General features: G+C 40.3%; 8 protein-coding genes across 13 annotated transcripts; 3 read left to right on the top strand and 5 right to left on the bottom strand.

Moving 5' to 3' along the window:
- Window positions 1-18,563: 18,563 nt before the first annotated feature.
- scarb2a (scavenger receptor class B, member 2a) lies at window positions 18,564-35,444 on the top strand. 2 transcript variants are annotated; one of them, XM_006790051.3, is made up of 13 exons: window positions 18,564-19,453; window positions 23,647-23,804; window positions 23,979-24,126; window positions 24,377-24,571; window positions 25,122-25,213; window positions 26,067-26,186; window positions 26,539-26,717; window positions 28,203-28,321; window positions 29,222-29,295; window positions 29,425-29,476; window positions 29,567-29,719; window positions 30,768-30,815; window positions 31,136-35,444. In XM_006790051.3, the coding sequence occupies exons 1-13, from the start codon at window positions 19,331-19,333 to the stop codon at window positions 31,265-31,267; spliced, it is 1,593 nt and encodes a 530-aa protein (XP_006790114.1). In that variant the 5' UTR covers window positions 18,564-19,330; the 3' UTR covers window positions 31,268-35,444. The 2 variants fall into 2 exon arrangements, with proteins under 2 accessions (XP_006790114.1, XP_035763195.1); XM_035907302.2 differs by lacking the exon at window positions 30,768-30,815 and having other exon boundaries at window positions 18,908-19,453.
- Window positions 35,445-44,163: 8,719 nt separating this feature from the next.
- ppef2a (protein phosphatase with EF-hand domain 2a) lies at window positions 44,164-55,703 on the bottom strand. 2 transcript variants are annotated; one of them, XM_087848760.1, is made up of 17 exons: window positions 55,528-55,703; window positions 54,697-54,765; window positions 53,434-53,561; window positions 53,283-53,337; window positions 53,018-53,193; window positions 52,730-52,844; window positions 52,391-52,437; window positions 51,688-51,854; window positions 51,560-51,596; window positions 50,720-50,869; window positions 50,295-50,633; window positions 48,902-49,087; window positions 48,597-48,739; window positions 47,896-48,002; window positions 47,042-47,208; window positions 46,155-46,242; window positions 44,164-45,249 (listed from the first exon to the last, which is right to left on the bottom strand). In XM_087848760.1, the coding sequence occupies exons 2-17, from the start codon at window positions 54,755-54,757 to the stop codon at window positions 44,996-44,998; spliced, it is 2,220 nt and encodes a 739-aa protein (XP_087704886.1). In that variant the 5' UTR covers window positions 54,758-54,765; window positions 55,528-55,703; the 3' UTR covers window positions 44,164-44,995. The 2 variants fall into 2 exon arrangements, with proteins under 2 accessions (XP_087704886.1, XP_087704885.1); XM_087848759.1 differs by lacking the exons at window positions 54,697-54,765; window positions 55,528-55,703 and adding an exon at window positions 54,534-54,666.
- Window positions 55,704-56,617: 914 nt separating this feature from the next.
- Window positions 56,618-63,172, top strand: LOC102782827 (flavin reductase (NADPH)-like). The gene is made up of 5 exons (XM_006790044.3): window positions 56,618-56,661; window positions 61,723-61,890; window positions 61,978-62,179; window positions 62,466-62,630; window positions 62,861-63,172. The coding sequence occupies exons 2-5, from the start codon at window positions 61,756-61,758 to the stop codon at window positions 63,016-63,018; spliced, it is 660 nt and encodes a 219-aa protein (XP_006790107.2). The 5' UTR covers window positions 56,618-56,661; window positions 61,723-61,755; the 3' UTR covers window positions 63,019-63,172.
- A 5,575-nt stretch (window positions 63,173-68,747) lies between these two features.
- LOC102778710 (long-chain-fatty-acid--CoA ligase ACSBG2-like) lies at window positions 68,748-80,898 on the bottom strand. 2 transcript variants are annotated; one of them, XM_035907330.2, is made up of 15 exons: window positions 80,885-80,898; window positions 79,700-79,768; window positions 79,374-79,567; window positions 78,228-78,511; window positions 77,245-77,333; window positions 76,537-76,657; window positions 76,350-76,430; window positions 76,126-76,275; window positions 74,744-74,911; window positions 74,490-74,671; window positions 73,572-73,802; window positions 71,662-71,879; window positions 69,537-69,676; window positions 69,200-69,443; window positions 68,748-68,926 (listed from the first exon to the last, which is right to left on the bottom strand). In XM_035907330.2, the coding sequence occupies exons 2-15, from the start codon at window positions 79,741-79,743 to the stop codon at window positions 68,835-68,837; spliced, it is 2,238 nt and encodes a 745-aa protein (XP_035763223.2). In that variant the 5' UTR covers window positions 79,744-79,768; window positions 80,885-80,898; the 3' UTR covers window positions 68,748-68,834. The 2 variants fall into 2 exon arrangements, with proteins under 2 accessions (XP_035763223.2, XP_087704884.1); XM_087848758.1 differs by lacking the exon at window positions 80,885-80,898 and adding an exon at window positions 79,891-79,921.
- Window positions 80,899-82,804: 1,906 nt separating this feature from the next.
- Window positions 82,805-85,351, bottom strand: hint2 (histidine triad nucleotide binding protein 2). Of its 2 annotated transcripts, none has more exons than XM_006790040.3 (5): window positions 84,830-85,351; window positions 84,612-84,749; window positions 84,410-84,514; window positions 83,164-83,236; window positions 82,805-83,076 (listed from the first exon to the last, which is right to left on the bottom strand). In XM_006790040.3, exons 1-5 carry the CDS (start codon window positions 85,055-85,057, stop codon window positions 82,985-82,987), a joined length of 636 nt encoding a protein of 211 aa, XP_006790103.1. In that variant the 5' UTR covers window positions 85,058-85,351; the 3' UTR covers window positions 82,805-82,984. The 2 variants fall into 2 exon arrangements, with proteins under 2 accessions (XP_006790103.1, XP_006790104.1); XM_006790041.3 differs by having other exon boundaries at window positions 84,971-85,345.
- Window positions 85,352-85,501: 150 nt separating this feature from the next.
- mrps30 (mitochondrial ribosomal protein S30) lies at window positions 85,502-90,937 on the top strand. Its single transcript, XM_006790043.3, has 5 exons — window positions 85,502-86,298; window positions 86,667-86,812; window positions 87,246-87,351; window positions 88,177-88,353; window positions 89,982-90,937. Exons 1-5 carry the CDS (start codon window positions 85,725-85,727, stop codon window positions 90,239-90,241), a joined length of 1,263 nt encoding a protein of 420 aa, XP_006790106.2. The 5' UTR covers window positions 85,502-85,724; the 3' UTR covers window positions 90,242-90,937.
- Window positions 90,938-91,081: 144 nt separating this feature from the next.
- On the bottom strand, window positions 91,082-97,059 carry emb (embigin). Its single transcript, XM_087849307.1, has 9 exons — window positions 96,941-97,059; window positions 95,900-95,977; window positions 95,353-95,536; window positions 94,983-95,065; window positions 93,728-93,864; window positions 92,409-92,564; window positions 91,901-92,018; window positions 91,761-91,794; window positions 91,082-91,684 (listed from the first exon to the last, which is right to left on the bottom strand). Exons 1-9 carry the CDS (start codon window positions 97,011-97,013, stop codon window positions 91,624-91,626), a joined length of 924 nt encoding a protein of 307 aa, XP_087705433.1. The 5' UTR covers window positions 97,014-97,059; the 3' UTR covers window positions 91,082-91,623.
- Window positions 97,060-101,855: 4,796 nt separating this feature from the next.
- malt1 (MALT paracaspase 1) lies at window positions 101,856-116,935 on the bottom strand. Of its 2 annotated transcripts, XM_035907260.2 has the most exons (17): window positions 116,330-116,935; window positions 115,166-115,332; window positions 114,701-114,822; window positions 113,039-113,186; window positions 110,254-110,432; window positions 110,055-110,151; window positions 109,908-109,955; window positions 108,782-108,805; window positions 108,633-108,677; window positions 107,498-107,701; window positions 107,005-107,182; window positions 105,913-105,984; window positions 105,707-105,834; window positions 105,139-105,288; window positions 104,247-104,404; window positions 103,994-104,119; window positions 101,856-102,659 (listed from the first exon to the last, which is right to left on the bottom strand). In XM_035907260.2, the coding sequence occupies exons 1-17, from the start codon at window positions 116,476-116,478 to the stop codon at window positions 102,168-102,170; spliced, it is 2,487 nt and encodes an 828-aa protein (XP_035763153.2). In that variant the 5' UTR covers window positions 116,479-116,935; the 3' UTR covers window positions 101,856-102,167. The 2 variants fall into 2 exon arrangements, with proteins under 2 accessions (XP_035763153.2, XP_006790102.2); XM_006790039.2 differs by lacking the exon at window positions 109,908-109,955.
- Between the last annotated feature and the right edge of the window lie 3,867 nt (window positions 116,936-120,802).

Here is a 120,802-nt window from a genome sequence, read left to right as displayed (position 1 = left end):
GACCCGTGGTGTTGTAACAGTGTTGGTCTTTGCTGTGAGCCCTTCCACTGACGAGTTTTGGACTGATGTCAACACCCACCAGTTTCCTAACATTAAGAAAGTAGTAGTCGTCATGCTCGTTATGTTTGGGTCGACATACACATGTGAATCAAGCTTTTCACGTACAAACTCGATAAAAAAAAACAAACAGCTCTCATTGTTCACTGACTTACAGTTCTCTTCACCATTGTCTTCAGTTTGCACTGACATCTTATAAGCCAAAGTTGCTGCCCTTATTCAGAAAAAGAAATGTCACTTGTCCCAGTAAGAATGCCAGTGTAACTAATCTACATATCAACATAATGTGGGTGTGTAACAAGCCATGCCTAATCAAAGGTGTTCATTTAAAACAAATCTATGTCCCCTCAGTGTGGAACAGTAGATGTTGTTTTCATATGTGCTACTGCAACTACAAAGTCAAACATATCTTTAGATACAACACACATCTCCAGTAGAGATAAGTTGCCTATAATCCTTCTGTGTTTCCCAGGATACATTTGTACTTCACTCTTAAAGCATACTTTCCATATTTTTCTGCTAATGTGAGAAATTGTTCAGATTGTATAGAAATTAATGACAAAACCTGTTGTTTAGAAACATGGCTGTTGCTGTCGACTGCATTAAATCACATGTTGCTCCCTTCAGGCCTCATGAATTAGCTAATTAGCTCCAGTTTAGGTCCCCGGACTCTCCTGCTGTTTAAACATCAGGGAAAAGACTGCTGGGACAGAGAGACTTCTGTTTCCCCTCTTTGAGCTCTGATGATCCCTATTTATAGAAACAAACTGAGTTAGTAAGCTGTTCCAATGCAGTCAGTGAACTATCTAATGCGCAGTTTCAGTTTTCTTTGCCAGCAACACAGTCTGCTTGAATGCAGCCATGTGACAGTGACACCAGAAACCTGCCTATGTTAAAATGTACACAGGAGCATACACGGCCCCTTTGCTGATGGAGCAGCACCTGGTGTGCTCATACTAAATTAAATTTGGTGCTGAAAGCAAGTACTTCTCCATAGACCTTTTGGCTGGAGCTATGTACCATCAGCTGATGGAAAAGGCAACCACTAGACTGGAACAAATTCTTAGCATTTAAAAACTGTGCTGGAATTTAAATGTCAGCAAGTATAGCGTTCAGTAAGACCAGTGTTGGAGCTGATACAGACTGTGAATGGGTTGTTTGTCACTTTAGCCGCCCTGAGGCTCTTCCTCCTGGTTTGTGGAGGTGTCGCAAGACTGCCCTGAGGTGAAGACACGATGCATCAGCAACAACACTGAGCAGTAAGTGGTTGGTCATAAACATCTTATGCCTAGAGTTATAGCCGTAGGTAAAGTTTCACTTTTGTGACTCTGCTCCACCCAGAAGGTGTCTTAAAAGCGTTTTCTGCATACGTCAGTCAGATTGGGTGGCATTCAGTGGACTGCAAAGGTCAATGTCAGGTCAGAGTGTCTTCTTCCTTCGTGCTTATGACCTGAGTTTTCTGTTGCATACAACAAAACTGTCACCCTTACTAATTTTTAGCATAGTTGTTGACCTTTGAACTTTCCAGTTTGTGTGTGGCATCACTGTGACACTGACAGCTTTGACCTGCTGTTGGCATTTACCTAAAATGTGTTTTTTACTTTTGTCTGTAAGTGCAACCAAGGTAACTGTAGTTGGCATCAGAATATTTTCCATGTTCCTACCTCAGACTTGATGCACTACCTGTCTGTCTCAAGGGCAGGAAAATTCAGTCATCTCTGCCTTTTCAGGCCGCCTTTTACTTCTTTGAAAGTTATACATGTTATTTAGTTTCTAGTGCTGCTTTTAGGGGCTGCAAAGTCACTGAATACTGATTTCTTTCTTTCTTTCTTTCTTTCTTTCTTTCTTTCTTTCTTAACTGGGAACATATTTTCTTGTTTAATCTTTTGCCAGCAGTGAGGAAATTCCTGAAACCATATGCACTCTAAGTTTTACATGCTGCACCTTTATTCTCCAGAAGAATTTCCTTCCCATGCACCCGAACTTATCAAGTTGTTTGACAATGACCATTTGCACTGGCGTGAGTGGACATTGTCTGCAAAGAGCTCTCTAAATGGTTGGACGGAGATGGCCTGACTTTAGAAAGTTCAGCCCCATTTGGAAATAAAAAAAAAACGTCTTGGAGCAAACACTGGGATGTGGACTAGCGTGTCTACAGTATTTACACATTCAATCTTTAAGATACTGTGTGTGCTGTGATCTGTGAAAGAGTCATTTGTTAGTAATAATTCAGATGAATTGTTTAATTTTCTTTATTTTTTGGGAGGAGGGGGGTTATCTTGGCCAGATATGTCAAAAGTAAAAATAACTCATTTTATTATTTGTTAGATTGCATGCATTTGTATTTATTTATTTATTTATTTATTGCACAAATGCAAAATAAAATCAATTTAAAAAAACAACAGGACAACATTAACTTTCCTCCAGAGAGTTTCTATCTTTCATCAACGGGAATCGGATAAGTACAATTGAGGGAAACTATTACAATAAATAGGAAATGTTGTTGTTTACAGTGAAATCAGAGGGGTTGCCAGCATGCTGGCTTTCCAGTTATAAAGTCTTTGCTGCCAATTTTAACAATGTTTTACAGCCTTTAGGATGTTGAGCAACCGTACAAAACAATACACCAAAGAGGATGTGCAAACCTCCCAACATGCTCTTTGTAAGGAGTACAATACGTCTGTTGCACGATAGGTCATCGCTCATCTTCAGGGTCCTGTGGTCAAGGTCCTGTCAGCCTTTGAGGGAGTGAATTTCTCTGAACTTTACTCACACTTTGTCATATAACCACCTCCACATCTAAAGTAATGTTTTTAAAGCAGTGGTTACTGCTTTTTAATGGAAAAAAAACACTGACCATGCTATTTTTCTATATAAATATTTTTGTATTCATTTTTATATTGTTTTTAATGACACCTGTTTCCAGTTAGGCTGTATCTAAGAGAATACATAATTCAGGGTGCAACTGACAGTTAGTTTCAGCATGGATAAACACTGGAATTCACTGTCCATAAGTTGCTAATAAATTCAGTAAATAAATTGTAATAGGACAATTATTCATCACAGTCCCAAATCGCAGAGAGGCATTAGCAAATTGCTGATCAACAAGCTGAAATAATACATGTCCTTATATTAATCAAGTTGTTCATTTTGCCTGGTATTAAATAATTTCTTATCACCCCTACAAAACAACTATCATTTTCCGCTGCCTTTCCAAGCCATCCTGCAGTCCCGCAACTTTTACTGAGTGAAACAGATTGTGGGCTGGATTTGTCAGACTATGCCTAAAGCACAATGCATACATTGTTGCATGACTTTCCTCTGAAGCCCAGAGACTAAGCCGGGTCAACTCAGTATATGTTTAAACCAGGTGAAAACTCACTGATTATTTCTCAGCCATTGTAATGTAATGTGAGAGAAGCGCCACCTTGAATTCTTAAATTAACGCTCTGCCCTGGAACAAAGACTGGCTCCAGTTAACAAAACACATTAAGCTGAATGGTGGGAAATTAGCCACACCTAGGCAGACAAAGAAATACTGTGGTCAGTCCATCACTTAAACTCAGTTGAGTAAATAAACTATGGTAACATACCATGAGAACACGCATTCATACAGTGAGAAAGGAAGATTGTCTCTTAGGTTGCATTACCTAGTAAAGTAAAAGTACTTTCATTACATTTTTAAAATTACTTTTAAAAAAAATGTAAAACTGCATTCATTTGTCACTTTTTAAGGTGAAGCTAGTCCTGTGGTTTTTAACCTAGAAGTGTGGCGCTCTTCAGAGACTCAAAAACTACTCACTTAATCAATAGACTATTGATGTTTGATGTAAGAAGGTCTGTTTCACAAAGTTGGATTTGTGTTGCCTGACCTTTCCTGCTGTGAACATGAAATCTCACGAGAAGTTTAAATGAAACTGAGTCTTTGGTGGAATTGCTAAAGCTGTAAACTCACCAGTACAAACATTTAGGAACTACTAGGTCCATGTTGAACAGTATTGTCTGAAAAATAGTCGAGTCAGAGTATTAAGTTGCAGAAAGCACCTAAAATAAATTGAGTGCTTTCATTGCTGTACAGGACATTGTCTTTGATCTCTGTGTTGCTTCTTCAGCAGTTATTGGATTTCTCCGATTACCTAACATTTATTTTTTCTGATACAACACAGTTTCAGTCACTGTGAGTCCGTACAAAGAGAACAAGGAATGGATGAAATAAATTTAGTGTTCAGTCCTCTTCCCATAGCACTTTATGGCTCTGTTTGCATTAATCACCTCCAGTGAAATTTTCCCAGCACTCCTCACAAGACCCCATGCCCACAACTATGCCTGTATATCACGGCTCGAGCCTTACAAAGGCTGTCTCTGCCTCGCTAGTATCGTGACTTAATGTTTGGTACCAGGCTCCACTATGGTGCGGCCCTATGTCAGCTTATGTCAAGCAGTATTTACAGAAGGAGTTAATGGTGTTTCTGTTGTGTAGTTTTAAGGAGGGAGGTGCAGAATACAGATGATAAGATGTGCCTGCTGGATGGTGTGGTTGGTTTTTACTTTTTGAATCTACAGAAAGTACATCGTTTCTGTCAAGTAAAACTATACCGTACTTCTAGTTTTTTAATAATTAAGAAAAGCTGCCTTCATTTTGTTTTATTACCAAGCAGCTTTAACATTGCCTGGATTAACTAAACGGTTAACCATCTAACCATCTAAAAGCTCAAGTTATCTTTTTTTTTTTTTAAGATTATGTTTAAAGTGCGATATAGACCATGCTGCTGTAGTGTTTAACAAGTCCCTGATGGTTCTCACAGCGTAACAATGTTTTAAACAAACTGCAACAGCTTTGTTTACAGTTATTATAACAGAGTTTATCATTTTAGATTTGACATTTTACTCCATTCCAAATGAGAGTCTGGGGGATATTACTCCATCTTCTGAGAGGAAAACTGAAGATGAATAAAAACAAGGAAAGCAAATAAGATTCCTTTAAAATTCTTTCCAAACTCAAAATCAAACTTTCTCAAATGTTGCATATGAAGCGAATTAAACCTAAAGGCTTTAGACCTTCAAGTAATCTAAAACATTTAGATTACTTGAACAGTTAAACTGTCATTTTACTCATGCTAGCATGACTAGTTTAGAGACTTCAGTGTATGGTAGACTGAAATATCCCAGCAATTTAATGAAGTGTACATTCGTGGCACCCATAGCATAAAGCGTAATAGCTTTGGTAATCTCCCCCAGTTTTCCTAGTTTTGTTCAGTACAATATACTAACAACTACTGGTCCTCTGATTTCACATCAAGCTCAATCATCAAGTCACATTTCCATTTTCTTTTTCCAATGTGTAATATCTGCAACATAAACAATGGCATTTACGTCAGCTTAATTCATCCATCCACCCGTTGTCTTAGCTGCTTATCAAGTTCAGGGTTGCAAGACGCAATAATTAGCACATAAAACCATACAAGGCTACCATACTGAACTAACAGGGAACAGTAAACGTCAGCATGTTAGCTAAAGTTATGAGGATGTTAGCATGCTGATGTTGGCATTCAGGACAGTCTTAGTTTTCCATTTACAACTGTCTTAGTTCAGACACACCTCTTTGTCCCTGTTTACACGTGAAGATATAACCTGCAGCTACTTTTGTGAAGCTGTGAGGGTGTTGGCTTTATTATTTGTACAGTGCTGCTGATGAATACACTGAAAATAAATTTCAGTCTAAAGATGTGAATCATCTTTAGACTGTTTGCATACCGCCTGTGTTATCTGACACCTCCTTTATCGGGTAAGATGTGTTTACAATTGGCCTGTGAACAAATATCAGACAGGATTTACTCTTCAGTGGTGCCCATTCTTGCAATAGAACCACACTTAATAACAACTTTCTGTTCACAATATGAGACTAAACTGGGGTCAATGAGCGACTGACTCTAAACTGACTGACTCATTATAATTGTTGGGCGTGTGAGGTTGGTGACCTGAAGTTGTTCCCAGGAAACAATGTGAAGTGAAGTCCCGTTTCACCATGTAATCACGGACCAAGCTGACTCTGCAGAATGACAGATACGTTCATAGAAGACTTTCTTTTCCAAAGTCATGAATGGCCATTTGTTTAAAAATAATAGGGCTTGCTGTTCAACCACATTTGAACTTTAGCCATGTCTTCAAAGCACAAACCAAAAGCTATTGGTGTAGCCCTGTGGATTAGGAGGGGGGGCTCAAAAATGTGTCAGAATACAGTGAATGATCTATGTGGACAACAGACACTAGTTTGAAGAACTTGTCTGAAATTATTTACCCTACGGATAAGAGGCTTCTTGTTGGGGCATGTATAAATAGTTTCCTTTATCTCACCATAAGCCCCATTATTTGCATAAAACAGTTTGTTGTCAGCTTTCAAAGTTGGATGTCTTCTGCCTCCAACAAGTCCAGCAAGAAAAAAAATAAGACATCAGTGTCGCTCTGCTGACCGAACATAAAAAGAGACCATTACAAAGGTTGAACTGTTTTACCCCGCTTCACCCTCCCATCCTTTCTTTTGGCAGAAACAATGTTGCGGCATTACTTGTTATCCTTCCCCCCTGATGATTTTCTTTAGCATTTTTTACTCCGCTTGTTTGAACAGATGCTGCCCCCTCCTGTAGCCCCCATCCTCTGGGATTGCCATAAGGCTCAGCACAATGAGGTAACACTCAATTTCATTAATGGTGAGAGTCCGGTCCAGTAAGTTCCTTCCAGTAACAAACATCAAACAATGTATATCTCTTCCTAAGAAAAACCTGAGCTCTTTTGTCCTGTTTTATTTATGAATGGATTATGAAAGAGGCCGCTGCATGACCTTGCTCACCTTACAGGCTGTCCATTACTGCATAGACAGCCTTTTATAGCAGGGTGAATCCTAACCTGTTGGCCACCGACCAAACATCAAATAACATCTAGTCAATAACAAACAGATTACTGAAGAGATTGGATCTCTTTCACAGAGGTCATTCAGATTTCACATTTATTGCAGAGAAGAGCTACAACCACTGGGATAAATTTGTGAATGGGTGATTGAGCTGGGAAGCAGAGTCAGATTTAGCCAGGTTTTTCTTTTTAATGTGTAAATTGGTGTCTGCATTGGTATCTCCTTTACAGCTGGTGTTGCCTGTAAATAAGAGTGATGGTGGCTCACACTGGCCAGTCCTGTTTCAGCCTCATGCTGTTTTCATACTAAAGAAATGTCATCTCTGACCTTTTCTGATTAAAAACATCATCACATTTCATACACACTCTGCTAGCACAAGGTCCATTTTGAGAAGAACATTGTAAAATACCAAAAGACAAACATTAGAAAAACTACAGAAAACTTCAGGAAAAAGTTGAGAAGAATCTTATTTTCACGAATTTCATCTGGTCATAACACATGGCTGAAAGTTTAACATATTTAAAGTGAGATTATTCAACCCTCCTGGCATTGTTTTGCAACAAGTGCTACCTGTTTATCTCTGTCCCTACTTCCAGGACCAATTCATACATACATACAGTGGGGCAAAAAAGTATTTAGTCAGCCACCGATTGTGCAAGTTCCCCCACTTAAAAATGATGACAGAGGTCAGTAATTTGCACCAGAGGTACACTTCAACTGTGAGAGACAGAATGTGAAAAAAAAAAAAATCCATGAATTCACATGGTAGGATTTGTCAAGAATTTATTCGTAAATCAGGGTGGAAAATAAGTATTTGGTCAATAACAAAAATACAACTCAATACTTTGTAACATAACCTTTGTTGGCAATAACAGAGGTCAAACGTTTACTATAGGTCTTTACCAGGTTTGCACACACAGTAGCTGGTATTTTGGCCCATTCCTCCATGCAGATCTTCTCAAGAGCAGTGATGTTTTGGGGCTGTCGCCGAGCAACACGGACTTTCAACTCCCGCCACAGATTTTCTATGGGGTTGAGGTCTGGAGACTGGCTAGGCCACTCCAGGACTTTCAAATGCTTCTTACGGAGCCACTCCTTTGTTGCCTGGGCGGTGTGTTTTGGATCATTGTCATGTTGGAAGACCCAGCCTCGTTTCATCTTCAAAGTTCTCACTGATGGAAGGAGGTTTTGGCTCAAAATCTCACGATACTTGGCCCCATTCATTCTGTCCTTAACACGGATCAGTCGTCCTGTCCCCTTGGCAGAAAAACAGCCCCATAGCATGATGTTTCCACCCCCATGCTTCACAGTAGGTATGGTGTTCTTGGGATGCAACTCAGTATTCTTCTTCCTCCAAACACGACGAGTTGAGTTTATACCAAAAAGTTCTACTTTGGTTTCATCTGACCACATGACATTCTCCCAATCCTCTGCTGTATCATCCATGTGCTCTCTGGCAAACTTCAGACGGGCCTGGACATGCACTGGCTTCAGCAGCGGAACACGTCTGGCACTGCGGGATTTGATTCCCTGCCGTTGTAGTGTGTTACTGATGGTGACCTTTGTTACTTTGGTCCCAGCTCTCTGCAGGTCATTCACCAGGTCCCCCCGTGTGGTTCTGGGATCTTTGCTCACCATTCTCATGATCATTTTGACCCCACGGGATAAGATCTTGCGTGGAGCCCCAGATCGAGGGAGATTATCAGTGGTCTTGTATGTCTTCCATTTTCTGATGATTGCTCCCACAGTTGATTTTTTCACACCAAGCTGCTTGCCTATTGTAGATTCACTCTTCCCAGTCTGGTGCAGGTCTACAATTCTTTTCCTGGTGTCCTTCGAAAGCTCTTTGGTCTTGGCCATGGCGGAGTTTGGAGTCTGACTGGTTGAGGCTGTGGACAGGTGTCTTTTATACAGATGATGAGGTCAAACAGGTGCCATTCATACAGGTAACGAGTGGGGGACAGAAAAGCTTCTTACAGAAGACGTTACAGGTCTGTGAGAGCCAGGGATTTTCCTTGTTTGAGGTGACCAAATACTTATTTTCCACCCTGATTTACGAATAAATTCTTTACAAATCCTACCATGTGAATTCATGGATTTTTTTTCACATTCTGTCTCTCACAGTTGAAGTGTACCTCTGGTGCAAATTACTGACCTCTGTCATCATTTTAAGTGGGGGAACTTGCACAATCGGTGGCTGACTAAATACTTTTTTGCCCCACTGTACATAATCAGCATTCACATGAACAGATGTCATGGGAATACATGTACAGCAGTAGAAAAGGGTTTTAAAGCACTGACCCAAATTATTCAAGTCCAGCTGCAAAGTTCATGGCCCTGGAAAGCGATCAGTGTCCCCACAAATGTCATCATATTTTGAATGTTTAAAAATAGTAATTGGTGCAAAGCCCCACATACTTAAAAACAATGACATGTGTGCAAATTCCCTGCTGACTCGGCCTCAGGATGTCTAGAGGCAAGAATCAAGCGCACCAGTGATCATGCGCGCATCAGGCAGAGGGAGAGTGAGAGACGAAGCAGCAGCAGAGCATGGCAGTTGTATCGCAGTTTGTGTGATTCCGTGTGCGTTAATGAGACTGTAAGTGTTATTACCTTTGACAGGTTAACTGGTATGATAATAGTTATAGTTGTTTGTGTATGTTCAAGATAAAGGTATGCCTCAGTACACTGCTATCACGTTAGTAGGTTTATTTAATTATTTAATTAATTAGCACTAAGTTAATACCAGTGGCCAGAATCTCCTCCAATGACTATATCCCGCGGTTAAAGGATTTTCGGTTGTTTATTGTTTAGTTTAGCTGTTGTTAGCTTGCCACATTCTTGCCTTAGTACTAGCAACTGGGAAAATATGTGCTATTTAGCCAACTTCTGGTCTTACGGCGACCCCTTGTGGTCATAGTAAAATATTGCTGTGTTTGGGTAGATGATGTGTTCTGATTGTTGCTTAGTTATATTTGACCCTGCTAATTATAGTTTTACCTGTTTCTGTTTCCAGACAACCATGCTTATAGTCACCTATACTGCATCTGCCACAATTATAAGTGCATATCTGGCTGTATCACAGTTGGATTTATCCTGGCAAGCCCTGCTGTAACCAGTTGTTCTGTGAAGCTTCATTAAAGACGGTGAACTAAACTCCTGGACTGCTGCAGTCTTTCTGACCGAAGACTTAGGCCAGACTTGTATGCCCAGCACTTCCAGTATAAATATATTTTACAAGTGGTCCTTCGAGCCGGATCTATACAAGCTGCGCTATGGCTACACCCAGAGAGTTCAGTGACAACCAGCCTGCACTGAGTCCCCGTCCCAGCAGGGTGCGACGCATTCCCGGACATCTGGAGGACTTCGAACTCACCTACCCAGCTCACCGTCTTTATAGTACCACATTAAGACCAGCATCACCACTGACATCAACTTACGCAGCACCACTCAGCCCTGAGAGTTCCCCTAACTACCCTGCAGCTGGTCATTATGGTACGGCAAGTGCAGGGGAAAGATGGCAGGGGCTGGAAGCACGTTGGCAAACGATAAGCCAGCAGATGAAAGAACTTGAAGTGGAAATGGACAGGGTCAGATTGACTTCGTATCCACAGAGTGCACATCTGCCTCACCCTTCATACCACTATGCAGCATTTCAGCCACACTACCGTAGCCTCCCCCATTTAGAACTGGGTTACCCTGTTCGGCCTCCCAGTCCAAGAGCTGCTCCTAACATTCAGCACCAGGTTCTGCACGCTCCAACACAAGCGCCTGCTCCTCAAGTGCGGGTTGACACTGCTGCATCAAACCCACAACCTGCTACAGAAGCGATGTCTGAACCAGCCCCCGCATCCACGGCTCCTTCAGCCTGCTCGCCGCCGTCGCCAACGCAGTCTGTACTCCCTGCTCTAACACAGCCTGCATTGCCCTTCTCACTACCTCCTGCTTCTCTAATGATGCCTCAGCCAGTGTCCCCTATCACACCGTTACAGCCTGAGCATGTCCCGCCAGAGCAGCAGTATGATGCACTTCCCAGGGCCTGGCAGTCTGCTCCACTGCCATATCCACCTGTGCATCATCCTAGAAGACCCCGTGGTCAGCACTATTATCCAACACCTCACCCAGTAGATAGTTCACATCAGCCGAGTATGATGGAGATGGCGATTGCTTCATCATTTGGCATTCCTAAACCCAAACTGACTGCATTCAGCTCAGGGAAAGAGAGTGATTTTCTTATGCTCAAAAAGGGTCTGGACAGCTTACTTGGTCCGCACAAGCATTTGAGTGAAGACTATAAGTATCAGATCCTGCTTGACCATCTCACCTTCCCCTCGGCACTTCAAGTGGCAAAGAGGTATGTCAACAGTCAGACCCCATACACAAGTGCTATGCAAGCGCTCACACAGAGGTACGGACAGCCAAGGCAGCTAGTGCAGGGGGAACTGAAGGCCATTCTGAATTCCCCACCAGTCAGGGCTGGAGATTATCAAGCATTTGACGACTTTGCTACCGCAGTTGGAACTCTGGTGGGAATGCTCAGTACAATGGAGGGCCCCTCATCGTCCGAGTTGAAGTGTGGGTCTCATGTGGACACTCTACTCACCAAACTCCCCACTAACTATCGAGATGCATTTGCTGAACATTGCTTTAATCGAGGAATTATCCAAAGTGGCAGTGATCGTACATACACTCTCCCTGATCTAGCGGAGTGGCTGGAAAGGAAGGCCCAGACATTGCAGGTGTCTCGCCAAATCACAAGCCCCTTCCCAGCTATACCAGCACATACTGAGTACAAGGACCGGAAATCAGGGAGACAACAGAGGGTCAAACCTGCAACTATTCTGCTTGGGAGTCAGCAGGGATCGAAGCCCGCTAATCTTTCTCCGAGCCCTGCCTCTGTACCACACCTGAAGAAGAGGGACCGTTTCAAGCCCTTCTGTCCTTATTGTAATAACCAGGAGCACTACCTCAATGCCTGTGCTGACTTTGCCACGCTCACCAGTACTGCCAGAGCTACCTGGATAAAAGAGAAAAAACGATGTTGGAAATGTGGGAGAGGACATCCCCCAGTCAACTGCACTCTGAAGAAGCCCTGTGCAACATGTGGAGAACAACATCTGCTCATACTACATGATGTTGCTACTGCAGAGAGCATCCTGACTGTAAATACGTCCTCCAACATGGTTTTCTTGGACCAAGTCAGCCATTCTGGGCGAGTAATGCTAAAGGTTGTCCCCGTGCAGTTGCATAACGGGGAGAAAACACTGGACACATATGCTGTCCTGGATGATGGCTCTGAAAGAACAATCATACTACCTGCTGCCGTCCATCACCTTGGCCTTGATGGAACAGAAGAGATTCTGTCCCTCAGGACGATTCGACAAGAAATTGTACAGCTGAAGGGAGCCACTGTGTCCTTTCAGGTGTCAGGTATGACAAACCGGAGAGTGAAATACGACATTCACCAGGCTTTTACAGCAGCCGAAGTAACTCTGGCAGAGCAATCACGTGCAGCTGACCTCCTGACACAACGATACAAACACTTGAGAGGCTTATCCCTGCAGTCTTTTGACAAAGTCCAGCCCCTGCTACTTATCGGTTCCGATAACCCTCACCTGATAATACCTACCCAGCCTGTGCGTACCGGTCCAGTTGGTGGCCCAGTGGCTGTGTGCACAATGCTGGGGTGGGCGATTCAGGGACCAGCAAGCTTTTTGCAGCAATCAACAGACGAGAGAAGCTGTCTGCATTTGTCCACTCCCTCCTCCTCAGATGAGCTGCATCAACATGTCCAGAGACTCTGGCAGCTGGACACCCTACCCTTCCACACCAACAAGGAGGTGACGCGATCAGGCGAAGATAAAGCAGCCATAGAACAACTGGAGCAAGGGACTGTCCGGGTCACCGTCGACGGAGTGGCTCGCTATGCTACTCCACTGCTGCGAAGGAAGAATGCACCTGTTCTTCGGGCACCTCCCACAGCTGTGATGGCACTCCTCAGAGCGACAGAGCGACGTTTGTGTAACAGTCCAGATCAAGCTGTTGTCTACAATGAGGAAATTCACAAGTTGGAGAAAGCTGGTTATGTAGTAAAGATCAGCATGAATGAGGTGAGCAGCTCCGTGGAATCATGGTTTATCCCGCACCACATGGTGTACCACAACAACAAGCCCAGAATCGTCTTCAACTGCTCCTTTAACTACAGGCAAGCTTCACTTAACAAGAACCTGCTTCCGGGCCCGGTTCTTGGGTCAACACTGCTTGGCGTGCTGTTGAGATTTAGAGAGTATGCTGTAGCTATCAGTGGAGATATTCGCGGCATGTTCCATCAGGTGCGTCTTCTGCCTGAGGACCAGCCACTTCTACGCTTCTTGTGGCGAGATGGGGAGAGGGAGCGCAGCCCAGACGTGTACGAGTGGCGTGTCCTTCCTTTCGGGACCACATGTAGCCCATGCTGTGCTACATATGCCCTGCAGCGCCATGTAAAGGATCACAGCGAAGACAATGAAGAAGTACTGCACTCTGTGCTCCATGCATTCTATGTTGATAACTGCTTACAGTCACTACAGTCTCAGACTCAGGCAAAAGGCCTGATAGACAAAATGAGAGCCCTCCTTGCCAGCGGAGGATTTGAGATAAGGCAGTGGGCTAGCAACGCACCTGAGGTTATCTCTCACCTACCAACTGAAGCCAAATCAACTGAGTGTGACTTATGGCTAACCACAAGCAAGACTGATCCAGAAGAGTCTTCCCTTGGTCTCCTGTGGTGCTGCAGCTCTGACACATTGGGATACAAGCACCGTGCCATTCCACGTACTGCACCAACCCTGAGATATGTTTACAGAGTACTGGCAAGCCAATATGACCCATTAGGTTATATCATACCCTTTACAACACGAGCCAAGGTTCTAGTTCAGGCACTCTGGAAGAAAGAGAGGGGTTGGGATGAGCCGATTGCTGATGAGCTCCTGTCCGTGTGGTTAGCATGGGAAAGTGAGCTGCCATACCTGCCAAACCTCAGATTGCCAAGGTGTTACACTCCTGGCATTTCGGCTGGGAGCCCCATGAGCCTACACATCTTCTGTGATGCCTCAGAGAGAGCCTATGGTGCGGTTGCATACCTGAGAGTAGAGGCTGACAACAATGAAGTTAAAGTGGCATTTGTGATGGCCCGATCTCGTGTGGCACCCAAAAGGCAGCTTTCAATACCTCGCCTGGAACTTTGTGCTGCCCTAGCAGGAGCACAGTTAGCCAAAGTTCTGCAGACCGAGTTAACCCTGCCATTACAGACAACTACTCTGTGGACTGATTCGACCACTGTCCTTCACTGGATCCAGTCTGAATCCCAGCAGTATAAAGTGTTTGTGGGAACCCGAATAGCAGAGATTCAAGAGCTTGTTGGAGCTGAGAGCTGGAGATATGTTCCCTCTGAAGAGAATCCTGCTGATGACATCACACGTGGGAAATCCTTAAAGGATTTAACTAAGCCAAACCGCTGGACAGATGGCCCAGCATTCCTCCATCAGCCTCCCGCTAGCTGGCCTATGCACCCCATAGTGAGCTCGATGCAGGAGGAAGAGATGCGCGACACCATCTTCTGTGGCAACATTTCCACAAGCAGCCCGCTGACACCTGATCTGACCCAGTTCAAATCCTGGACTGAGCTGGTACATGCCACATATCACGCCCTCCACGGGGCGGCCGCTCCACCCATGACTGCCTCCAGTCAAAGGGAGGCAGAGATTGCCCTACTGAAAAGGTCACAAAGTGAGAGTTTCCCAGCAGAGTTGGCTGCATTGCAGTCAGGTAAACCGATCACCCCGAACAGTCGCCTACTGTCGCTTTCACCTGAATTAGACCATACTGTAGGGTTGATCAGAGTTGGAGGTCGGCTCCGGAGGGCTGAAAATCTGAAAGAGGACACCATCCATCCTATAGTTCTTGCACCAGACCACCCTGTTACAACGCTGTTAGTGCAGGACTATGATAACCGTCTGTTACATGCAGGTCCCGACCGTATATTTGCAGAGATAAGGAGGACCTACTGGATACTTCGCGGCCGACAGATCATCAAGAGACATCAACGCAGCTGTGTGGAATGTTGTAAATGGCGCAGCAAACCAGTCACTCCCCAGATGGTAGACCTACCAGCTGCACGATTACGCATCACTAAACCACCATACTGGTCCACTGGAGTCGACTGCTTTGGTCCTTACACCATAAAAATAGGACGGAGGCATGAGAAAAGGTGGGGTATTATCTTTAAATGTCTGACCACCAGGTGCGTACATCTAGACCTTTTGTGCAGCATGAACACAGGTTCATTCTTGCTTGCTCTTCGGCGCTTTGTGGCAAGGAGAGGGAAACCCTTTGAGATTCTCTGTGATCGTGGCACCAACTTCAGAGGAGGAGAGAGGGAACTCAGAGAAGATTTTGCTGCCATGGAACCAGTTTTGAAGCAACAGCTCGCTGAACAGAGTATTGATTTCAAATTCAATCCACCACTTGCTCCACATTTTGGAGGCACATGGGAGAGGGAAATCAAGTCGGTCAAAGCTTCCCTGCGTGTTGTCCTGAAGGCCCAAGCTGTCCCAGAAGAAGTGCTGATGACTATGCTTGTAGAAGTGGAGGGTATTCTTAACTCGAAACCCCTTGGTTATGTAACATCGGACGTTGCGGACCCAGATCCCATTACTCCTAACCTTCTGCTTATGGGGCGGAGAGACGCATCCCTACCACAAGCAGTGTACAGCAAGAGTGACCTACTGGGACCCCGCCGCTGGAGACACAGCCAAGTGCTTGCCGACCATTTCTGGGTTCAGTTCACTCGCAATTACCTACCGAACCTTCAGCTTCGTCAAAAGTGGCGCATCAGTACTCCAGATCTCACAGTAGATCGAGTGGTCATGGTGATTGACCCACAGTTACCAAGGGCCCTGTGGCCAGTAGGGCGGGTAACTAAAGTAATCTCCAGTGATGATGGTAAGATACGCACAGCTGAGGTTGACATCAAAGGAGTTAAATACATTCGCCCCGTGACTAAAATCATCACTCTTCCCAAAATGCCCGAGACCTGAAGGGGTATATTATCCAGCAGGGACATTTGTGTTCTGCAAATTCACTTAGTGAATTTGGGGGCGGCTGTGCAAATTCCCTGCTGACTCGGCCTCAGGATGTCTAGAGGCAAGAATCAAGCGCACCAGTGATCATGCGCGCATCAGGCAGAGGGAGAGTGAGAGACGAAGCAGCAGCAGAGCATGGCAGTTGTATCGCAGTTTGTGTGATTCCGTGTGCGTTAATGAGACTGTAAGTGTTATTACCTTTGACAGGTTAACTGGTATGATAATAGTTATAGTTGTTTGTGTATGTTCAAGATAAAGGTATGCCTCAGTACACTGCTATCACGTTAGTAGGTTTATTTAATTATTTAATTAATTAGCACTAAGTTAATACCAGTGGCCAGAATCTCCTCCAATGACTATATCCCGCGGTTAAAGGATTTTCGGTTGTTTATTGTTTAGTTTAGCTGTTGTTAGCTTGCCACATTCTTGCCTTAGTACTAGCAACTGGGAAAATATGTGCTATTTAGCCAACTTCTGGTCTTACGGCGACCCCTTGTGGTCATAGTAAAATATTGCTGTGTTTGGGTAGATGATGTGTTCTGATTGTTGCTTAGTTATATTTGACCCTGCTAATTATAGTTTTACCTGTTTCTGTTTCCAGACAACCATGCTTATAGTCACCTATACTGCATCTGCCACAATTATAAGTGCATATCTGGCTGTATCACAGTTGGATTTATCCTGGCAAGCCCTGCTGTAACCAGTTGTTCTGTGAAGCTTCATTAAAGACGGTGAACTAAACTCCTGGACTGCTGCAGTCTTTCTGACCGAAGACTTAGGCCAGACTTGTATGCCCAGCACTTCCAGTATAAATATATTTTACAACATGACCTTGTGTAAAACCAACTAAAAATGTATTCTGTAAAATACCAGTACATGTAGTGTGCCTTTACTGGAAGGAGCTTACTGAGAAAATAGGCCTTCTGGGCCTTTTGATGAAAAGTCGCTCAATTACCCTGTTTGTAGAACTGCACACACGTAAGCATAAGTATAATGTCATGGTCCCCTTACATTCCTGTTCAGAGAAAAAGGGTGTGACAATAAACTTCACATGTACGAGGCTGATCACAGAGTGTAAACAGTACTACATTAGGTAAATAGCAAGAGAGCATGCCAGGACAGCTTCTCGTGATGGGTGGTTATCGAGCTCTAACATCTTAACTGTTAGAACAAGCATGAAGTGGGCCTGCACATTTATAAAATGGGAAATAATCCATTATGCATCAAGAAGGAGGTATGAAGAAATATCTCTTTAATTTTTTACTTCCACACAGCTATTTTTTCAAACATTTTATTACTTTTAATTAGTTAAACTACAAAAATAAACGTACAAACAAGGAACTTCAGGGAACACATTTTTAAATCATTAAAAAAAAAAACTTGCATAGTCCTGGTGTTGTTATGTTTAATGAAACACGTCTACAAACAAAACCCCCCCCAAACAAAACTGATGTGTTTCCTCGGGAAGTTAAAACTGACAATGGCTTGCATGCCAGTCATTTTAATTGTTCGTTTTCAAGTCTCTATATATAGATATATAACTTACAAGAAGAACCTCAGACAAAAAACAATATGAATCCAGGAAGCTCCTACTCAAATAATTTCCCAACTACACAAATACACTGATCTATTTAGATGCCCCAGTGTGTGTGAAATCAAGGCTTTACAGCTCTTGCACATCTGCATGTATCTAAACCAAACAGAGCTCATTGTTTTGTTTAAAAAAAAAACAGCTGTACTTTCCTGTACATGCTCTATAAAGATCATTCATACGTGCTTTTTGTGTAGTTAAAGCAAAAACATAAATTCTGTCAACACGATCTGTTTTTGCTTGTATACAAGACCTAAAATATTACACTTTTGCCGGTATTTAATCGTACTTTGCCTCACGATAACTGTGTAATACAAGCAATAAATCTTCCACATTCTTCTTGTTCTCCACAGCATCATGCGTGGGTTCGGTCGTGTCCTCACAAGCCGCTGAGAATCCACTTTCCTCCCGGCGGAGAGCGTCACATCGTCCGGTTCCCCCTTTATAGAAGCCCCGCCCAGAAATCAGTCGATGAATTCAACATCGTACTCACCAGCGTCTGACCAATCAGCGCATCGAGGGGGTGGTCTCGAGACGGTGGTCCGGGAGGACGATAACCAATGAAAACGTGTGCTGGTCGGACAAAGGGCTCGCGTCAACAATCGTTGGTTGCTTGAATGGGACATTATTCATGTCCACGCGGTTCGTATTTAAGGAGGTAAGATGAGGCGAGCTAGCGGTTTCCGTATAAAAAGTAACGGGTCCCAGCTGTCTGCACAGTTGATGTGATGTGCCACGAAGCGAGCTGAAGGTGTTTCCTTCCCAACGTCACTTTTCCCAAAAACGGTTACCGCCAGTATGTGCGGCGCAGCTCGGTCCCAGTAAGCTTGTTAAAAAGTCACCGGGTGTCACGCTACCGGAGGCATGTGGATGCGCACGCTGCTGCCAAATCATTCATAACTCTGGTAGCACTGGGTGTACTACTGCCAGCTCGTGTTTCACTGTGACTTAAAATATAATCACAGTTGTTAAGCATTAACTCAAAGAGAAGCTGTCCGGGGTCATCTGGCTACAACAAAAGCAAACAAAGTGTGTGCAAAGACGCACAAAAAAATCGATATATAGAGAAATATAAAAACATAAAAAATCAAAATAGACAAAATAGACTTTTTTTGGTGTGTAGATGCATTATGTACGTGTTTTGCTGTGTTTTTATGTGACTTCGGTCTTGTAAGAAAAACATCATCACTGCCGTTTCTTTCTCTTTGCACACGCCCACCGCCCCTGCAGCCTACCCAAACGACGCCTGACCGGGTACATTAATACGTAGAGCAAGGGGAGGAGGTCAGCTCCTTTTCTGTGTCCCGGTGTACCGAGAGCTGCCGTTTCATTTCATCACCGCCTCCGAGCAGCTCCGTCTTCTCTCTTTCTAGGTACCAGATTTTAGTAGTATCTGGTATTTTAATGAAGAAGTGCCAACATTTTTGATACACATTTCCTCCTCAACGTCGCCTCTGCCTGACTGTGGAGCTCACGCCGGAGCCGTTAAGAGAGAAGTTTAAACCCTAGCTGCTGCTCAGGAGACTGCGGTTACACCGTCCCACACCTCACCTTCGCCGTGTCTAGTTGAAGATTTTTGGAGAATACCGTCCAAAAGTTTTCGGTTTCTTTTTTTTCTGTGTGCCAAGAGGACAGCAAAAGACGCCCGGCAGCATGACTCGGAGATCCTGTGCCATTTACGCCACCGGCTTCATCTGCGCTCATCTCCTGATAGTGGGAATCGCCCTGGTCGTGGCTCAAGTCTTCCAAACCATGATCCACAGCCGCTTAAAAAAGGTAAGTTGGATCTCTTAAAAAAGAAGATTTTTTTACGTTTTCGGTTCATTTGCCACTCTTTACATATGTCACACACGAGGGGTTCAAATGTTAGCGTTTCGTCTGCAGTAGCCAATCATGCACCTACACCTACAGCATCTCACCTGTGATGGCACATGCAGGGTCACACGACCGAGTAAATTGTATAGATTCAACTGTTCACGTTATTATGGGCTGTTTTTTGCTGCATTCTTCCCCTCCAGCGATGCGGGATGAACCCAGAGCCTACCCACCTTCACGAATCCGCAGGATCCGAGGCTTATACATTGTTTAAGTCGCCTTACAATGCTCTGTGATTTCGAGGGTTTTGTTTTTTTTACAAGCTTCAATTAAGACAGGCAATTTAACGTGTTTCGGTTTGTTTTAATGTTTTCCACAAAGACCGCTGTAGGTAGAAATCCCCTGTAACTCCCACACTGAGGGGGAAATATGATGAGGTGAGCTTGTCATGACCTTATCTCATTTCATAATGATTCCTCTTATTTGTTGGCTACCTTGAACAGTTTTTTTTCATCTGTCCCGGCTGGATTCAGTTTGCTTATATTAGATGCGGCTGATTTTTGGGTAAAATGAAAGAAATATATAATCTATCATCAGTATATCATTTCATAACCTTTCCAGTACCAGGCAATGACCTGATGGCACGTTTCTGTTCATACAGGCACCATGCACTGTCTTTTTCAGGTGTTAGGTTTCTGAGAGGGATCATCGGTGGTGGTAGTAGTAGTAGTAGTAGTAGTAGTAGTAATCATCTAGTTTTGGGGGGTGGTCTGCAGGTCTGGAGGGATATGGGGGAAGGGAGTTGAGTGAACGGGCAGGACAGACTGAGAGTGGTGGATCTATATCTCTCTTTGCAAATTGTAGAACTCGTCATTCTTTCTGAAAATCAAGCATCCAACTTGTATAAATCAGGCAAATCTGCATCTATTTGATTGATAAATCCTCACGTCTTGCCAAAGATAATTGGCTCTTTGGTGAAGTAGGTCCTACAGCTGCACGCAGTCCAATCCTGTACATTTCTTAAATTGCAGCACTGCTTCATTTTGTGTCTTTGCTGTGAGCAACATTTTCTTGTGCAATTTTATCTGGGTAAAAATTACTCAACATAAATGCTTAATTTTAGTGGGTTTCAGTTTTGTGTAGTGATTTTACAAAATAACGTTCACTTAAGAAATAACTCAGGCTAAACATTTGTGTTTTACTGTATTTTAATTCAAATTTAGACAGAAACAGCTTTTGCTTCAAAAACCTGCTTTCACCATTGGACTTTTGCAGTTAAGTGTCTGCATGCTTGCGGACTGGTGGGGCATTGGGGTGGGTCAGCCTGAACCATGAATGTCTACTTTTTAATGTAGTTTAGGACATGGATGGGGTGATGGAGCAGAGGTGGTGCCAGTTGACACCCTCTCTCAGATAAAGCTGCTGCTCTCTGCCCTTTAAAATGCCTCACATTCCTCTTACTGACACAAATTGTGTTGAATGTCATCTGCAAATCCTTATCAGTATTTTAAAACCTCTCTGCCTTTTCTTTCCTGCTTCAAAAAACTTGCATCTTCATGTTAAGGAGGAAAAGGCTAAAATCAGCTCAGCAGAAAGGTTTAACATTCTATTTGTTTCAAGTTGGTGGCTCAATAACAGCTGCCTCACTGACATGGTTTCCCCCTCCTGGGGTTAAATTTAGGTCGGGTGGCATTTTTTTCTCTCATTCGCAGTCACGGCACCATCCCAGGGGACCCAAATTAAGAGAGTTAGTCAAAGTTCATCAACAGGGGACCTAATTCTGATGTGGCTGGCGATTACATGAAATGACAGCATAGCTAATCCTCTTTCACCACAGTCTTCCCGTTGAGTTAGGCTGGCTTGTACGTGTTGAACCAACTCCAAACAAATCTATCTAATCTGACTTTAAATTCGTCTCTTTGTAATAAGAAGCAGCCGATGTGTTTGGGGCAAGTCTGCGTTACCTCCAGGCACAAACTCTTGAGTTTGTGTTAAGCTGGGTGTGGAGGAAGAGTCATAAAAGCCACGTGAGGAATTTGACAGACGTCTTGTCCCCAGGGGTATGATTTTTGTTAAGGAGCAACCTCTCCTTATTCCTTGCTGTTGTTCTGGGCTTGGCCTAGCCCAAGTCGTTGAGCTCAGATGACGAAACTGAAAAGAAGAGAACACCCACTCACGCCACTCCTCAGCTGTGTTTTCACCGTAGTATAAAAGCCTCCAAGACCAAGGTCACGTTGGTAAAACTCAAAATGTGGCACAGTTTAAATGTTAAAGCTTCAACGCTGTGGAAGCACAAAGAGAAATTTACAAAAACTTTTATTTTTACAATGCTTACAATGTTTGTTTTTCTTCTTTTGCTGATCAAAGCAGGAGCTTGTGACGCCACACCTTAGTTGTACCTGAAGTTGCTTGGCAAAGGTCCAGTTCATTTCAATTTTTCCACCAGCGAATTCCATCAGTGTGTCTGTGTGCACTGAAAAACCTCCCTGCTTTGTCCCTTGGCTATCTTTTTTTTTATTTATTTTTTTTTTATTTCAAGGTTTTTCTGAGAGATAAATTATGTTAATACAACTTTGATGAAGGACGTTCCAAAGACCTTTGTTCAAGGTTTGGCAAACACAGGGATCCATGCAGGCTGTCTCACAGAAAAAGCCCGACGTTCACTCAAACCTGTTTCGAAAGTGAGACGCTTTCTTTTAAAAGGGAACAAATTGGGTCATTTTTGCTTGTTGTTTTAGCGCGTGGACACATCTTATGATGGTAGCACTCTTTCTCACTTCATGCAGTTTTATTCGAGCTCTTAATTAAGAAACAGGATCTTCAAAACTCAAGAGAGTCTCACTTAAGTACTTCAAGTTCTGTTCTTCCACATACTGGATAGTCATCTGCCTGGGATGTCAGGCTGAAAGTAATTATTCACAATTTCGGTCTCTGAATAATTTACATTGCACCAGTTTTCACAGAATAAATACTAATTGGCAAAGAAACAATTGCTGATTGTAGTCAGGCTTGAACAGAAGACAAAAAGGGTAAAGTCTTCAATCTCATCAACACTAAATCAGCTAAATTTGTCTTTTTCACTCAGTTGTAGTTTGCTTTAATCTTATGTTCCCCTCTTTAATCAGGTGTCTAACTTGATCAAAGTAGATATTTTACCTGACCCCTGTGATAATCTGATATGTGGGTTTTCTTAAGCAGGAAAAGAGGAACTGATGTAACAAAGCTCGGAAAACAATAGCTTTAAGTAAAACAAGATGTTAACCCAAACAGGAAGTGCAGCCACACCTTAAGCTATAGTTTCACAACAGTAAGTGCCTGTGAGAAGCCATAGAGGACTATGTATAGGATCTATAAAGAGCACCGCTCAGCCGACAAATCATTTGAGGAATGAAAGACACAGACGGAAGAGGGTCGTTTCTCCACACTAAGTTTAGAAAACTGGCAGGAATGGGAGAAAAAAAAAAGGGTTTGCTTGTTTTTTCTGGTCAACACACGGTCAACATACTTGAAGGTCTTTAATTTTCTTTTTACAGCTGGCAGTTCAAGTTAATTGTTACCGTTCCTCATGTTCAGCCATGTGGTGTCCAGGTTAATCTTACAGACGGTTTATGTACTAGAGACCTTCATTTTTGTTTAGGTTTTTTCCCATAGGAGTTTAGCCAAAGAATCTGGGAAATGTCTGAAGCTGTTTTCGGCTTTTTTTTTTTTTGGTCATTTTGTTTTTCTGTATTTTGGCTACAAATCTTACCTGACATCCTGCATCCAGTATGATGGCTAACGCCACTAAGTGCAATGTTTTCTATGCGAGTACGTGGGCGGACTGAAAACCCACTGTCAGATTCTTGCCTAGGCTTGCTGAAGTTGGAAGACTGTGCTCAGTTTTTGCTAAGACTGGCTCGCTGTGCTGATGGTTTTTCAGCTGTGAAGGACTTTCCTCTGCTTCCCTCTGGGTTTTGAGGTGTTGGCCCAGCACCAGCTCCTTGCTAAAAGGTGCCATGTGTTCTTTCAGATGGCCCTCTTTGAGACTAGAAAAGGGTTTTAAAAGCACTCCTAATATCAAATGCAGCACAGCAATATTCTCATCACTTCATGCTTTGGGTGATATTATTCCTGTTTTTCCTGTTTTTGAATGTTTTTTTTTCTTTTGTTGATAGGAAATTACTTTAACAGAGAAGAGCCAAGTGTTCGAGTCATGGAAGAATCCACCTCCACCTGTTTATATGGAGTATTACTTCTTCAACGTCACCAATCCAGAGGTGTTCATGGCAGGTGGGAAGGCATCTGTTAAACAGATCGGACCTTATACTTACAGGTTAGTTTGTGAAGAAATTTAAATGCATCTGTAATATGTAATGTTGGAAAAGTGAAATATTTTAGCCATGTTTGCAAAAGCCCTGTTTAAGGAAACCCATCTGAAGTTATTTTGATGTGTGAAATCAAAACAAAAGAAACTTGGAATAACTGACAAATGTCCTGTCCACACCAGGGAGTACAGGCCACGGGAAAATGTAACCTTCCTGGAAAATGGCACCAAGGTTTACGCCTTGAACCCAAAGACTTTTGTCTTTGTGCCTGAGAAGTCCGTCGGAGACCCACAGGTTGACATCGTCAGGACTGTCAACATCCCGTTTGTGGTGAGCGAATGGATTTCTATGACTAGAAGCAGAAAGGTCATATAGATTTTGGACGACATCCAAACGCATGTTCCCAAAATTTTCATTGTAGCATTTTCATTTTTTTGAACGGATAAACAGAAGGCAGCAAGCCAAGGAAGATGCAACTAATGACTCTGTGATCTTATCCACTGTGTGTGATGGGAGCACTCTCACCTTTTGCCTCCAGCCTTCTGATGGTAGCATTGTTCTCTTTGTCCGTCTTCCTTAGGCAATAATGAACGAGCTGAACTCCTACTCCTTCTTCTTGCGAACTATTGTTTCCATGTACATAAACAGCCTGGGTATTGAACTGTTCATGACCCGCACTGTGCACGAGGTTCTGTGGGGCTTTAAAGACCCTCTTCTCACAAAAGTCCACTCCATGAAGCCTGAAGTAGATGAATATTTTGGGCTAATGTGGAAGGTAAGCTCAGCTGCCATTTAACTTTTACTCACTTTGTTGTTTCCAGAGATTTTTTGTTTCTCTTGTTGTTAGGTGTTAGTCACACAAGGAAAAACAAGAGGAAGTCTGTGGTAATGTCATGTAAGAAAATTCTGAATGCTCACATGCTGACGGATGGCACTTTTATTTCCTGTTTATAGAGTATTGTTTGCATCTTGGCGACGCCACAACCACGTGATCCTGAGTGTAGCATTTAGAGTGACTTAAAGACAATTACTAATTTGTTAGTCTGTTTTTTTTTTTGGTAACAGAAAATTTATGTATTTGGCCTTTTTGTGTTTGAACTGATTTCTGATCAGTTTGTTGTTCAAAATATTGATTTAAACTGAAGTTTAATCTTCACTTGGTTACTTGTGGTTGCACTAAAAAATACAAAAGCTGAATTACTTTTTTTTTTTTTTTTTTTTTTTTTTTTTTTGCTGATGTTCTTATAGCAGCAGAATATCTGTTTACCATCCCGCACAGTTTTCTATCACAGCAGCTGACAGAAGTTTTATTGTCTGTCCAACAGAAAAACGGCACCCATGAAGGAGAGTTTGTGTTCCACACCGGTGAGCAGAATTACTTGGATTATGGGAAGATCGACACGTGGAACGGCCTGAGGTAAAAACTCATACAGGGCACTTTCAATTGTCTTTATATAAACTCTTTTATTTTCATTGTTTCTTGAATGGTAGGAAACACTTTCTAGCCAGCAAATGGCTTCCTCTTCCTTCCACGCACCTTACTAGCATTTACTACATTATGCAATGTTCATCCGAAAGTCCAGAGGGGAAAGTCTTTGCTCCCTGGCTTTAGGGGGAGAGGGGTTGCAAAATGGATATTTGGATATGTACATCAACCTTGCACTTTGAATGTGTGTTTAGAGTAAAAAAAAAAAAGTACTCACTTTGATGAAGCAATACAGAAATACTCGGTTTCTGACCCAAAAACGGTCAAACTATACTGAAATTCCTTGTTCGTACAAATATGGCTGCTGTTGTAGTGACTCTGTAGCACAGTGGTGGTATGGGTGTAATCGCAGTCAGCAGTTTGATTTTTCAGCTTGAGAGACCTTGATAATTCCCTGCTTTCTATTCACTTGTGGTATAATACCGGAAATGTGAGTAAGGCCAAATGCCAAAAACATAATGTCCAAAGAATAGCAGCTGTGAGAGATATGAAATATTTATGGGTTTTTCCCCTGTTTATTTCAGCATTTAGGAAGATTGTATTGGTATAGAAGGTGAAGGTTGAGAACGGGTTGCAAAATAATTCTGAGGGAGAATTGGGGTGTGTGTGTGTGTGTGTGTGTGTGGGGGGGGGGGGGGGGGGCGGGGGGGGGTTAAATGAGTATAATTTCTTTTAATATTTGCTTTTTTTGTGGATTGTGGAATTGCAAACTAGAGCAGTACTAATGCTTGTTTGTTTGTTTTTTTTTAGTACAAATTAATATCTGGTTCTTCTTGATCAACAGGGAAATGTCGTGGTGGTCATCCAATCAGAGCAACATGATCAACGGCACCGATGGCGCAGTTTTCCACCCGCTGATAAACAGGAACGAGTTGCTCTACATCTTCGCTGCTGATCTCTGCAGGTGTGCATGCTTATGTGGCTTTAAATTTGTTTACAGGCAAAGCACCCAGTGGGGTGAGGAGAAGAACTTCAACCGAGGTTAATGAAAGGAAATGCCGACTGAGTCGCACAGCTTTGCTTACAAACACACTGATAAGGACAACTTCTGAGAAGGCATCCAGTAGAAACTCAGTTGGAAAGAGTTAGGCCCAGACATGCCAAGATTGAACAGGAAATGAGCGTTGTCATTCTTTATTCTGTTTAGAAGATTTATAAATATAAAGAGAACTATTTTCTTCTTGAATGGCACTTGAGGTCTTTATTAAACCCATCCTGAAGTCCTTAAGTGATGAGCGCTTTCTTTCTCTCCTCAGGTCTATTCATTTAGCCTATGTGGAAGACGTGGAGGTGAAAGGGATTCAAGCGTACCGCTTTGCACCCCCTAATGACGTCCTCATGAGCCCCAAAAACAACCCCGCCAACGCGGGCTTCTGTGTGCCAGCTGGTGACTGTCTCGGCACCGGGGTGCTTAAAGTCAGCGTTTGTCGAGAAGGTAGGAGCACCGAGCCATCCCACCCTCAGCCTCTCCCTTGCCCCAATTACCTAATTCCCCCACACACTGGCCCCATGACACATTTTTGTTTTTCTCCTTATTTCCCCCACCCCTCAAAAAAAAGGTCCTTTCAGTCAGCAACCCTGTGCCCTGGCTGCTATCTGACATTCCCACTGTTTGAGCAGGCCAGATTTTACTCAATGGTTCAATAATTAACTGTGCCGACTGAGGTTGGAGGGGTTATTGAACTATTTTATGGTGGTTATTAAGGGACGTACAGTTGTTCTGATAACACGATCTTAACTGGGCTTTAAGGAAAGATGCTATGCCGTAACCTCTAAACTTTCCTGTTTGTTCATTTGATTAATTACTTTTATAGTTTTATTACTTTTGAGTGAAAAAATCCACACTGTAAGAGTCTTAAATAGGAAATGTTTTATGGTTTTATATTAGGCTGCTGCTGATTAAACTCAGCCATAAACGAACACGATTGGCTGTTGGCATCGCTTCCTGCAATTCAAATGTAAAGGAAACTCTGATGTGGTGTGACATTTCAGCCAATCAACATCAAGGCCTGCCGTGATATGCAAAGTGGTGTCATCCTGAAACTGTCTGAGTGCTGTAACCACAAGAAAAAAAATATTATTCACTGTAGCAGTGATGTGACAGTTACAACCTGCACCCACCTTTTTTTTTTTTTTCTTTTTTTTTTATTGTGTGGGTTTTAGAAACAGCAGCTTTCAAAGGTTAAATTAATATAATAAAAGGAAATTTGTTTAGGCTACAATCAAATGAGATTAAATTCTCAAATCAGATCTTTAGCACAGACTGTCCACGCTGCAAGTGTTCAAGATTTGTGCATGCAGACATCACCGACCCATCTCCATAATTGGAGACTCGGCTTTCCAACGTGACTTTTCTTCCAGCATTTCTTGTACCGACACTTTGTCTGCCAGAGGGTCCAGACTAAGACGAAAAGATGAGGATGTTGCATTTCAAACCACATCTAAATGTTTTTTGATCTGATGTGGAGAAATATTTAGTGCTCAACATTCTCTAAAATCGAAATATGTTTTAAAGAAAAAAGAGGAAAAAAATATCAAAGTTTCGTTTTGATTGACTAAATGAAAACGACTATTTATACGTTACTCCTATGACAGAGCCTCCTTCATAGCACGGTGTTTCTGTTTTGCTAATGCGTCATTTTAAGGAGTAACGTCTCCTTTGCTAAAGGATCGATCACATTAGTTTTCTTGTTTTTAAAGAAAAGCAGCGTTCTCGGCTAATCATTACCAACGCTCAATAAAACCTAAAACACACATTCATTAGCTATCATTTCTATTATATCGTTTACAGTCACGAGTGCATGTTTACGTCACACAAAGCACTAGCTGTTATCTCAAGTTACTACTTTTATCGTTTTTCCTTGACCCTTGCTGTTTTAATCTTTAGATAGAAATATGACTCTGATTTGTTTCCCTCAAGGCGCTCCCATCGTGGTGTCCTTCCCACATTTTTATCAGGCTGACCCCGCTTACATCAACGCCATCGATGGCCTTAACCCCAACAAGGAGGAGCACGAGACGTATCTTGATCTGCAGCCGGTATGTTGAACACTCAGTGCTGTTATCATGACTAATGGTGTGTAATGGACTTCGATCTGTCCTTCCAAATTGGAGTGGTTGCTTTATGATTTTATTTTATTTTATTTTTTTTTTGAGGGGGGGTTAATCGCTCTATTTGTTTTTGTTCGGACTTCATTTTATTTTGTGTTCGGCTCATTATAAGTAATTTTACTGATCAGTGCTCAACACGCATGCAACATTATTTTTTGTTTTCCACTCCTATAAAAAAAAATAATGTTCAGCTATATTATTATTATTATTATTATAGTTTGAATTATTGCTATTGTACTGATCATCCCTACCACATAAACAGGGCATCACTTTAACATTGAGTGAGTTAAATTAAGTCTTTTACTTTTATTTTTTTTTATCTTTATATTTTCATGCACAAGTCACTTTTCAAATTGCATGTGATGTTAAAATAACAGATTTAGCTTTTTTTTGTGATCTACTTTCGCATCAGAATGGCCCCACCACCTTCCTTGTTTCTGCTGACAAATGCTCAGAGCACATACTTGCGGTAGCATTGTGACTCAGTGGCTAAGAGTTTCACTTCCTGGTTAAATAAAGATTCAAATAATACACAAAGATGGAAAGACGACAGCAATTCTTCTGACGATGGGGGGAAAAGAATATCTATGTGATATCATGCGTACAGTAATCCAAACAAGGAAAAGAAAGTTTTCAAAAAATAACTAAAGTATCTCATAGTTTGGAAATTATAAACATATATTTCTCTGATACTGTCTAACTTGGCCTCTAAATTCTGTTGTTTAGTTTTTCGGGGGGTTTTCATGCTTGTTGCTGCAGTTTTTCTTAAAAGAAAAAGAGAAAATTTAACTTCTTCCCCAATTTTTGTCTTTGCTCTCCTCTTCATAGACGGCAGGAGTTCCCATTCGTGCCTGTAAGAGAGCTCAGCTCAACATCATTCTGAAGAGAGTCCAAGGCTTTCCGTAAGTCAGGCTCTGTTGAACTCTGATCCACTGTTTACTGTTGCCACATACACTGTGACACCATTTCAGCCACATGTTGAGCCAGATGTCTCCCCCTGACCTCGCCGTGCTTGTCTTTCTGCCCCGCAGCAAAACGAAGAACATCACCGAGACCATTTTCCCCATCATGTTCGTCAATGAGGTGAGGATCTAATCTTTTAGCACAGCTTAACGTGTTTGACTAACCGCGAGTGAACTGCTTAGTCAGTACTGTCATCTTTCACAACTCTAGACGGCGACTATTGACGATGAGTCAGCAGCCCAGATGAGGTCACTGCTCCTCATCGTGACTCTTGTGTCCAACTTCCCCGTCCTCATCGTGGGCTTGGGCATCATCCTGCTGCTCGTGTTTCTCGTCTTGTTCTGCCGAAACCGCCAGAAGAAGGTAGGGACTGCCACATTCTGCCTTGAACTAATCTGCAGTAATGATAGAGTTACTCTGTTTTGAGGTGTGTGTGCTGCCCACTGACATTATCTCACAGTATAACTAAGTCTGGTAGTTAGACGTTAGTCATAAGTTGCAGTAAACACTAGTCTTAAAGGTTTTGATCATTTGGTTCTTGCATGGACAACAACTTCCTCCACCATTGGAGCTGCAAGTTTAACCCACAGCTGCGTGCATGTTAACTAACACATTGCATGATATCTGCGCAGCAAAGTCAGCATGAGCAGTTTTTCACAATACGAATGGATCACGTGATGCGGGTTGGGTTTTTTTTTTTTTTTTTTTTTTTTTCCCTTGTTGAACATTCCCTAACAGCTGATGCATGTTTGAATTCAGGAAGCAAAAGTTGTCCAACATTTCCTTTCAGTCAGACCAGACATGAATGTAGCGTAGTAGCTGCAGTTCATTGAACGATAGTAGCCTAGAGATGATGTACAACACATGTTCCCCCTGTTATCTCTAACAGTGGAGGACTGCTAGTTTGAAGCCCCAGCTCTCAGATTATTACAGCTTGCTATTCTGTGTGCAGAAGGAGGCCTGCTACATGTTACAGGAATAGCTTGAAGAAATATTTGCTTCTGTTGCTAATCTCTTAAATGAGATTGATACCACTGTGTGCGTCTCTGCGTGGCCGCATATGAAACTTTATCGTGAGGACAGCTTGCCTAGCTTAGCAGAAAAAAATGGAAACAGAAATTTACCTGCAGGCACCTACTTCTCTGGCTTTTGATTACACAATATAAATAATCTGAGAGATTTGGAGATGGAGCCAGGCCAGCTGTGCACCTCTGTGGTAAGCCGAGCACTGTCTCATCTACAAAAGCAAATATTTCCAAGAGCTGTTCCTGAACATGCGCATGTGCATCCAAGTTTATATGATGGCACAAAGAGGATGTTGATGCTTAATTGCAATGTGAAGAAATGTTGTATTAACCATGTTCTAATTTTAATTTTCTGTAACCCCCCCTTTTTTCCTTTTCTGTTTTAGAATGAAGTAAAACGTATTGATTTTACTGAAGCTTTTCATTCTTTTGCTGTAAGTCTTCAGTTTTGCCTTGTTTTCTGTTCTCCTTTTTAATTTGTTATCCACCATCTATCATTGTTATCATTTTAATTATCATTATGGGACATTTTCTCACCTCACAGTAGTTATCATTGTCGTCATTATTATTATTATTATCCCTAATTTAAGTTAATGTTTCTGTGGTGGCTTTGTTTTTGTACAACTGGTGCACATTTGCATTGTAGTGTAAACATTTCAGAGCATTTATTCATATCTTTAATGTTAATAAACAGACTCTTTGCCACTTCTGTTGTTTGTACTGACGACGTCTATCCTCGATTCTCCCCGCGCAGACGGCGAAAGATGACACGGCCTACACTCCGGTCAGCGACAAAACAGACGAATCGTCAGAGACGGCGGCCAACCAGCCAATGAAGAACGGTTCCTACATTGCCATGTCTCCAGTGGAGGCACAGAAGTGTTGATCGAGGATCCCCTCAGGAAGGGGGCTGAGGAAGCAGAACGGGGGTTTCACGTTATAACGGGCGGGTGGGGGGGTTGCATAAACAGTGGGCTCATTTTCACTTCACTTTGGGGGTTGGGGAAAGCAGTTGGACACAAACCCCAGTAATTGTTTAGTCAACAAAGACATTGCTCCTCTCACTGAGCCTTCTTAAGAGTGTCTGTCCTCCTCCACTCTACCTGCTGAGCATGGCCCTCTATGCCTGCTGCAGCACAACCAACAACCCCGCACTCTAATCCTCATTTCTGTCCTGGTTGGCCCTAAAAGATAAAGGGACTGGCCGGGTGGGCTCGGCCAGGACGCGGCTTTCTTTATTTCCTGTAATTCTTCTGAGGGAACATGGTAGCATACATAGGTGTCACTCTAGCACTCTGCTGCATGACCTTCTGAGCAAAAATTTAACGGTTAACAAGACACGCAGAGCATTTTGCATACACGCGAACAACAGTGGGGGTGTTGTTACTGTCGCATTCCTTCTCTATCCTGTCAGTCAGTGTTGTCCGAGGAGGAAACTTTAAGCCAACAGATTAGAAAATCCCTGCAGAGTAAACTCTGAGCTCAGATGACTTGACGGTTTTCCTAGCCTGGTATTTTCTTTTATACGTGGAACAGACTGAGCCAAACCATTTGCCTTTTTCCCTAAGATAATGGAATAGTACAGAGACACACGAACACACACACACACAGGACTTCTAGTATCAGTCAGTGAATGTGTGTGTGGACCTTATCTTACACTTCAGTGTCCTGTTTTCATGGACGACGTGCAAATATTTTTTTTCCCCTAACATAAGCGTGATAAAGTGAAACATCGGAAATCGTTTTTTTGTAATTGCTTCCTCCTTGACTCATTTTTATTTGTCTTTCCCAGAAGAAAAAACACTGGTTTAAAAATGGAATTATTCAGACGTCAGCTATATCGAGTCCTCGGTTGAGACCTTCACTCGTTAGCTGTAAAAGCGATAGGAAAAATGGCACTGAGCATTACTGAACACTTCAAAACAAAAAGGAAGAAAAAAACGAACACCCACAGAACTTACGAGGGAGTCTTGAACCAGTTTTCTGCCTTACAATGGTTCAGCGTGTTCTTTATTTTCGTGCATCGTTCAAATAAGCTGGAAAAATCTTGTACATATGTAAAGGGGAACTGATGAAATACCTCTGACCAAATCCAGCAAGCAGTCCTTCTCGGTGTGCTGAAAGACACTAATCTTGCTCTGGTGTTCGCGCTCCTGCACGTCTACACTGTTACATATTAGAGAAAGCACAATTTGGATTGCTAAAACCAGTCCTCACACAAGCCTACCGTTTTGTTTTGTTTTTTTGAGGGGTGGGGGTGTATTCTTTTCCCTTTGGTCCTGTTATGTAAATGTATTTACAGCTGATCTGTCAAAGACACTGTCGTGTGCCGTGACCACTCGCTGTTCATTCAGTTTGCCAAGGAGCTATAGACATGGAAGGCAAACTCGGCACGCAGCGCTCGAATCACTGTCTGTCTTACATTTCACGTTTCACGTCAGGCACGCCTTCCAGCCCACAGGCGATGGAAGCCAGTGGGGAAGTGAATTTAAGGCCATAATACTGTCTGCGTGGAAAAGTTCCCTGCACTTTGCCTGGAAATTGTGCCCTGTATATTTTCACTTCTTGTCTTTTTGTTTGTGTTTTTTGTCATGTTTTGTCCTGACAATGCAAAGTGGTCCATATGTTAAGAACATTTCAACAGTTTGTCCTGGCTAGTATTGTTTTTGATGGATGTTGTTGTAAATGGACAGCGGACATCCATGCCTCTGTGTTACTTGTGTTCATCACAAGGAGTGTCTTCTTTTTTTGATATACTTTTGTATTTGTTATTGCTGCTAAAAATGCCATAACCTATGAACATGTATCTGTATGTGGGGTCCACGTGTGCTCACATGAAATTTCGGGTTGAACCACAGGGGCTCTCTTTTTTTTTTTTAAACCGACCCTCTGACACCTGAGCACAAGAAACAAAGCCCACAGTTTGCTGCCATTTATTGGAATTAGAGCAGTTACAATTATGAGTACAGATATTTTGTAACCTCTCTTTCATCTGTTGGCAGGTGATATGACCATATCACATGTATCTTTGAGGGTTTTATTAGCAAACAGTTCGCTGGAGGTTCTCAAAAGGGCCGAGCCACTTCATTGTCATCTGGAAGGGAGCCGGAGTCGGAGTTTGGGTTTAATAACACTGTGGTTGAGAGTCCTTTAATGCAAGTTTGGAAAAGACACACATTTGCTTTCTGGTGAACATTTAGATGCCACTCTGTCCTTTCAGACTATGGCCTGCTGCCAGTTAGCATAACTTAGCTTGAAGCTAGGAAACAGAAAAAAGCTTGTCTTGCTTTTCCAGCAGTAACAAAACCAATTCAGCATTTCGAAGACGGTGATCCATTTTGGTCATTATTTAGATGGCACAGACTGAATATCTACTCTAAGAGCACTTAAGCCCTCAGTTGGTCCTTTCTGCGCTGTCCAATGAAGAAAAGCCACGTTAGTTATAATCCATGCTTGTTGCTATTTAGTGGTGTAATCTTTCTTGGTCATGCTTTTCCATTATTTTGAGTAGCTGTAGCCTTCTAAGTCTCCAGAAAGTTGTCCGAGGTGACCACTTACAATGCTGATGGGCTGATTTAGTATATAAAACACCTGTATCCAGCTTTAATTTGTGGTATCCAAGATTTACCTTGCAAAAGTAATTAAAAAAATTAAAATAATTCAGCACACAAATGTCAGGATCCTTCGCATGCCAGCTTTTTCCCTTTATTTCCAGTTTCGGCGCCGAGTTAGACTAACCACCTTTCTCGCTATAGACTCAATGGACAGATAGTGGTATCAGTTCACAAAAGCAAATATTTCCAACAGTGTTGAAGTGGAAATCAATTCACTCAAGGCCTTTTAAGAAAGAAAAAGAAGTCCACACGCATGCGACCTCCACCCTGTGCAAACTCGTGGTTCATCGTTGTTCAGCTTTTTAAAAATATATCGACTTGAACCTGAAAGACCTTAATCCAGAGGATCGCGTTTGTGTGTTTGACCCATCACTCTCATTGCACTGTACTATACTGACCTTTGAGTCCGGTCCTTTAAGCCCATTGGCTCATTCCAACTTGACCAAAGATAACCCCTATAGATCTGCCCCGGCACTGTGTACTCTCCGCGATAATGTTACAAAAAAATACTTTTTTTTCCCCCTTTTTTTTTTTCTCCCCTCCTTCCTTAAACTTGTGCCACAACTTATGTGAAAGTATCTGAGCATTGTTGCAGGAGCTTGAATGAGTGTATGTGCCTTTTACATCAAGGCGAGAGTTAAGAGAAAAAATTTTTTTTTTTCATGTTTAATGGTATTAGTTTTATTTTCACCCAGTGCGAAACAAACAAAAGTGATCCATGCTCTTTGTGGGCAGAGAAAAAAAAATCTCAGTATTATAAGACAAAGCAATACAAAGCTGTGTAAAATAAACTGGATGTTTGCAAGTGGCCACAGAATATTTCAATATTTATGTTGTTTTCCTTTTTCTTTTTTATTAGTATTGTAATATAGTAATTCATTTTGTATTTAGCTTCTTTTTTTTTTCCCCTTCCCTACTGAAGAACACTTAAGTATAAAAGATGGCCCAGTATGCCATACTGGGAACAAAGAGTCCTGTAAAGAGTCTGTAACGATGTTGGGCGTGGTTTAAGTTTTGGGTGTTTGTGTTTGATGAGTATGAGAACTTGTGCTTGTGGAATAATGAATTATTTCTGTCAAACTGGAGTGATTTTTACTGGAAGGCTGATTATCTTGACCTAGTAAAGCGGCGATAATGTGTAACATATCTAGATGAATGAAGCCCTCCTTCAGGGATGAGCACTAGTGCCATACCATCCTTTTTGTTGTTACTGTTATTTTTCTCCCCCATTTCAATATCCTGAAGTCACTAACAGACATTTCCTTTATAGATATACTAATTTGTTTTGCTGCTGAAAATGACAATCTCCCTTGTCATGTTAGGTGCAAAATGATTTCAAAGTAATATTCATTTTTAGTTTTTGATAATTTACACTGCACAGATGTTTCTACAGTGCTTTTGTAAACATTTCTAGTGTATTTGCAAAAAAAAATAAAAGTGTAAAGTTTACACTGTCTTATGTCTTTTGTTTAAACTTCTGCCTTGAATAAGATGAAGCAGTATAGCTATGAGACTTATCTTTGTGTTGATGCAGTTTGGATTTGGCTCAAATATTCAGATTTTAAATCAAGCCTAAATATTGAATTTCTCAAATTTATTGATCAGAATTTAAGACTGAGAACAACCTGAATATTGGTTAATTAGTGACAAAAACTCTTTGCTGCTTCTCAGAATCAAAGATTGTACTCATTAGAGGTGGGAATCACCATACATCCCACGATACGATATTATCACAATACTTAACGCACGATACGATATTATTGCAATTTTTTTAAATATTTTGCGATATTCAGATTCTGTACATAAAGGTAAACTTTATCAATATTCATTTTATCTAATAACAAAGTCTCGCACTAAGTCTTTCTCTCATTTCAGTCAGTTTTATTGTTGACAAACTGAACGGTTTGGACTACAGTCTAGTCCAACTTAATTGAATGCAACCATCTGGTACAATTATAGCTATTCTGAACTATGCAATTTATGAAAACTATGCAGCCCCTTCAGCAGCTGAAGAATTTGAAAGTAAATTAAAACAAAACATGATTTTACATTAAAAAAAAAAGTTTTAAACTTAATTAAAATAAAACATGTCTTAAATTTAAATAAGTAAACTGTCATGTTTATTGCTGCCAAAAAAAGTTAAACACATTTGGACAGTGAAGGAATGTCAGGATTCTTGCTCAGAAAAAGGATCAACATCCTCTAAAGTCAGAGCACAAAAACCTTTTTTGTAACAAAATATCGATTTCTGCTGTCCCTGTATCGATACATTATTAGCAAACAAAATATCACGATACTACACAGTATCGATTTTTTTCCCCCACCCCTAGTACTCATGTACATTCCTCTTGTGCTTATTAGCAAAAACATAGTTGTGAACTACTACTGCAAGCCAGGATGGATCTGTGTTTTTGATTTTAGTGTCAAATGTGAGGCCTCCTGTCTGACAGCTAAAGCCTGGCTGAAACTAGGTTAGGCAACAGGACAATGATCCCAAGAAAATCTATAACAGGATGGCTTAAAAAGAAAATCAAGGTGTTGCAACGGTCCAGTCAAAGTCCGGACTTCAACCTGATTGAAATGCTGGATTTTTAGCAGAGCTGTGCATAAATGAATGCTCAAACTTCAATGAACTGAAGCAACGCTGTAAAGAAGAGCAGGTCGAAACTCGACTCAAACTGAAGTTAAGAGTTAGCCCTCAATCATTGTTTTAAAAAGGAACTTCCACATTTCCCTACCTCTAGAACAAGTTTAGTGTTGCGTGTCTGAATAAACCAGGTTAAAGTCTTGAGATGTCTCCTTATTAATATTTAAGCATTGGCCTAAAGTTGGAGTTTCATGTTGTTTTACTGTGATAATAGACAAAAACAAAAAACAAAAAAACTGTAATAACTTATGACTTAACTAGTCAGTTGTTCTTTTACCAGTACTGTCTTACTTGTAAACACACACACACACACACACAATAACACACAGAGTAACTGCAAAAATAATAGCATATACCAATAATCTTTAATATCAACAGCAGCCTTCCAGCTTTTGATCAGCACCATGGACAACGACTGCAGTCAAAATTCGGAGAAAAAAACACATTCATCATAACCTCACACCATCTTCTTCAACTAGGCGACCACAAGCTTGAAACAAACGCAGCCTTGCTAAATAAGACAACTGTAATATCTATAAGCATGGATCAAAAGCAAGAAGTCAATTAAACGTCCTCACAGACTGACATTTACAACCATTTCCAGAGGACCAGCTTCCACACATAACACACATATGCTAGAATATGAGTAAATATTTTGAACATATAGGTGGTAACAATGTTTCAATTCTTTACAAAAAGTTAAATACAATGAAAAATTATTGACAACACCTTTCCCCCCTACAACTAGCTAATGTGTTCCCAAAACGTTTTCTTTTAAAATTTACCTGCAAATAATGCTTTTTAAATTATTGCTAATGTTTGGTCTGAATCACCATTCAATTCCAAATAATTACATGGCCTGGAGAGTCCACAAAAACATGCAAAAATCATAAATGTGTTGACCTAAAAGGAAGAAAAGGGACGATTAATTTCAGTTTAACTGGACCTGTGTTTTTTTTTCCAAACAAAACTTGATCATAAACTGCAGAAATAAACTAAATCCCAGCTGCAAAAACGATCACACAACCTGTTTCCTCTTAAAATTATGTTTTAAACTTTTAATCTTCTAAAAATCTTTTGAAAATCTCCAACTTGGAGCTTTCTACTTTTCTGTTTAGTGTAACTTCGAATTAAATGCAGCAGCACTCATTAAAGAAATATTGTGATATAAATGGTAAACGCTTTAACTAGAATTTAAAAAAAAAACAAAAGAATTGATGCATAATTGAAATCACCAGGTCTCTGTGTATTTTCCACAAAAGATAGAAATAAAAATTAATTTTATTTTTAATTCAGTATGACCTCAAAGTAGCTTCTGAGCCCATAAAATCACCCAGAAACTGTTTACTGATGTCACAGGGGGAGAAAGAGGACTTCTACATATCTAGGTCTTTTGCATCTTGATGAATCGCCCCTTCTGGACACTGAAGCACTTACGTACTTACTTTTAAGGCACTTACACAGAGTAGAAGGACCTACCTGCAGTCCAGACTTGTCACTCAATTAAGTAGTTGATGCTTTACCCTTTTTCCATATTTACACAATGTTGTTTAAAGAAGAGATGACAGTGTTAAACAAAATTAGCATATATTTTTAAAACACTTTTAAATGTTCCGTTTTCAACATTTGAACTGGGTCATACTTGTATCCTTGTCCCAACATGACAGGACAAGAAATTTCTTCATAACTCTGACTAAGTGTTTACTGTACTGCTAGTCCAGATCAGTTTGATAAAGCATATATCTTTCATTCATGACGGAATAAGGAGCAATGACTCACTTTTTCCAGTACATCCAGTATATTTGGGGAGTTGGGGGTGGGTGGGCCTCCAGAGTCACCGCTCTGACTGTAAAATAGGAACAACTTCACACAAGTTTTCCAAGGACAGAGGAGGTTACATATTTATCCTTCATGTCAACCTGTATCACAGACAAATCTACAAATCCACAAGGACATGGCATGTGTACACAGCAGCAGCCTTGTGTTTATTATTTTGCCTGATGGCCTCGGGGCGGCTCCCTCTCCCTGAGCTCTTCTGAGAATTTACATCATATATTTCTGCCTTCAAGGGGATCATTTCAGGGTCCGCAGGGTCAGCGCATTTTCTCTTTCAGCGGGTAAATTAAATGTTAATTATTTACATTTTTAAGACTTGACTGACCTTCAGTAGAGTTGAGATTATCCTCTGGACTCCTGATTAAGTGATGCCATTGTTTAGCTCCATATACATAAAGCAACTGAGTGTAAAACCTACACTTCTTGTCACTTTACCAACCCAAAATATAAGAAACCACAGTTTCTTTACTTGTACTCTGATTTTATTCCAAATTATGTAAGTTTCTGTGATTCCAAATTACTTTTAAAGTTTCCTTGTTTTGTTTTTGAACAATATAGCCTGTAAAAATAGTTCCAATAATTGGCTATAACAAAAACATGCGCGTTTTCATTGAACTTCAAAGAAAAGTGATAACAGTTTTCACTATTTCTTAAAAACATCAATTAAGATAAAGGTTAGCGAGCAGAGCAAAGACACATTTTAAAAAGAAAGTGAACCACGAGAGAACATCAATATAAAAGAAGAGGATATACTTTCAAGTGACAGTTTGCACATCTAGAGTTTAAAAAGTTGCTAGTGTACGTTTATTTTTACTTGTGTGTGGGTTTTTTTTTTTTTACTTCATTGAAGAATAAAAAGAATGAAATGTTTAAATACTCCGGAGATTAAACGCCAGTGAGACATCAAGGACAAACCATGAAATGTTCTGTGTAGGAACAGTCTACACTGGCAAAATCTGATGAATACGATTGTGGAATTGGTGAATTGAGTTTTGGTTTTGACTTGAAGCAAAACAAAAGCTGTGAGCCGCTGAATTACAGTTACACTCAGTGTTTTTGATTAAAGTGTTTATTCGGTGACTCATTTCTTGGAAACCCACAAAACTGGATCTATCTGTTATCTGTTAATACATTTGGGCAAGTAGACATGGTCAAGACGGCCTCCTGAGTTCAAACTGAGCAGAAAGGAAAGGGAAAGTGATCGGGATTTTCCTACATGATCATTTAGAAAAAGAGAAAATATCCAATGAGCGACAACTGTCTGGGTGAAAACACCTTGTTGATGAAGAGAATGGTTTTACTGCTTTGAGTTTATAGGAAGGTAACAGTAACTCGAATTACCAATAGTGACAACCAAAGTATGCAGACGAGCATTTCTGAACACACAGAAGCAGACGACCACACCTGGTGCCACTACTGATGCTACAATTCACACAGTCTCGCCAAAACTGGACACTGTTTGTGAAAAATCTCAACTTCTGCCGCAACATTCAGACGGTAGGGTCAGAATTTTTGTGCTGGTGGTGGCGTAATGGTGTGGGAGTTTAGACAGATATATTAGGATTACTTGAAACTACACCGAAGTGTCCGTTACTAACTATTACTTAAAAGTATAGTCAACCACCTGCAAATCTGTCATGCCCGACCTCACCCGTCACTACATGCTCCATCAAACTGTGAGTCTTTCTTTCACATGGTGCATTAGGCCAGAGCTCCAGAAGCTTTTCAACTGTAAGACCACCTGCAGACTGTGAACAATACTCTGGGAAAACTGGGTCTAACTGCTTTCTGCTTTGTCCCATTAGTTAGAGGGTCTCTGCGTTGGGATTGGTGGTGGTACCATTCAGTCTCAGTCTCTGGGGGAGTGGATAATGTTTTAAAATGTTTAAAATTGCGATTATAAGATAACTCATCTCAACTCATCATCACTCACATGTTTTTACAGTGAAAACCAAAGTTAATCAATACTGGGCGTGACCATCCTTTAAAACAGGAGAAGCTTTTGTAGGCTCCTCTGTCCTGGAGAACTTCTACAGTTCTTCATGTGATTGGAGAAAGTGCTGACCGTACAGACCGTAAACAAGCTCCACAACCAGCTGCATGACTTTCAATCACATGTTCAGCATTTGCCACAATCGCTCGTGGTGGTCAAGATCATCCCTTAAAACTACACAAGGAATATAAGCGTTAAGTGCTGAACATCTATTTCTCCCATTTTAAGATTTTACTATTCACAGTATGAACCTAATACAACGCTTCATAGGACTTTTAAAGATGCTTGCACATTTAAAAAAACAGAAATATATATTATTCTAACGCTACGTTTGTTTTCTAATTAACAATAAATATATTCCACACATTTTTATTATGAGTCATTTCTATGAAAAATCAGAGTCAGAATACTTTATTGATCCCTAGGGGAAATGATGTAAATCACAAAATCATTCTGTGACTCCCACCTCAGCTGATTTCTTTTCTTTTTTTTGTACCATTTTTCCAGCCCAGAGGTAAAAGCATTTCTGATCCCTCAAAGCTGCAACCAAAGTTTCCCGTTCTTTCATTTTAATTTTGACCCAGAGAACTGCTGCTCATTGGATATTTCCTCTTTTTCGTGATCCTTTCCTGTAAACCGTAGTCACGGTTGTGCAGGAAAATCCCAGCAGAAGTCACTTAAATCGCCTTTCTGCCTCACTTTCATGCTCATTTTGAACTTCTCGTCGATGACTGCAGTCTTTACCTGAATGCACCGAGTTGAACAGGTGTGTCTAATTACCAGCAACATTGTGCAAAAAAGGCAAAAAAAACCCCAAAACAAAACAAATTGTCCTCCTCCAGGTAAAACGTATACACTTCAGGCAGCTCTGGACCTGTTTGAAAATCCACCCACTTAAAAGAGCAGGAAGCCCTGACTTTAAGGGCTCAGGGAGATAATGCGAGTGAAACCTCAAAAATTCACTGTTTGCTGCTGCAGCTCAACTTCAGGGTGTGTTAGCTTTTAATCCTAACATTGTTTGCTTTCCCAACTAATGACTCCTACTCTTGTGTTAATCACCTGTCTCTTAAACAGTGACCACTTTTCTTCAGTCCTGAGAAGCCGATCTGTGCAGGAAAAGCTGTACTCTAGTCTGTTCTGCCCCCTGCTGGTGATTCTGTGAACTCAGTCAATCGTTTAAAAACGATCATATGATTTGACTATTTTTACTTTCTAGTATGCAAGTAAAAAAAATGAAGTGTATTAAATTATACAAGAACTTTATCTTAGTGGACTAGAGACATGAGACCCATCCTTTTCATTGTGTCCTTTCTATTGGTTCTTAGGAGGATAAGAAGATAAAAGATCTGGAGTTGATTCCATGTGTTGAAGTTTCATTTAGTAGCTTTTCACTGGAATCCTCAGTATGAGGACCAAGTAATGGAGGTCACCATTAGGCTGAAAAAACAAAACAAACCTAACAGGAAAAATGTAAAAATTTGAGGAATGGCAAAATTAGCAACTTGGTAAAGTCTTAAAAAGAAGGAATAATAACTGAATTCTTTCCATGCTTAAAATCAGCTTCACAACTCAAGAAAACTCTTGTGGAGTTAGGTATGTTATTATAACAGTTTTCAAAAAGGTGCAAACCACAAGAACAAGAAGGTCAAATTGGACTTTGCCAGAAAACATCTAGAAGAAACTGCAGAACTCTGGAAAAAAAAACAAACAGTGTTTGGACAGAAGAAATCGAAGTTAACTTGTACCTTAATGATGGAAAAAGGAAAGAGAGGGAGGAGAAAAAACAGCCCATGATCCGAAGAAAAGCACGTTGTCTGTCAAACATTGTAGAGGTAATGTTATGGCATGGGCATGTATGGCTGCCAGTTGAACCAGTGGAAACTGGTGTTTACTGATAATGTGACAGCTGATAGGTATACATGGACAATAACCCAAACAATGCAGAAAATGAGATATTCTTCAATGGCAAAGTCAATCACCTGAACTCAACCCAATGAAGCTGTTTTTTCAGGTATTAAATACAAAACTGAAAGCAGAGAGACCCACAAGCAAACAGCAACTATAGGTCGAGCAGAGAGAAAATAAAGCATTTAGTAATGACCAAGGTTTCTAGAATTGCCATTGATTGCAAGGGGAATTTTGAGTTTTATGTTTGCTCTTAAATAATAAGGATGAGAAATAAATGAATAAAAAAATCTGCTACCTTAATTAAACAAATTAGAAACTAATTGCATACCTTCAACTGCAACAACTGAACATTTTTTCCACATACGTCTTAGGAAAGTAAGACATGACTCACTTTTTTATTTACAGGAAAGGTTTTACATGGTCAACATACTAGAAAAAAAGACAGTAAAATTCACATTCACACAGACTCACTGACTCTTTTAGTTGCAATTGATAATACTCAGAAATGTGGAACAACAGATTAAACTAAAAAAATACATCACGCCTTGAAGGAACAAGTCCTGCACAATGTTGAATTTACTGTTAAAAAATGATCAATCATTTAAACACTACTACTATTTAGATGCTTAGCTTACCATGAAGATTGAAAACAGCTGTCCTGCTCTGTATGCTCGCTCAGGGCTCAACAGTTATCTTGAAATGCCTCTGGCCACCTGTTCATGCAGTTATTGCAATGCAAAATTAAAATGAGCTTTAATTTTAATGGTAGTGGCAGGATTAAAAACTACATGTATGCAATTAGCAGTCCAATCTGATGAAAACGGGTTAAAAAGCTTTCCTTAAAAAGCTTTTTCCTTTCCCGAAAGTTAAGTTTCTGATGCCATATTTGCTGTTGTAGAATTTTCCTGTAATTCAGGATTCATTTCAGGATTCACCCAGGACCATATTTCTTACTTTAATTCTCACTGATGAAATAAATTACTCCCGTCTGCAACAGGCCTAGAAATGTTTATCTTTTACACTGTATAAAAGAAACAAATGTGTTACTGATCTTCAGAAGATATCACCCACACAGATATCATCTTACATCTGCTGAAATATCAAGTTACTTATTTCTAACCCACACTGAGTCACTGCAGTGTTACAAAACAATGTTGTGAATATGTTACACTTACAATGTAAAAATGTCACTTTTGATAAAGTAACATTACACTACTTTGAATTTAACATGTTAGTAGTATTAGTAACTGGTTATTCTGTGAACATGTAGCAATGAGTGTGTTTTTAGGGTGAATTTAGGTGACTTTGGTTTCCTTTTAGCGAGAGCAGGCGAGCTGATACTTTCCATTTCCTGTCTTTATGCTCAGCTGAGATAACATAATAAACATAACTCCCAAATTCTCAGACTACACCTTTAAACTTCAGAAACTGGAGGTAGATATACATCCTATGAGTCAAATGAATACAATCATGAGTTCTCCGTTCTGGACGGGTTGGGGGCTCGTTTGCTGCCCGACAGGAGGAGCAATCCCACCGCGCTCACAGAAAATATTATCAGTCCACGCGACATTTCAAGTGCTGCTACTGCTAAGGCACCAGTAAGTTGCAGATATTTTAAAACAAATTCTCCAGGATTCTTCCCAGATGCAACTCCTTCTGACCTCCTGTATACATCTCAATCAACACTTTCAAAGCAAAAATCACTGACAGTCACCCCACAGTCTTTCCCACATCGTCATGGTCTCCAATAACCTTATCCCACTGTGGTTACTGCAGCTCCCCTGTTCTTTAATAACTTGTACCGGTACACTTGATCTCCATTCCCTCCATCCTCTTCTTACTCTCCAAGACTCCTTTTGCGAGTCTGTTCTTTCCCAATCATCTGGTAACTGTTCCCTACCATCCAGTCTCGTTCTCAGCTGGCACCACCATGAGATAACATCCATCCATATGATGTGTTACCCTATCTTCCTCCTTTTCTTGAAATACCTCTTCACTACATCCAACAAATTCATAAAAAAAATTGTAGATGATGTGAAAAATTATTTCAATAAGCTACCTCCCAAAAACCTTTGGCAAGCACTTTTTATATATTTAACACATTTCTTCATATATTTGAAGGATTCTTGTTTCTGTGCTCCTTCCCATCTTTTACTCAGTTTTAACTGTTAATCATCACCCGAGTAGGATCATTACATGTCCATTTTAACACATCTGGAGTGTTAGAATCTTTTTATGTTGACATGAGTCACATTTGAAGCTGTTAAACGTAAATTCAGTGAATATAAAATGCAAAAATCACCCATTTTTGCATTTAATTAAATTGTTATTTTCTATACGATGCCTTTTGTTTTTCAGTTTTGGACTATTTCAGAAAAATAAAGGAGACGTGAGTTGCTCAAGCTGCTGTGTTTTGCCCAGACTTCCTCCGCTTCAAATGAGCATTCGCAAGCACCCTGACCTCTAACCTCCTCCTAATCCCCTGTGATCCAGGCGGCTGTTGCTCAGCATCATCCTGCATCTTTATGTGCGTCATCAAAAGCAGCTTGCGTTGGCTGCAGCTCCCTCTCCTCCCCTCTGCTGGATGCCGAGCTATCTGTTTAACACGCTTTTTCATCAAATGTTGGGATCTCCTTCCAGCTTGGTGAGGTCAGAGGCCGTGCCCATGAACATGCTGCGTCCTCGTTCCAGCCGGCTCTTCTTGTCCGTGAGCCGAAAGGCCTCCATGAACTCGTCGATGTCTATGCTGCCGTCGTGGTTGCTGTCAATTGTGACGGCCAGGTCGGAGATGGCCTCGTCGGTGATCTCCATTTTCAGGTAGACGCTCAGCAGCTTCCAGGTCTGACGGAAGTCCTGAATGCTGATGAACCCTGAGGTGGAGGAGAAGGAGGAGGAGATTAGAGGTTCAAGAAGGAGTAATAGGCAGAAACTGTTAAAGAAAAGTGTTGCTGTCTGTGTTTGCATGTGATCAGAGAGGCGGGATGGAAAGGCTAGTAGATCAGTGGGTTAGTCATCGTTAGGAATCAGGCGACCGTAACCTCCTGCTGCCTGTTTTGCACGCTACAGATGAGCTAAGCTCAGCAGACGTCTCCCACAGACACATCAGAGCCCTGACACACTTGACTCCTTCTCTCAATCATCTATGTAGATTATAAAAGTTAAGTAATTCATTTTTCCTTTGGCAGCAGTTAAAAATTAAGTTAAACATAACTAATATATAACAAATAAATCAAGAGAAAAGTGTGTAGATTAAATATGACAAAACAATTATCTCAATAAGGTAAAAATCCAAAGCCACAATACATAAAGAGAAATTTTAGTTATTTAATGAAGAAAAGTATTTCTTTCATGTCTTTTGAAATTAAATCTGGCACTTGTTATATATTAATATTAGGCACATATTACTATGTAATTAGTAAATTAAATGTTTTAAGGCAAAAACTGACATTTAATTGAAGTTATATAATCACTATATTTCCGACTGAGTGCATTTGGTTGCAGCTCAGGAGGTAGAGTAGATCATCTACTAATCAGAAAGTTGGTGGGTTGATCCCTGGCTGCTCCAGTCTGCTTGCCAAATATCCTTGGGCAAGATACAAACCCCAAGTTGCTCATCCATTGGAGCGTGAATGTGTGTGATAGAAAGGACTTAAACATGTATTTTTTCTCTGTGCTGTTACTTGGGAATGATGCAAAACTGAGCGATCTAAGGGTAATATATTCCATTAGCAGATTTGCTTCTGCATCGAACAGCAATAAACAGTGGGTGTTTTACCCGAATTGTCCGTGTCTACAATCCTGAAGATTGTCTCCAAAGTGGAGCGGTGGCGATACAACGTTTCCAGCAGACTCTGGTCAATATGCTGCAAAGACCAAAAGAAGAAAGTCCCATATTTATAAAACAACACAAATAAAGTACAAAAGGAACATCTGCAGCATTCTGGTGATATTTTATATGCAGCATCTTTCAGATTGGTCAGAAAAATAATGTTGTTTAAGCAGCAAAACTCTGTTTGAATACAACCTGGGAACTGAAAAGATTTATTCCCACGCAGATGTTAATTTTAGGATTCTGGTAAACATGTTCTTAGTCATCTTTAAGGAGGTTTTCACCTTTTACCAAAAGGCAAAACAAAAACAAAGGCCAATCCTAGAGTGTTCTGAAAGTGTTTACTTTACTTAATTGACTTCTGACATTTATTGTCTCAAGTTGGTCTCAAGGGGCTTTTCTCATTTCCCTATTTTGTCCATCCTCGCCTCCCCTGTTTTCCTGCCTGTGACTTGGAAATCTATCTCACTGTGCCATCTTGAAGCAACTCTCATTCCTAACTCATTCTACTTGGGTAGACAGGAAGGTTACAAGGAAACCTGTAATCGATGATACACAGGTGTATCCTTTACAAATAATTTTAGTCAACAACACATGACAGCAGCATGACGCCACGGAATACACACCGTGCCAGGAAAAGGACACAAATCAATGTTCCTTTGTATCCATTTAACCAATTTCAAGGGTGGAAGGGCAATTTATCTTTTCTACTTCTCTACAACTCCCTGAATCTCGGTATAAAGATCCCTTTTCTAAAGTTTCTCCATATTACATTACTGCATTTTCATGTAAACATTGCTACATCAGCTAAGACAGAGCCGGTGAGTTCTTACATCTGTTTTGGATCCTGTGATGGCAAGCTCGTTGAACCACTCGTAGTAGTCTATCGTGCCTTCGCTGTTCTTGCAGGTGACCAGCTGAGAGCGAAGCATCCTCCAGGGCAGATCCAGATGCATCACACTCTCCACTGTAGAGGCCCAGTCGTTCAGAGACACCAGACCTAATAGAGGTGAAAGGTCATACTAATTATAAGAGCGCAAAGCTCTAATCCAAGTTTGATCACTGTCTACCTTGTCTAGACTATATCTAAGAAGTATTTTGCCACACAGTTTGAAAACATTCACACTAAAATATTATACTTTGTTATTTTGTGACACATTAAAGCCCAGAAAATGTAAACAGCAGGCTTTTTCTCTGCACTGTGAGAGCCAACCAAAAGCTAACTCAGTTCTGTTTTCAGGTTTTTCAAATCCTGTGTGTATAATAATTAATAAACTACCTTTACTTGTAGGCTGTGTTTCAAAGAGAATCAAATGTTTGCTTATCCAAAAATATGTTGAAAAGTCCAACAACATCCATCCAAGTACCTTCCTTTTTTTCACACTATTTTGTGTTAGGCAAAGCCGTTTGTCTATTGTAAGTGAAATTAAATCCCTGAAACAGAAGTTTCTGTGAAACTCTGAAATCTTCTGAGCTAGACTTTTGCCCAGCCCACACGTTGTTTTCATCCTGCACGGGGATCATTATGTTCCACACAAATACAAAGGTGTGGGCTCATATTTCTTTCCAGCAAGTGAATATCTCTTGAGAACTACATGGAAAAAAAAAGAAGGAAAGATCTGCAACAAAAAGTAAAGACTGATCCGATGAGGAGTGAATCAGTTTATGAAACTCAAACTACACACACCTTTGTTCTCGCTGTCAAACTTTCTGAAGGCACAGAGGAGGTCAGACTTGTGCGCAAACAGCTGCTCCCGCAGGACTCTGAGAGCTGAGCGCTCGGTTCGCCCAACACTGCAGATGACGAACGGCAAACACAACAGCGTGGCAAACAATGGTTATCAAAGAAAGAGGCAAAAACGGTTTCTCATCAACGTCAGAAACATTTCAGGTGCTTAATTTGTAAATTTTTAAAGTTAATAATGTAGATAAGCTGTGTAGACATGCGGAAACCACTAGTTTCATAAAGCTTCCTTATTGTCTGTTTAAAGGGAGCCTATTGTACTTCCCCTTATTATCTGGCCTGCGTATTCTGTTATAATGGATGCTAGTCATATTAAATGTGGCCAAAGTCTGACATTAGAAAGTTAGTGTATCTCAGGATTCAGTCTGCTTTAACGGGTCCATAGCAAACAGTTTTTTCTACTCTCTCTACCCTTGGCTCTGGCACACATCTCTGACTGTGGACAGAGGTCTGAAGGTCTGCTTCAGACTAAGGATGAACTGAGGTTCTGCTCCAAGGCCCTGCATAATCAATATAAGGATTATTTTGATCAGTGAATTATGCAAAGCTACTCCTAGCCTTTTAAGACTAAAGCAAGTTTTAATTAAGTGAAGAGATGATCTGGTAATGAAGAATTTGTCTAATGAAGTGAGTGTTAGTAGTACCTCTGTCTCACAGTGAGCTCTCTCGTCATGCTGCTGGCCTGATATTGAATCAAATAAGGCACAAGGTCAGGGCCCAGCTTCACGTAAGCCCCCCTGTTGCTCCCCACGTCATAGTAATTGGAGGCAGAGAACAGAGTGAGGACCTGGGTGAATGAAAGAAAGGACAAACCTGTCATTGAAGAGGAAGGAAACACTGATGCTGATCAGGGGAGAGGTTTATGGTACATATGATACTTTAGAGTGAGGCTGATTTTGGTTTTAAAGTACTGAATTTAGACAGCGAGCTGTAGGATTACTGAGCTGACCTTACGGTTGTGGCAGAACTCATAGCCCTCCTGTTTGCACTCATGGGAGCGAATGATGAGCTGCAGATTGTGTCTGTTCAGGAAGTCCTCGGTGACATCAGGGCCCCAGTAGCAGCCTCCACCCCTTACCTCGTTGGGTATGCATCCATCCTGAGTCATCGGGTCACTCCACAGCAGGTCCAGGATCTGGTGGGACAAAGAACTCTAAGTCTTAAAGTTTCTCTACTATATTTAATAACCATTTCTAGCATTGGTGCGTAGTCCAACTTCACTGTCTGCTATTCAGTAAAAGATAAACATTAAATAAGATAAAAAATAAAATAAAACAGAAGAGTCAGAAAAAAATCTGTGGAAACACCAGCTGGGGAAAAAGCTAGCCAATTTTTAAGAGTAGATTGAAGTCAGAGCAGAGAGATTAGTGACGTGGGGGATTACAGCCTCTGAAGTCTTACGCAGGCAACACACAGCACCTCCTGTTAGGTGAGCGTTGATTACTGTGTGTTTGTCTTTCAGGCTATAACTGGAGCAGGAGTGAGGTGAAAAGTCACGACCTCTGACAAAATAGTAAGTCAGTATAAAAATTTGTGAAGAGTGTGAGTTTGTGGTCAGGTTAGACTGGTGGTAATTTATTTGGGAGTAAAACTACTAACATCTTACTACAATCTGTCACAGTTACATGCTTCACATCATACAAATTGTAATATTAGACAAAGGCAACAAGAGTAAATAGAGTAATATTTATTAAGGAAAAAAAAAAGCTATCCAAACCTACCAACCTAACATGAAAAAGTAGTTGTCCCCTAAATCTAATAACATCCTCGCCGGCAACACCTGCAATCAAGGAAATGAGTCTTTCAGATTGCTGTGGAGGAATTTTGGCCCACTCTTTGTTGCAGAATTTTTGAAATTCCGCCAAATTGGAAAGTTTAAGTTTATGCCAAAGCATTTCGATGTAAGTCCAGACTTTGACGAGGCCACTCTAAAACCTTCCTTTTGGCAGTAATGAGGCCTGAGAGTGGCTAGTGAATGTGAAAAATGTGGTTAATCACAGTTACTTCATGATTTAATCAGGGTGGGAGTCTGGTAGATTTGGTTAGCTTTTTCTCTTCCCATCATCATTTTAAAAAAGACATATTTTTATTAAATTGGGGTTTTTTTTGTCTGTTTTTTTAAAAAAATTTGAAGCATGCACATGTGACAAATACACAAAGAAAGTGGATTTTGTAGTGGATTGTTTTTTTTTTTTTCCTGTTTTCAGCTGTCTCCCGTTAAACATCTGGCTTTACATTTTTCTAGTTTTGGAATAATAAAACTGATTTTGTTCTAACACTGACACAAAAGACTCATTGTTTACTTAGCAGCTTCTAAGAAAACATCTCTGCTCCATACTCGCCTGTTTCCACTCATCCACGGTGGTGTCACTGCTGCCAGAGTCGGTGGACAAAAACAGAGAATCTTGCTCCGGTTTGTTGATCTGGGCGTTCAGAGTTGGCTCTTCCCTCCTGCTGAGCTCCAGCTGGTTCTCCATGTTCACTCTGATCCGATCCGAGAAGTCCTGCAGCGAGCGATTTTGGAAGCAATGTCGGGTTCCCATGGGTTTGGGATACGTGAAAGAGGCCCGACGCTGGAAGACCCTGCTGATGGCTGCGGTGTCCACATCTGTGTCCGAGTCAATGGATATTCCCGCCAAGCTGTGGTGTCTCTTCTTCGGAGGTCTCATAGCCGAGATGTACTGAAGGAAAACAGGAAAACAGATTACACACATTGCAAGGATAGTGGAAAAATAACAGCTTTACTCATCACATGCTGGTTCCTCACAATGTGTCTGTCAACTCTGGCGAGGACGCCGAGGTCCGTGGAGTCAGAGATCCCTCCGTGGAGGACCAGCACCTTCTGGTCGATCACTGTTGCTAATGGCAACCAGCTGAAAATCTTCTGCAGCAGCTTCAGGATCCTCTTCCCGTGCATCTGATGTAAAACACAATCAGCAAAAGTTACTCAGTTAGTGCTTTTTTATTTCTCTCCTTTGTTTTTGCTCTCCTTGCAGACAGAAAGTCAGTTTGCTAAGCCGTAACATGTTTGTGAAGAGTTTACAAAGTTACATTAACAAGGAGATGCTTAAAAATAATGAAATTTTCAGTTTTAGTTTACAAAAATTAAACTCCATTTGTTGATAAGATTGAATGAACCCACAGTATCTGTCTAACTTTAGCATCAAATCACAATCTTAATCATCTCAAAGTGCTTTATATATAGAAACCCAACCATCTATCGTTGGTTGATCCACCTGCAACTGGGAACGGTGGGAACAAAGAACCCTTAGACAGAACTAGTTTATTTCTGTGTGTGACTGAGATGTTGCACTGTAACTTAAGACAGCATGCAGTAAGGAAACCTCTGTTTTGTTTTGTATTTCTTCTGTCAGTCTTCAGACCAGCTCAGTCCCCCTGACTCAACAGAGACCAGATGTCACCTTCTTTAATGACCATAGATCCTCTTAGCAACGTGGAGGAGTGACTGGTCTTATGTACATAAGACACTGGTTTATATTGAGCTTTCCTGGGAAGGCATGGGTGAAGGTGACCACATAAGTTTTAATTTGCTGCTGCCTAGTAAAGCAGCGATAAGGAGGTGCAGGTTTGCATGAGATGAACCTACCTTGTACTTATTCAACACCTCCTTGGTGAAGCCGTACCTAAACCATCCAGAGGAGTAAAGAAATAAAAGTTTGAATGACAACAGATGAATTTGTGTATGTACATGTAGTGTATGTTTATTAATTTCACCTGAGGTTGACTATGTGGTCCTCGTGGTTTCCTCTGTTCAGGTAGACATCACTCGGGTAAACGAGCAGGAATGCAAACAAGATGAGGAGGATCTCAATAGAGTCCCTGCCTCTGTCCACAAAGTCTCCATTAAACACATAGGGCTTCTCTAAGGACGGCATGCCGTTCTGTCACGTAAACAAGATCGAAGGAGCGCACAGTTAAAGGGACAAGCCGCAGTTTAAGTGTAAACAAATCAACCACATACAAACAAACCAAACAGTAGATTAAACCACTGATGCAAAAAAAGCTGCAGGTAAACTGAAACTAAAACCACCTGATTAACTGACAAAGAAGTTAATCAAAGAAGCACATCAAATACTCTCTGATTACAGCACCTCAATGCAAAACATGAAAATCATTTGATTCTCAGGAGTTTAAAATTATATATATTAATCTTTATTAAATTATTTAACTACACAAAAACATTTATTAAGGACATTTTTGGAAGATTATCCTTAAATTATCTTGAACATATGAAGCAGGTTTGAAGATGAAGCAGTGATAGCAATAAAAATTATAAATTTTTATTGATTTTAATAATCATCATTTGTAAATTCCATTTTTAAAATGGTATATAAGGCTCATCAGATGAAAAAAGTCATTATTCTGGGTTCAAATATGGGATTAATCCAGCACATTCAAAATGTTTAAGTTTTCATACCTTATAGAAAATCAGCAGCAGGTCTTCCAGCTGTCCGTGCAAATCACCTGTAACAACAGGACAGAAAGGGCTGGCTTAAAAATGACTGGAAGTTACAGCACACTTAATTTGTATCTATACTTTTAATTTAAATTCTGCAACTTTAATATTTCACTTTCTTCCACTATGAAACAATGGTTTCTGTTGGCCAGCAGAATTGGCCAAAGTCCAGTTTCTTATAATAAAACAAGACTAACATTTTAACGCTTTTTTGATTTTTCATTGTCTTTACTAAATATTTCCAAATTTCATCAGTTCCATGTGCTTTACCACCACTATCAAAGAATATCTTTATCATACCACAAATCGTGATTTCTTTGCTGTGGCAGGTGGAGATACGGTTGATATTTGGCAACATGCGGAGCAGTTTCCACGTCTCCAAGAGGAGCTGAAGGACGTAGCGTGAGTGCAGCTGCTGCTGGGAGAGAAACGTGTTAGCAAGAAGGCCTCCAAAACAGAGAAAGCAAAGTCACAAGCATATAGGAAATAACTAAGACCACTGCAAATAAAGCGTTTTACATTACAATGCAGTCAATTAATGGCACGTGCTGAACTTGGATGTAGAACATTTTCTCCAAAAAGACCTACTTTCTTATTCCTGAAAGCCTCCACCAGACCGACTGCTTCCTCTACCGTCAGAGGAAAGGTGAGATGAGGTCCCGAGTAAATCTCCGGCACCTCGATGTTCTTGTAGCAGAAGAACCTCTCCCACTCTGCGTCCCGGCAGACCTCGTTCTCTCTGAAGATGTGCGAGATCAAATTTCCTGCAAGGTGGAGATGGTTCAAACTCAGAGATTTGATTTACAGAGAAAAAAAACCAAAAACAAACTCAGAATAAATACAGAAGTCTTACGTTCATTGCTCGATGGTGTGAAATTGTCCATGAGGTAGCCAAGGAAATTATAAAGCTGCACAAGAAGGAGACAAAAAGGTTGTAGTTTTTTTGTTAATTGTGTTTTATTAAACACTCAGGTCTCGACTGGTTTGTGGCAGCAGTTTCTCACCTTGATCTGGGCCTGCTCTCCGGAGTATTCGATGGACTGGAAGATGTTCCAGGTGTATCTCCGCCTCATCTCTGTGCGGGCGACGTACTGACGGTACCATCGCTGAATCAGGATGGCAGCTCTTATGGCTGAAACACAGAACACATGTGATCAAGAAAAACCTCACATTTTAATCATTTTTTTCACATCCTACTATTGACACACACAGTATAAGAGGCGCTGCAAGACAAAAACCTGCTGTTTTTAAAACCTTTTTAAAGCAAAATTTCAAAACACTTTTTTATTATTAGACTTGACTACCAATTCTAAGACTGTTTATTTCCTGATGTGCATTCAAGTCACAAGAGAAAGCTTAAACTAACTTCTCAAATAGTGCTTGGAGGACAAACCAAGAGGCCAAACAAGGGTATTTATACTATAGCGGTACTATAGTGGATGTGGTATCATCACCTTTAGATGGGGCTGAATTCAGCGCATTAGAGACCCAGAAAATGTCTCTGTCTGAATTAGTTTAACATTAAAAAAGGTTTAATTTTAACACAAATTAGGATATTTTTCCCCTCTGAAACAAATATTTTTCTTCCTAACTGTAACTAAGTATTGGCACCAAAACCCAACCAAATGTTAGTTAAAGCTGGAGTTATAGGTGTCCGATACCCTGTTCTTCCAATTATCTCAGATCCTTTTTTTTTTTTTTTTTTTACCTTGAAATACTCTTAAAGGACTTCAGGAACACTTTTATTTCCATTCAGATTGGAGGAACAAACAGTTTAGCTGGATAACTTGTTCCTAACTTCCCTGAACCAACACTTAGCAATGAATTTCTACAAGTAATCAAAGAGTAAAGTTACTGTTAAATAAAAAAAAAGGCATAGTGGCAGTTTTATGTCTGTATGGTTGACTTTAAAACCATCATCAGAAACAGATACGGGTGTTTACTTTCTCCACTTTTCAATTAAAGCTACATCCTATCTGCAACTTTTAGTAAAAATATTTCCACCTCTATGCTTGACCCAGATACCAGAGGTCTGAGTTTATGTCCAACATCTGCCAAACAGAAACATCAACAAGACAAAAAAGGTCAAGCAGATGTGGCTTACTTGTAACAGCTGCAGGCAGCAGAGAAAAAAGAAACACCAAAAGACAAACACAAAGACAACACATAAGAGCCAGAATAAGGAAAAACAGGAAAGAGTAAAACTTAGTAAAACTGCAATCAGCGTGATTGGTCATCGACCATGTATGTCAGTGTATGCGTATCACCTCTTCCACTGGATGTGGTGTGTTTGTGGAGATGGTTAGACTTTGTGACGCCACATCCCATGACTGTTCCTGTTCAAAGGACCAATCAATCATCGCATCAGTGCAAAAGGATTCAGAGTACATTCGGGTAATTCATCTGCTAGATTTAATATTTGAGCACATATTTACACTGGACTGCTTAAGTACTAAAGAGTTTTAGGCTTTGAAGCCACTACATTGTTCTCAGGCTGAGATAGAAGTTCATTACTCTGCTTCGTGCACATTTTTTAATAGCTCTGCTTCTTTTTTTAACTCTAAGACACACCTTCATTGATACTGAGAAATGCTGAGCATGGCTCAGAAGCAGCAGCAGTAGGCAGAGAGCTGGAAGACATTGAACTCATTCAACTTTGTGGCCTTTTAATCTCATTACCCGCTGGTTGGCCTCAATCCTGCCACACAGGACTGTTTTGTCTGAATTCTACGAAGGGTTATGTAAAGCAATCTATGGAAAAAAGGAGGCAGAAATACCTTCACAGCTGGAAACCATTTTGAACAAATCAGCATTGAGAATTTGGAAAAATCTAATAAAACAATGAGCATTGAATTCTGAATGGTTTGTTTTGTTTGATTATTTCATATTGTATCACATTTCAGGAACAAATTAAAGTCTTGTTCTATGCCAAACGTGGATACAAAATTTAGTAATATATGACCATAAGAAAAGAACCAAAACTGTGATGTTTAGCGTCTTTTTTCCCAGTTGGAACCTGCTTTTTAGCTAGCTGCTGTCGAAATCCATCTATACAGACTCACTCAACTATTACATCTTGAAATCTGTTGCTTACTTACGCGGTCACCTTCTTTATCCAGTCACCACTTCCCAGGTTATTTGGCTGTCAGCTTTCAGTTCATTTGAGTGTTTAAAAAGCCCTTTGCTGTGTTGCATCCTTCACCAGAATAGCAGCAAGATGTCAGTTAGACCGGTCATTGTACATAAGCTTCATGTATGAAGCAACCCCGACCATGCAGCTCTCCTGGACTGTGGCTGAAGCTGCTTTAGTCTTTAGTCCCTTGGTGTGATCACATAATCAAATCACAAAGCCAGAAGTGGATTATCTGATCTAATGACCTGATAGGTCCAAATGGTTCTTCAAGTAGGGAGATGGAAAGGTTTCAGAGGTAAACATTGGTGGCAAGAGGAGACCAAGTCTGTGTTTACATGTGAGCACCTACTGATGATATGTCTGTAGATAAAAACAAATTCAAATATTCTTCACCATTGACTTGATTTTATTTTGGATTTCACTGACCATTTTCTTAAATACTCAACCCCCAAGCGCAACAGTTTCTTCAACTCTGATCCTTTTTTTATGATCTATAAAATTTTGGTGTGTGGGATGTTAAATTTTTTTTAAACCATTGAAGTGGTACATATCTCCAAAAGTTGATTCTGTTCATCTGGACTATAGTCATCACTTGGATGAGTGACGAAACGTTTCGTTTTACTTACCTGGATGATTGAGCATGCATCAAGAACATAAAACCTAAATTTATACACCATATATCCATACCCAATGAATAGATTTAACCTAGAATAAATAGCACCAGCATAAAGCACCGAAGAATAAATTAGTTTTTCAAAAAATCATTTCTGGTTCAAATTTCTGTTGACTTTATAGCTTTTCATTTTCACAAGAAAATATCTTAAAGTCGAAGATGTTTGATTTGGGTTTTTAAAAAAGCAAGCAGACGTTACATTTTAGAAGTATTTACTGCGAAATTTGTACTTGTAGTCATTGGAAATATTTACACTAACTTTCTAACTATAACTTCGACATTACCTTTGAGGGGGTCATGTTATCTCCCTCTACATAACGTCAAAACAAAACATTTAAATCTGGGTTAAGGATAAACAATTACAACGCAGCTGAACACTTTCGCTCTTGAACGCCTCCCTCACGGGACGCTTTCATAATATCGCAGGTGAGTGAGGAACTAAACGTCCTTTTCTGCATGCTGCATGACAACAGACTAATAATTTGGGTTAATTTGGCTCACGGTGTTTTGCGCTAAACCTTTTTCTTCTTCTTCTTCTTTTTTTTTTTTTTTTGCCTCTAAATGAATAAATGAAGAAAACAAAGACTCATAGCAAAAGCGGAAATGCAGCTACTGGTTTGTGTAACATTAGAGATCATAAAGGTTCAGGGTGGCAGTTATTCCCTCAGTTTCCGGTTTAATAGGCATTTAAAGACATTAAATACAAAAGCCCCGCAGTCCCAACATGTTTCTGAAAGTCACAGCCGCGTAGACTGTTTCCCACTTCTTCTTCTTTTTTTAGCGTTATGTAAGAGGTTATATTGCCCTGGTGCTATCAGCATGGTTGAGTCAAACATTAAAGAGTTTACAGCGTGTGGACTCTTAAAAAGTTAATCCACTGAAAGGGGCTTAAGAATAAAAGATCATAAAAGTAATCACGTGTCCCGATGTTTTTGGTAGTGTAGGTGTCATTTTCTCAGCACCTGGATCGCTGTTTCTGTAGTAAGCGTCTTGAGGCGACGTTTCAATTCAATTCAATTCAATTTTATTTATATAGCGCCAAATCACAACAAATGTCGCCTCAAGGCGCTTCATAGATACAGAGAAAAGCCCAACAATCATATGACCCCCTATGAGCAAGCACTTTGGCGACAGTGGGAAGGAAAAACTCCCTTTTAACAGGAAGAAACCTCCAGCAGAACCAGGCTCAGGGAGGGGCGGCCATCTGCTGCGACCGGTTGGGGTGAGAGAAGGAAGACAGGATAAAGACATGCTGTGGAAGAGAGACAGAGATTAATAACAGATACGATTCAATGCAGAGAGGTCTGTTAATACATAGTGAGTGAGAAAGGTGACTGGAAAGGAAAAACTCAATGCATCATGGGAATCCCCCGGCAGCCTACATCTATTGCAGCATAACTAAGGGAGGATTCAGGGTCACCTGGTCCAGCCCTAACTATATGCTTTAGCAAAAAGGAAAGTTTTAAGCCTAATCTTAAAAGTAGAGATAGTGTCTGTCTCCCGAATCCAAACTGGAAGCTGGTTCCACAGAAGAGGGGCCTGAAAACTGAAGGCTCTCCCTCCCATTCTACTTTTAAATACTCTAGGAACAACAAGTAGGCCTGCAGAGCGAGAGCGAAGTGCTCTAATAGGGTGATATGGTACTACAAGGTCATTAAGATAAGATGGGGCCTGATTATTTAAGACCTTGTATGTGAGGAGCAGGATTTTGAATTCAATTCTGGATTTAACAGGAAGCCAATGAAGGGAAGCCAAAACAGGAGAAATATGCTCTCTCTTTCTAGTCCCTGTCAGTACTCTTGCTGCAGCATTTTGGATTAACTGAAGGCTTTTCAGTGAGTTTTTTGGACATCCTGATAATAATGAATTGCAGTAGTCCAGCCTGGAAGTAATAAATGCATGAACTAGTTTTTCAGCGTCACTCTGAGACAGGATATTTCTAATTTTAGAGATGTTGCGCAAATGGAAGAACGCAGTCTTACATATTTGTTTAATATGTGCGTTGAAGGACATATCCTGGTCAAAAATGACTCCAAGGTTCCTCACAGTGTTACTGGAGGCCAAGGTAATGCCATCCAGAGTAAGAATCTGGTTAGATACCAAATTTCTAAGCTTTTCAGCGCCGAGTACAATGACCTCAGTTTTATCTGAGTTGAGAAGCAGAAAGTTAGTGGCCATCCAAGTCTTTATGTCTTTAAGACACTCCTGCAGTTTAACTAATTGGTGTGTGTTATCTGGCTTCATGGACAGATAGAGCTGGGTGTCATCAGCATAGCAGTGAAAATGTATGCTATGTCTTCTAATGATGCTGCCTAGGGGAAGCATGTATAATGTAAACAGAATTGGTCCTAGCACTGAACCCTGTGGAACTCCATAATTAACCTCAGTGTGTGAAGAGGACTCTCCATTTACATGCACAAATTGGAGTCTATTAGATAGATATGATACAAACCACTGCAGTGCAATACCTGTAATACCTACAGCATGTTCTAATCGCTCTAATAGAATATTATGGTCAACAGTATCGAATGCTGCACTAAGGTCAAGAAGGACAAGCACAGAGATGAGTCCACTGTCGGAGGCCATAAGAAGATCATTTGTAACCTTCACTAAAGCTGTTTCTGTGCTGTGATAAGCTCTGAAACCTGACTGAAACTCTTCAAATAAACCATTCCTCTGCAGATGATCTGTTAGCTGTTTGACAACTACTCTTTCAAGGATTTTTGATATGAAAGGAAGGTTGGAGATTGGCCTATAATTAGCTAAGACTGCTGGGTCTAGAGATGGCTTTTTGAGTAAAGGTTTAACTGCAGCCACCTTGAAGGCCTGTGGTACATAGCCGATTATTAGAGATAGGTTGATCATATATAAGATCGAAGAATTAATCAATGGCAGAACTTCTTTGAGCAGTTTTGTAGGAATGGGGTCTAAAAGACACGTTGATGGTTTGGAGGAAGTAATTATTGACGTTAACTCAGAAAGATCGATTGGAAAAAAAGAGTCTAACTTAACATCAATGGAACTACAAGTAGCTGTAGATAATATTACATCTGTGGGATGATTATTGGTAATTTTGACGTTTGTTGTGATTTGGCGCTATATAAATAAAATTGAATTGAATTGAATTGTTTGTGTCTTTGAAGACAAGGCAGCTTTTTATAACGCTGTATTGTTATTAGGGGAGGTCAACATATCAGAATTTAATGTAGGAGCTGTTTTTTTAGGGTTGTTATTCAATCTTGGGCGTGTAGCATGATTTCATAATCCACTTCACTACTGAGCGACGGGACAAAGGCAAACTGTAGGTGTCAGCTGATTAATGAACTTGTTAATTTAGCGGCATAGGGTTAAGGTGTTTAGCAGGAGAGGCAGTGCCCCACAGCGTCATTGCAGCTACTGCAGTGGGAAACTGTTGTGGTTTATGAAAAAATTACAAAGTGACTTTAGGACACATTTTTTATTTTGTAGTTTGGATTTGCAGTTAGGATCAAGGCGCACAGATATTATAGTGTCTTCTTTTAAAAAGTACTGTTTGATTTGAATATAACGTAATGACCCTAAATAATTTTTTTTCTTGAAGTTTCATTTGAAAGGGTGACGATTGCATTTCCTTTGTTGAATAATTAGTTTCCTGGTAAATGACGCAAGAGAGGCAAAGCTCTACAGGCTGTTCAGTCCATTACCCCCAACCAGTCATGGCAGATGACCTGAGCCCTGTTCTGCTGGAAGTTTCTTCCTGTTAACAGGGAGTTTTTTGTTCCCACTGTCACCTACTGCTTCCTTAAAGAGTTTTTTTTTATTATTGTTGGGCTTTCCTGTCTGTTTCTCTTTGTCTCTATAGCCATTGTTTGGCTGTTTATATATTGATTGATAATACTTTATTCATCCCAAGGGAAATTGTTTTAAAGGCTGCCAGGCGATCCAGCACCATATGTCTGTGTTAACACGCAGTTGGAGTGGTGTACATATTAAAGTCACTGATGAATGTTTATATAGAACAGTCACTACTGATATAAAACTGTTGAATGAGGGAAAATGGTAAAATTAGAGTCTGCATGGGTGGGTCACCTGTTTGAGCTGCAGAGTTACACAACTGCAGAGAGGCTGTGATCCTGATCAGTCCTACTGGAGGTGATTAATAATTGTAATGGTAATAATTAGAGTATAAGAGTTACTGCAGTTGTGCTTCATGCAAAAAATGCAGTCTCCATTTGGAGTCGCTCATATGGATCTTGCTGCTGCATGCTCGATAAAGATATTTTGACTTGCGACTCCTACAAAGGGTAAGCAATACACAAAAAACGGATTGCATTTGTACTGACCATTAATACAGCCAAATGGCTGGTGTTTTTTTAAAAAAAATTAAAGCTCTGTGAACAAATTTGTCATCTCCAGGTTTTTGTGGTGTTGTGGTATGAGTGTTACTTATAGTAAAATTGATGTGGACACAGTTAAAGCTAGATCACTAGATGTCTCATACCACTAACAACATAAGCATGGGACGTAACCTAACCCCTAAAGCTCTGTGTTGTGGCCACCAGTTAAAGTTTGTTCTTTTTTTCCTTTTAAATACTTCTACTTAATTTCTGAGAGAATCCAGTTATTCCATCATTTTGGGATGCGACTTGGCTTTAAAACTGAAATCACTTTTAAGCCTCAGCCTCAGGTGCAGTTATAAAAGTTAAATTCTTGAGAACAGTTCTGTTTTGTAATTATCTCTAATGTTAAAAACCAAAGAACTAATTGTTAGTGGCAGCGGCATGGTGTTTGACGTCAACATTACCCACAAATGAAAGGACTGCCAACAATATGAGGACAGACGGTTCACTGAAAAAATGCCTGTGTTGTCCCCAAACAGTGCTCATTTAACATAGCTTCAAGGAATCAGCACAGAGATGCTTGTTATGATCTTCTAAACAACATCAGTTGAAATTCAGTCAACAATATTGGCTTAGTTTCTGCAGTGAGCATCTGACCAACAACCTCATCATCATCCTCTGCCGTGGAGATGATCCATTTACCCCAGTCTGGATAAAACAAAGGGAACCAATGTGCAGTTTTGTTTGACTGATAGAATGAAAGTTTTCATCTCTCTTCATCATCATATCATTGTTTTCATCCAACCAGGTTTAATAATTTTTTTAAAAATTATGCTTTCTTTTCTTTCTCACACACATCCATATTTCTAGGCTGGAGATGTGATTTCACAATCTTCTGCTCTGACTTCGGGTGCCAGATTGTCTTTACTGCACATTCATTTTTAGCTCTTAAGAGATCAAGAATTGTAGTAATTCATTCATTCATTCATTTTTTGGGGGGTTAGTGATGCACAAGGACAAGCTGTTACATGACAAACCTAAATTTCTCTGAAACTACATTTTTATTGCACAATAAAAGTAGTTTTATTACGCTTGTGAAAGGGGGAGGGAACTTCAGCGCCGTTAGTATGAGCGATCAGAGCATTCACCACGTCGTGTTCTGCTTTAGTTGCAGTCTTGACTTGGCTCCAAGCGTTAGAGGATGAAGATCGCTGTGGTGGGAGCCACTGGGCAGACTGGACAGTATCTGGTCAACCAGGCCCTGCAGCAGGGCCACGTGGTCACCGCCCTCGTCAGGAACCCGGGGAAGCTCACCGTGACTCATGAGAATCTCAAGGCAATTATCTGTTTTAAGCTCTGTTACGTGCAATCAACAAAAGTAATCATGGACATTTTAACAGTCAGTCTTGTAACTGTTTTCCAGGTGGTGACGGCTGATATTTTCTCGGCAGACAGTCTGGAGACTCATTTCAAAGACCAGGATGTCATCATGTCCTGCCTCGGCTTCCCAGCCTCCTTCTTCACCGGGGTGACGGGCTACACTCGGTCCATGACTGCTATGGTCAGTGCGATGCAAGAGGCCCGGGTGAACAGGATCATCACCATGACCTCCTGGTACACAGAGCGTAAGTGCATCACACAGATGTGGCCCTTTAGATTTGTTCTTTAATGTAACTGATATTTCTAATCTTGCTTTCTCAAAATGTGAAGGACAGGTGTCAAGGTTTGGCTTTGAGTCAAATGATTAAAAGCTTCTGTTTTAGCTGATTTATGAACATGAGTCATGAGCCTGAACTGAATATGTCACTAAGAAAACGGATGGATGGAGGCACTTTCAAAAACTTGGGCTTTGAAGGTTATTTGGCTTTTGTGGCTCAGGCTGTTCACTGTTTTTTTATTTACTTTTTTCAGCAAACTCTGGAACTCAGTCATCGTACCTGATCAGATTCCTCCTGCTGCCACTAATCCGAAGTGTCCTCAGCAACATGTATGAGATGGAGCAGCTTCTGCAGAAGACGGAGGACATCAACTGGACTGTGGTGCGTCCACCTGGCCTCAAGAACCTTCCGGCCACAGGTAAAAGCAGACAGATTGCATCATGGGTGGGGGGTGTCAACAGAGAATGGCGGAGCTTAATTCAGTGGAAGCTTTCTGACTTAGTGTGATCTGTTTTACCTTAGTGCATAGTCTCACTTTGCTGTGTATAATTTCTCTGAGATCAGCAAATCATGGAGTTCAAGCATGTAACTGGACAAACTGTTAGGTTTTTTACTATCTGGCTGTTGCAATCTTTTTGTCCTTGACAGCTCAAGAGTTTCTAACCCATGAGGGATACTTTGTGCCTGACAACAACGGTCAACCTCCAGGCAGCGCAGTAGGAAGAGGAGACGTGGCTCGCTTCATGCTCTCTCTGCTCAACAGCAACGCCTGGGCCAAGAAGGGAGTCGCCATCACTACTAAATAACAAAGAAGAAGCCAGGCTCGGTGCACCAACATATTGGCTGTATCCATGCAGGGAGACATTTTTCGGGGATATTAATCTTGCAATATTTACAGTGAAGCATTCAGTGTCTGGTGCATCAAATAATTAAAGTTGCAGTCCTCAGTTGTTTAATGCAGTTGAATCTATTGTTTTGTATTTGCGTTTTACAAATTTAGTGCTTTTATTCAGTCATATAAAGCAACGATCTATAGGCACAACTCTTAATGAAGCTTTGCTTCATAAGATGGGAGTATGTTTATAGCTTATGTGGGTAAAGTATCGTGATTGATTTCTCCTATAATAAAACAGCACTGTGTTTACAGCTTGGCTTAAACTTAGCTTTAATAAAATAGCAAGTCCCCCTGAAATCTAGTAAGAACAACCCATCTGAAAGTGTTTTTTTAAGCCTCCAAGCATGGCAATGTATCCATTGTAAACACAGCCAGAGCTATATTCATGGTGAGATTCTGCTGAAGCTGGAATAACTGGTCTAACTGGGGTGAAGTGCCTATTAGGAAAAAAGAGTTGCTAGTAGAAATAACTGTCTAACTGATCAATGTTATTTTATTTACTCTTTTTTTTAAAAAAAAACACACACATATATATATGTGTGTGTGTGTGTGTGTGTGTGTGTGTGTGTCTGTGTGTGTGTGTGTTTGAAAAACAGTGACTAACTGTGAGTGCCTTCCCATGCATATTGCACTGTCAGACACATGATGGCAGTGCTGTGCCACATCTAGTAGTTTTAAGTAAAGCAAAGTTACTTGACTCTTACAGGTCGTGTCCATAAAAGTAAAATGTAATGACAGGTTATCACCAAGTGCTCTGCATATGTTAAAAAAATAAAGAAAAAAAAGTACTGTACACGTTGTGTGAAATGAACAGTTCTGAAAAGGGTGAAGGAATATTTGTGCTAGAAGTTCAAATACAAGGAGCAAAATTAGGAAATATCAGGTTAAATGAAATCCTGAGTTGAGAATTCTTATCAGAGAAAATTATTTGTTGCTTGTATGAGTTTTAGTTGCAGAGTCGCACCCAGCGTCGTGCTTTTGAAGAAGTTGATTCCAGCGAAAGTTTTCACTACTGCTTTTTTAAAGTGAGGATGTGGCTGTGAGCTGTATGCAGGAGTAGGAGAGTGTTTCATATTCGGCCACTCTGATCAGGTTTTTTTTTTGTTTGTTTTTTTTACCTGCTTACAGAAAAGCAAACTGGCAAGTTACCAGAAACCTTAAGGAAAAGAATTCCAAAGTTTCCAACTCAGTCACATGCATTCGTTCAAATGCTTTTCATAGCTAAGCACCTGGTCCAGAATTCAGACACACCTTCTCACTCTGGTGGTTGCTGTATCTTGTCCAGGCATACTTTCACATGCACCCTGACCCACTCTACTTACTGAAGTAGAAAAAGAAAAGCCTCACTTCATTTTTTTGTTTGTTTTTGAATGATGATATAACTTCCCAGTGTCAAGTTTGTGTTAAGGTTTGTTTTTCATTTTCACGCTTACCTATTAAAAGTAATTATTAACACAGTTTGACTATACTGTAAAAAAAAAAAAAAAAAAGTAAAGAGACGTAAACCTTCTCTGTGGTCTTACTCCATCTGGCAGTTCTATCCTCAACATTCTTTGCCCAGTCTATCCACCATCCCTCCTCTCCAGATGTCTTAGTCACTGACTCCACAGTCATTGGTTCTAACCATCAATCTCTTTTCAAACAACTCAACCTGAGCTGTCTCTGATATACTCATTTCTAATCTTGTCCATTGTGGTCACTCTCAACAAAAGCAAGAATTTTAGCATCTTCAACTATGTAAATTCACATGAGTAAAAACCCTCCTCTTGCAGATAAAAAACAAAACAGTTATCAGTACTGGAGACTGCTTTGCTGATTCAGCTGATAAATGAAAAAAACCGAGTCAGTTTGGCTCTGACTGTGTGAGAGGAGGCAGATGAGGATGATATCAGCTGTTTTAATCAGCTGCCACATAAAGAAAAAGGATTACATGCTCAATGTTCTAAAGCAGGGGTGGGGGAACTCCAGGCCTCACGGGCTGGTGTCCTGCAGGTTTTAGATGTGTCCTTGATCCAACACAGCTGATTCAAATAGCTAAATTACCTCCTCGGCATGTCTCAGTTCTCCAGAGGCCTGGTAATGAACTTTTCATTTGATTCAGGTGTGTTGACCCAAGGTGATATCTAAAACCTGCAGGACACAGGCCCTCGAGGCCTGGAGTTCCCCATCCCTCTTCCAAAGTAATATGACAGCTGATGGTTCCTGCAGTAAAATGTTTGTATACATTGCTTTTCTGCTGCTTTCGTCCACTTACATGCCAGCTTAGTGATTATTTATTTCCAATTTTTTATTAGAATTATCACATGTGTTTAAAGATAAAGAAACTTGTTTAATTTTGGTAACTGCAGCTTGACCCTTACACTCGTGAACATGTCACATAAAAATAGTTTTTCGTGGATCAGTCAAGCTCTGCTGGAGCACCTGTATTCATTCACGAGAGAGAGAGAGACACACACAGTGGAAAACATCTTTCACAGAACATTGTGTTAGCGATCATGATAACAAACCTGTATTCTGCTTTCTGTTACGTGACAAAGTAAGGCATGCTGCATCATGTGTAGGCGATCTGATATTATCGTACCCTATATCTGTAGTGAACATGAAACCACATTCCAGTACAAAGAAGTTGAGTAGACAAACAATGCAGGAGGATAAGATGTAAATTTTCTGCTCAGTTGAACAGACTCTCTCTCTCTTTATCTGAAACATTGCTCTGAAATAAGATTCAAGAAAACAAGTTTATCCAAGGATGTAATCTGATTTGTCGGTAAGAGGAAAAGCGGGCATATTATTCCAGTTTATCCTAAAGACACCGCTGTGTGCAGTTGACATGTGATCTACCATGCAAGTCCTGAAATTAGGCCCAGCTAAATGTAGCTTGTGTTTTTCCCCATGCTTTAGGTGTTGCCTCTGGCTTTGTTGCCTGCAATTGTGCACAGTCTTTCTACTCATGCACTTAAATATCCCTAATCTAGCTGGATCTTTTTGGTAATGAGGTTGTCCACACTTAAAGACTTAAACTGGAGCCTGGGAAGCTTTTCCTTATTCGTGTCCAAGAAGTTTTTTTGTTTGTTTGTTTCTTTTTTTAGAAGAGCTGAGAAATGTAGCAAGTCATTATTGCATTATTGGCTCAGTGCTAAACTGACAGCTTCACAGCTCCCCGAGTCTTCAGTTGCTCCAAAACACATCAGGTGGGGTAGTAAGAGAAAGAAATCATATTTCTCCCATACAGGCTTCTCGTCACTGGATCTGCCGCACCTTCCTGAGCCTGGTTCTGCCTGAGCTTTCTTCCTCTTAAAAGGGAGTTTTTCCTTTCCACTGTCGCCAAAGTGCTTGCTCATAGGAGGTTGTCCCATTGTTGGGATTTCTCTGTATTATTCCAGGTCTTTACCTTACAATAGTAAGTGCCTTGAGGCAACTATTGTTGTGATTTGGCGCTAAGTAAATAAAATTGAATTGAACTTTTTTCCTCACATATAAAGTCTTGAATAATCAGGTCCCATCATATCTTAAAGACCTTAAGATATCATAATTTCTGCATTTATTCAGGTCTGGATCGGGTAACCCTGAGCGAGGTTATGCTGCTACAGGCTCAGGCTGATGAAGGATGCAGGGACCTGCGGAGCCTGGTTCTGCTGGAGGCCTCTTCCTGTTAAAGTGAAGTTCTTTTCTCTTTAGTTAGATTTTTACTAGTAAAATTGAAGGTCTGTATCCTTGAACTTCAGGCACTGAAGCCTTATAATGCATATACATACCTTTTAGTAAAACAATAGGCCATATACATTTTAAATATAGGACACAGACACATTTTTTAATTACAGTTTGGTCATTTTTAATTGACTATCCACCACTTTAATCACACTTTAGATCTTGTTTTAACATATGGCATAGAAACGGAACATTTAACAGTGTTTCCTGAAAACCCTCACCTGTCTGATCATTTCCTGATAACATTTAAATTTACAATAATTGATTACACAGCAATGGAGAGTAGACTTTATCACAGTAGTTGTCTTTCTGAAAGCGCTGTAGCTAAGTTTAAGAATATAATCCACCCACTGTTATCATCTTCAATGACCTGTACCAACATAGAGCAGAGCAGCTATCTGAACGCTACCCCAACAGAGGTCGATTATCTTGTTAATGATTTTACCTCCTCACTACGTACGACTCTGGATACTGTAGCTCCTGTGAAAACTAAGGCCTCAAATCAGAAGTACCTGACTCCGTGGTATAATTCTCAAATGCGTACCCTAAAGCAGATGACTCGTAAGCTGGAGAGGAAATGGCGTGTCACAAATTTAGAGGATCATCATTTAGCCTGGAGAAATAGTTTGCTGCTTTATAGGAAAGCCCTCCGCTGAAAAAATAGTTCATGCATTCATTACTTCCAGGCTGGACTACTGTAATTCATTATATACAGGATGTCCTAAAAACTCGCTGAAAAGTCTTCAGCTAATCCAAAATATTGCAGCAAGAGTCCTGACAGGGACTAGAAAGAGCGAGCATATTTCTCCTGTTTTGGCTTCCTGTTAAATCCAGAATTGAATTCAAAATCCTGCTCCTCACATACAAGGTCTTAAATAATCAGGCCCCATCTTATCTTAATGACCTTGTAGTACCATATCACCCTATTAGAGCACTTCGCTCTCGCTCTGCAGGCCTACTTGTTGTTCCTAGAGTATTTAAAAGTAGAATGGGAGAGAGAGCCTTCAGTTTTCAGGCCCCTCTTCTGTGGAACCAGTTTCCAGTTTGGATTTGGGAGACAGACACTATCTCTACTTTTAATATTAGGCTTAAAACTTTCCTTTTTGCTAAAGCATATAGTTAGGGCTGGACCAGGTGACCCTGAATCCTCCCTTAGTTATGCTGCAATAGATGTAGGCTGCTGGGGATTCCCATGATGCATTGAGTTTTTCCTTTCCAGTCACCTTTCTCACTCACTATGTGTTAATAGACCTCTCTGTATTGAATCATATCTGTTATTAATCTCTGTCTCTCTTCCACAGCATGTCTTTATCCTGCCTTCCTTCTCTCGCCCCAACCGGTCCCAGCAGATGGCCCCGCCCCTCCCTGAGCCTGGTTCTGCCGGAGGTTTCTTCCTGTTAAAAGGGAGTTTTTCCTTCCCACTGTCGCCAAAGTGCTTGCTCATAGGGGGTCATATGATTGTTGGGTTTTTCTCTGTATCTATTATTGTGCGATCTACTGTACAATATAAAGCACCTTGAGGCGACTTTTGTCGTGATTTGGCGCTATATAAATAAAACTGAATTGAACTGAATATCTCAAAATAAATATTAAACTGTGTCAAACTGTACATGGAGAAGCACAAATGTAAAGTTTACAATTTGCACATGTGTGATTGGATAAATTCAAACTACTGATATTCATCTCACATTATAAAAATGGCTTTAATCTCCAGTCTTTGCCAGGTGAGATTACCTTTAGGAAACTGGCAATTAACGCTGTAAAAATCATTAAATACACACAGCTGCTTCAGGTATAAAATACATATCTTACATATATTTTGAGCTACAGTGGGATTCATGATATTTCCTTCAGAAACTGACAGACACCAAGCAGTATCTGTGTCATCATACAGTCAATATGTGGCATGTTCGAGTGATATGTTTGGCAAAATTTTGACTCTGACTTATGTCTTTTATTTACAAAAAGTATGTATGTCCATACATCCCATGAGCTCCTCTCACCCCCGTGCAATGCACTCTATTGTTTTCCTGCAGCCACTGCATACATTTCATTTATTTTCTCCTGGTACATTTTCACAACAATGGGCCTCCTCAGTTTCATGGTGGGTCCTAGAAGGACAACAAAGAAAAGTGGGTTATTTTGATCTCATGATAAAGTTTAGCATTCCGCTGAGCTTAAAGAGATTAAATCACTGCTGAAAAGACTCCACGGAAACGCTGTTTGGCAGTCACTCCAGTTACAAAACACTGACCTTGGTTAAAAATGATTAACAGTAAGTTAAAAAAAAAAAAAAAGCAGAAGCAAATACTTCCTAATTTTAAATGGCAGTACTACATGTACTATACTTGTAGGAAAAGGAAAATTAATTTCAGACAGCTGACCTAGTTCTCCTCCGGTGACGGAGAAGTCTTGTTCCACTATAACCCACTTCTGGACTTTCTGGGCATTGGATGTTGATCGGGCATTAACACGCTCAATGCCAGCCTGAATGGCACTGTAAATAGCTGGCTCCTTATTGGCTATAATCTCGGACACCTTGGTTGCTTTTAGGCCGTGCTGCTGGCAAAATTCCAAAGCCTCTTGATTCAGCTCATCTGTGGGCTCGCCATTGTCATCCACGACACACTGCAGAAAAAGAAACAGAAGTGGTAAGTCTTTTTTTTTTTTTTTTGCTTATTCAGCAACAATGCCTGTATGCAAAAAGAGAGGATCATTTACTTTAAGTGTGAGCAGCATGGAGAGGAACTTGAGCTTGTCTCCAATTAGCATGGCGTTGCTGATGATGGGCAGTTCAGACTTCACTGCATCTTCAATGGGGACAGGAGGGATGTTCTCGCCACCCGCAGTGATGATGAGCTCTGTGCAGGAAAGACAAAAACGCGTCACCTCTTATTAAGTTGGCGTATCTCAATATCTGGTTGTAGGGTTTTAAACAACTAGCAGTGAAAATAGGTAGTCAGTTCCACGCTTGACTTTTATGCACTCACTACACAAAAAAGTGTGATTAGACAAAAATTCTGAAAAAGCACATTTTTAATTCTGCTGCTCATTATGTCCAAATCACTATTTTAATTTATTATACAAACAGATGGGGATTACCTTGAGTAAAATGTCAGTTAATGGTCTAAAAAAGTTAAAAAAGAATTAAAACTAGAGAAGACAATCGTCTTACACCAGCTGTAAGTGGCATTAATTCAAACTGTAAGTCTCTAGGCAGCACAGGAACTCAACCATGAAATGTCAGCTCTGCTGACTCAGTAATTGCAGAGTATTAAACCTACTCCGGCATTAACATCAGCTCAAAAACTGTGTGCCAGGAGCTTCGTGGTGGCCGAGCAGCTCCTGTAGGTTTAATGTGTAGGTGGCCCAGTATTTTTGTCCGCAAAGTGTAAGTAAGTTATGTGTTTGCTTGTTTGTTTTTCAAATGTATAATGTACACTTTTCAAAATATAAGATGTTCTTCTAAAGTGTGTGCTATTTTTCCCCCAATGTGGATGGAATGTAAATGTTTATATGCGTGTGTGTGTGTGTGTGGGGGGGGGGGGGGGTCAGAGTGTGACCCCATAAAGACTTCCCTAAACCTGCTGGCCTGGAAGTCCAGCAGTTCATCGAAACAAAAGGCACTTAGACTAAAACTGACATAGTTACGTTTATTCTACCATAGAACAAAAGAAAAGGTACGACCTCTCCCATGCTCCCAGGATGTGGGTGTGAATGCCAGACCACTCTGGAATGCACACAAAGTCTTGTAGTGAACAACAGCCTAAGTCATCAAAAGGTCAACATGCAGTATTCTACCATATGCAAACTTATGCATATGGTAGAAGATTATACTGACTACTAAGTACAATTTTCTCTTGACAGCATGCCACATCCGGCCCAATTGTGGTTTGGTTTATGTGGCTCAGGCTCATAGAAAACAGGTCTGGCATCAAGATGAAGATCCACATGCCATGTTGCAATACTATACTGCTATGGTAGCCAACGTTTCAAAAGCAGGTTTGACAGGTTTGTGAGTGTACACTTTATCCAAAACCTAGTGACGGTTTACTCATATTTGCCACCAGGTGGCTGTAGAGCAGGTCACCTACTGGTTGGAACGTTAGTGGTTCGATACCTGGCTCCTCCAGTCTGCATGTCAAGAGTGTGAGTGTGAATGAATGTACTTAGGAAGCACTTCGTTTAGAGAAAGTGTGTGATTGGGGCATGTTGTATAGAGTGCTTTGAGTGATCTGGGAGAATAGAAATAAGAATCAGTCCATTCACTGTCTGAACGGAGGTTTGTCAAGTTACATTTGCACTATTATGTTCCGGCACACAACTTACACATGGCCCACATACCGCAAAGAATGGTGGCCCAGATTTGGTTTGCCAGAGGTAATCCACACTTGGGCCAGCGCAGAACCAACAGTATGTCTACAACTGGCCTTGTGCTGGCCCATGTGTGGGTCACCTCTGGCAAACCAAAGGGCCGTCATTCTTCGCGGTATGTGGGCCATGTGTAAGCACATAGTGTGGGCCAGATCTGGGCCACACCAATTTTGCTATGTAGGTTTTTGCCTTCAGAACTGAACTTTTGTCTCTGAGCAAGGTGCTGGAAACAGGACAGCAGTTTGAAATGATTTATGCTTTGTGACATGGCATGTTTACCCACTGGGTTATATCTTAGACTCTGCTTAGTGCTTGAACTAGGAAATAGGAAAACATTTCTGAACTTGGTTAGAAACAGGTTCAGCTGTTTTGTTGCCAGTGGCAGTCAATAGAAGTGTGATAAGTGTGTCACAACTATAACCTCAATGTGTCTTCTGGTGCATTTTCTCCCAGACTCAGAGCTATAGCTTACCCTTGATCCTTCCTGTGATATACAGAAAGTTTTGTTCATCGTGTCTTCCCAGGTCTCCAGTGTGTAGCCAGCCATCCTCATCCAAAGCCTCTGCTGTTTTGTCTGGCATGTTCAGGTAGCCCATGAAGATATTACGACCCCAGAAACAGATCTCTCCATTCCCATCCGCATCTGGATTCACCAGCTTTATCTTACAGCCTATCATCACCTTTCCACAGCTGGAAAGACAAATCAAAAGCCAGTGATGTGACCAGAATCTGCAGTAAAACTTTTAATTGAGCACATAGAAATCACACAAATCACGACACAAATGTGGCTTAAATATGATCATTTAACAATTTAAATAGATGGTTGTACTCCTAAAAACAACAATAACTCCTGACCCTGACACTTTTTTTTACATTATTGACTTTTTACAGTAAGAAGCTCCATAACAAAATTAAATATTTTAATACGTTTGGACAAACATTTTCAAATTGTGTCTGTTTTCTGATGCTTTAGTCTAAATGAACCATCCTCATTTTTATTTAGACGGGAAGTATGAATATATAAAGAGCTGTGGCTGCCTCATTAAAAAAAGAGATCATCTGCAGACTGCAGAGATATTTGAAATAACACATGGTAGTAATAGATAACGGAGTCAAAAAACTAATCATCACACAAATTACTAAAACTAAAAATATACAAAATATACAAAAATATGACAGAAAGTGTCACAGAAAGAGCCCAGTTAAGCAGAAGCATCAAGGTTGTGTCATATTTTTTATGTTTTTATTTTTTTTACATGTAAACAGATGTTTCCTCAGGCTTTTAGGACTTATTCTTATGCTTTTAAATATATTTTGCTCTTTCACATACAGTTTTTTATTATTATTATTATTTTAGAGTATTTCTTCCCTCTATTTATGTATGAGCATGAGCACCGTCATACAAACTTCCCCTTCACTATAAAAGAGTTCACTTTACTTCTGCTCTATTTTGAATTTATTAGAAAGCTGGTATTTTATACTCAGGCTGTTTAACCAAATATAAGGTTGTTGTAAGTTCCTGGTAATATGGGGATTATCCTGTAACTAGTTTATCAAAGGTCAATGTCAGCACTGGACAACGTGGGCATTTGTAACATACCTGCTCATCTTTAAAGAATCCGGGCCCTAAACACACACACCCGCCCTCTCACATCATCTATAATTGACTGAGACAGGACTCTCTTCCAGACACTCTAAACCCAGGCACAATGTACATTCCAAATTCCTTTAATTTTAAATATGTTTATATTGTCTATTCTGTAAAATAGTCAGATGTCTATTCATATTAATGTACAGAATGCACCTGCTTGCTGCTACTGCACATTCACCCAATGTATATACATATATATATATATATATATATATATGTTATATATATAACATGTTGAGGAGCGTGTCAGGCTACATTTCACTGTGTGTTATACTTGTATAACTATGCATGTGACAAATAAAGAACCTTGAACCTTGAGAAATATGCCTCTGCAGTCATCCTGAGCTCTGCTGAGCTTAAAGTGACTTTCAAGCTCAGCACAAAAATAAACTCCAATAAACCCCCTGTTCAGCACCAAGGAGCAGACAAAGTTAAGTTTTTTCAGAAGGCAGTAAAAACAAAATCAGAGCTGGAAACAGTGAATCTAGGACTTCAGATGGACTGAAGTGTTGATTCAAAGAAGTTTTGTTGCTGTGATTAAAATAAACAGGCCACTGCTAAGAAGTCTATTTCCTTATTAGATGCTGTCAGTTTTTTGTTTACAGTTTATTACGTTGGCTATAATCTATCAGGTATGCTTGATGAAAAACAACCATCTATCACCTTCAACACAATATTTTTTGACCCCTGCTTTAACCACAATCCAACACTTCAGTCACGTCGATGTCTACCTTGTGACGCGGTATTCATCGATGGAGATGGTGTGAGGGCCACAGCTTTCACTCATGCCATACATCTCTTTCAAAGGGATGTTCAGGCTCATGAAGTAATCCAGAGTGTCTTTGGTAATCGGTGCAGCTCCAGTGCAGCATATTCTGCAGCGGTCCAAGCCCAAAGCAGCATGCACCTTCTTGAAGACCAGATTATTAGCCAGCATGAAGCCCCACGGCACCTGATTCTGTCTGTAACACACAAAATAAACCAATATTTTATCAAAATTATTGAGGATCTTTTTTGTTTAGGAATAATGAACTTTAAATATGATTTTAAATAAGGTTTTTCTAGGTAAAGCTGAGCATCATTGGCCGTAGTGCAAAACGCCTGGCCAGAGTCTTGCATGATTTTTTTTCACTCTCTTTCTCCTTTTATTTCTTTAACCAACACAAAGAAAATCAAAGTAATTTGAGAACTGACCAGCTTCAGCCTAAGGCACCTTCTTTTATGTTGTGCAGACCTGATTGGCCTCACCCTGCTGGGTTATCCTGCAGCCCTGTTTTGAGACTTTCCTCTTCTCTTCATGTTTCTTGCTTTACTTTGTAATTTTATAATTTATTTATTCTGTCCTCTTGTACACTGTGCAAGTTTCTTAATGTTTTTCTTGTTTCTAAAATTATTCTGTAAGTAGTCCGCTCACAGTGTTTGGGGGCTTGTCCGAGTTACTTCAAAACTGCTTTGAGAAAGGCAAATTTACTACAGTTCTCAACACTATGAGATAAACAAATACGTGAAGAACCGATGACATTAGCATCACTCACAACTGCACAAATAAATCTTTCTATGTGTTATGAATGTTATAAAGTGACGGCCTGGGGATGTTAAACTGTACAAACATGTGACGTGTTCGTCTAACATCCCTGCTTCTGTCTCACCCATTCATGACACTGTAGTTGTACTGCAGGCCGATAGACTTGGCAAAGCCTGCCACTCTCTTCTTCATTGGGGATGCTTTGGCTCCCACAGCTTTCATCTTCTCCTCGATCTTCTCCCACACACGAGGAACTCCCAGGAAACAAGTTGGGCGAACCTCTTTAAGTGTGTTTACTAAAGTGCCCTGGAAAAATTAATTACAGTCAAATATATTTAGTTAATGTTTCCTTTTTCATGAGGTAATAGTCATGCTTACTTTAAGGGCATCTGGCTCTGCAAAGTAGACGGTCCCAGCAAGGCCCATGCAGACCCAAATATCAATCATCTGGGCTGCGATGTGGCTGAGCGGCAGGTAACTGACCAGGATCTCCTCACCGCCTTTTGCTTTTAATATGGTACATCCCACATGGGCAGTCCATGTTATCTGCACATTTAAAAGTGGGGAAAAAGTCACAAGGTATTTTCTTTCGCCAAATATTTGTCTTGAATCTTTAGAGTACTCCTCTCACACATTGATCGAAACAACATTATGAAATTACAGTAGAAGAAGTTATCGCCAGATTATATAAAAGCTCTCTGGTTGAACCACTAGTGCTATGGTTTAACTCTTTGAAGAGTTAAAAGCTTGTCCTTACATCCTACAGCCCGCATAAGATATGCTGCAGTAATTCAGCTTGTTGTGCAAATTCAATTTTATTCATGTTTATTAAAGGTGCTAGAACTAACCTAATGAAGTGAAAACTGGAGATTCATAATGAACTATTCCAAATGAAACATAAAAAATAGAGCTCAAATACTTAAAAAGCAGTAAATTGGTACAAGACTATTTCTCTATCTAAGTTTTTATTATTTCAGTTTGGTATGTTTTCATATATTATGTGAAGTGTAACATTTTGCTCTCTCTTGCAATGATAAAAAATAAATCTTTAAATTTTTTTTTCAAAATTTAATTGTACGTATTTTAAATATAAATTAAAATATGAAAACAAAAAGAAGATGCATATTCTCTGTCATATGGGCCTGCATGAATAAACTTTCTGAATCCTTTATCATCCACAACTGAAAATAGTTGTGGATGATTGTTGTCCCTGGCTCTCTTTCTCTCTCTCCCTCCAGCTCTGTTCCTGTGCTACTGCCAGTGTAACTACTGCCCCTCCCCCCCTCTGCCTAGCGCAAAGCACAAGGCTCGCATGTGGAGTGAAGCAGGAAAAAAGTGTGTGAGAGAGAGAGACAGAGAGAGAGAGAGGGTGAGAGAAAGAAAAAAAACAATGCACGGCTTGTGATAAGGAGCCGGCTCACGTCGTTCACGTCAAAGATCCGGCTGGCTCTAAGAGCCATTTCGTTCGCGACCGACACATCAATAATGCATAACAATAATAATATATCTATATAAAATGATCTCGCGGGCCAGATATAAATGTACGCCGGGCCGGACGTGGCCCGCGGGCCTTGACTTTGACACATGTGATTTAGAACAAGACAGAAAAAAGCTGTAATCTAAGCCTTAACAACTTGATGGCTACTTAATAAAATGAACAGTATTCAAAGACTTTTCAGTTCAATCTTAAATCTTAAAAGCCAATACCTTCTTCCCTTTTAGAAGAAGAGAGAGAGAAATCTCTTGTCAGGGCTACTCACATTGTCATGGCTCAACATGACTCCTTTAGGGTTGCCAGTGGTTCCAGAGGTGTAGATGAGGCTGCAGCACTCATTGGGCCGAAGACTGTCAATCACAGCATTCAGCTGCTCATCAGGCACGTCCTCTCCCAGCTTCATGAACTCTTCCCACTACAGAAATAAGGAGGTTGGATCAAAACAGAGCATCAATAATAAGTAAATAAATGTTTGCTATGTAGACGTACTGTATACAGGAACGGAGCTTTCTGCTGTAGCTCGCCTTTGTACTGAACAATGGCTCTCAGATGAGGTAGATGATCTTTAACCTGTTAAAAGATACAAAGATAACATGTGAGGACAGAACCTCACTCACAAGTAATGCATGTGTTACTTTATAAAGAGATGGTGGTGAATTAAGATGAAACTGCCGACCTGCAGGATTTTGTCGAGCTGTTTCTGGTTCTCCACAACCAGGACATTGGCCTCACAGTTGGCAGCCACATACTGACAGGCCTCTGGTGAGTTTGTGGTGTAAATCCCGGCTGCCAGCCCTCTAAGGGACAAACAATTGCTTGAGCTATATATTACCTTGTATGAGTCACTGTCATGTGTTACCAGTTTGGCTACAGCTTGATGTGAAGTGGAAAATAATTATATATTTTGTTTGGTGAACAGAAATGAGTATTTTTTTAAACTGTAGATTAAGCAAGAAAAACTAACTAAAGTGAGGGGTGATTACGCCTATCCCAGCTGGCACAGGGCGAGAGGCAGACGGCCTTTCACAATCACACTGATTTTAGAATCAAAAATTAACCTAACCCTGTTCCATGTCTTTAGACTATGGGACACAAATAGAAGTCATTGGAGGAATTCTATTTGTGCACTTGTGCAGTTTGTGGCGGTGTCCGAACTGCACAAGTTGAATGTCCCTTAGTACTTCCTGACAGCTTGAAAAAATGCCAAATATTACATCCACGTAATTTTAACTGAGCCTCATGTGGGTGGAGACACAAACAGAGGTTCTGAGATAAGTAAGGACAAAGATAAATGTGCATGTCAGACAGTGTAGAGGTAAAACAGGTCCAACAGTAGACTAATTTAAAATGTTATCAGATTCAGTTCCTTATAGAGTGATCTTACCCGGCCAAGATGCAGCCGATGTCTGAGATGAACCACTCAGCGGAGTTGAATCCCAGAATCCCTACACCATGGTAACGCTCCAGCCCCAACTGATAAAAACAAAGGACAGGTAGATGCTTTTAAAGAAGAAGTGACTTTAATTACACAGCGGAGCAGGCCTATACCTTTGTTACTTCTGCGTCTTGTTTCATTAGCCACTCCACTCACACGGGACACAGATATGGCTGTGAAACATAAAACGTAACACAAGCTGGGCATTTCACACACCCAAGTTTCCAGCACACTATCCTCACATCAACAAGAGTAAGATAGGAGGTGCTGTTTATAAAACCTGGGCCAGGTGTTAAATGATTTATGCAGCCTTCAGTTCAAAAAGTATTGTTCAGTTACATAAACACAGCTTTCTAATTAAAAACAACCAAAAAATAAAACAAAAACCGAGTCGATGTTTGTTTAAATCATAATTCTAACAATCATTTGGTTACTTTGTTTCTAATTCAGAGCATTTGATGACTTAAAAGTTCTAAGTTTGCGCTTTAAAGGAGCACAAGTGTCAAATCCTCTAAGCGCCTGGGTTTGAGGTTAATGCAGGAGGCAACAAAGACCTTTTAAGGCCAAAGAGCAAGAATGGGTGCAGGAAAGGTCTAAGGGAGAGTCCCTGGGAGTGATCCCCAGCATCTGCTGATCTCTTGGTTAAAAATGACAACTCTGGCAACTTGGTTTACAACTAACTTTGTGAATGAATGACAACAGCATACCTTAAAATGAATGCAAAGTGTATGCAAAATAAATGCTTAAATTATTTCATTATTTTACAATTCTTAAAATCCAACTTTACTCTATGAAATAATGTTTAAGGCAAATTAATAACATTCTAAAGATCTACGACTGCCAAATAGCTTCTTTGCACTATATTTGAAGTTCACTGAAGTGTAATTTTTGTTCAACAGATGCAGGACAATTTGCAAAACAAGCAAACAAACCTTGAGAAAACTTTTCGCAGCTGCACGACACTGCTCGTAGTATTGGTTCCAGGTTAGAGTCATCCACTGGCCATCTTTTTTGGAAACCAAAGCTGGATGATTCCCATACTTCTCGACTGTCTCCAGGAACATCTGATGGACGGTGATGGGAGCCTCTGAGCCTGGCCCTGATTCCTCCATTCTCAGCCTCACTGCCTGCTCTCTGCCGGTGCTCCATAACTGGTCAGCTGGGGCTAGAGTTGTTGCCAAATGGGCCGTCGACAGGGAAACTGCCTTGGGCTCTTCTGTATTGCGAGAACAAGGGCAGTTGCATATACTCTCCATGAATCACAAGTCAAAAGACACAGCTAGTCAGGTGTATCACAGGACTGCAGATATCGCTGTGCTGTTACCCTAGGTGCGTTACTTTAATGTGCAGTGTGCAGTGAAGCCTCTGCTGTTATCTGAGCTGAAACAGGAAGTTCCACATTACAAATGCGTACCTACCAAACAGGTTCAGCATGAAGAAGTCATGTAATTTTAGCTACAGGACTGAATGAGCACACAGACAACATAGTGAATTCAGCCATCCAGTAAAAAATCTCGACAGTGTTTCACGTGGTTTCAAGTGCTAAAGATCGTGTTCAAGACGATCTTTAGCGCTTGATGCCCCAGTAATCCTGTATGCTTCAACATTCCTAAGAAATTTTAAAGCCTTGCAGCCATCTGTCTTTATGAGAGGAGTGATTTCTTTTAAGTGTTATTGTCTTTTTTGATTTCACATTTCCCAAAAATTTCTTTTCCTTCCAGCTTGCGGTCATTTTATGTCTGAAAATATCTAAAATTATATTTATTTTCTTGTTTCTCCACAGAGTAGGTTATATCTTGCCTTAAACGCCTTTGTGTTTTGACATTTAAAGTGACAAAGTTTATTCATTAGCTTTTTTACAGTTTGCAAATGCTTTTACATGTTCAGTCTTCTTATTGAAAATAATTATTTAAATCAACCTAAAACAAGATAATAAACAGAATTTGTTGAAAAGAAGTGGGGGGGTTTCACTCTAGCTTCTTATGTGAAAACTTTGTGGTTTACACTCAAGGACAGACAATTTTCTTTTAGTTTGGAGGCATTTTCTCATACCGTTACCATCGCCATTTCACTCTTACCTGTGGAAAATCCTTCAGTAGCTCCCTTCTGCTCAGACGACATGGGAGGCCGGGTCAGTAACTCAGTGTTACTGGGTGGATGGATCTTTGGAGGCAGTGTTGCACTGAAATCGCCCGTCTTGGCTTTCCCATTGAGTATGACAGATGTGTGGGTCTTTATATCTGTGGCATCTGACTCAGTTTGAGCAGGAATCCTGGAGCAGACATTGAGATGACACGAATGAGAACTGATGATGATCGTAAAATCTAATTTTTAGATAGTTTGAAAAGAAGTGGTCCTATATTATCTATTTGATCTGCCCAGGGACTCATCTCTCTTTACATACCTTTCAATGTTACCATCCATAACTGCAGGGCTATTGCTCTTCATAAATTAATTTCCTTTGAGCTTATGTCTGCTAGAAACAGAGAAGATGAAATTAGCATGAAAACCCTCCAGAAACCCTCCACCGAGGACTCTCCAAGCAGTTAAGATTATGAAACAGAATCACTCCACTCATTTATATGTGACATTCACCAAAGTCAGTGCAACAGGTCACAGCCAATGACCGCATGTGTTGCCAATCACACACGCAGCAGCAGTGCATGTTGAAACTACTAGTATTGCGGCAAGAAGCATTGCTAAATCCACGTAGACTTACTTTGCCTCCAAGCAGCACCTTTCACCCAGATAATGGTGAAAGTGCTGCCATTACCAGTTAACATACTGAACAACAATCATGTCAGACTTAAAATAACTCTTCCTTGCCCTGTGCTGCACACAGTGAATGAATGCCCTCTAATGGGAATATTTAGCAACAGCAGAAACAATTGAAAGGTTTTCCTCCAAGTTCAATTAACTGCACCAATAAAAGCAATCAGTCTTTTTGCAGGGATGTAACAACAATAAATCAGATAATCAATGTTGCACCAGATGGCTAACAAATGCTGGCTTTGTATTAAAGATTAAAATCTGTCAAGATAAGCAGGATCTCAGTCCAACCTCAAAATTTCAAGATTGCCCTTGACAAGATTTCTCTGGACCAAAGTTCATAAACTTACAAAACTGCAGTTTGGCAACATTAAGTAGCAGAGGAAAAATCTTTGCTCCAGATTATGTAAAAACTTTATAAACTGCCCTGTGATTCAAACAAATTCATTTTAGCCTCACTGGTGACTTAGTTCTCACATTACACAGAAAAACACCTTAACTATTGAAAATGCATTGGAAAATCTAAAAACAGCAGCAGTGAGAGATGTTAACTCTCTGTGGATGTGCCTGCTCACATCTATTCCTACGTTTCAGTCATATGTTTGATTTAACACATTCACTATACATCTCCAGAGCCGTGTTTACCCTGCAGTGTACATACTCAGTGAGGAAAAATAGAAAAAACAGCACAAACAAGTCTGAATTTCTATGAGTAAAAATAAATCTTTATGCACATCCTGCAGTCTAAATAGCAGTTTATTCTTTTCTCACTTAACATGTTCAAAAGACAGAAATCTCTGCTGTAGAAATGATATCCTACCTTCTCTGCTGACAGACCCAAGTGGCATCAACTTCAAGGCTGCAGTCAGGTGTGAGACAAAATTGCATCAACCTTTGCTCAATGCAGGTTCACAGATGTTGCCCCCTGGGGTAAATATCAACGCACAGGAGATTTTGATAAGATTGACGTGTTCCTTGGTCTCATGAGACTTGCACAATCCTCTCAACACCTCCTGCAGAGGTTGTGTCAACCAGATAGAGCTGTACAAGGAGAACTGGCTAAAAAAAAAGTTTTGATTTGCACTAAAAAGAAGTGAGTTTAATCCAGTGGGTTTCAGATCTGCTTGTAGCTTTGTTTGGAGTTTCTAACAGCTATAGGCACTGGTTATATTCAGTTGCGGGATTAAGTGTCAAGCATCCAATAAGATAACAAAGCTTTGATGGGTGGGGGTATTATTAAAGTGTTTATTGTCTCAGTTAAACTTGTGATGGCGGTTATTATCACATGAAGGATGAGGCCGGTCATAGAAATAAATGATAAAACTAGATGAGATCTCTCTGGGTTTATGAGGCGATACTTTGACCTAGCAAAAAACAACAACAACAGCGTTTTCAGCATAAGGACAACTTGTGCAAATCTGGTTTCGCCCACCCAACTTTATTGGCACATCAAGAAAAAGGAGATGTCAGCAATAAAAAAGGATGCATTCCTTTAAAAAAAAAAATCTCTTTAGTTCTTTTCTGAGATATAAAAAGAAATCAATAAGAAACGATAATGGAAAAGAAATATTTAATCATTAACAGAGTCCTCTTTTAACCATCTTCTATCCTCCCTGCGCCATTAAAGGCAGGGAACACTGTTTTCTAAGCAAATATAGGGGAAAGGTTATGCTTTTGACACACAGTTACCTTGCTTACAGGAACTAAGGTCGCTGAATCATACCACCTAGTCACACCATAGCCACTCCAACTGTGACTCACAGTGGTAGTCTGGGCACAAGCCATGTGTTTGAACCATTAATCAGGGGCTTCATCAGTGCCAGCAGCCATACCGACCAGACGGACACTAAAATACACACAAAAATGAGCTGCAGGTAATGAATATTAGACTGCCTCCCTTTAAACAGGGTCCAATTTGTGATAAGACTCCACAGAGATAGTAATGGTTATTACATAATAGACCATATACATTTCTCTATTATGAAACGTCTCCAGTGGACGAACAATGCTGACTTGTGTTCAGTGGAAAGTGTGAAACAAAAATACTTAAAACATCAAACTTTTTGCAGTTTTAAAGGTTTCTCCCTTATTAACAACTACGGAAAGCTTACTACTTATTAGTGCTTTACAGCAATACAGCAAGTTCGTTCTAGGAGCAAACCATTTAACCCCTACAGGGTGTCAAATCAAAAGGCCCACACATAAGAAAGCAAATATAAAAATAACTCAAGTGTTTTAAAAGAAAACAAATACAAGTTAAAAAAAAGGTGTTGAGTACAGTCTGGGCAGGTCACTTGTATTTACTGTCTAGGTTTATTAGTTAATATATGCTTATATCACACATATATATTTGCAGCTCCGTTCCAGAGGTTACACTATCCTGTGGGGGGTTTGCAGGAGGATGAGGATTTTCCACAGCATGGCAACCTCAAACACTTCATTGCTGTTAAAGCATTAGTATATAATTATATATTTAATCTTATCCTGGGCTTGGGCGTAGCTCCTCAGTTCATTTGCTGTCTGAAATGAGCTGTTGAGAAGGTTTGAAGAGCAGGTGGGTGAAGGAATAAACTGCCTGAAGCTGAGTGTTTCTGGGCAGAGTGAAGCATGAACTTTTCCTCTGAGAGGGATTACTCGCACATATCTGACCTCGTTGTTTTGAATCTTTGCTCTTAAATGTGAGCTGCTGCCATGGTAACAGTATCCTGACTTAATTAGAGATTAAAGAACTGACTTGAGCTTTATTGTTCCATAACAGAATGTGTCTTTATTTGCAGCCATATCAAACATCAACATCAACGACTTTTCCTTTTCACACATTTTTTCCAACATATTTACATTGACATCAGCTTTGTGTATAAACAGGTATTATGCCATTATTATTGGATTAAACTGAGACACCACAGTAAATGTGAAGCCCTTATCCTGGTGGCCATTTCATCTGTCTTCCTCCCAGGACGTGGATGTGAAGGTGGTAGACGGACTGAGCACCGTGCTTCCCGTCGTTGATCACTGGGAATGCAGTGTGGATATAAACAAACAGTCTGTATAGTCACATTAATGTCTGGAGAATCATTACGGTAAAATGGTCTAACTTACCCACTCTGTACCCTTCAGTCAGAGATTCTTGCTTTGCCACATTTTTGGCAACAACCAATAAATGTCCTAAGAGCTGAAAGTGGAGGAAAGGAGAGCTGAAGAGATTATTTCCAGTCGACAGTGAGCTGTAAATGAAGTAGTTATGACTTCTTAAAGATTAATATTTAGTGTGTCCGGTCACAGAGGAGACCAAACTGGATGTGAGACCTACAGCAGGCTCATCCAGCTAACTTTGGGACTGATCCTGGGATTTCTGAACTACTTCTAACATGGTAACTTGCTGTGATACTAACCTGGACTAGAGCAAGTTACGTTCCAGATCAGTAATCATCAGGTATGAAATCAACGCCTACTGACCACTCAGATCTCCAGAAAATAGCGTCACCTTTCGTGAAGGATTCCTCAGACGTCTGTGCACGTACAGTAGGAGGTTTTAAAGTTTTTTAAATATCGTCTGAAGTCTTTGTCTTTTGCACCAATAATAACAACAGACTCATGCAAGAAACTATTTGTTGATTTGTTTTCTTTTTCCAATTTTACAACAATGGTATTGCTCTATAAGTGTTACTATCAAATCCTAAAACAGAACACATATTTGTGCTTGTTGATTTTTTTTATCTGATGTAAAAGTAGTAGACACCTTCTGTTTTTAGATTTCTTCTTTATTCTTAGACTGTTAAACAAGGGAATCTAGATAACAACAGTAACATCTGTCTGTATATCTATCTAATCTGTGTTTGAATTTTAATCTGGACGGCTGGACTCCTTTACAACTTTCCTGCTATATTATTTTATTTACCTGATATCTATTTAGGGTTATAGGTTGCTTCCCTTGTGGGAAATATGAGGCTGCAGACCAGCCCACATTTGTTGCTGGTTATTTGATGTCAACACTGCCCATTCAATGCAAAAACACTCATACTGGTTGTTACATTAGGAAAGCCAGAAAACAAAAGAACATCTGGGCATATTTAACCTGCTCTTTGGTCCAAGACCCTGGTTTAAGGCTACACTCTGGGTAGTACTGGTTTCAAATGAGGGAAAGGTAGCGCCTTAGTGCTTCACCTATAGATTTCTTCCAGTGTTGTGACAACAGTTTGGGGTGAGCTGGTTCCTAAATGCTCTGGAAATTAATCTCACAGACATGTCAAATAGTGACACATAGACATAAAAAGGGAGCATGTGCTGCACAATCTCACTGCTTGTGACATGATCTGAGAGTCTAGACAAGAAAACACCAATTTACCTCAGCATCATCATCTTTGGCCTCACTTATTCTGGGAATAGGAATCCTTGGAATAACCAGGAAGTGAACAGGCGCCTGTGGACTGATATCCCTGAATGCCAAACACTGATAAACACAGGGGGAAAAAAATCTTATATGTGAAGGACTGAACTGCAGAAATGTAACCACAAAATGTTTATTTTTGAGCTCAGACTGTGCTTACCTTTTCATCCTCATAAATGATATCTGCAGGGATGCTTTTGTCGATCACTTTGGAGAAGATGGTTGGAGCTGGGGAGCCGTACTTCTTGCTGGCCTCCTCTGCCAGCCTCACCTCGTCACTTTTGGTGCACAGGGGTCTCTGGGGGTGAACGACAGGCATGCATCACACATGGGAAAATCAAAAAGCTGCTTTAAGTACGTGTCGCAATGAAACCAAACCTCTTGGTGGTGGTGGGGCACTGCAGGTTCACCACAGCCACCACCAGTAGGACAGGTATTGTCAACATGCTCTGCAGCAGCTAACGAAAGGAATATGTTGACAAGAATGACAACGGGACGGTTTATTTTGATAGCAGATACCTCGCTTCGACAAACATGGGGAAAACGGCTGAGCTTAGCCGCTCTCGTCCCGAACAATGGTGTCCGCAAAATCTGACGACAGTACATAGCTGGCTTTTGCAGTTTTGGTGCAAATAATTTTGTGTCTATATATTTTTAAAGGCCGAACAGCCTGTTTATTGACAAAAACACTGCACCTAACCAGAGCCGTTGCACCGTCCTAAAAGTCCAACTTTGACGTAGCCTTCGGGTACTCCCCTACCGTTTTAATTGCTCTTGTTGCATCAAATCTCTACTAGCGTCTGCCACCGTTTACAATAAGCTACATAGAAAATACATAGTGTAACACGAGTATGACGTTTTCGCTATAGTTTTGAATGATTTTGGTTTCAAAGTTTAGCGAACGTTTTAGATTTGTACCCACGTTTTTAGCCGGTTCAACAACAGATTCCGAAATTTCTGAGTCAACGTAAATGCACCATCGCTTACGCGACAGGGCTTCATTCAAGACCGTCAACGTTCTCTGGCGCTAAACATAATGCTAATACAAGCTAAGCTTTATTAAATTACACGACCATTTTATTAAATTACAAGACCACTGCCACAAGTAAATAAAATAAAATGTAATCTTCTTTAATACCGGTCTAAGTTTTGACTTATATTACTTTATGTAGGCGTTAGCATTGAGCCTGGCTCTTTTTTCCGCAAGGGGGCGCTGCTCTGAAAGACTGTTAGTTTGTGTGTCAACGAAAAGTGAAGAAGAAGTTAAGCAAACATGGCGGCCCGCACACGGCTACCCTTGCTGTTCCCCAGAAATTTGTTTCCTTTCAGAAGCCAAAAGCTTGTCCACACTGAGGTTTCGGTCAAGGAGCCAGCGTACCCTCCAATAGTCCCCTCTCTAACGGCTAAAAGTAAATCTGCGCGGCGGCGACAGATTGAGGAACAGGTGAAGAAGATATGCACCTCCTCCGTGGAGGACAAGCTGTCCCTCATCACTCGCATCCAGCGGGAGAAATTTGTAGTTTACCCTCAAACCTTCGCACGGAACGCAGACAGATGGTACCAGCACTTCACTAAAACCGCGTACATCCCGGGCCTGCCCGATAAATTCACCCCGGGCTTAGAGAAGACCACAGCCGCGATTCCGGGAATCGACGATGATGCGTTCGCGGACATACGCTCCTTGGTGACCCGTGTGATCCTGCAAGAGCACTGGCAATTTAGGAAACGCAAGCCTTTCATGTACAGACACCAAGAGCAGGTGGTCGGACCTTTTCTGAGGAGCCTAGTGTCTGGACTCACCTACAGTTTGGCTAAATACAACCCACTGCTGCAGCTGTCCAGTCTGGGTGTGTATGATGAAGTGGAACTAAAGACGCTGTAGTTAGTGGTGTGGATACCTTCAGGAAAATAAAGGCATTCATAGTGAACAACACAGAGTTGTATAGCAACAAAAGTTCCAAGTAGATTTGTTGTTTCGGGCAAAAACAAAACTCGACTAGAGTGGCCCATTAAAATCTGAAACTTATCATATCACAAAACTCCAGCTTTTATTATAATAATCTTATGACTATTGCCAAAATAATACGAAGATATTAACAAGTTTTATTGCTCAAAACATAAGACAAGGAGTTCCAGATAGCATGAAGTATGAGTGCCATGTTTTTCTACTTAACGATCCTAGTCCTCTAATGTTGATCTATATTTGTTTTCTTAGATCTCAGTCCCCAGGTGAACTTTTATTGGAGGAGGGGTCAGAGAATTATCCCAAAGGGACATCGGAGGCGCCATCTCGAGCCAACCAGGTTCCAGATCGACGACCGCCCACACAGTCAGATCAGAGTAACCCAACAGTTGCCTCAGGTAGGCGTCCTTTTCAGACCACAGGGATCATGTAATAGCAATAGATGCACAGTAAGGGTTTTTGTAGGCCTTGTATAGTGGGGAAAAAAGCACACAAACCAGTTAAAATGTTTTTCATTGATGTTGTCATTATATATTTAATCTACTTTATTATAATGCTTCTCATCGCAGTGTTAAAAGGTTTTAATCCAGATTCACACATTTAAAGCATCGCTTTTTCTGCAGTTATATAGCAATTTTCTGATCTTGTCAAATACTCAATGGACTTCACTCAGAGTTCTGCAGCTATTTGTGTATATATTCAACATTATTACCACAAGGGGGAGTTTGGGGGAGACTGAATGGGCCCATGGGCTCTAGACGGCCTATCTTGCAAGTTGGGCTTGCAAGATAATTTGATCAAATTACTTTTTCAAATCTTATTTACTTTTAGTTTTTGCCACTGGAAGCTTCCCATGCAGCTGAAGTTCCAGAGATCACGCTTCGTCCCAATGTGATGCCGCTGTTCAGAAGGCAGTACGACAACAACATCTTCACAGGTGAAACAATGATGTGGGTCATGCAGGCTGTGCTAGGTGGTTCTAGACATGTTTTTCAGTTTTTTAATCCTGCTAATCTGATGACACACAGCCACAGCACCACTATGTTTTATCAAAAAGCCCTGTGGACACTGTGTTTCAAATCTAATCAAAATCACTTTAAGTTTGCTGACTTTGCCCTAAAATCAGACTTTGAAAAGCTGTTTTTCTTTTTTTTTCCTATAGTTTTTTTAATCACTCCTGCCACCATCTTTGCTGCCACGGAGATCTTCCATAGATCTTATTTCGGGATTCTTTGAATGTCCCGTCTCCCTTTATTATAATATATCTGATTCTATCGATCAGTCATGTTTGAACAGATTTTAGTTGCAAGCTCAGTAAAACAGTCCATGTAGAGAGCAAAGGAGGTAGAAAATATATATACCGCCTAAATCCACAGCCCCCAAAACTGGCCACTGTCCCAAAGGCTAATGCAGCAAACTGATTCGTTCCCAAATTGTAATTCTGGTCTCACTAACAGGTCATCAGGTTGATTTTTCTCATTATTTACTTATCGTAATGGTCAGCAGGGGGCGCCAATGTGGAACTAACTGGTATTTAGTAAAAGGTATAGTTTGTTTTTTGAGAACAATTATTTTAAACCCAACCTTGCTTGTTTTTAATCTTTCTGCTTCTATAGCAAAGTATGATAATAATGTAGCTGTACGTGGTTTTATATTTGAAGTTTTCATTATCACAGAGGTTACCCAGTGTTTGGCTCATTTTTTTTCTTTATGAATCCCCTCTACTTTCTGTTTATAACAAGCCTCTCTGTTTCATTTAAAGGTGCAAAGCTACCAGACCCAGCGTGCTACGGTCACACTCAGTTCCACCTGGTGCCCGACCGATACCACAGAGACCGGATGGTTCGGCAGCAGCAGGCTGACCAAGTGGAGGTTTTCCTCAGAGCCAACGCGCTCGCCAGCCTCTTCGCCTGGACAGGAGCTCAGGCCATGTACCAAGGTGAGTTCCTAACACAGCAAAGGTGCAACAGAACTGAGATGCTGTGTTTATAAAACATTACAATACATATTTATGACTTCATGTAGTTGATTTACTTTGTTCGCTGTAGAGATTTAAAGACGTGTCAGAAAGTTAACAAAGCAAATGTCATTATGAAAAGCTTTTTCCTTATGTTCAAGTTGGTTTCTAAACACACAATAATATCTATCAGCATCTATCGGCAGCATTTCAGTGCATTTAGGCATGAAGATGCGGTCAAGACCTGCTAAAGTTCAAACCAAGCATCAAAATGGGGAAGAAAGGTGGTTTAAGTGACTTTGAATGTGGCATGGTGTTGTTCGTTGTTCCTCATACACCGGAAACTTCTGAAATTCTTATGCCAACCCAAAGTCTTTAGCATTTCTTAATACTAAGGATTCTGGCCTAACTATTTCCTTCAGCCTGGTCTTAGTATTTCAGAAACTGATGATCTACAAAGAAAATTCCAGTGAGCAGCTGGCTGAGGCAGGAGGAGATTGGTCAGACTGTTTCAGTTGCAACAGTAACTCAGAATCCATCGGTCTTGAACTCTGCTGTGACATTCAGGTGGTAGAGTCAGAGTACAACATAAAAGCATGGATCCAACCCACTCGGCATTAACGGTTGAGCCTGGTAGTGGTGGTAGTTTAATGATGTGGGGAATATTTTAATGGCACACTTTGCTTCTTTTGGTACCATTTGAGCATCCTTTAAAAATCACAGCCTGCCTGAGTATTGCTGGACGTGTCCATCCCGTTATGACCACAGTGTACCCATCTTCTGACGGCTGCTTCCCATCATGAAGCTCAAATCATCTCAAACTGGTTTCTTGAACATGAAAATGAATTTTCAGTACTCAAATGGCCTCCACAGTCACCAGATATCAATTCAATAGAGCACCATTTGGATGTGTTTGAACGGAAGATTTACATCATGGATGTGCAGCTGACAAATTTGCAGTAACAGTTGTGCGGTCGTGTCACTATTGACCAATCTGAGAAATGTTTCCAGAACCTCGATGAATCTATGCCATGAAGACGTAAGGCGAAAGGCGAGCATCCACTTAATAGCCAAGTGTACCTAATGAAGTGGCAGTGAGCGTTGTTTTGCTTTTTATTAGCCCGGCAGTGCTATAGTGTCTCTGAAATCTCTGGGTATGTGTCGACTATCATAATAATAATAATACTGGTTCAGAATCGTCATTGCAGCCGACCAATTACGCTCTGTGATGTCATAGCTTTGTGACTTTTGGGGGGAGAATTTTGCCTTTTTGCAGCAAAGCTTTCTGACCAAAAGTCTGATCATGCTTTAGGTTGAAATAAGCCTTTTCAAAAACAATAACTAAGTGTTTAACTAATGTAATATTAAGGGGTGTCTTGTTCCACCTGTGGACACGCAGTGTTACAGGACAAATCTATGACATATCCACTATGTTTAGTCTGTTTCCTCCTGAGCTGCAGAGCTAACAAAGTGACTGGTCAGTGGCATTACTCATGATGCTGCAGGAATAACGCTGATACAGGAATATGGGATTACTGCAGTGTCTCCATTTGGCTTTAAATCTGAGAGAAGGCGTAGCTCATGTTGATGCTTCCCTCTCCCCGCTGTAGGTTTCTGGAACCACGAGGATGTCACCAGACCCTTCGTGTCCCAGGCCGTGATCACAGACGGCCACTTCTTCTCCTTCTTCTGCTACCAGCTGAACACAGTTGCGCTCTCTGTGGAGACTGACGCCAACAACCCCAGGAAAAACCTCCTGTGGGGCACAGAGAGCCTGCGACTGTACGAGAGCGTGCAGGACGGAGAGGTGGTGGGACTGAACGACGGCGTCGTCAAGCTTCTGGTTCAATTCTTCATGAATCAGCCGTAGTTGGATTGTAAGGGAAGGGGTGGAAATCTTTAGGCAGATTTCACTTAAGTTTTTTGTTCTCTAAAGAGCAAGATGGGAGTGAAGTTTGCCAGTTTGTATGAAATGTAATGTTGAAAAAAGAAGAATCTGTATTCCTGTGAAAGTAAGTACTGAAAAAATACTGTGTACACATCCCTGATTATTACAGAGGCCTGAAAGATCACAATGGAAATTTGCGCGTGTGTTGGGTATTATACACTGAGAGTTAAGGGAAGCATAGAAAGAAGCAATAATTTAACAAATATCTGTAGCATCTTGGGCGAATCTGTTGTGTGAATACATATTTCTGACTCCCGTCATCTCAGCCTGGGCTGCTTCTGCGACAGACGTGTTGGCGCCGCACAACAAGAGTTCAAAAATATAGTAGCTTCAACACGTTTAAGTAAATTCATTAACTCCAGCAACACTTAGCATGTCTCACACAGGCTGAGGAACGAGCCGCACTAGTTTTCTTTCTAAATGCAGTGATACAGATTTGTGCCTGAGGGTGTGTCGCCTCTCACTGTGGTCACAGCTACAACGGTCTACATGATTGTGTGTCGGGGGACAGCTTAGCTTTTCTCCGTGGGGAAGAGGAAGTGCAAAGGTTATTCAGGACAAAAAAAACATCCACTGTATTTATAGAAAAAATAATAAATGGCAGATTTTCAAAACTGACTCTTGTTATTGTTGCTTAATCCATCCTAAACTTCACGGATTTATTTTTCTGTTGACTGCTCTGCTGACGTGTTAACAGACACATTTTTGAATTGTTTCTTTAGTGCTCGGAAATAAGTTTAAAATGAATCCAACACTGAAACGGTGGTTTGTGTGGTTTTTAATCGGCTTGTTTGCATACGGTGCAGGGAAGAAACTATGACTCTGTGACTATTCTCCTACACGTAAACGCAAAACAGATGCACAAATATGACGAATATGTGAAGATATATTTTGATTTACATGTTATTCAAGTACTGTAGATAGATTACTGCAAGGACAAAAGTCATTGGAAGCACAGTGAAAGGTTAGTCAAAGAGTGTAAGGCACTGCTACAAACCACAGAGAAGAAAAACGGGTAAAAGTCATTTGAAGTTTACGGTGTTGCCAACAAGAAGAGAAAGTCACTTCTGTTATGAGAATGCAGAGGGGACAAAGATTACGTGATGTGTCAAGTAAAGCGTGTCTGGGTTTCTGCACAGGAAGTCAACAGGAAACTTGTGTTGCAAATTCGAGTGTTGATTAGCTGGAAGCTGTTGCACTCTGTGTTGAAACAAAGTGATGCAGTTATAACAGATGTCACAATAACCGTATAAATGTTGCTAGCGTTCACTTTTAAAAATGAGTTTTAAAGCTGGCTGCAGTCTTTAAACTTTGCGCTGCCTCGTGGACGTATTACCCTCCAGCTCCTTAGCTTCTCCCTGAGGCCTGACAGGAAAAAAAGAAGTCATTCTTGGATTATGAAAACTGTATCTTAAAAGAAATACTGCTTCATTGTACTCACAGCTCGTTCTTTTGGTCGCCGTTCGGCAGATTTTCTGAGAATGAGACCGATAAATACAAGTTAAAAATAAGCTTTGTCGCAAAATGTTGCAAAAAGTATATGATAGTGATACAAATAAGAGCTGGATGATGTTTATCTACCCTCTTCTGTGTTCTTCCTGGAATGAATTTTCTCGTAGAGCAGAATGGCAGTGACCAGTACGATAACTTCAGCCAGGATGGTTAAGAAGGGTTTCAGGGGCTCAATGAAGCTGATAATCTTCAGTACAGAAAGAGGAAATATTATATATCACTACTCCTACTTTTTTCAGTCACATCCACAGGAAAGAAGTACAGATGTTTTATCTTATGGGATTAGTAGATCGCGCTCAGTGTCTATTCTGCCAAGTAGTTTTAAAAGCTTTATATGTTTGAGTAGTTTTTGTAGTTTGAAGCTTGTGGAGTTCTCAGTGGTTCACCAGACCAATCATGACAGGTCATGATTAATAACATAATTTTTTTTATTTTACAAATGGGATGCAAAGAGAGACAAATTATTTATTTATTATCAAACTAATAATAAATCCTGGGTCTGAATTACAAACTGCTCAGGGGCTGTACAGGTACAGAGTTCCTTTTGTTTACTGACAGCTCCACAAGGTTTACTGACCTTGAGCTCCACATGGCTCATTGAGGTGCCGATGCGGTACACGGCTCCACAGTAATAGGAGCCAGAGTCTTCATCTGTCAGGTTGTTGATCTTCAGCTTCGTCTTCCACCCTTCATTGTGGATTTCATAGCGCTGAGGCTCTTCAACAACGAGGATCTGTTCCCATATATATCAACGTACATTAACATGACACCGTCTGGATTTGGCTGAACGACACAGTAACAACAACAAATTTAAATGTCTTTGAAGCCAAATGAGGGAAAAGAAGGAGAATTAAAAGGAAAGATTCACGAAGCTATGCTATGATCCCATTTGACACCCAACCTGCCTCCCAACAGGAGCGTTGTAGGTTTTTGCTTTTTATTTTTTCCACTTAAAAAAATAAAATGACCCACACAACAAAAAATCTGATAAATAAATCAAGCTAAAAGAAGACCCCAGTCCATTGGGATGTTATCCATTACTGCATCACATTACAGGCACAATTAAAATATCAGTAATACTGAATTGTTATCCCATTACAAACAGCTATAACTACTAGATACTGAAAATGTGTATTAAGCATGCATAATATACACCAGGACAAGCTTTAAAAAGTATGCACACTTGCACATATTTCCCCCACTGCCACAGCACATTCTAGAAACGCATGTATTGTGTCATAAATACAGGTAATTTATCATAAGTACAAGCTCTAATGTTTCCTACCACTGTGCTTTAATGCCTGTTCATGCTCATTTATAGGATCTTATGCAGAAAAAGACCAAACATGAGGAATATGGATAAAAGGATAAACCATCCACCTATGGAGTGGAAAGTTTTTTGTTTTTTTGTTTTTTCTTGTTTGTTTGTTTGTTTGTTTTGTTTTTGCTTTGTTTTATTATTTGCTTCGAGCCCTGTGTACAGGAGCTGCATGCTAAAAGATCTTTTGTTAAAAGGGTTGGCGTAATAAGCAAATGCTTCAGCCAATACCTTTTGATTAGCCTTGTCTCATGCTTTCTTGCTTTGTGGTAGATCTTTGTTCTGTCTTCACTGAGATATTTGAATGCTAATCAATAAAAACATATCATCATCATCATCATCATCATGAACAGTAATGAAAAGGTTTACTTTGACTTTCACAAAATATGAGGGGCTGTTAAAAATAGACACTTTGTTTAGTATAAGATAATTAAAATAAATAAGGATAATTCAAGATGTGTAACATGCAAAGCTGCCTTAGAATAAAAACATGGGAGATGAACATAAGAGATCCTACTTGAAGGAATGTCAATTAAAAATGATCAGTGACACAACTGTACCAGCTCTTAGCAGCTTACCTTTTCTGTCCCATTGACTTTATACCAGGTCCAGGTTCTGGGCTCTGGTTTGGTTTCCTCCATTTTACAATAAATCACCACAAAGTCCCCCAGATAGCTGACTATCGGCTTGTCTCGCACCTCACTGATCTGTGGAGCTGGAGGAAAACGACTGAGATGATGATGCTTATGAAGACATAGCAGCACTGCACAGCCTCAGTCGAGTGTTATATATTGATATTCACTATAAACGGTGTTGGGGAGTAACGGAATACATGTACCGCCGTTACGTATTTAAAATACAAAATATGAGTAACTGTATTCCGTTACAGTTACCGTTTAAAAAGGTGGTATTTAGAATACAGTTACTTTGTTGAAATAAATGGATTACACGGCGGTACTTCCCTGTTTCATATTGTGGCGGGTCAGGCCTGTTTGGGTTTTGTTTGACAGCTACGTTCTGTTGTTCCAGGTGGCAGCATTACGGTTGCCATGGTTACAGGGTGACGCTCTCTCTCTCTGCGTGTTTTTACTGGGTGAGAGAGGCCTTTTTGTTGTTGTTGTGCTAAGCTAATAGGCAGAATGCTACCGGTATAGCTCTAAAGAATGTAGCATCATAGGCAGTGTAGTCCGTGCTGCAGGGAGAATGGACTGCCATACACATTATGTGTCTGTGAGCGAGGGAGGGAGAAAAAGGAAAAGTACGAGCTGTCATCGAGCAAAAACGGGAGCTGGAAGCATGTACATATAATAATAACCACTGCAGCCAAGAAGAGTGCCTGACGCCGAGTTGTAAGTAAGCTATTAAGACTCGACAGCACACCGGGTTCGTGTTTTCCTCCAAAAACAATAAGTTCAACGCCTCTCTCTGTCTCTCGCTAGGAAGGTTGACCCAGACAGCAAAGTAAAGCTAATTTTCGGCTACGAACCTGACACAGACATTAGCCAGAGGTCCCTTTACTACGGTTCAGAGCAGCGGACCTTCAGTAACAGTAATAAATCACAGCAATAGTACATTCATGTAGTTGTAAACAGCATGATAATATATTAAGTAATCCAAAGTATTCAGAATACGTTACTCTCATTGAGTAACGTAACGGAATACGTTACAGAATACATTTCGGGGCATGTATTCTGTATTCTGTAATGGAATACATTTTAAAAGTAACCTTCCCAACACTGACTATAAATAGCTTGAGCAGGGACTTGAGGAGCTGATAGCAAAACAAATGAAGCTGTGAAATGTCTTGCAGAGATTCATTGTTTATTTCCTTACCTGCCAAAATAAAATCTATTCGTGCTTCAGTCCCAAAAACACAGGAGTAATTTCCAAGGTCTTGTTCACTGACAATATGGAAACTGTAAAGCAAAAGTCAAAGAGGGGTTTTAGATAGTAACATAATAAATCAAATGCTCCTGTCCTCCAACTGTCTGATTACATTAACTAAACTGTTGCCCTACTTTCATGTAAAGATAGTTACAGCTGACATGGACAGGCATGAGCTGACACTGCAGTTCTATTTAAAACCTTTTATATATTCAGGTCTTTTGATAAAACATTGTAACAGTTTTTGAGCCACTCGGAGGGGAACTGCAAAGTGGATTTTCTAAAGCTGTCAGATAAAATATGCACATGAAGTACTTACTCTTGTTTGAGAGTATACTGCTCATTCTCCAGCTGCACAGAGCGCTCACTGTCCTGAATCGTCTTCCCATCTTTTGTCCAATAAACGCTAATGTTTGGTAGTTTCTTCTGATTCCCAGTCCACGTACAGGCTAGCGTTAGATTTACAGGCTCATGTAGCTGAATTTCCTCTGTGTGATTTTCACCTGTGTGGAGTTTTTTGGAACAGTTAGAAACACACACACTGGTTTGTGTCTTCATGGGGACACCCCGTTGACACTTACCCTAAACCTAACCATAACCTAATTGTAACCCTGACACTGAAGCCACATTTTAAGTGTGAAAAATGGCTTCAACCCTGTGGACACACACACACACACACACACACACACATACACACACGCAAAATCAGGCTCTAATTTAAATCCAGCTCCACGTGGTCACAACAACATGGAAATCCTTACATCTTTGTCATAGCACACTATTTTACAAATTAGATAACTTATCAACATGTGTTCTTTAGCCATATTTACATGAGCAGTAATAAGGAAACACAACGCAGAAATTACCTTTAAGAACAACACTTTTTACAGTTGTTTTAAGAGCAGTGGTGGGAACCTGTGGCGCTTTGGTTGAGCCCAACGTGTCTGACAGGAAAAGAAGTAAATGTATAAATATACACAGAGTCTTTTACTGTGTGTAAAATAATTCAAAAGGTACAACATTATTTATAGTAAAAACTAGACAATTATTTTTTGGTAACAAATATTAGTAATTGTGAAGTTTCTTTTTGTATTTAAGATATTTTTTGCAGCAGTTATAATTAAACAAAAGCACTAGTTTATTTCTGTCCAATAGTTTAATAGGTTTTAAAAAAATATCAGATGTAAAGGCATGCTCACAGGAGATAAACACAATTGTGCTTAAAACCGCCTTTTCTATATATTTGCCACTAAAACAAAAATACCAATATTTTAAGGTAATTTTAAGACAGATATCAGTGTTGTTACTTTGCTGCCGTGTGAAACAGCTCGTAACTGTCTGTGAAAAGTGTCCTCTACATAACGGCAACATGGTTGTTTCCTTCATCATCTTTTCAAAGAGATGTTTTCTTAAATAAATACATAAATATCTTAAGATTGGGATTAAAATGTATTCGGACAAAAAAATGAAATAAGCACTCAGTAACTTTAAGGTTTTATCTTTTTGTCTGTTATATAGTTCTTAAACTAACACACATGCACAATCGCAGAATGAAGCATAATGAGGCAACAATTAAAATCATATCAATATAAAAATCTTTTGCAAGCACGATAATTAAGTAACCTACTGTTATGATTTTTCCTTTTACATTTTATCCTATGATGATTACAAATATTTGTCTTGAGGGAAACAGTTTGAGACGCATGTATAAGGTGAAAAATCATAAACAATCACTACCAGTATGCTTCAAACCAAATTATGTTGCACACAATTATGTGAAAATCTTATGACATTTCGTTCTGGCCCTTACAAGGTTACGGGACCATTTGGTGGAACAGAGAAAAGGCTGAACAGAGCTTGAACACAACCACAAAACACAGCAAAAATGAAACCCAAAATTAATTTACTTGTATTGATGTGTCTGCAGCAGACGCAAAGCAGGCAGATCTGAAAAAGCGGCTGCTTCCAGGAGGCTGACATGGTTATCGTCCCTCTGTCCTCTCTGTGAGCAGGTTCCTCACTGTCTCTACAGACTGCACGGTATAACCACCCCACCCCTTCTCCCTCATCTGCACAAGTGACGCAGCCATGATATCACTCTGCAGCCTGTGGGTGGCTGCCTCCATCCATTATTCACTCAGATGGGGTTCGTGTCTGGATGTTGTGCTGCAGTTTGTGGTGCCTTTCAGGACTGCATATTAACAGAAAATGTTAAAATAATGTGTATCTGTATTTGCGTGTATACTTTGATAAAAATGTTAAATCTGTCCCAGCCTGACTAGGCTGCTACTGTGCAGCTACATGCAAGGTGTCCTGTTGTATTATTTGAGAAGGACACATGAGCTGAATCCCCTCATGAAATATCAAAGAGGGGCAACTAACAAAGTACCAATTCTGTTTGTTACTGCAAATGACTCATACAGTTCTACCTTAATATGAGTATAAATTTAATACTATTCAATTGTTTACAGTTATACCAAGTGAAACACTAAAAGCAGCCTCACTCTAGTTCTCACAGCGTGGCGTTTACCTCTAAAGTTACCCATAGTGTAATTCTTCTCCTCACCACAGTAGAAATGCTCACATTGTTTTGGTATCAATCTCAATTTGTTCTGCATTTCTTAATCTTTAATTCTTAAATCTGTTTCAGCCTTAACGTTATTATTCAGTTGCCTTTTTATTTCCGGTTTGGCTTAAAAGATAGCTTCTTTAACTGACAGTCTTGACTAGGTCAGCCAATACATTGTAAAAATGAAATGGGGCTGCATTGTTAGACTGTGGTTTAGTTGTTTCTGTCACAGTGTGGTACTAATTCTGTATGCCACACAGTCACATGAAGTGCAAATGAGTAATCAGGACTATCACCTAGCACGAGTGTTATTATGGAGTTGAGGAACTGATACGCACTCACTGGCCACTTCTTTAGGTATAGTTTGCAAGTGCCGGGTTGGACTGTGTTTGCCTGTACCACTGCTTTCTTTGTGGTATTCTTTCAACAAGGTGCTGGAAATATTTGTGGTCCATATTGACATGATAGCATCATCCATCCATCATCCATCCATTCTGTAGTGTTCATTCCACTTCATTTCTGTATTCTATGTATATAAGTTTAGATTGGTTATATATAGTTGGTTTACACAGCTTTGTGTATGTATGTGTAATGTATATATAGACACGTGTGTGTGTGTGTTTATGTGTGCGTGTGATTTACATTGCTGTGCTTGAGAGCCTCCATCTACCAGAATCAAATTCCTTGTATGTGTCTGCACATATACTTGGCCAATAAACACGATTCTGATTCTGATTCTGATCCATCCATCCATCCATCTACTGTCTGAATGTCACAGCAGAAATCAAAACTCATCGATCCGATCTGATCTCATGCTCCATCAGCACTCCTCATTCAGGTCAGAGGAAATTGGTCAGACTGCACATTGTCTTCATAGATGAAACAAGCTCATTCATTTTTATTCAGTAATAGCACATACCAATTATATAATTGAGACAAAAGAAGTGAAATGGTTAGATATTTAGTGGTTGAAAGAAACTTGAAGTACCTTTTTTTTGTTCAAAACTATAATTTATTTATTTTCTATCTTCTGTCCCTTGTTGTGGACATCAGCTCAGTTGCTGTAATTTTGTTCCTAATGCGTTCAGATCATGTTGAAATGTTCACTTTCAGTGTTCACTGTGCGTAAACAGCTCCAACAATATATATGAGAATATTATGAAGACAAATTCTTTAAGCACAATATACTAAAAACACTAAAAAATTGGCAAAGGCAGAGCAGACATACAAAAAAATCCTTTCTTTAAATCTAGTTTAGTAGGTGGAAAATTCCCTTTTTCATGTTCTGATTGTAGCTATTATGTGAATAAAATGAATTGATTGGTTTGAATTGAAATGACTGTGTGACTTTAGCTTGATCTGATTGGTCAAACAATTCATTTTTATTCATTAAGAGAGGCAAACTGGGCCTGGGCCAGGCTTCCTGGAGTGCTAGGCCGTGTTTCGCCACTGATTTACCACATGAGATTCAGGAGGGCGCTATTTCACACAGGGCATTATACAGTCAAGGAATGAGAAAAAGATAAAAATAGGGAAAGCTTGCCTTTTAATTAGCGAATTTAATCAACTGTGCAGCAGACTGTGTGAACCCTCAGTCAATGATGTCTCAGCATCAGGCCAAGGCCTAAAGCAGCAACACCAACTTGGGGGTGATAATGTGAACAGTGGCAGAAATCCCAGGAAAGGCACTGGAGTGTAACACTTTTGGAAAGTTTCATGGTTCATTGACAAGACAGAGGCTAAAAAAAGTCCCCTGCTATAGAAGGGTGTAAGCTGGGCTCATAATGTAAGGCAGTGAGTTCGAGAGCAGTGGGTTCAGAGACAGAGGCTGACAGCAGAGGTGTTCTGCTGCCATCCTGAGGGGGTCAATAAAAACAAAGAGAAAACATAGGTAACTAATTTTTGGGGTTGTTTTTTTTTTTGGTTTGATTGTTTTTATTTCAGGGGTATTGTTAGAGATCAGTAGTAGAAATTAACAAACATGAGTCATTAATATATGTTTAAGGTACTTTAAGGCTCATTTTCAGCTCCAAGTTTTATAGTAAACCAGCCTTATATGACTTCCCAGTAACACACACAATCAAATTAAAAACAATACTCAAGTGACTACCTGCCACACGCCTTGTAAACGTTACTTACGAACTCGATCTCCCACTCCAAAAGTATGAATATTTTGGAGCAGCACGGTGGTTAGCACGGTGGTTAGCACTGTTGGCGACTTGTCCAGTGTGTACCCCGCCTCTCGCCCTATGACAGCTTGCTCCAGCACCAGCAAAGGATATGCGGAAGTGAATGAATGGATGGATGGATGGATTTAAATTAGAATAAGTTACTTGATTGTAACCACGTGTTGCACTCTACATAAAGTAATCTATACTAATTAGAAGTCATGATTAAAGGGGACATGAAATGCTGCACCGTTGGGCCCTACTCTCAGAAACTGAAGCCAGGTTTAATAACTAAGGGGTTAAAGTCTCGTGTGGTTGGTTGGTTCCGGTGTTGTGCCAAAAAGTGATTGCCTGCCAAAAACTGATTTCCAATGTTTCCGTGTATTTTTTATGTGTAATATCTTTATGTAAGTTGGTAAATAGACTTCGGTGAACAGCGTTTACAAAGGGGTTATATATAGAATTAAAAAATTATCTGTTTTTTCAAGTATCTTTACAGCTCTGTGTTATTGTACTTACATTATAACCAATCCGGTCCTTTATCCTCGTTTAAAATATTTTTACAGAACTATTGTCATATTTGCTGCCATTTCTGCTGTCCTCTTGGCCAGCTTACTCTGACAAAATACATTTTTAATGTTAATGAGATTTTTTTAACTGCATAAATAAAGGTTATATAAAAGTCACTGCCAAAAACTGATTGCGGCTTCTATCTTGTTACACGAATGTTGTTTGTGGCTCAATATGACTTTATGTCATCCATGAGGGATGCATTTAACATATGTTTCACATATTATAGCCCAACAAGTTACTTATAGCAGTTTAAATACGAGCAATCAGTTTTTGGCAAATACCGGAAATCACTTTTTGGCAGACAATCACTTTTTGGCACAACACCGGAACTAGTGACAGAATCGATAACGCAGAGGAAAATAAGGCCACTAAAACTAAAATTCAGTTTAAGTTGATCACATCTGTGGTGTCTCCCACTGCAACAATGAGTTTTATGTTAAGGATTTACTGTTCACTTTCACTCTGTCTCTTCAGCAGTAAGTGGCTCTTCGCTGTTTGGCTAGTTGTATTCAAACGGGAAAATCCAGGGTTAGCCGTAATGTTCAGGTTTGTAAAGCACGTTATAAATGAGGGCCATATACTTTAATGGTATATATGTAAGATAAAATAAGGAAAGGCTGATCACTATAAGATTATTTCCAATTTATGCTATTTCTACAATTCAGAGGAAAATAATATTATACTTTTTGTACCGTTATTTGATGGCTGTAATGATATATAAATGCATATAGTGTGTAAGTGGATAGTGGGGAGACCCAAACAGACGTGGAGAAGATCTGTCGAGAGCGAAGTAAAGACCGCCAGAATGACGTGGATCCAGCTGAAGAGAACGGTCCAGTACAGAGTCCGTTGGCGTGGTGTTGTTGCGGCCCTATGCTCCACCAGGAGTCTACAGGCTTGATGATGATGATAATGATGTGTAAGTGTATAACATGTTATAAAAGAATGGGACGTTAGGTTAGACAATTCTTTTCTCAACTTCTAATAGCTAGAAGCTCTTGCACTTTTGGATGATTTCATTGAAATTTGTAAATATTTAAAGCCCAAATGCATAAAACACTGAAATAGTTTTGTTTGTTTTTTTAAAGAAAAAAAAGATAAGCCGGTATATTTCCATCCATTTTTGTCCCGTGGTGTCTATCGTAGCTGCCGCAGGGGTAAAAGAGGGCGTACACACTGAGCAGGACACCTGTCTGTTGCAGGGCTGACCCAGATAGACAGACAACCATTCACACTCACATTCACACCTACAGCCAATTCAAAATCACCAGTTAACCCATTCATATATTTACACAGTGAAAGCAGAGAGAACATAAAAATACACACAAACTCCTCATCCAGCTGGTGGATTCAAACCCAAGACCCAAGACTTTTGCTGTGAGGCAACAGTGCTAACCACTGCACCACCCTTAACCTTCATATATAATAATAAAAAAGCTGCCAAGTCACAAATGTATAAGTAATAATTATAAATACAGGAATACAAACATGGATGTAAACCACCTCTTTTTCTCAGGTTTATTTGATAAAATGCATACCATGTACCGTTTTTATTTTAATGCCCACCTAGTTTGTAGTTTAAATGCATCTGGCTAAGAAAAATAGTTTCAGCTCTATTTTTAAGTCTCTGAAATACTGTTACATGAGGACCTATTAGTCAGTTTACTCAAATACATGTTTTCAGTTCTCGAAACAGATTTACAAAGGTCAGCATAACATTTTCTGAAACAGTCGATGTATAAAATATACATTTGAAATATGTAACAACAAGAGCAGCAGTAATATAGATTCAGAACTACAGACATTTAAAGCTTCTCTTCTGTCTCACTGTGGCTGTAGCTGCAGACTGTTGATGAACACAGTCTGCAGCTCGTTGATGTCGTCTGTGGTCTCTATGGGAATGCTGAGCCTGCCTGGTGAGCTCGAAAGCCCACCGGAGGTGTACAGTGGGTCATAGCGACACTGGCTGAGATTTTCATAGTAGATATCCCCGCAGCCTCCAACTGCGCCCTGCAGATGCTCACCGATGTCCAAATAGCGATGCTGCGGGGAGAGGCGGTTGTAGTCCTGGGCCTGGTGTGACCCGTGATAGAGGTGGTGGCGGTGTTCGGGTCCAGGGCTGTGACAGGGGCTGTGGGATGGACTGTGGGGCATCAGGCAGGTCTGCAGGCAGCTGTTTCGCCGCATGGCCCGGTGGAGATCCAGTCGGGCTATCAGCGGCTTTCCAATGTTGACGCTTTTCGTCCAGTGGATCGGATGATCGTCATCCATAGCAGTGAAGGTTCCCTGAAGGCACACGGTGAAGACCAGCTCCTCCTGTTGCATGAGGTGTTAGCACACAAAAAGTTGTATTAATCAACACTCAAAGCTGTTGTAGCACAAAATGAAACCACATCAAATAATTTCTGAATTATCAATCATCTTAACAACTGTGAATAAACTTTATGGTGACCAGGTAAATCCTCCTACTTCCAGTGATCCTATAAGTTTTCTATGTGTCAACTATTCAATAGTTTATCTATACAAGAGGAAAAGTTTAATGACTTTTCCTTTACACACGCAAACATCACTATATCTATTAGATCAGAGATTAGCGAGGATTAGCAAGAGGAGAAGATCTTAATAAATCATAATTTCGTGGGTGATCATGGCTCAAGAGCTGGGAGTTTGCCTTGTAATCGGAAGGTTGCCGGTTCGAGCCCCGGCTCGGACAGTCTCGGCCGTTGTGTCCTTGGCAAGACACTTCACCCGTTGCCTACTGGTGGTGGTCAGAGGGCCCGGTGGCGCCAGTGTCCGGCAGCCTCGCCTCTGTCAGTGCGCCCCAGGGTGGCTGTGGCTACAATGTAGCTTGCCATCACCAGTGTCTGAATGGGTGGGTGACTGAATGTGTAAAGCGCTTTGGGGTCCTTAGGGACTAGTAAAGTGCTATACAAATACAGGCCATTTACCATTTAATAATGCCTCTCAGCCTCCTAGAAGATCCACCTGTGAAAATCCTATTTGATTTTCACATTCGTTGATCTCTGACATCAACATGTTGTGACCCTGACAATATACCATTAACCATCACCTTTTATAGTTGAAGAGTAAAGATTATCTGCAGATGTCGATGTAGCAGCGGAGCAGATGTTACAGATCTTATACAAAGCTTCTCTGCCTGTCCATTAAGTGGTGCATAAGGTGGCCAGGAGTAATCATTAATTTTCCATAAACATTCATCACAGTTATTCATTTGGATGACCTCAGATGGAAAGAATAGCAAATGTGTACTCATTCAAACTAAATTCAAGCTGAATTCAAACAGCAACAGGATTGAAAGGATATAATTCCCTCAGCAAGAAACATGAATGACACACATTTGGGATTTCTCCACCCTTTGTGTAATATCTCCACATCTATTCCTACTCCTCAGATCAACTTCTCCATCAACCAGAAAAAAGCCAGTTACATTCACACTGTGGCCAGGGAAGTGCGAGTGTAGTTAAAACTCCATGAAACACATCCCACTACGCTCCGATCAGCTCACCAGTCTCAGACCTCACATTAACCATGATGTTAGCTGGATCCAGCACTCTATATTTCCTCCAGTTAGGTCCAGCTCCGAAATCTAGCACACTAAACAATATACTGTAAATATTTATAATTCTTACCCTAAGCTTCTGCAGTGAGCTGAGTCTGGTGTAGAGACAGTGCTGCGGCAGACTGCTGGACAGGAGGTAGATCCCTGTCTCCTCTGGAGTTTCTCTATTCATCAATTTAGGATCCACATCAAGGTCCTAAGGGAGTTTTCACAAACAGAAAAAGTTGCATATTTACAGACACTTATGGTGTAACTTTTCCTTCACTGCTTAGTGATAGACAGATACAAATGTATATTCTGCTTTCAGATTCATGACAGCATACCTGTGAGAAGTCAGTGACGTGTGCTTGACAGAAGGACATGTCTGTAGGTTTCTTAACGATGTGAGTGTAAATCACGAGCACATTGGAGAACTCCGCAGCGAAGCCCAACTTAATCTGAGCGCCGCAGTCAAAGTTGAGACACATACTCTCAGGAAGTTCTGCAGTAAAATAGAGAAACGAATTTAGACTCACATACATTTAAGTTTGCATACATTTGACTGAAATTCCACCTGTAACCATTTACTTAAAATGAAAACTGAAAAACGTTGACTCTCATGTCCCAAAGATTAATAATAACAGCTTTATTATTATAAATCATGTGTGTGTGAATAGTTTTTTGTTTTTACATTGCCCTTGTGACTAAAAGAATTGAAAGAAAAATGCTAAATATGCATTACACTCCTTTTAGTACAACTAAATAATCACTAACACAACAATATGTCAAATATATATCACTCATTCACCAAAAATGTCTTAGTTTGTAAAATACTGAATGCTTTCACTGCTTCTCTCTCAAATGCCACAAATAAAACAGACACGAAAGAAAAAGCAGCATTTAAAGTGAGAAACCTAACAGGTTGGAACCAATATTTAGAGGAACTAGGTCCCCCTCAGACACTGTGAAAGCAAGATTTACAACAGTAAGAGCGAATAGCTTCTCCATTGTAGGGGCAAATACTAGAAGAGGCACCGTGGCTGTTACAGGGTGCATCTCTCACTCTACTGATTGTTGCCCCTTCACCAAGTTTCTACCAGTATAAGCTGAGCACTTTTTCACCATTTGTAAAAATCTGACTGAGCCTCCAGTTTGGAGCTGCCATAGGCAAATAGGGTTTTTCCAAGCAGAGATAACATATAAAAAAATGCTTTAAATCTCTAGTACTAAACTCACCGTGAGCTTTTGCCCACTGTCGGCTGTGGGCATGAGCGAGATCAGCGCTGTCTCCGGGCAAAATAGGATCCGTCAGCGCTCTCCTCTCCGACAGACTGCTGCGGATCTCCAGAGCCTGCTTCCCCTTTGTAGCGTCAAACTGGCCCATATCTGTGCACAAAACATAAATCAGACAGTCTGCAGTTATTATAACACAAAAAGCCAAAACATCCTTACATGACCTGAAACACACTCAGATTAAAAACATTGCATTGGGAGTTGAGAGGCATTGAATTTTTAATTTAACAAAAGCTAATGGATCATAAACATGTGGGTCCTTGAAGGAAACTCCATTAGCCAACAAGCATGGAAGAATAATGGAAAGCAGAATATGTTTAATTAAATTGTTTTATTCTTCTCATTAAACTGACTGCTGAAACACATCCTGCAGGAAACACAGTAACTGAAATGCAATTTAATTTTAATTTTGCCAAAGGATTCAAAATGCTCTGCTGATCATCTTTTAACTAAGTGCTTCCTACATTGTCTCTGATGTTAGCATATGTTGTATTTTTGTGTTGTTTCTTACCCTCGGCGACTCTGTCCAGCACCACAGTGATCTTCTCGTCATCCAGCAGACGCTTCTTCAGAAACTTGACAAACACACCGTTAGTGAAGCCGGTGGAGCTCAGCTCAAAGGCCTCTGCATCTTGGCACCTGAAGAGCCAAACAAAGAATTCAACACTTCATATCTGGGAAAGCAAAACCATGTATGAAGTTAATTTATGGACTTACGTAGCATATCCAAAGACAATGTTGGCAGTAACCCTCAGGACGACATTTGGAGTGCTGTCATCGTGAATATTCCTGAAAATAAATATGTAAAATTTTGATACTTTCTAAACTTTAAGCTAGAGAGACAATAGTTTCCTAATTGTCCCTTTCTTAAAGAAAACAGAATATATGCAGTGCTCAAAGAAAATTAGAGGAACTCTCAAAGCAGACATTGGGTCTTGAAGGTCGACGTACTGAAGTCGAAAATCTTTCAAATAAAATCATGTAAGTCAATGGAAAACATATTTGAGCGCTGAACTCAAAATCTAAACATGCTCATGATGAGATGCCGGATTACACCCTGTTTGATCTTCTTGCAGACCTGGATCAGGACATCGAGAGCTTAATTTGACACATGGTCTTTTATCCCCATACCGAACAGCAATCAGTGTAGTGCTGGCTAGCACGTTTAGGTCTGTGTGATCTTCAAAGGATATGCCTCCCCAGACCAACACTGACCCAATACAAACAAGTCATGTTGGATGATGTTACAGGCATATTGTTCACCAAGGTGTCTCCAGATACTTTGTCACATGTGCTCGGTGTGAATCTTCTGCTACACCCTTCACAATCTTGAGACTGTGTCGGGAGACACAGCAAACCTTCTTGTGATGACACATACAGATGTGCCATCCTGGAGAAGGTGGACTACCTGTGCACCCTGAATGGGCTGTGGATACCATCTCATGGTATGAGCAGTGACAATGCCACTAACAAACACCAAATCTAGAGAAAATCAGTCAGGAGGGACAAGGAGAGAGCAATTCAATTCAGTTTTATTTATATAGCACCAAAACTGTTGCCTCAATGCACTTATAGCAGTGGTCAGTAATGGCCACTTGTGCAACCTTTCCTTTTGGGGGCGATGTCTTCTTGTTACCTGCTCAGTGCCACTGGTATCACTTTTATTTGAACCAACGCTGCTGAAATGGGTTCACAATGTTTCCTGCTTTGTAGCAGGACAGACGGATACCCCGGAGGTTTAACTGACTGTGTGTTATACAGTGATGATCTGTGTTCTCTTGATTTTTTCTGAATGACTCTAGCACTCACCTCTTCCTGCACATGTCCAGCAGAAAAACATTGAGGTCCGTCTCCTTTTCCTGCATCAGTTTAAGGATGCTCTGCACACACAAACAGTTGGCTGAGCGGTACGGATTTGGAGCATCTACTGGCACCATGAAACTGTTTCCATAGTTTTCATATCCGTGACCAGCATAGTACAGCAGACCTAAAGAGGAAAGTCGGCATTTCAGTCAGGCAGCTGAGAGATACAAGATCTGGTTGAATACAGCTTTTTTTTTTTACTGTTGTTATTTAATGTTTATTTAATTAGAATAACATTTGTTAAGTTATAAATAATCTTGAAAATGCTATGCATTTATTTATATTTTCTTATTTTATCTAAATATTGTTTATAGATTAGAAGGATTAAAATGGTAGTGTTTCTCTTTCATGCTGTGTTTTGGGATCCTTATATTTCTGTCACCTTCTGGGCTGAAACAATGACCAAAACCACTCAGAGGTAAGTCAAATGTAAACGTACCATAGACTCCTTTGTGAAGCAGCAGTAGAAACTCATCTACAGCATTTCTCATCTCTGACTCTGTGAGGTCTAGTAGCGAAACCACCTTGAAGTTTAGCTGCCGCAGGAGGTTAGTGAGATCATAAACATCCACCATTGGCGCTTTAAGCTGCGGGTGGTTCTGGTAAGACAGGTTGCCGATGAGCAGGGCCACTTTGTCAGTTGCTGGGATCAAACACAAGAAAGGGAGAAAATGATGAATGTAATAAAAGGAATACCATCCAAAAATCAATGACATACATGGTTTCAGAACTGGAAAGTGAAGTGGAAACAGAAAATAACTGAAGGCGGAAGCGCTGCAAAATAAAATGACATGTGTGACAACGGTGCAAAATCCAGTTATGAAACCTTACAGGTGTGTAGCGAACATCAGAACAAAGGCAAAGTTCACTGGAACATGACGTTAAGTAGTATCGGTTTAAAGGTGTGATAACGCAGGGGCTTTCCTTTTTCCCCACATGCGACTCATCTGCTTTGCTTACTATTAATATCATGTAAATGACAACAAAGTCCATGTTTTTTTTCCTGTCCTTTATTTGAGTAAATCTGCTGGTACTGTTTTGCACAGGATCGTTTGTTCAGTTAGACTACAATAAACAATGATTTCCAATTCCAGTTCCTATTTTTTTGCATGGCTGCACAGTACATGTTAGAGCAAGAAAAACATCCATCAGAAAAAACGCAAAATTTACATACATTCACAGCATTTGCGGTTCATTGTTTGCACAAACTAGAACCTGAGGTAGAGATGATAAGAATCATAATAACCAAGAAATGGAGGGAGGAAGGAAGGAAGTGTTTCATACAACAGTGACATTATTATCACGCTGATGTCATAAAACACGCCAGCCTTTTGTGAAGCTTTTCCTTTTTTGGTGAGTAGCTTTTTTTAGTGGGTGTTATTCTCTGGTGTTTAGTGCATGATGCTGCAAAGTGTTATTTTGTCCTTGTGCATGACTGCTAACACTGTGCTACAAGAAGGTTTCACATCTTTGTGTTGGCGTAAGTACTGAGACTGAAACTGATCTCAGTAGTATCGCACATGCAAAGTAGAGGAACTGTGCACCAGCCATCAGTCCTGCATAAAGACACTCACCATAAAGTTGTTCAGGAATATTGTTTAGGAAGAATTCATTGGAACCTAAAAAACAACAAGAAAGTAAACACAAAGCCAAGCATAACATAGGAAGTGCTGTTTAAGAGAAATATTTGATGTATATGCTTGCTGCGTGTGGTTCCTCTTACCTTCTCCAATGGCGTAAATGTCATCTAGGGAAAAAAAAAATATCATTATCACTCAAGTTTAGCGTACAAAACTGATTAGTTAAAGGAAAGGGTGAAACTTTAAAAGTAAGAATAATAATATTCAGAATTAATAAGAAAGAAAAGACCAAAACCAACACTGAGATAATCTGCTAACGTCTCTTTGTGCACAAGGACACATGATCAGTCTGCTCTTTGTCTACATTTCATTTACAGACTCTACAGAGATTCAGGGGAAGCAAACAGATGCATGAAACAGTGAGCAAAAAGCATTTATTGTTTCAGTATTTAAGTAATATTTTCCCCTGTTGCATCTGATTCAGCTCAAATAAATGTGACTGAGCATTCAACTTAAAATGGCTTGCAACTGTTCTCATAGTGGTCCACAGTGGGATACTACACCACTGGATTTAAATGATGTGTTTCAGAAAGTCATTTTTGCACAGATTTCTTTTTTTTTTACTTCCAAGCTGGCCAGAAAAACAACTTGTTTAAATGAGTAAACACTTTTTAAATGATGCTGGAAGCGCGTAGGTTTTTTTTTTCCGCAGTAGCAAACACTGTGTCGTGTCACTCCTAGCTCCCCTCAATCTCTACAACTGAAGTAGAGAGTACAAAATTAGCATGACCCACAGAGCCACAAAAACCACAATAATTGAAAAAACAACAGAATGACACACAGAAACTATTTGGTGGTCTAAATGTTTCTTTGTGAGTATTTGTAGCAGTCAAAGGATGCTGAGTGTGGGACTGCAACAGTCATCATCACACGTAATGGACACGCAACCACAACTTAGTGCTGCAGAAATTTTTTCCCATACAGCAATCGAGCTCTGTCACACAGACAGAGAAACACGATGAGTGGTTGAATTGGATCACTTCAGTAAGTACCACAGATAAATATGAAATGCATTAAAGATGACAGGAAGGATTGATTTTAGTACAATCAGAAAGCATGCATGTGAGTTTTGTGCTGATTAGTGAGAATAATCCAAGACCACGATCCACATGCAATTTGAATGAAGTTGTGATTTCCATTCGCATGCAGCTAACACCTGCTAACTGTTACCCAATTTAAAACACCATGCACCAGTGCCTTCAACTCTACCTTCAGAGCACTCCATTGCCCCTGAAATCTGGACTGATATCCTTGGTGCTTTCAGTTAAGAACAGAGGCAAATAATCGCTCAAATATAATGACAATGAAACTGGTTCAATAGTAATTTTAAACAAAATGTCCTCAAGTGTGACATACCTATCACAACATCAACTTCATTGGTCCACATTCTCTCAGAGCTGCTGCTGATCTCACAGCGATACCTGCCTTGTTGTTCCTGCATCACGTGAGGAATCTGAAATATACACACAGTTATGCCACAACAGTTTTAATGTCTCAAATCACACACACACACACAAGCAATAAGAGAAAAACATTTCTTCCCATATCCTCTCACCAAGAGTTTCCTCTTTGTAGAATTCGGAATTGGGACTCCATTTCTGTGCCACTGGTATCGCGGAATCGGCCGTCCCACGGCTCCACATTCCAGCTGCAAATCTTCCCCAACATGTAGCCGCTGGGACTGAGGCTGGATCACCACCTTTAGTCGACCATCTAAAGAGTGATAACTCTGCCCTGGTGATGTGAGGAAAGAAGACAATTACACACAGCACTGCATAACGTATTCTTCATCCGTTAAAGGATTCCCATTTCAGCTGTTCTCATCGCTGGAAAAAGTGACAGATTTTCAGGTCCCGCAAAAATAAACAAGTCCTGTTTAGACAAAGAGCAGGAAACTGAGGTCAGTGAGCTTCAAACACTAACAATATCTCAGTGATGAATAATTTGTTTTCAATGGAGAAAATCTACATAAAGTCAGAATAAAAGGTTGGAATACTGGAGAAAACCTTTGTACACAACACCAACAAAGAAACTTCTGATTAATTGTGTAAATTGCAAGATTTTGCATACCGTTTTTTATGTTATTTAATTACTAGTACAATATTAGGTTGTAACTGTTGGTTGTTGTCCTCATAGAGCGATATAGGTTAGCTGGGAAAGTTATTTTTATTAACAGTCAACCAAATCAGGCAAAGCTATTTTACAGTGACAAAAGCTTGTAGTGTGCTATTTATTAGCTTTGAGCAATAAGGCCACATCTTCACAGCATCCATGTTATTTTCATATTCCAAGCACAGGAGCACAGGGTAGCTGGAAGGAAGTAAAACAAAAACTCATAAAAGACAAACATCTGAAGAGCATATGTATTAAATATTGCAAGTGTGCTAGCTACGTGCACAGTATATAGTTAGCGCACACTGCAAGGCATTAGGTCAGAACGATCACAGTCACTGGTCCTTTTTTGAGGATTTAAATTCCACACTTAAACTTCTTCTCTAGTACCACACATTCAAGATGTGTACCAGCAGGCGTGGCTCTGGATTATGAAATACTTCGCGTGCTATCCAAACAATATAACAACAAACTGTTAATCACTGCTGCTTTGCATTGAATAGACAGAACTTTTGGTCTTATAACTAATCTGTAACAATTGTGATGTAACAAGAGTGCAGTATTTAATACCGCGCTAATTCGCACGCACGCTAGATTCTTGAGATTCTTGGCTGACCAGCTGTAGTGCAGAATTAATATTTAGCGTTATTGTGCTAATAACCACAGCAATTAACCACAGAAATTACAAAATCACTTCTGCATCACGCTAAAGCCATTCACAAACGCTGCTAAAGAAACTTCAATGTTTTAGCTTTAACTGGAGATAAGATTGCCAACGGCTCTACAAAAAAGGCCCTTTCTCTAACAGTAAGAACTCATGACAGCCCTCCTGTCTTGGCCAGAGTTGATGTGTTTTTGGAGATTTTTTGGTAGGCGGAGTCAATCAATGCAAATGGGAGCACTTGGTCAGTTTCCAGCATTTGAGCTGTATCCCTCTCTCTCTCTATGTCTCTCTCTCTTATCTACCCAGCATCGTGTTACTTGTTTTGCCTGCGTCAACCTTTTAATATAGTTTTGCATAGTACAACACCTTACACCAGGCGTGGGGGAACTCCAGGCCTCAAGTGTCCTACAGGTTTTAGATGTGTCCTTGATCCAACACAGCTGATTTAAATGGCTACATTACCTCCTCAACATGTCTCGAAGTTCTCCACAGTCCTGGTAATGAACTAATTATTTGATTCAGATGTGGTGACCCAGGATGACTTTTAAAACCTGCAGGACACCGGCCCTTGAGTTCCCAATCCCCGCTCTTACACTCACCATTTTAACTAGAGGTGGGAATCACCATACAACTCACGATACGATATTATCACAATACTTAACGCACGATACGATATTATTGCAATTTTTAAAAATATTTTGAGATATTCCCATTCTGTACATAAAGGTAAACTTTATCAATATTCATTTTATCTAATATCAAAGTCTCACACTCAGTCTTTCTCTCATTTCAGTCAGTTTTATTGTTGACAAACTGAATGGTTTGTATTACAGTCTAGTCCAACTTAACTGAACGCAACCATCTGGTACAATTATAGCTATTCTGAACTATGCAATTTATGAAAACTATGCAGCCCGTTCAGAAACTGAAGAATTCAGCAAATTAAGTAAATTAAAACAAAATATAATTTTACATTAAATAAAAAAGTTTTAAACTTAATTAAAATAAAACATGTCTTAAATTAAAATAAGTAAAGTGTCATGTTTATTGCTGCCAAGAAAAAAGTTAAACACATTTGGACAGTGAAGGAATGTCAGGATTCTTGCTCAGAAAAAGGATCAACAGGCTCTGAAGTCAGAGCATGTTCCAGTCTACAAAAACATTGTTTGTAACAAAATATCGATTTCTGCTGTCCCTGTATCGATATATTATTAGCAAACAAAATATCACGATACTACACAGTATCAATTTTTTCCCCCACCCCTAATTTTAACTCCACCTGCTGAGATGCTGACAACACTGACCTCATAACCTCTTTTCAGTTAATACTTTTAATTTAAACTGTGTCTCTTTCAGTTTTTGTCATGGCTCATGAGGTGAATCCTGACCTGATAACTTAATTTCTTCAATGCACACAGCGGACAGCATATAGACAGTGATGTAATTCAACTCCTAAAGCCCAGAGATGTTAAATATCAACAATCAGAGCTGTAACATCAAACATCACCTTAACTGAATATGATTTTTGGACAGATCTACTGAATATAAACCTGCGCAATCTTACCGTAACACAAGGTGACATTCAGGACATCCACCTGAGCCCAGTGGCTGAACTCAAAGGCATCTCCACAGTTGACTCTGCAGATGTAAAAACCAGCGTCCTTCATCTGGACTGGACTTATTACCAAGTCTGGGGAGAAGCTGTTTGGAACCTGAAGTTTGAAAACCACATTTATTAGTTTACAAAGTTGTTCCCACCTCAGAAGTGAGACAATTTTAACACCACAGTAATTTTATCTAATGCCTGAAAACTCTGCATGATGGAAACATTATGGACATAATAGACTGGAAGGTATATACATTTTTCTCAACTTGGGCCTGTGAGCTTTGTCTTTCTTTGATCTTCTACTGTCAATGATCTTTATGAGTCGCTGAAATCCAAAAAGGGATGATAAAGTCTTTTACATCACAAGATCAGAAGCAAGCAGGACATAAGGAGCACTGTTTCTATTTGAAAAAGGTGCTGTTTGAGATCACTTCAAGCCCAAACTTGTTAATTTTGTACTTCAGCTCAAGTTTGTGACTCACTGCTTAAAATCCTGACTTCCTTAAAGACTTTTGCCAGGAAGTACTGCTTAAGGAAATGCATTTCAGAGACCGTGAGGCAAAGTTAACAGTTTGGGGAAAAATCTTTTTTAAAATAACCTTGCAGTTACCTAAAATTACATTTAGTGTCTTGAAAAAAAAATTGTGTATTTATAAAACTAATGTCCTTAGTTTTAGTCTGTTAGTTAATTTAGGGAAATCAGGCAGAAGAGGCTGACAAACAGCCTCCTTATAATCATTAAAAACACACAAACAACACTGACACTAATGAAATTTAAACATTAACTACACAACACAATGAGCAAAACCACTCTGTAAACTAAGTGAAAATAAACTAAAACCAAAACACAAACTCATTAGAAAAGATCAAAGCTTTGGGTAGAAACTCAGACATGAGCTCCTTCCTCCTAATAATACGACAGCATCTGAATGTGTCTTTTTCTATGATTGAGCACCCACGTCACACACAAAGTTACATCTAGCAAGTCAGAATGAGTAACACTTTCAGCATGGCGTCACAAGACTGAATGCATGCTGACGCTGACACATGCAGACGATTGCAACTGTGCACCTTTATGAATTGCTCAGCTCACTAAAAAACATCACTGTGCTATAGGAAGAGATTCAGGTAAGTTTCTTAACCACTTATTTAGGATCACCCATTAACTATGATGAAACAACAGTGCTATTTACTGCACCGATGATAGGGTAATCATGTATTCTCACTATTGGAAATACTCTGTTTTATGGGAAAGTCCTGACTGAGAAACGAATGCAACAGCAGGACTCACTAGTGGTGAATTTACCGGATCATGCAGGTGGACTTTGTACTAGGAAGTTGTCAGTTTAAATACCATTTAATGTTTGATCAGACCATGTTGGACATTTTTGATCTCACATGCATTTCAGTTGTGTCATTTCTAGTAAAGTTAGTAAAGTTATGGCTGCAGTGAATGTGTGAAAAAAGCTAAAGAGGTTTTAACGCAAGTACTTAAATATAAAGTCAGAAAAAATTCAGTGTGTGTGTGTGTGTCTGTGTGTGTGTGTGTGTGTGTGTGTGTGTGTGTGTGTGTGTGTGTGTGTGTGTGTGTGTGTGTGTGTGTGCGTCAGAGGAACTCACCTCTTCCTTAGATTTGAACCACTGGTACTGTACTGGAGACTTGCCCACAGCATGGCAGCTAAGCCGCAGATTGTGGCCACATATAATGGATACAGACTGGGGCTGAATGAGGATCTGGAGGGCTACACATGTACAGGATAATTACTGTGAATTTACACTGATTTAGATGGACTGTATACAGCAGAACCTTTTGTGCTTCTTTTTAAAGTTTAACTTTACTTTCCAAGCTAGCAATAGTACAGATGAGTGGTAATAGCGTAATAAAACATTCCCTCTTTAAACCTAAATTATATGAACCCTGCTTACTGCTGCACTGACTTAAAACTGCACTGACAATGACCTATAAGTTTCATCCAAACAGCAAAATGAACTGTGAGCTTCAGATGAAAAATAAATAGAATGCAGAAAGTGAAGATTAACCTGCATGATTGACAACATAGCAGCATCGATGTGGTTTTACTCTACCTGGCGGTTTCAGGCACTGCAGAGCCTCTGAGTTGCCTAAAGTTTGGAGGTAGTCCATCAGATGGCCTGTGGTGCAGCCTCGCTCTCCCATCAGCCTCAGCAGCATGAGACTCGGGCTTCCCTCCAGCTCCAGCACCTTCAGAGAGCACATCTCCATGTCGTCCGAGCTGGAAAGGATGTAGGTGATTGTCAGCATTTCATATTTCAAATCGTATTACAGTAAAACTCGTCTTTACCATTTTCACACACAAAAACTCGGATCATAGGAAACTGTTAGACAAAGATAAGGGAATAAGTTTACACAAATTTAAAAGAAAGGCAAATTAATGATAATCTTTACACCATCTGCACTTCTTAGTGCACAATCAGTGAAACACTTTATCTAACAGATAGATGTTAGTGTCATACCGTAACACTTGTATTTGTTGAAGCTTATTACAAAGCTCCTTAATGGGTTATATTTAAGACCTGATATCTCTTACTGTTCAGTTTTTCTGATTCTCTATTTACCTGAACTCCTTCTTTTGTGCTATTTTACACTTGTCTGAGCTTATTTAGTTTGTACTTATTTGATTGAGCTATGTTGTTTTTTAAGTTTTGGCTGCTGTTTTGGTATAATAATGCATATTTCATCTTATAAGCAGACTGCACTGTACCGGGAATATATATACTCAAACACACGGTATAATAGTGATATTAGGCAGGTGTGATATTCTATGATAATGTTACAGCTGTACAGTAACAGCTAGGATGAAAAAACCAGAGGCAAACATTAGTCATCATCATTATTTGTTAATAAAACTGCATATAAATAATGACTGAATAACTGCCATTAACCTGGAAGACGCTGTAATGAAAAACAAATATTTGTCCAATTTAATCTCTCAATGGAGGTTTCTTGATTTTATTAACTTGGAGTTACATATTTATTTATCCCAGAAAATATACAGGTTAATTGTGCATTGCTGTATTACATACTCTATACCTTTATTTTTTAATATAAAGACACAACATAAAATTGACAATAACCACCAAACTGAACAGTGTAAGTTAATCGCATTAGTCTCCATTAGCTTTAATAAATAAACCGGTGGTTAAGTGTATGCATGCAATGATTTCTGGTCATTTGCTAAGTACAAGTACTAATAGTAATGTTTAACCCACCTGACTTTAAACCGTCTATCATTGCCAACAATTTCTCCAAGTTTTCGCCATCCTTTAGTGCTGGATTTGTCCAGCACTTCACACAGCCTCTTCACAACCGGCTCCTTCAACGAGTTGATCTTCGTGGACCGTTCCAAAGAGTCCGACATGACAGTTCCTCAACCAAAGCTCACCATCAACGTGTTTCTATCGCACGCAACAGAAAAGTTATGGCACGCGAAATAAAATATGTCTACTTCCTGAAAGAAATGATAAAATTGACAGACACGCCTACAGCGTCGTCTTGGTTTTTCCCCGTGGTGCAGCTCAGTTGTGGTTTCCTTCTAACAAAGACCACTTATGCGTAAAGATGAGTCTCTGCATGTACGCTTGTGAAGCGAGAGGCGAAAAGAAAAAACCCGAACTCTGGCCTGTTTTCAGAGTTTACCTCCTTTCATTAATTCAATGCAATTAAGATAAACCAAGTAACTTACTCAAAAAGTAACCTGTGTGATATCTCATTTTCTATTTCGTAATTTCGTAATTTTGTTTGGCGTTAATCGAAAGAGGATAGCCTACTAGCTAGCTCTGTGCAACTGCCAAAGAGAGTGTAGCTGCCCTCTACTCGCCATTTGACAATGAATGAACGATTAACTGAGCCCGAAATCAACACGATTATTTGGTATTTGTTCAGTGTATTTAAATACGTCACTGGTTTATTTAATGTAAACGCTGCTAATACTAGCTAGCATATACCAAATAACCCTTATTTATCAAGGTTAATCTATATATTCTTTTCTTTTAACATGCAACATCCTCATATATTCACCGAGTGCCCAGGCTTAAAATCACAAACCAAGTGGCACAGACACAGGAACTTGAGGAGAAGTAAGTCATCTCGCTCAGTTTGCACTCTTTGGCTGTAGTCAACCGCTCAGGTGGGAGCCGGTGACCTCCTCAAAGTGGAGGAGCTAGAAATTTTCTATAGAGATTGAAAATGTGACGTCATTCAAGGGTAAAACCGCAAAGAATTCTGGGAACTCGTGGCAAGAGGTACTAGCGCGCGCAGGCTTTCAATTAAAATCAGTTACACAGCGATAAAAAGAAACACAAAAAACTGTCAAGAAGCTGTTGTATTATTAACTGGAATAGCCGGTCGCATGACAGCCATGAAGCCGACGGGTAAAGAGATCGTTTTTTTTTATCGGATTACGTCGTTGAAGAGAAATTATTCGAGCCATGTTTCCGAAGTAAAAAGAGGCGACAGATGGCCTGGATTGCAGCCATTCAAAGACCAAATATAACGTCCCAGCACACTCCAGCTCACAGGTTAGTCTGCTCCAAGCATTTCCACAAAGGTCAGTCTTCTGTTGTAGTTAATACGTCATTTTTCATAACATAATTGGTGATATAGGTTACAAGCAAGTCTGGCGCTGAACAGAAATTGTGGCGCTATGCTATCACTAATTGCCCAGTACGATTACAGCATACAATATTATTGTCACTGCTACATTTCTGTAATGCGAACCAGAAATTATTTCCACTACTAATTAATTACCGTTGAGCTCAAAGGTCCTATTAATAAACGGTTAACGAATGTGTATTTATGAAGACGATTTGTGAGACTGGTAAACTTATGATACGTTCGATGGTCTTTCGTTCTACACGGTGCATTTCATGGTCCTGTACCCATCCGTCGGTAAACTGTACCGGGGCTTGTTGCAGTGACCTAAAGTTACTAAACTTTATGAGTGTATGCACTCACTCCAAGAACCGTATAATTATAAATATGAGCGTGGTGAAAGTTGGGCAGCACGCTAACGTATTTTGTCCACTCTGTGTGCTCGTAAGGGTATAACCCTTTCACTCCTTTGATTTTTTCCTCGTATCTTTTCTTTGCCTTTTCATCAAGTCTGACTTTGTACGGACCGGCATTGTTCTCCTTCGTTTTGTACATAACTTTTTTGGGGGGCAAAGAAAAAGCAAGAAGGTATTGGAACCGGAGAATGAACGTTTTGCGGTGCTGCAAATGCTTGCATTTGATGCGGTACTTGGATTGTTTTGCCACGAGTTACCGGCATGCAATGCGCGAAAGTCACGTGGTCTGTCAATCTCTATAGGTTATTGGTTGGCACAGAAAATGAACAGGTTTTTTTAAGGATCAATCCTGTTTTCATTTATGTAGGCATCACTTCCTGGAAAGATACATTGAGGACTCAAACAGTTTTTACCCAGTACTGACATTATCAAGTCAAAACTGGTTGCAATATAATGTACACAAAAAGGTTATATCACAAAAAAAAATTCTGTTAATCTGGACGTAGTGTTTTCAGTGGGGAAAACATTCACTCATCACTTATCCAAGGGACCATTTAAGTCTCGGCTGACTGCAGGTTTCCCCCACCTTATAAACTAGCACCACTGACTGACCCTAACCTGCGAACAGCACTGGTTTTGTAAGTTGACCAAAGGAGAGGCTTGACACCCCTTGTCTCCTCTTGCAGAATCTCAGAGCTTTTCTTCTACATATTCATATGGAGACTGGCTCTCTGTAAATCCTGTTTTGTTTAAAGGTACTTTTTGTAATTGCCCCCTGCAAGATGTAACAAAAGAATTCACCACAAGGTGGCACTGTTTTACCACTGGAAGCATATCTTTTCAGGCGTGTGCTGCTGTTCAATCAGTCCAGTACCATAATAAAACAAAACCTACCAAAACTAACCTGTCTAAACTTAACTAAGCAGCATGTTGTTCATTAATAATATTTTTAAAAGTGATGATGCATGAAAATATTTGAGATATACAATAGATTCAGTATATTGTTACGAACTTGCATGTTCATGTGTTTGTTTTGTGCAGGTGTTGTATCTTTTTATGTTAATTTAGCTGTGCCAGGGCCCTGCTCCGATTGGTGCGTGGATACACTGCCCCAACGTGACTGGTTCCAGCTGGAGGACCCGCCCATTAAAAGGAGGCTGGAGTGCTACAGCAGGAGAGGTCCTCGCGTTTCTCCTCATGACCCAGCAGTATTCCTGTGGCAGCCGCTGGCTGCAGTGCGCTTAAAAGTTGTGGAAGTGGAGTGGGTAGGGGTGAGCTGCCGTTTCTTTTGATCACCCGTTTTCTCCTGTTTTGAGTTAGTTAAGGAGGTCAGACTCTGTCTTTATTTTTGACCTTGTTTTGGTGAGGTCAGGGGTGCGGGATTTGTGTAGATTTGTTTTATTTATTGTTTTGGCCTTGGCTCACCCTGAAGTGTTGACACTCGCGTTTTGGTTCCTTTTTTTCACATTGTAAATAAATCACCTTGTAACTAACGGATTTGTTTCCTGTGGCTGCTTGGGTCTTGGGGGGGAGCGAGTGCCTCACTCATGTTATTGCCTGGCCCTAGACGGGTCGTAACAATATAGGAGAATGGAGGGATGAAAAGTTCAAATTTAATGCTGGGAAATTCATGTTGAGGAACACACAAAAGAATAAAAGTTAATGTACAGAAACACAAACTAATAAAATTATAGTTGTGACTATTTTACAAACTGCAATGAGACTGCATGGTGCTGTTAGTGTACTCCTAGTGCCAGTCCCAAGCCTGGACTTATTTCCTCACATACTTTTGATATTTTTAGTTATTTTTTGATGTCTTTAAACTTGTTAGAGTCCTGGGTAAGTGACCCAGTGTTTATAATTCTTTGATTTCATCACGGTTTATCATTACTAGTCTTTTGGTTTATGGTTCTGTATTTGTAGCTCTCTAGTTCTTCACTTTCTGATTTCTTGTTCTTGGTTTTTGTTCCTGTGCATCTCACATTTAGTGTAGGTTTAGTTCTGACTTCACGTTTTTCTCATTCCCCAGTTAGTCATGTCTCATGTCGCCGTTTGTTACTGTGTCAAGTCCATGCCTGTCGTGTGTTTTCTGTCTTATTTTGATGGTCCCTGTCCTGTGTGCAGTGTGTCTGGTTTTGCTTCCCCTTGTCTCATAAGGTCTGATTTGTCCCAGCTGTGTTACCACCTGTTCCCCATCCTCTCATTAGCTGTGTCCCAAAACCTAGGCCGCATCCTTCGGAGGACCCAGCCTTTGCGGTCTATGTGGGCCGGGTCCTTCGAAGACCGAGAAGGCCGGAAGTACAAGGCTGTGAAATGGGACAGTCTTGCCTTCAGATTTGCGTCACCGCTGTCTCGGTGGAGTTTAATAAACTCAGCTGTCTGCTCTTTGCTATCTAAAATATAACAGGACACTGCCGTAAATTCTCGACCATCTCACACTTCTGTTTAATCAGTTTTCTGTTTAATGTTTATTCAGCTTTGTGAAAACGCCAGAGGAACCCACCTGAGGGATTAATAAAGTTTTATTTAATCTAATCTAAAACAATAACATTTTTAAGTTATCCGAGTGACTTATATATCATGTTTAACCTGAGTAGCGAAAGACTGCGGGGGTCTGAAAACAATGAAGCCAGGAGCCCGCTGTTCTCCCTGGTTCGAGTGACCATTGAACCCACC

The sequence above is a fragment of the Neolamprologus brichardi genome, chromosome 12 (genome assembly GCF_056152115.1).
Source record: "Neolamprologus brichardi isolate AB-2024 chromosome 12, ASM5615211v1, whole genome shotgun sequence".
Classification (NCBI taxonomy): domain Eukaryota; kingdom Metazoa; phylum Chordata; class Actinopteri; order Cichliformes; family Cichlidae; genus Neolamprologus; species Neolamprologus brichardi.
This window is presented reverse-complemented; position numbering and strand designations above follow the sequence as displayed.

Bases quoted from the DNA above. Each gene is read 5' to 3' on its own strand.
- scarb2a (XM_006790051.3), top strand. From the start codon at position 19,331: ATGACTCGGAGATCCTGTGCCATTTACGCCACCGGCTTCATCTGCGCT. The intron at 19,454-23,646 runs GTAAGTTGGATC...TTTTGTTGATAG, and splicing joins TCCACAGCCGCTTAAAAAAG to GAAATTACTTTAACAGAGAA. The intron at 24,127-24,376 runs GTGAGCGAATGG...CGTCTTCCTTAG, and splicing joins CTGTCAACATCCCGTTTGTG to GCAATAATGAACGAGCTGAA.
- ppef2a (XM_087848759.1), bottom strand. From the start codon at position 54,666: ATGACCAATCACGCTGATTGCAGTTTTACTAAGTTTTACTCTTTCCTG. The intron at 48,003-48,596 runs GTACTACTAACA...CGTCATCTGCAG, and splicing joins GAGCTCACTGTGAGACAGAG to TGTTGGGCGAACCGAGCGCT. The intron at 47,209-47,895 runs GTGTGTGTAGTT...CACCTCTATTAG, and splicing joins GTTTGACAGCGAGAACAAAG to GTCTGGTGTCTCTGAACGAC.
- LOC102782827 (XM_006790044.3), top strand. From the start codon at position 61,756: ATGAAGATCGCTGTGGTGGGAGCCACTGGGCAGACTGGACAGTATCTG. The intron at 61,891-61,977 runs GCAATTATCTGT...ACTGTTTTCCAG, and splicing joins TGACTCATGAGAATCTCAAG to GTGGTGACGGCTGATATTTT. The intron at 62,180-62,465 runs GTAAGTGCATCA...TACTTTTTTCAG, and splicing joins GACCTCCTGGTACACAGAGC to CAAACTCTGGAACTCAGTCA.
- LOC102778710 (XM_035907330.2), bottom strand. From the start codon at position 79,743: ATGAAGAGCAATAGCCCTGCAGTTATGGATGGTAACATTGAAAG. The intron at 76,431-76,536 runs GTCGGCAGTTTC...ATCTTTTAACAG, and splicing joins AGCTCGACAAAATCCTGCAG to GTTAAAGATCATCTACCTCA. The intron at 74,912-76,125 runs GTGAGTAGCCCT...TTAAATGTGCAG, and splicing joins TCATGTTGAGCCATGACAAT to ATAACATGGACTGCCCATGT.
- hint2 (XM_006790040.3), bottom strand. From the start codon at position 85,057: ATGTACTGTCGTCAGATTTTGCGGACACCATTGTTCGGGACGAGAGCG. The intron at 84,750-84,829 runs GTTTGGTTTCAT...GTTCACCCCCAG, and splicing joins TGCCCCACCACCACCAAGAG to AGACCCCTGTGCACCAAAAG. The intron at 84,515-84,611 runs GTAAGCACAGTC...TGTGTTTATCAG, and splicing joins TCATTTATGAGGATGAAAAG to TGTTTGGCATTCAGGGATAT.
- mrps30 (XM_006790043.3), top strand. From the start codon at position 85,725: ATGGCGGCCCGCACACGGCTACCCTTGCTGTTCCCCAGAAATTTGTTT. The intron at 86,299-86,666 runs GTGTGTATGATG...TTGTTTTCTTAG, and splicing joins GCTGCAGCTGTCCAGTCTGG to ATCTCAGTCCCCAGGTGAAC. The intron at 86,813-87,245 runs GTAGGCGTCCTT...ATTTACTTTTAG, and splicing joins TAACCCAACAGTTGCCTCAG to TTTTTGCCACTGGAAGCTTC.
- emb (XM_087849307.1), bottom strand. From the start codon at position 97,013: ATGTCAGCCTCCTGGAAGCAGCCGCTTTTTCAGATCTGCCTGCTTTGC. The intron at 95,978-96,940 runs GTAAATTAATTT...TTTTCCTGTCAG, and splicing joins CTGCAGACACATCAATACAA to ACACGTTGGGCTCAACCAAA. The intron at 95,537-95,899 runs GTAATTTCTGCG...AACTCCACACAG, and splicing joins AAAAAGTGTTGTTCTTAAAG to GTGAAAATCACACAGAGGAA.
- malt1 (XM_035907260.2), bottom strand. From the start codon at position 116,478: ATGTCGGACTCTTTGGAACGGTCCACGAAGATCAACTCGTTGAAGGAG. The intron at 105,289-105,706 runs GTAAGAAACAAC...TTTTGTGCACAG, and splicing joins GCTGGACAGAGTCGCCGAGG to ATATGGGCCAGTTTGACGCT. The intron at 104,120-104,246 runs GTATGCTGTCAT...AAACTCCCTTAG, and splicing joins ACGTCACTGACTTCTCACAG to GACCTTGATGTGGATCCTAA.